This window comes from Azolla caroliniana, unplaced genomic scaffold, assembly GCF_043228905.1.
Source record: "Azolla caroliniana isolate FFs.n. ecotype wild unplaced genomic scaffold, voAzoCaro1.0.p SCAF_1, whole genome shotgun sequence".
Lineage (NCBI taxonomy): Eukaryota > Viridiplantae > Streptophyta > Polypodiopsida > Salviniales > Salviniaceae > Azolla > Azolla caroliniana.
Genome location: NW_028230436.1, coordinates 20,345,072 through 20,489,250, shown reverse-complemented (window position 1 = coordinate 20,489,250; position 144,179 = coordinate 20,345,072).

The window sequence follows — 144,179 nt, the reverse complement described above, 5'->3', positions numbered from 1 at the left end:
ATCCGGAGGGACCTCTTTCCTAATAGTTTGATCATGTGTTTGTACCTTTTGTTTGTTCTCGTACTAATCGCAAAGTGCTTCTAATCCTTGATAATGCTCCTGGTCATGCCGAAACATTTGAGCGTGATGCTATCAAAGTGATTTTTTCCCCAGCCAATGTCACATCATGGAAGCAACCAATGGATATGGGAGTTATTGCAGCGTTGAGAAAGAGGTACAAATATCATTTGATAAGAGAAATTTTGACAGATCATGATAGTCCAGAAAATGTTAAGATTCGTTTGAAGGATGTTGCTAAACGAATGAGAAGAGGTTCTATTGGTTTAATTTTTGGAAAGTCGGCACATTTGCTAGGTGCTGCTAATCTCATTGTTATTGCTTGGAATGAGATCAAGCAGGAAACACTTTTTAATTGCTACAGAAAGGCAGATATTATTCCATCATTCCACATTAATGATGTTGAAGTTGTTGAAATGGAAGATCAATGCCTTGATGATCTTGTTGCTTTGTTATGTAACTGCAGTTTGCTTGAGAATGCACATAATCTAGAAGAAATTCGAGAGGAAATCATGGAATGTGTCAATGCAAATGCAAATGAATCAGAAAAACTAAATCAAAATCTCCTTGAAGAGATTGATGAAGTTATAGCGCAAGCATCCAACACCAATGAACCACTTGCATATGATGAAAATGATTCAGATTCTGAGTTTGTTGAGACGCAAGATATGCATGGATGCTTAAAGCAAGAAGATGTGATTATTCCTGAAGTATTGCAAAATATTGTTGATACTGAACTCATGCTCAACTCGATAATGACAACAACTTATTTGAGTTCCGAGAAAGCAAAGCAAGCAAAATCAGATTTATTGAGTGCTCGTAGAATTATTCAAGAAGCAAATTCTGCCATTGTTTCTAAGCGTATCGCTAAAAGTAGGCAAATGACCTTACGTGATTTTGGTATGAAATAGCGAAAGACATAGAAATCCTATTTTTGTTCAATTTTTGCCATTTTTTGTAAGTTCCCGCTAAAAGTAGGCAAATGACCAAACATGATGTTGGTATGAAATTGTGAAAGAACTTAGAAATCTGATTTTTATTGATGATTTTGTTGTTTTTTGAATTTTTGAAACATAGTTTCCATTTGGTTCAATGTATTTTGTCATAAAACAATGTAATTTTTTTGAACAGGATTTTGACATCTATAAAAAAAGCGCACTTAATAGAATGTCACACTTAATTGGACACACACTTAACCGAATGGTTACTGTATAGTAGAAGTCGGTCTCTATAATTACTCTGCGGATTCTCTGACTTTGTCTTGTCCAACGGGGAACAGGTTAGGTGGTGTAGGCCCTAGGTAGGGTTTTAAGCGAAACCCATTCACCTTTTGTCGTAGCACTTCTCCTGCCAAGGTGCCAAGTTGAAACATGTCGTTTTCTGCTCCAACTATTCAGTACGGCCCTGTCTAGCGGAATCTTCATTTTCCTAGCATTTGCCCCATGCGTGTTTGAAAAACTAATACCGCTTTCCCGACCGTAAAATCCTTTTCACGCGCATGCCGATGTCGGTCCACGAATGCTTTGCGCCGCCGTTGTTCTTGTTCCAATATGGCCATACTGCATACCCGTGTTTTGCCTAGTTTTAGTAGTTTTTGTAGCCGTATTTGTTCGGATTTGTCCTCTGGCAACCGGTCTCGTACTTGAATCCGCAGACTGGGTACCTGAAATTCGGCTGGCATTACGGCCTCCAGCCGAAATGCTAGCCTAAAAGGTGTCGATTGTATGCTGGTCTTATAGCTTGTTCGGTATGCCCATAACACGTTGTGCAATTTGGTATCCCAATCTGTTCTATTCTCATTGACTATCTTTCTGAGGATAGTTTGTAATGTTTTGTTCATGGATTCGGCCAAGCCATTTGCCTGTGGGTAATATGTTGTACTCTTTTTGTGGACCATGGCGTAGTGTTGGGTCAGTTCGCTGATGACCGTATTCAGAAAGTGACTCCCTTGGTCACTGATGAGCTCAATAGGGCAGCCAAAACAACACCAGATATGTTCGTAAAGAAATTTCACCGTGACTGCTACGGTATTTTCTTGTAGTGCTTTGGCTTCTACCCACTTGGTGCAATAATCCGTAGCCACCAGGATATACTTATTGCTGGTTCAGGCAACCGCTTGTGTAAAGGACCCCACAAAATCGAGCCCCCACTTTTGGAAAGGATCCAACGGCAACACCGGTTGATGTGGCATTCTCGCGACTTCCGTGGGCTGGCCCATCCATTGACATAAATCACATTGTTTGCAATATTCATACGCATCCTTTTGCGTAGTCGGCCACCAAAGTCCTGCTTGCCAGATTTTCCGAGCCGTAACATCGCCCGCGTAATGTCCTCCAGCTGTACCACAATGAACTTCGCGTAAAATCGCTACCTTTTCATCTTGTCGTATTCCACGCCTCCAAATGTCGTCACTACCTTTGTGATATAGGACGTCTTCAACTAAACAGAAATTACGACTCCAGACGGCCGGCCGTTTTTTCTCGCCCGTCCTTAATTGTGGTGGAGGTAACCCCGTGGTAAGAAAGTAGGTCATTTCCATCCACCACTGATCCGGAAAAGTCTTTTTTGTTCTTGTTGCTAAAGTTGCTATCGCAGAATGTCTGCATCTGGAAAGTCGTCGTCATCCTTTTGCGCCATTTCTCCGTTATCTAATCTGCTCAAGAAATCTGCCACCGCGTGTTGCGCACCCTGTCGGTGCTGAATTACAAAGTCGAATTCTTGGAGCAACAACATCCATCTAGCCAATTTTTCTATCAGTGCCTGTTTCTCCACCATGTATAGCAATGTTGTATGATCCATGTGAAACGTGAATTTTCGCCCTAACAAATAATGCTGGAATTTATTGATGTTGTATATCATACCCAACGCTTCACGTTCCGTTGTGGAATAGTTACACTCAGCCGTTGATAGTTTCCAGCTGGTGTAGTACATTGGTCGGTACCAATTCGGCTCCGTGAGCTGCATTAGCACACTACCTATTACTATATCCAAGGCATCCACAAAAATGTGAAATGGTTTCGCCCAATCTGGTGGTTGTACGACCAGTGCCTGCGTTAGCATTATTTTAATCACATCATACGCCTTTTCTTCCATTGATGCCCATTGGAAAGGAGTACGGTGGACGACGACATGTAATGGTGTGGCGAAATCTGCCAAATAGCATATCATCCGACTGTGCCATTGTATTTGTCCCAGAAACCGGCTGAGTGCTTTGGCATTTGTCGGCATCATTGCGTGAGTAATTGCGGAGATTTTGTTTGGATCTACCATTATCCCCTCCTTACTGACTATGTGGCCGAGGAGGGTTCCACTGGTGACACCGAAGACGCATTTGGCAAGATTCATGCTTAAGCGTGAAGTTCGGCAACGCTCTAGGCAAAGATGTAGATGAGTAAAATGTCCAACTGTTGTCCCATACACGGCAAAATCGTCTAAAAAGACCTACATGAAGGCGGGTATATATTCCCCAAAAATCTTTGTGATTGTCCGCTGAAATGTAGTCGGCGCCGTCTTTAGCCCGAACATCATGACGACCGCGACATAAACTCCCTAGTCCGTGACAAACGCCATCTTCTCTTGGTCATCGGGGTGCATGCGTGCTTGATTGTACCCACTGAAGCCATCTAGAAAGCTGTACATGTCATGCCCTGCGACTGCATCCTGTATGCTATCGGTGAAAGGTAAAGGGAACGCATCTTTAATGGTTACGGCGTTCAATTTCCAGTAGTCCACGCACACACGTATTTTTCCATTTTTCTTTGGTACGACTACTATCGGGCTTAGCCATGTAGCTTGCTTGATTGGTGGAATGAATCCAGCCTTCAGAAGTTTGTCAATTTCCTCTTTTACGCGAGCCGCGTAATTCGGATTCATGCTGTATGGACTGGTTTTGCATCGGTCGTTAAATTGATCTTATGTTGATAGAACTTCAGATCTAATCCCTGCATGTCCTCGTGGGACCAAGCAAACACATCTTTATACTTCCTGAGCAGTGTTATCATCGCCTCTCTCTGATCCGGTAGTAACTCTTTTGTGATGGAGAGGAGTCGGGGGTCTGATGTCGTGCCTACGTTAACTTCTTATAGGGCTGAGGCAGCGACTCGTCGTGAAATTTCCATTTCCTTCTCGAATGCCGTCCGTGCTCTGCTTAATTCCATGATCGACTTTCGGTCTAGTTCATAAGCCTCCTCGTGAAGTATAGTAGGTGTAGCGTACTCTGTCGCGGTTTCTATTACGTCGATTTCGAATAGTGGAATGATTCGAGGGTGCTCGTCCATGTATGCTTCCAACTCTGTATCCTCCACCCCATCCAGCATATTTATATCTTCCGCATATAATGGCGTTATCCCCTTGGGTTGTGCCATCATTTCCTTGTGGGTACGTGAACCTTGGTGCATCCTCGGCGAAAACTGATGCACTTAAGTTGCCAGCTTTGTTTAATATTCGCCAAACAAAGCCAAGGTCAGCCAAGCAACATTGGATACGCTCCTGGAGCATCGAGGGCGAGGACTACCGCCGAGATGTCGAAGCGATGTCCGCCAATGATGATGCCTAATTTTGAGATTAAGCCTAAAGGCATAACTGAGCGGGTATCCGCCATGCGAAGCCAAAACAAGCAAGCTTCCCATTCTGAAATTCCCAATTGTTCGCATGTCTTCGCATTAATTACATTGATGCCAGAGCCCCTGTCAATTACACATCCTATGATTTCCTAACCGTGTAATACCAACTTAATAGTTGGATTGTGGTGATCCAGCACCGTTTGTCCATTGTTGGTGTCCGTAAAATTGGCGGAGATGCCGACCCCAGGTCTACCCACTATGCGATCCTCTACGGCTTGACGGAACCGTGGAACTAATTGAAGTAGTTTCTCCATTATCAGTGTTATTTCGCAGCCTGCCAGTGCTTGCCATATGGAATCTGGGGATATTATGTCGTCCTCCAATGGGCCCACATTGTTTGCAGACTCCTGCGGCATGCGCTCCGTATTGGCCATGTTCGCTTTTTCAACCCATGCTTGGGCCGTCTTACGTATCTCATCTTGCGCGGCCCAATCAACATTTTTCGTTTGTTGCCTTGTCATAACTTGCTGAACTTCCACCATAATTGTATTGACGGCGGGGCCCTTGCCCTTGCGTAGTGGACATTGAGTGGCATAATGTCCGGGTTGTTCGCAAACGAAACAATGGATGCTGGATTCACCTTTCTTAGCAGCCGGTGGCGTGTTCCTATCCCCAGGTGTGGCTTGCTCCTCCTTGTCTTGGTTTATTCTTCTAAAATTCCACGGTGGTTGTTGTTGGTCCCGGCGCGGCTCCAGGTGCCGGTCATCTTCTGAAATTTTGTCGTAATGTTGTTGGTCCCTATACTGTCGATGTTTCCCGCGAGGCCCATTAAAGCCACCATGTTTGTTCGTCGAACAATAGTTTTCGTAACGGCGTCCTCCTTTATTATATATGCGGTTGCCCCGGTAGTCTTCGTCCTCTGGCTCTTCTTCCTCGGAATCGTTGTTATTCCAGCGATTCCAGTAGTACCGGTCATCACATGGATTCTGATCCGTATACCGGGGTCGTTCTTCTTGGCGAGGTGGTCGCTATGTTTCTATGCTTCATATTGTGGGCGTGGGTCTGTTCAGTATATTGTATTCACACTGCTAGACCATGTGTGTTTTTGAGTGATAGATTGGGCAGTGGATTCGCATGTTGCATTCCACTGCGGAATGTCCGCAATTGAGGCAAATCGTGCACTGGATTGCCTGACGAAAATGTTGTTCCTCGTCCTGAGGTAACGCCTGTCGTAATGAGGACATGGAAAACCTTTCCTCTTCTTTGTCCAACTCGAGCTGTAACGCCCGCCCTATGACCATATCGGTTGTTTCTCCTTTCATGCTATTATTGTTGAGCGTCGTTTGTATAGGTCGTCATAAGGCTGCCAGAAATGTCTCCCGAGCGTTGTCCTCCATCGGGCCCCATTCTAATTTCTGCCGTAGATTTTGGAAGAGTAAACTAAAGTCCGCAACAGTCTCGGTTGGCAACTGTTTGATTGTATAGAACTGCCCGAGGATTTCGCGTTGCTGCACCCTCCGATGAAAGAAACGCAGAAAGGCCGACTACAGCTGGTTGAAGGTCGTGATTGCCGGCAGATCCATCTGTGAATGCCAAAACACAGCTCTGCCATCCAGAGTTAATCCAAACTCTACCATTCTTTGCGTCATGTGATTCCCATTCCAAACATTCACGAACAGGTGAATGTGGGTCGTGGCGTCTGTTTCACCGTTGAAGCGGGGATAGGAGAAGGCCATGCTGGATGCTACGACGAATAGGGGAAGACCACAGTACTTGTGTGGTGACGGAACTTCCTGCGTGTCGCCATGGTATTTGGTGAGCAGGAAGTCGACTTTGTGGTCCCGACAGATATCACTGAGGCAAGGTTTTTGCCTTGCGCGTTCCTCTGCCTGGCGTGTGATGGACCTTGTGATTGGTCGATCTTGTCGTGTCGGTTCTCTGGGTCGTCTACGGCTAAACATCCATTCGTTGTTGTTCGTCTGCGAGAAGACATAGATCACCAAGCGTGCCAAACGTGTTACGGATTAGGAACATTGTCTACGGTCAGTCCTTTGACGTAGACCTCAATGTCACTGTGTTGCAAGGAATGGTATCGTCGTACCGTAATACGTAATGGGATACTCCCTCGTATCCTAGTAGCGTATAAGGGAGACGGCTACAACCGAACTCCTTAGGAAGTGCACTAGTATCCGCACTTACGCCTACACCCTTACGATTAATAATATGCAATAGAGAACAGAGAACAGAGTAGATAAAACCACATATATGCACAGAAATCAGAGAAGATAGTATTCTATTAGAAAAACGCTCTGTGCACCAAAATTACACGCTACCTCTTATAGAGGATTTTTGCCCTTTATATACCCAGGGCTTTTAGCCGTTCATGCTTCCTGCGTGAACCGTTACATGTGTTTCTTAATGCTTTACTATATTATAATGCTCTTGCGCTTCTGTCCGTCGGTTACTATTCCGGCGGACAACAACGGCAAGAAGCCGAACTTGGCACACTTGAGGATTTTCAGCAGCAATACGTATGTGCATGTGCCAAAGGAGAAGAGGAGGAAGTTGAATGCCAAAGACGAGTCACCTTCAATACCTCATGATTCCATTTCGAATTCTGAAGAAGAGATCAGCGAGGCTGAGATGCCTCTACGTAATGAGGATGTCGGAGCTTTGCGAGAGAGTCTGATCTCATTTCAGCTAAGTGGGCCGAATGAGGGGTTGGGCCGAAATGGCCAACCAAATGAAGAGTCGGCGAGTAGTGGAGACTCGGCCATGTTGTCCCGCGTAAAGAACCAAGGAGATGGTTTACACGTTGTCGTGAAGATTCCCGGCCTTAGCGAGAAAACCGGGAATAATGGGAACATCGGCGGGGTGCGGCGTGGGAACCCACCCTTGTGTATACGTGCAAATAATAGGGGCGCCTTTATGGCGCTGAACAAGAGTTAATTCGGGACAGAGGATCCCATGTACAACGGGATTTATCCCACATTGTTACGCATCCCTCTCCTTGTTCAATAAAAGGAAGGGTTCCTCATTTTGAGGTTCCATAGGTCCCCTTTAGCGGGTTCCATTTTTGGGTTTCTTCATAATAGAGTTTGTTTCCATTTTGTTCATATAGGGTTTTGTCTTGCACACTAAGCTTCGTGTTGTGGGGATAGAGTTAAGTTCCCTCTGTTCTGTTTTGTTTGGTCTCTGTTCTCTGTTAGGGTTGTTGTTGTCTCGATGTTGTTGTTGGTTGTGACAAGCTCGAGCGCTTGAAGGCATCGGTCCTCAACTCCCTCTCTCCCTCGTGCAAGATCCCCACTCACGTAGACGAGCCTGAGTGCTCCCCGATTGGCGGCTTGGTGACAGAAGACTGTTGTTTCAGAAGAGGCGTGCCTTGCACGAGACTCCAGTCTCGCTGGCGAGCCCATGAGCTCCCGACTGGTTCTGGGATGTAGGCACCCTCTTTGTCTCTGTGGTTAGCCGGCGTTGCAACGTGCTATGTACATACACATATCTATGTCTATATATATAAGGGTGTGTTCCGAGAGTTAGCTTAGGGATCTCCGGTGCGTAAGTGTGGATGTCTGTGCTGGTTTGGTGTGCTAGTTGTAATCAGTGTGTGTATATGTGTGTGTGCGTGTGCGCGAGCGCAGTTAATCGGGCCATGGCCCGTGCTTCTTTAGAGTCCCTTGTACATACGGGTAGGAGGGTCGCATGGCTACGCACGCACGCTCTCTTCCTTCAAGAATTCGGGTCGATTCCGGAACGCATTCGGAATCGTCCAAGTCAGTCTTCCCCGAACACCATCCGGAACCGATCCGGCCGGCAACGCGGTAGGCTTTGGAGGATTCGGCCTTCCGGAAACTTCTCCCCTCCTAGTCCATGAGCCCGGTGGTCCCGCCCAGCTCCGACATGCAACCGCGGGATTTTGGGACAATGTAAAACAAAAGGGTAGAAGAAAATGTCAGACTATGATTTCGGCAGTGCCGAGTCAGATCAAAGAGAATCTTACTTCGGGACAATCGAGAAGGAACCTCCATGGAAGGGGTCGAAATCGACCAAAAAAGTCGTGAAATCGGGTAATCACGAATTACCTCAATCTACCCACCTAAGGAACCCCGTAACGAGGTACGAGTAAAATGAATACATGGGGCACCATTACACATACATGACACAAGTGGCGGAAGTGAGTGACCCAGAGAGCTACGTGGAGGCAACGAAAGACGCCTATTGGCGTGCCACGATAGAGGAAGAGATGCGCACTTTAACGGACAATGAGACTTGGGACCTGGTTGACGTACCGAAAGTGTAGAGAATATTTGGAATATTGTTCGGCCACAACCGAGTCTTATGATCAACCACAGAAAGATGGGAATAGGGAGAAATATACGTATACACACAAACAATAGAGCAAGAGAAAGTACACAGTATGTTTTCGTGGAAAAACCCTAAATGGAGAAAAAACCATGGGAGCCCACAAACTCCAAACTATCACTATGTAAGAAGATTACTACAGTAATAAGTCACAGAGGCAACGACCTCGTGCTCTCAATCGTCGCCAACAAGCGGTTACAACAGAGACTATTCAAGGTCTCTCTCTCTCTCTCTCACTCTCTCTATTACACTCTGTACAGTAGTTACACCACTATGCAACAACATTGTTCACAATGATTTGCAATAACAATAACTTTGTTTGCCCTAGGTCATATTTATACTAATATGACTTTCGGGATATTTACAAATATAGCCACAATGGGCTAACAGAAACATATTTACATATATGTCCCTTCATCGGGTGAGAGGTTCTCACTAGGCCTGCGTCATCCGGTTCTCACCGAGTCTTCCTTGCTGAGTACTCATCATCCGGTTCTCACCGGGTCTTTCGTTGCCGGGTACTCATATCCCATCCGGAGGGACCAAAATCCTAACAAACTGCCCCTTCACTTCGGCATGGGATGCCTCATCAATCCGATACTCTTCCAGCATGTGTTCAGCTTGTCGGGTGTTAGCACTTGGTCAGCATATCCGACCCGTTCTCCTCCGTCTAGATCTTCGTTAGCATGAACTCTCGATCTTCTACTCGCTCTCGAATTCCAATGGTACTTGTACTCGATGTGCTTCGTCCGGGAATGGTAGGCCGTGTTGTCATGAAGATTTTCGGCAATGGTGTGAAAATTGCATTAAACATACGAAATCGAGTATGAATCGCATAAAACAATAATAGTGAAGATACTAATTTGAAATAAGTTTAATATCTTGGTACAAAAAGATGGAGGTCTTGAAGAGCTTTCGAATGCACTTCACTACATAAGAAACAGACATCTAAGTGTCAAGTTTTGCGAGTATAAAGTTTTGTAAAAGAAAAAGAGAAAAATAAAACTGTGAAATATCCCACATAAATAGGAAAAGTTTAGGCTCCAGCTATATAAGAAGATTGAGATCCATCATATTTCATCTATATGTTAAGGGCACATAAGAAATAGTTGGACTTGGGCCACTTTTGTCTAGATGGACATATGTGGCTAAGTGCCCGAACCGGCCGGTGAAGAAACTCAAACCGGCCAATGACAGGACCGGAAACTGGATGGAGCGGGCAATCGGATGCATCCAACAACCGGTGACCGGACGGAACCGGCGACCGGTGAACGGTATCTGGTGGCATCCCGCGACGGGGCCGGTGAGCTGGTGGCATCCGGCGTCGGAGCCGGTGAACCGGCGGAACTAGTGGAACCGGCCATTGGCCACCGGCAGCAGCGACCGGCTAGTAACGGGCAAGCGACTCGGGATGCGGACCAAACCAGAAGCAGATGCAAATCAGACGGATTGGTTGGGTCGGTTGATCGCGGTGCATGGTGTGTTAAAGATATTTGGTCCACATGCATCATATGCATGGGAGCATCTATAAAAGGGTGGATGAAAAAGATCAAAGGGGAGCTTTGTACTTTATATCAAAATTAAAATTAAGAAGAAAATTCGTTATCCAATTGATGTATTAATCTTGTTCTTCAAATCTAAAGTCAAGCATTTTATCTTATCTCAATCTCTCTCTCTTTCAATCTATCTTAAATACTTTCTTGCTAAAGCTTGTGCAAACTTCGAGTCCTTCTGGTCCAGAACCCCGGTGGTTCCGCCTCGTGATCTGCACGTAGTGACGGATCTTCACGACATAATTAAGTGGTGAACCCAACGTGAAAGAGGCGGCAGGAAGGATCAAATCAAGGATCCACCGAAACTTGGAGATGGCATCCTTAAGAAATCAGGCGGGAGTGTTTGAAAGGATGATGTTGATCATCGAACAAATGATGAGATCTCGAGACAACGATGCGAGCGTCAGAAAGGCCATCAACCGTGTCGTGGAGCTTGAGGGTCAATTTGACGGAAGGAAATTACGAAGTTCCTTGATGCATACAAAAGGGAAATGAATCAAAGGGATGTGTCTGAAGCACATCAAATCGCAAGTTTCAAGAGAGTGGTCGCCAACAACGTCCAAAGGTGCATCGTCGAGCTTTAAGAAGGGAATTCAACATGGTCGGAGTTTGAGAAAGAAACATTCGCGGAGTTCATGACGGAAGACTTGACGAGGAGACTCGACATGCCTTGATGATGTGGATAGAAAAGAAGAATAAGAAGATGAGCGCCTCGAGGGTGTATGACGAGTTCGACCAAATGTTTAGTCATCTCCCCAACACGGACAAGTGCTGCTGGAGGAGGACAAGACTTTGTACTTCTTCAAAGCGGTCGTGGACACGAAGGATAGACGAGAGTTGGGGACTCTCCTCGAAGATGATACCCAAGCAAACGGCCTTGTGGCGGACTGGGTTGCGGTGAAGCAAGCATGCAACAAGCTCGACAGGCGGCATCAATGGCTTGATGATATTGACTTGGTAAGGCCGGTCTTTGAGAAAACAAGACCATCTAAAGAAGTCGAACCGTCTAAACAAAACAACCTAAAGGAAAAGAAGATTGATGATGACTCGAGGACGATGATGGCCATTTCAAAGGAGGTCAAATCTTTGGAACATGCGTCGTGTTCAAAACAACGGATGATGGAGCCGGATGATGGAGCAAGCCAAATCGAAGCTTGCATTAAGGGAGATAAAGAGTGTGAGATTGACGTGATGAAGGATCTCGCCACTGAAATCAACATCGAGGAGGCAGTTATGAACAAGACAATAAGCATCGACAACAATCACGACCGGATTTTCTCCACACATGCGCCGGAGACTTGGGCAGTTGTGTCAAAGAACCAACGTGAGACCCAAGAGATGGAAGGTGTCGGCGAGGAGCCAGAGTTGAAACGAATACATGTGACGAAGAGAGAAGCATGATCGAAGCTTGTTTGATCAAGAGGGTCAATGGGTGTGAGGCCCATGAGATTAAAGAGATAGCCATGAAAAATGACATCGAGTCGGAGATTGCTATGAACGAGTTCATGGCAGATGGTCATGTGGAAACTTTCCTAATACTTCATCTAGAGACTTGGGTAGTTGCGTTTGGGAACCAACGTGAGACCCAAGAGACGGATGGTGACGAAAAAGAAGAGAAGGACCAAGATAATACAACCAATGACGATGACCAAATTTTCTCCACACTTGTTCTAGAGACTTGGGCAATTGCATCCGAGAGCCAATGTACGACCCAAGAGACAAGAGGTGATGGCAAAGAACCGAAGGTCGAAACTAATACATGCGGCAAAGAAAGAAGCATAATAAAGGATTGGTCAATAAAAGGATCAATGGGTATGAGGCCCATGACTTTGAAGAGATAGCTATGGAAAATGGCGTCAAGGCGAAGTTGGTGAATGGCCATGAAGAGCCTTTCCCCGCACTAACTAGTTCTAGAGACTTGGGCATTAACCGATGTAAGACCCAAGAGACAAAAGCTGGTGGCGAGGAAGCAAAGGTCAGTGCTGATTCGAGCAACGGTGGCGAGGAAGAAAAGGTCAATGCTGATTCGAGCAACTTTAAGATGGAAATGGCGTGCAACACGAAAAAGGCGAACGATGGAAATGTATGGGTCCCTCCACACTCGTTCTAGAGACTTGGGCATTAACCGATGTAAGACCCAAGAGAAGAATAGTGATGGGGAAGAAGCGAGGGTTAAAGCTTATATGTGCAACAAAGAGTTTGAGCCAAATATGACAAGGGATGGCGATGGCCAAGCAAGCCATGAGGATCTGAAGGATGTGATCAAAACATCTATCAAAGACACTACTGTGAATGAGTCAAAGTGCCTTGAGCAAGGAGACGATCGAGACAAAGGTGGAACATTCATGAGACTTAAACGATTATCCTCAAGAAGAGAGCAAGGGGCCATGACAGCAAGTCATGGTAAAGGAAAGAAAAAACGAATGATATGGTGGATTGGGTGGCAACAATGATTCAAGTACAATGAAACAGACATGCTCGACGTTGAGGAGTCATGCTGATCACCATTGCCGAAATCTCACATTCTCCCTTCTTGGCACGAACCGGAGGACGTGTGGTTTGGTGGGGGTGGATGTCGTGAAGATTTTTGGCAATGGTGTGAAAATCGCATAAAACATACGAAATCGAGTATGAATCATATTAAACAATAATAGTGAAGATACTAATTTGAAATAAGTTTAATGTCTTGGTACAAAAAGATGGAGGTCTTGAAGAGCTTTCGAATGCACTTCACTACATAAGAAACGGACATGTAAGTGTCAAGTTATGTGGGTATGAAGTTTTGCAAAAGAAAAAGAGAAAAATAAAACTGTGAAATATCCCACATAGATAGGAAAAGTTTAGGCTCCAACTATATAAGAAGATTGAGATCCATCATATTTCATCTATGTGTTAAGAGCACATAAGAAATAGTTGGACTTGGGCCACTTTTGTCTAGATGGACATATGTGGCTAAGTCGCCGAATGTGACTAAGTGCCCGAATCGGTCGGTGAAGAAACTCAAATCGGCCAAAACTAGATGAAGCTGCCAACCGGATGCATTCTGCAATCGGTGATCGGATAGATCCGGTGACCGATGAACGACATCCGACGTCAGAGCCGGTGAGCCGGTTCGGAGCCGGCGGAACCGGCCACCGGCAAGCAGCGACCGACCAGTGACCGGCAAGCGTCTCGGGATGCGGACTGGGCCGGACAAAACGGATGCTAATCGGACGGATCGGTTGATCGTGGTGCATGATGTGTTAAATATATTTGGTCCAAAAGCCTAATAGTATTTTGTGCATAAAAGAAAAAGATGTAAGCAAGACTCGACCTTTGCACCTCCGAGATAGGAGGCAATAAACTTACGACTAGGCTATGTCATTTCCTTAGAAATGATTTTCCTATCATTATAGTTTTACATGTAAATCCTCATATTAGAGCTTGATTGACATGCGATGCATGAGCACCCAATGGCAAACATGCATCACATGCATTTTATGCATTGTATGCATGTCTTATACCCTCACATGCATCATATGCATGGGAGCATCTATAAAAGGGTGGATGAAAAAGATCAAAGGGGAGCTTTGTACTAAATTATATCAAAATTAAAATTAAGAAGAAAATTCGTTATCCAATTGATGTATTAATCTTGTTCTTCAAATCTAAAGTCAAGCATTTTATCTTATCTCAATCTCTCTCTCTTTCAATCTATCTTAAATACTTTCTCACTAAAGCTTGTGCAAACTTCGAGTCCTTCCAGTCCAGAACCCCGGTGGTTCAGCCTCACGATCCGCGCGTAGTGATGGATCTTCACGACAACGTTCTTTGCAAGGTGGATGGCACTTTGACTGTCATAGTAGAGCTGGTATTCCTCTTGCCAGATCCCTAGCTCTCCGATGAAGTCCTTCATCCATAATATTTGCTAGCCGGCTTCCACAACCACCATGTACTCCGCCTCCTTGGTTGACAATGCAACAATCTTCTGCAGCCTGGACTGCCATGAAACAGCCCCTATTGCATATGTCATAACATATCCCGATGTTGACCGACTCGTATCCGCATCAGCCGACATATCCGAGTCGGTGAAACTGTCAAGTTGGGGTTTACTGGAGCCGAATCAGAGACACATATTTGAAGTGCCCGTCAAGTACCGGAGTATCCATTTGACCGTCTTGCAGTGCTCCTTGCCGGGATTGCTCATGAACCGGCTCACCACTCCGACTGCGTATCCAATATCTGGTCGAGTACACATCATTGCGTACATTAAGCTCCCGACAACACAGGCATATGGAACCTTCATCATATCCGCCTTCTCTGCCTTCGTCTTCGGGCTTTGCTTACCGGATAACCTGCAATTTGCCGGCAGTGTCGATCCGACTGGTTTCACATCTGACATGTTGAACCGTTGAAGCACCTTTGTCATGTACTTCTCTTGTGACAGCCACAATTGCTTCTTTGACCGGTCCCAGATTATATGCATCCCCAGTATCTGTCTTGTCGGACCCAAGTCTTTCATTGAGAAGGTCCAGTTCAGAGCCTTCTTCAGCGTCCGTATCTTGACTTGCTCTCGTCTGACGATCAACATGTCGTCCACGTACAGGAGGAGTATCAAGAAGTCTCCACCTTCAAACTTCTTCACAAACACGCAGTGATCGGCCTGCGTCTTGTGGTATCCTTTATCCGTCATGAAGGAGTCGAACTTCCGGTACCATTGCTAGGGAGCCTACTTCAAACCATAACGGCTCTTCTTCAACCGGCAAACCAGGTGCTCCTTCCCTTTCTTCACAAATCCCTCCGGTTGCTGCATGTAGATCTCCTCTTCGAGGTTGCCGTGGAGGAACGTCGTCTTCACATCTAACTGCTCTACCTCGAGGTCCATGCTCGCCGCTATGCTGAGCACCGTCCGGATGGAAGTCATCTTTACTACCGGGGCAAATATCTCGTCGAAGTCCACATCCCTTCTTCTGCTGGAACCCCTTCACCACAATACTAGCTTTCTACCTTGGGGGTTGTCGGCATCTCCCGGTTTTAACTTGTACACCCACTTATTCCAGAGTGCCCGCTTTCCTTTCGGCAACTCCATCAATTCATACGTGTGGTTCTCATGCAAGGAATCCATCTCGTACTGCATGGCACTCAACCACTTGCGGTTGTGAGTGTCCTCCTTTGCTTCTTCGAAGCTTTCTAGCTCACCCTCATCGGTTAGAAACACGCGCGCCGCATTCGGAAATCTCTGGGGGGCCCTTCTCTCTCTAAGAGGATATCTGCATCTTTGATTTCTGGCACCCGGCTCCTCTGTTTGTTCTTCATCCGAATCTGAATCAGGATCTTGGCCGGTTCCGGTTCTTGCTTCATCTTCTTCTTCTGCCGGATCGGTGTCCTCTCCGTGACCAGTCGGCCGGTTGTTCGAGTGTCAACCGGCTCTTAGCTGGGTAGGTCCGTATCTCATCGAATTGGTCCTTTCCAATTGACTCGGAGTTCATTATCTTCTTCTCGGACTCCCAGTCGGCAAGAGTTTTGTCCTCCATGAGGATAATATCTCGACTCCGGAACACCTTCTTGTCGATGGGGTCCCACACTCAGTAGCTGAACTCATCATCGCCGTATCCGAGGAATATGCAAGGCCGAGACTTTGGATCCAACTTTGCTCTCCGGTCCTTTGCCACATGCACGTAAGCGAGACACCCGAACACCTTCAGGTGCCAGTAAGACACTTCCTTACCGGTCCATAGTCTTTGTGGCGTGTTTGGGTGTGTAAAATAGTACGCATAATGTGGCTGTATCGGTGCGTAAACTAGAAGACCGTTAGTATAGTATTCCTCGTAAGGAAAAATTTTGGGAGTTAGTGTAGCATGCTCATTTATGAGCATTCAAGTACTGTCAGTACTTGTGTCAGCCCTATTGTCAGGGCTTGTATAAAAGGTGCTCACTGAGCACGGTGTATGTACAAATTGAGTATTATTTTGAATTGTGTTTCTGTGTGCTCTCTCTCTCTCTGTCTCTCCTGCGTACTGTGTATATTCAAGCTCTCCATTAAACCTGCATATTTTATGTGTTCGGTTTTCTATTGCTTCCGCACATAATCTTTTTCATGGTATCAGAGCATGAGGGTTGAGAACCTCTGCAACAGACATAGCTTGAAAGGAAAACTAACCAAGAAGAACAGGAATAACAAAATGGATAGAGGCATGGCTAGCTTGCTTCCTACCGAGAAGCTCGACAGAAACAACTACGCGTCTTAGTCCTACAAGATGCACCAGTACCTTCTCGGGCACGGTTACTGGAGCTATGTCGATGGAGCAAATGACACAACACCCGAATTGACACATAGAGATTTCCCAGCGTGGGAACAGTCGGCGAGCAGAGTACTGTACTGCTTCGCGTCTTGTGTGGGCGAACAAGTCCTGAGCTCTATTTGGGATGCGAAAACGCCCAAGGGTGCTTGGGAAAATCTGAAGAAGATCTTCGCCGCAAGCACCACCACCAAGAAGCTTCAACTCCGACAGGAGCTGAGCAATTTACGACAACGCGACTTGTCGGTGGCTGATTACACCTCGAAGATCAAAGAGATATATGATTCCTTAGCCTCTATCGATGTGAATGTCAAGGAAGGAGAAATGGTGCAAATTTGTCTCGGGGGACTAGCATCGAAGTTCGGAGCGTTCCGAACTGCTGTGTGTACACGGGAGAATACGTCGTTGTTTTTCGACTTATAGTCGATGCTCCTTATAGAGGAGAACCACACGGGTGCGTCGACAAGCATGCATGCCGACAGCAAGATGTTGTACACGGATGGAGATAGGCCCCGTGGTCGTGGCGGACGAGGCGAGTCGGTGCGCAATGGAGGCGGCCGACGAGATCAAGGAAGAAGGCACCGAAGTGATGCTGACAGCAATTTCGGACCCTCCGGAAACAGGGGGAGTCGAGGCGACGAGAACCGGCAAGGGAAATCTATCGTGGAATGTGACGGGAACTCAAACGCTCCTTATGTCCAACGCTTGGTCACAACCGAGCTTCTTTTCATACGCTGAAAACGGGAAACAAATGCACGACACAAAGAAGGAGAGAATACACAGGAGGTTTACGTGGAAAGCCCCAAACTAGGGGAAAAACCACGGCAGCCCACAGGCTGCAAACTGTCACTATGTAGGAATATACAACAGTGAGTTCACTGAGGCACCGACCTCGTGCTCACAGATCTTCGCCACAGGTGGCGGTTACAACAGAGGCAACGACCTCTTTCTCTCTCTCTCTCTCTCTGTACAGTTACACACTTTGATTTCGTGCAAAACAGAAAATGACAACAACAACTAAAAGGTTTGCCCTAAGTCATATTTATACTAATATGACTTTTCGGCTATTTACAAATATAGCCTTGATGGGCTCTCAGAAACATATTTACGAATATGTCTCTTCCTCCGGTTCTCACCGGTTCTGCACCATCCGGCTCTCCGTAGCCGGGTACTCCTCATCCGGTTCACACTGGGCCTGCACCATCCGGCTCTCCGTAGCCAGGTACTACTCATCCGGTTCACACCGGGTCTGTATCATCCGGCTCTCCGTAGCCGGGTACTCCTCATCCGGTCCACACCGGGCCTGTATCATCCGGCTCTCCGTAGCCGGGTACTCCTCATCCGGTTCACACCGGGGCCTGTATCATCTGGCTCTCCGTAGCCGGGTACTCCTCATCCGGTTCACACCGGGGCCTGCACCATCCGGCTCTCCCTAGACGGGGACTACTCATCCGGTTCACACCGGGTCTGTACCATCCGGCTCTCCGTAGCCGGGTACTCCTCATCCGGTCCACACCGGGCCTGTATCATCCGGCTCTCCGTAGCCGGGTACTCCTCATCCGGTTCACACCGGGGCCTATATCATCCGGCTCTCCATAGCTGAGTACTCCTCATACCGTTCCCATCCGGAGGGACCTGTCTCCCAACAAACTCCCCCTTCACTCCGACATGGGGTGTCTTACCAGTCCGATTCTCTTCCGGCATGCATCCAGCTTGTCAAGTGTCAGCACTTTGGTCAGCATATCTGACCCGTTCTCGGCCGTGTGGATCTTCGTCATCGTGAACTCCTGGTCAACTACTATTTCCCGGATCTAGTGATACCTCCGCTGGATATGCTTCGTCCGGGAATCGTAGGCCGCATTTTTAGCAAGGTGGATGGCACTTTGACTGTCGCAATAGAGTCGGTATTCCTCTTGCCGTATACCGAGCTCTCCGATGAAGTCCTTCATTCATAAAATTTCCTTGCCGGCTTCCACAACCGCCATGTACTCCGCTTCCGTGGTTGACAATGCAACCATCTTCTGCAGCCTTGACTGCCACGAAACAGCCCCCCCTGCATATGTCATTACATACCTGGATGTAGACCGGCTGGTATCCACATCACCCGACATGTCCAAATCGGTGAAACCGTCCAGTTGAGGTTTTCCGGAGCCGAATCGGAGACACATATTTGAAGTGCCCTTCAAATACCGGACTATCCATTTGACTGCGTCCCAGTGCTCCTTGTCGGGATTGCTCATGAACCGGCTCACCACTCCGACTGCGTATCCTATATCCGGTCGGGTACACACCATTGCGTACATCAAGCTCCCGACGGCAGAGGCATATGGGATCTTCATCATATCTGCCTTCTCTGCTTTCGTCTTTGGGCTTTGCTTGCCGGATAGCTTGCATTTTGCCGGAAGTGTCGATCCGACCGGTTTCGCTTCTGACATGTTGAACCAATGAAGCACCTTTGTCACATACTTCTCCTGTGACAGCCATAATTGCTTCACTGACCGATCCCGAATGATGTGCATCCCCAACATCTATCTTGCCGGACCCAAGTCTTTCATTGAGAAGGTCCGGTTGAGAGCCTTCTTCAGCATCCGTATTTTGCCTTGGTCTCGTCCGAAGACCAACATGTCATCCACGTATAGGAGGAGTATCAGGAAGTCCCCTCCTTCGAACTTCTTCACAAACACACAGTGATCGGCCTACGTCTTGTGGTACCCTTGATCGGTCATGAAGGAGTCGAACTTCCGGTACCATTGTCGGGGAGCCTGCTTCAGTCCGTACAGGCTCTTCTTCAACCAGCATACCAGGTGCTCCTTCCCTTCCTCAACAAATCCTTCCGGTTGCTGCATGTAGATCTCCTCTTCGAGGTCGCCATGAAGGAATGTCGTCTTCACGTCCAGCTGCTCTACCTCGAGGTCCATGCTTGCTGCTATACTCAGCACCGTCCGGATGGAGGTCATCTTTACTACCGGGGAAAATATCTCGTCGAAGTCCACGCCCTTCTTCTACTAGAACCCCTTCACCACAATCCTGGCTTTGTATCTCGGGGGGTTGCCGGCATCTCCTGGTTTCAACTTGTACACCCACTTGTTTCGGAGTGCCCGCTTTCCTTTCGGCAACTCCACCAATTCGTACGTATGGTTCTCATGCAAGGAATCCATCTCATCCTGCATGGCACTTAACCATTTTCGGCTGTGGGTGTCTTCCTCCACTTCTTCGAAGCTTTCCGGCTCCCCCTCATCGGTCAGCAGAACATGCTCTGCATTCGGAAATCTCTGGGGGGCCCTTCTCTCTCTGAGAGGATATCTCCGTCTTCGGGCTTCGGTAACCGGTTCCTCTATTTGCTCTTCATCCGAATCCGATTCGGAGTCTTGGCCGGTTCCGGTCTCAGCTTCCTCTACCTCTTCATCTACCGGTTCGGTATCCTCACCGTAACCGGCTGGTTCCTCGAGTGCTAACCGGTCTTTTGCCGGTTGGGTCTGCTCATCGTAGAGTCTATCCTTACCGGTCGACTCGGAGTTCATTATCTTCTTCTCCGACTCCCAGTCGGCGAGCGTCTTGTCCTCCATGAAGATAATATCTCGACTCCGGAATACATTCTTGTCGACCGGGTCCCACACTCGGTAGCCGAACTCATCGTCACCGTAACTGAGGAATATGCATGGCCGGGTCTTTGGATCTAGCTTTCCTCTCCGGTCCTTAGCTACATGCACGTACGCGAGACACCCGAACACCCTCAGATGCCGGTAGGGCACTTCCTTACCGGTCCATACTCTCTATGGCGTGTCTCCGTCCAAGGGTACTGAGGGTGATCTGTTTATCACATATGTTGCCGTCGACAGTGCCTCAGCCCAAAACTTCTTGGGTAGTTTTGCATGCGCTAGCATACTCCGGACCCTCTCCATTATGGTCCGGTTCATCCTCTCGGCCAGTCCATTTAGTTCCGGCGTCTTCGGCACGATAAATTCGAGCCGGATTCCCTTCGAGCGGCAGTACTCCTCGAACTGCCCCCGGTATTCTCCTCCGTTGTCTGCTCGAACCGCCTTCAGCTTCCGGCCGATTTCTCTTTCCACTCTCACGTGGAGCTCTTTGAAGACGGATAACACCTGATCCTTCGTCTTCAGCGGTGTGGCCCACAGCTTCCGGTTGTGGTCATCTATGAACATCACGAAGTACTGCGCTCCGGCATGTGACTTTGTGTCTACTTGACACACATCCGTATGCACCAACTCCAGTGGTGCATTACGTCTCATCGGTGGCCTTGGTCGGAAAGAGGTCCGGTTCTGCTTACCGGTCAGACAATCAGTGCACTTCTCTAAGTGCACGTTCTTCACTGGAATGAGGTTGTCGTTTGCAAGCCTCTTCATCCCCTTCTCACTCATGTGACACAGCCTCTTGTGCCACAGCTCACCGGCAGTGTCGGATGCCACGTTCACTTCTTCCGGGCATAACCGGGCATTCATCAGGTACAATGTGTTGACCTTCCGGGCCCGAGCCACAATCAGGCTCCCTTTGCTGAACTTCACGACACTGTTCCGGATGCTACCCGTGTAGCCTTCATCATCTAGCCGACCGGCTGATATCAGGTTCAGTCGAACCTCCGGAACATGTCGAACATCCTTCAGCAGCAATTTGCATCCGGTTGGTGTTGTCAGCCACACATCTCCTATGCCGATAATTCGGCATGTACCTTCATTCCCCATCCGGACACAACCGTGGTCACTGGCTGAGTAGGATGAGAAGCATTTCCGGTCCGGGGTAAGGCGGAACGACGCTCCAGAGTCTACCACCCAGGTCATCTCGTCGCCGGCAAGGTTTATCTCACTCGCCTCGGTGATGAGCATCAACTCTTCTTCACTTGCTGCGATTGTTGTCGTTCCCTTCCGGTCCGTCCCCTTCCGGTCTTTACCGTTCCGGTCCGGGGTTTGCTTCGAATCGGTACCGTCGGTTTCTTTGTCTTTACAGAAATGCCGACAGTTCTTTTGGAAGTGTCCCGGCTTGCCGCAATAGAACCAAGTAGGCCTCCCCCTTGACTTTGACCGTTACCCCGACTTCTCCTGGTTCTGGGGACTATGGTTTCTATGTCCTCCGCGTTCCGATTCGGTAAGGAGCGCTTTGGAGTTGGAGCTCGTATCTTTGTCTTTCCGACGCGCCTCCTCATCTAGCAAGCTCGACTTTACTCTTGCTAGGGATAACCGTTTTCCTTCCGGCCCAGCGTTGCCCAAAGTGACAACCAACGTCTCCCAGCTATCCGGGAGGGAACCGAGCAGGAGAAGCGCTAGTACCTAATCGGCAAGAGGTACTTCCAATGAAGTTGCCTGGTGGATCAGCCCCTGGAAGGCATTCATGTGCTCTGCCATGCTGGAGCCATCTTGGTACCGGAGTCTTACTAGCTTCCGGAATACCGAAACCTGATTAACAACATTTTTGTTTTGGAACATTATGTCGATCTTCTCCCAGAGCTCATGAGCCTTGCTCTCTTCATTGAAGTTGTTGTACAGGCTCATGTCGATGAAGCACCGTATGTACGTCGTTGTCTTCATGTGCATCACCTCCCGTATCGCGGCGTCGATTTTGTCCAGTCTCTTGTCCCCGAACTGAACCGGCAGCCAGAGGTCTTTAACAACGAGCATGTCCCTCATCTTCGACTTCCATACTGAATAGTTGGAGCCGGTGATCTTGAACATGCCACCAAATGATTCGTCCATTTTTTGTGTCGATTTCGCTCTGATACCACTTGACGGGAACTCAAACGCTCCTTATGTCCAACGCTCGCCCACAACCGAGCTTCTTTTCATACGCAGAAAACGGGAAACAAATGCACGACACAAAGAAGGAGAGAATACACAGGAGGTTTACGTGGAAAGCCCCAAACTAGGGGAAAAACCACGGCAGCCCACAGGCTACAAACTGTCACTATGTAGGAATATACAACAGTGAGTTTACTGAGGCACCGACCTCGTGCTCACAGATCTTCGCCACATGCGGCGGTTACAACAGAGGCAACGACCTCTCTCTCTCTCTCTCTCTCTATACAGTTACGCACTCTGATTTCGTGCAAAACAGAAAATGACAACAACAACTAAAAGGTTTGCCCTAAGTCATATTTATACTAATATGACTTTTCGGCTATTTACAAATATAGCCTCGATGGGCTCTCAGAAACATATTTACGAATATGTCTCTTCCTCCGGTTCTCACCGGTTCTGCACCATCCGGCTCTCCGTAGCCAGGTACTACTCATCCGGTTCACACCGAGTCTGTATCATTTGGCTCTCCGTAGCCGGGTACTCCTCATCCGGTCCACACCGGGCCTGTATCATCCGGCTCTCCGTAGCCGGGTACTCCTCATCCGGTTCACACCGGGGCTTGTATCATCTGGCTCTCCATAGCTGGGTACTCCTCATACCGTTTCGGCCTCGGCCGAGTTTGTTTGTCGGCACTGTTCTTCTCGCTTCCCATCCGGAAGGACCTGTCTCCCAACAGAATGCTGGTACTCTGGCAAGAAAGGACACAAGGAGAGCAAGTGTTGGACGAAGAACACCGATTTGGAGAGGACCGGACCTGGATCAGGTTCCGGACAGACCAACAAAGGAAATCAGCAGCGATCGCACTACAATGAAGGATCCGAAAAAGCCGGAAAATGATCAGACTTCGTGCCGAGACACGAAGCAAACTCGATGAAGAAGATCACCCCAAAGTCGGACAAGGTGTGGTGCGTCGACTCCAGCGCGTCAAACCACATGACGTGCCACAAGGAGTGGTTCTCGTACCTGGAAAAACCGATGCAACAGAGAGTAGTCGCAACTAGAGATGACACTCCGCATCCGATCGCGAATGTCGGTGAAGTTCCCTTGAGCCATGTCGGGCAGAAAGGGAAACTTATGAACGTGTTACACGTCCCAACAATCACGAAGAATATGGTGTCGGTCGGGTAGATCGTCGACTAGGGGATGCAAGTTTGATTCATGCACCTTGGGTGCTTCATTGAGGAAGAAGGCCGAGTTATTGCGCAAGGGCGTAGAGACGAGAGGATGTTTATCCTTGACTGTAGTGATGGTGGAACCGCAATGTTCGCGAAAGGACAAAAAGCCGAGTCAGATATCGACTTATGGCACAAGCGGATAGGCCACGTCAACTATCAACGGCTTCAAGACCTGCAATCGAAACAGGTGGTGTCCGGATTGCCCAAATTTAGTGGCCGGAAGGCACGAATTTGTGAAGCCTGTCAGCTAGGGAAGCAACACCGACTTCCTTTCCCTAACAAGCATAACCGGAGCCGGAACAAGCTCGACTTGATACATTCTGATGTATGGGGGCCGGCACTGAACTGTTATAACCCTCGCACCAAACAAGCGCACGTGAGCCGCGACGTTGTGTTTGACGAGTCCGCGTCTTTGTACTTGCCACCGACTCCAGACCTCACCTCTAATCCGTGTTCTGACAATGAGTTCAACGAGGCCGAGATGACTCCACATGAGCCTGAAATCGGGACCCGCAAAGAGAGTCCGATTTCGTTTCGGTTAAGTGGACCGGATGGACGGCTAAGTCAGTTCAACTAGTCCGATGAAGAGCCGGCGAGTAGTGGAGACTTGGCTGTGCATTCCCCACGTAGGAAGCTGAGGAGACGGCTTACGCGTAAGGAAAAAGGGAATAAGAAGGTGTCGGATTACTGCTTGGATAAGAACGAGTTGAATTGACGCGAGTCCGACTCCGAGGGAAGTGATGACGGGTCTTCGAGAGCGAAGTCCGCGTCGGCTAAGATAGCCTCAACATCGGCTAATGAGCAATTGCGCCGATCTACCCGCCAGAAGAACCTTGTTGTGCAGTTCGGATACAATGAGTACATGGTGCATCACTATGCGTACATGACCCGTGTAGTGGAAGTGCGTGAGCCGGAGAGCTATGCAGAAGCGGCAAAGGATCGGCAGAACACTGACATCTTTACCAAGCCTCTTGGTCTAAACAAGTTGCGGCCATTCTCGGGTGCACTTGCGTTGTGTCACGTCAACGTGCCAAACTTGAGGGGGAGAGACGTCCATGATGACCATGGAAGGGAGCCGGAAAGGAGCAGAAAAGACCGTGACGCCAAGTTGGATGACGAATTCGATTTCGGATCGGCTGAAGAAGCCGAGGGTGGATCCGCGGAAGAGTTCAAAAGCGGACATAAGGGGAGACATCGAAAGAAAGAGCCGAAGCCAACCAAGCATGGGGGAGACAAAGCCATCAAGGGAGAGAAGACCGAAGACAAGTTGGAGACCGCCAACTCGGACGAGAGTGAAAACCAATCGGAGGAAGCTGAGTCGGTTCGGATGTTTGATTCGGATACGCTAAATCAACCAAGGGCCAAGCGGAAGACAAGGTAGCAAAAGAGGCGCCAACACCGCAACAACAAGGAAGCTGAGAAGGGTCATGTAAGCAAACAAGCCAACCGTAAGGGTCGAGGCGTGCGGGATCGAACGGGTCGAGGAGCGTGAGCAAGGCGTGAAGCCAGAAGGAACCGGAGCGTAGATCTGACGGAGCAAGTGGAACCTCAAGTTGAGCTTGAGGGGGAGTGTTGAGAGACAAGCTCAACATTCATGCGTAATACGATGCGTAACCCAGTGTGTAGACTGGGTGCGTACAATAGTACGCATAACGTGGCCGTATCGGTGTGTAAACCGGAAGGCCGTTAGTATGGTATTCCTCGTAAGGAATAATTTTGGGAGTTAGTGTAGCAGGCTCATTTATCAGCATTCAAGTACTGTCAGTACTTGTGTCTGCCCTATTGTCAGATCTTGTATAAAAGGTGCTCACTGAGCACGGTGTATGTATAGGTTGAGTATTATTTTGAATTGAGTTTCTGTGTGCTCTCTCTCTCTGTCTCTCCCGCGTACTTGTATATTCAAGCTCTCCATTAAACCTAAATAATTTTTTTGTTTGGTTTTCTATTACTTCCGCACATAATCTTTTTCACTGGGCCTGAGCCACTATTAGGCTCCCTTTGTAGAACTTCATGACACCATTCTGGAGGCTACCCGTGTAGCCTTCATCATCTAGCCGACCACCTGATATCAGGTTCAGTCGAACCTCCGGAACGTGTCGGACATCCTTCAGCAGAAACTTGCATTTGGTTGATGTTGTCAACAACACATCTCCTATGTCGATAATTCGACATGTCCCTTCATTCCCCATCCATACACAGCCATGCTCACCGGTTGTGTAGGATGAGAAGCATTTCTGATCCGGGGTAAGGTGGAACGACGCTCCGGAATCGACAACCCACGTTGTCTCGTCACTGGCAAGGTTCAACTCAGTCTCCTCGGTGATGAGCATCAACTCTTCTTCACTTTCCGCGATCGTCGTCATTCCTTCCCTCTCCGGTCTTTGCCGTTCCGGTTCGGTGACCGCTTCGAATCGGTGCTGTCGGTTTCCTTGTCTTTCTGGAAATGCCGATAGTTCTTCTGGAAGTGCCCCGGCTTCCCACAATAGAAGCAAGTGGGCCTTCCCCTTGACTTTGACCGTGTCCCCGACTTTTCCCGGTTCTGGGGACTCCGGTTCCTTTGTCTTCTGTGTTCCGATTCGGTAAGGAGCGCTTTGGAGTTGGAGCTCGTATCCTTGTCTTTCCGATGCACCTCCTCATCTAGTAAGCTCGACTTGACTCTTCCTAGGGATAGCTGTTTTACTTCCGGCCCGGCGTTGCCCAAAGTGACAACTAACGTCTCCCAACTATCCGGGAGGGAACTCGGTAGGAGTAATGCTAGTACCTCATCGGTGAGAGGTACTTCCAACGATGTTGCCTGGTGTATCAGCCCCTGGAAGGCATTCATGTGCTCCGCCATACTAGAGCCATCTTGGTATCAGAGTCTTACTAGCTTCCGGAATATCGAAACCCAATTAACAACATTTTTGTTTTGAAACATAATGCTGATCTTCTCCTAGAGCTCATGAACCTTGCTCTCTTCATTGAAGTTGTTGTACAGGCTCATGTCGATGAAGCACTGTATGTACGTCGTTGTCTTCATGTGCATCACCTCCCATATCGTGGCATCGATCTTGTCCGGTCTTTGAGCATGTCGCTCATCTTCGACTTCCACACTGAGTAGTTGGAGCCAGTGAGCCATTGTTGGAGGATTTTGAGGCATTTGTTAAAGTGTTTCAAGCTAGTTTCGGAGACACCAACAACACTGGGACAACGATAAACAAGATTCGAAGGCTCCGACAAGGAGATCGTCCCGCGTCCGCTTATGCAACCGATTTCCATCTCTTGGCATGCGATATCCCTTGGGATGAGGCGGCCTTAATGGATCAATTCCGTTAAGGTTTGAGAAATGATGTCAAAGATCTTCTTCTTACTTTCCCTAAAGATCCGAAGTCGCTTATAGAAGCTATTAGTCAAGCCGTGCGATGTGATAATCACCTATTTGAGCGACGTTCTGAGCGCCAACAAATGTTACGCCGCCAACCTGAGTAGACTTATGCTTCCGTAGTCGCAACGCCTCCACAAGTTTCTAGACCCATTACAAGGGATGACCCAACTCCGATGGAAATAGAGTCAACACAACCTCGTGGGCCGTTATTAGATGCTAAGAAGCATTGACGTCGAGCGCATCGCCTCTGCCTATATTGTGGCGGTCTAGGACATATAGCTATAAATTGTCCACATAAACCTAGGCATCAAGTATACCAAGTAAGTGCCCATGAAAACCCTACATCGAGTTCTATTGTTATTAGAAGTATGAGGCTACGGAAGACCCGGTGAAAACCGGATGACGAGTACCCGGCAAGCGCCGGATGATGCAGGCCCGGTGAGGAGTGCTCACCGGATGGAGGGACATATTCGTAAATATGTTTTCTGAGGAGTCCATCAGGGCTATATTTGTAAATAGCCGAAAAGTCATATTAGTATAAATATGACTTAGGGCAGACATAGAGTGTTGTTTTCAATCTTGTTGGCGCTAGATTAGTGAGCCCGTAACAGTGTACAGAGAGAGAGAGAGAGAGGAAGAGGTCGTTGCCTCTATTGTAACCACCGCCTGTGGCGAAGATCGTGAGCACGAAGTCGTTGCCTCCGTGAGCTCACTGATTGTAATCATTGTGATATAGTGATAGTTTGGAGTCTGTCAACTCCTGTGGTTTTTCCCTCTCAGTGTTTTCCACGTTAAACATCCTGTGTACTCTTCTCTCCTTTGTGTCATGCGTTCATTATCCGTTTTGTGTTTGATTTTAGGCTCGGTTGTGGCCGAGCGTTGTTCATAGGAGCGTGTAGTTCCTGTCAAGTGGTATCAGAGCGAAACGACACAGAAGATGGACGAATCGTTGGGCGGCATGTTCAAGCTCACCGGCTCCAACTATTCAGTGTGGAAGTCGAAGATGAGGGACATGCTCGTGGTTAAAGATCTTTGGTTGCCGGTTTAGTTCGGGGACAAGAGATCGGACAAAATCGACACCACGATATGGGAGGTGATGCACATGCGGTGCTTCATCGACATGAGCCTATAGAACAACTTCAATGAAGAGAGCAAGGCTCATGAGCTCTGGGAGAAGATCGACATTATGTTTCAGAACAAAAATGTTGTTAACCAGGTTTCGTTATTCCGAACGCTAGTAAGACTCCGGTACCAAGATAGCTCCAGCATGGCAGAGCACATGAATGCCTTCTAGGGGCTGATACACCAAGCAACATCATTGGAAGTACTTCTCGCCGACGAGGTACTAGCGCTACTCCTGCTTGGTTCCCTCCCGGATAGCTGGGAGACGTTGGTTGTCACTTTGGGCAACGCCGGGCCGGAAGAGAAACAGTTACCCTAGCAAGAGTAAAGTCGAGCTTGCTAGATGAGGAGGCGCGTCGGAAAGATAAGGATACGAGCTCCGACTCCAAAGCGCTCCTTACCGAATCGGAACGCGGAAGACAAAGGGACCGTAGCCCCCAGAACCTGGGAGAAGTTGGGGACACGGTCAAAGTCAAGGGGGAGGCCTACTTGCTTCTATTGTGGCAAGCCGGGACACTTCCAGAAGAACTGTCGGCATTTCCGAAAAGACAAGGAAACCGACGGTACCTATTCGAAGCAGACACCGGACCGGAACGGTAAAGACTGGAGGGGGCTGGACCGGAAGGGAACAATGGCAATCGCGGCAAGTGAAGAAGAGTTGATGCTCATCACTGAGGAGAGTGAGCTAAACCTTGCCGGCGACGAGACGACCTGGGTGGTCGACTCCGGAGCGTCGTTCCACCTTACCCTGGACCGGAAATGCTTCTCATCCTACTCAGCCGGTGATCACGGCTATGTCCGGATGGGGAATGAAGGTACATGCCGAATTGTCGGCATAGGAGACGTGTGGTTGACAACGCCAACCGGATGCAAGTTGTTGTTGAAGGATGTCAGACACGTTCCGGAGGTTCGTTTGAACCTGATATCAGCCGGTCGGCTAGATGATGAAGGCTACACGGTTAGCATCCGAAACGGTGTTATGAAGTTCAGCAAAGGGAGCCTGATTGTGGCTCGGGCCCGGAAGGTCAACACCCTGTACCTGATGAATGCCCGGTTATGTCTGGAGGAAGTGAATGTGGCATCCGACACTGCCGGTGAGCTGTGGCACAAGAGGTTGTGTCACATGAGCGAGAAGGGGATGAAGAGGCTTGCAGACGACAATCTCATTGCAGTAAAGAACGTGCACTTGGAGAAGTGCACTGATTGTCTGGCTGGTAAACAAAACCGGACCTCTTTCCGATCGAGGCCACCGATGAGACGTAATGCGCCACTGGAGTTGGTGCACACAGATGTGTGTCAAGTGGACACGAAGTCACATCCAGGATCGCAGTACTTCGTGACGTTCATAGATGACCACAGCTGGAAGTTGTGGGCCACACCGTTGGAGATGACGGATCAGGTGTTATCCTTCTTCAAAGAGCTCCACGCGAGAGTGGAAAGAGAAACCGGCCGGAAGCTGAAGGCGGTTCGAGCAGATAACGGAGGGGAATATCGGGGGCAGTTCGAGGAGTACTGTTGCTTGAAGGGAATTCGGCTCGAATTTACCGTGCCGAAGACACCGGAACTAAACGGGTTGGCCGAGAGGATGAATCGGACTATAATGGAGAGGGTCCGGAGTATGATGGTGCATGCGAAACTACCAAAGAAGTTTTGGGCTGAGGCATTGTCGACGGCGACATATGTGATATGTTAACTCTTAGGGCCAGACAATGGCCTAACACACAGTGTCTACGGAAGACACTTCACCAAAGGGGTGTTACGGCAAGAGGATTAGGCTCAACGATTAATTCGACTTAATTAGGTTACTTAACAAGATCTTCCTTAATAATCACACGCGTAAGATATAACACTGAATGCAGAACGTCAATTAACACAGCGAGATAAAACACTAAGCTTCATTAATTATCCGCTGCGCATTACACTGTATCCGGGCCTTTAAATAGGTTTCCAGTTTGTAGTACAAAACAGTGCCATCCGCACCTATTCGGGATCGGTCCGGATCCGGAACGACATACCGATTCCGGTCCGTCCGTCCATACTAATAGCTTACTTACAACCATTCCTTAATAATTAAATAACTCCTTCGTTTCACACTCTAGACTCCTTTGCCGGCCGGTAACACATGGCACGCCCGTGGGACAGTCCCTTGTACGTCGAATCCACCATCCGACCCTTGCTATTCTTCATCCAAAATATCCAGAATGCTTTGTTCGAGAGTCTCCAATAGTTCATCTGGAATTGGTTGTTGTTGTTGTTGTGGTTGTTGCTGCTGCTGTTGTTGCTCCGTTGATGGCTACTGCGACTGGTCCGTTGGTGGCTGCTGCGGCTACTCCTCCGTTTGTTGCTCTGACACCGGCGTTTCCATCGTTGCTCCCTCTGTCGTAGTGGTCTCCGGTTGATTGGTTCCGGCTTGGCCCTCGGCCGGCGACGGTTCGTCATCACTAAGGTTAACCGTTGCCGCTTCACATTCTTTTGCGTACCGTACAACATCTCTTAATGTAGTTGGCCACCATAGGCCACTTTGCCATGTTTTCTTGGCCGTCGCATCTCCGGCATAGTGACCTCCGGCAACTCCGCAATGGGCTTCCCTCAGTATGAGGTCCTTTTCATCGCTGCGCACAACCCGTCTCCAAATGCCGTCCGCGCCCTTGTGGTAAAGTGTGTCTCACAATAAGCAGAAATGTCGGCTTTGCACCGCCAGGCGTTTCCTTTTATCCCGGTTCATCTCCTCCGGAGGCAGTCATGTGCTCAGAAACTGGTGCATATTTGTGAGCCACTTGTCTTCCTGTGCCACCGTCTCATCTGCTGCCATTTCCGTAGTGACTCAAAATAGCTCCGCATCCGGAAACTCGTCCGCTACTCCGTCGCCCATCTCTCCGGACTCTAGTCGGCTTAAATAATCCGCTACGACATGCTGTATACCAGGTCGGTGGAATATTTCGAACTCGAATTCCTGTAACAGAAAGGTCGACCGGGCCAACTTGCCGGTGAGTGACGCCTTGGACACCAGGTAGAGGAGTGTCGAATGATCTACATGGAAGGAAAACTTCCTTCCCAATAAATAATGCCGAAACTTTGTCACATTGTAGATCATCCCTAGAGCTTCCCGTTCCGTGGTAGAGTAGTTTCGTTCCGCTTGGGATAGCTTTCGGCTGGCATAGTACACTAGCCAGTACCACTTTGGCTCCGTAAGCTGCATCAGTGCGCTTCCGATTGCGATGTCGGAGGCGTCCACGAACACATGAAATTCTTTACTCCAATCCAGAGGCTACACTACCGGTGCTTGCGACAATAGTACCTTGAGGGCCGTATAAGCCCTATCCTCAGTGTCCGTCCACTGGAATGGTGTTCGATGTACCGCAACATGCAACGGTGTAGCCAGGTCGGCCAAGTATCGGAGCATCCGGCTGTGCCACCGGATCTGGCCTAAGAACCGGCTCAATGCCTTTGCCGTTACCGGCGCCGGTGGTTCTAATATGGCTTTCACTTTTTCCGGGTTGATTGCAATGCCTTCCTGGCTCACAATATGTCCTAGTAGGGTTCCACTGGACACGCCAAATACACACTTCGCCGCATTCAAGCTTAGCCGGTACGCTCTACACTTTTCTAGAAAAAGATGGAGGTGCTGCAAATGATCCTCTTCCCGGCTATAGACGGCGAAATCATCAAGGAAAACCTGCATAAAAGCCGGGATATATTCACCAAAGATTTTCATGATGATTCGTTGGAATGTCGTCGGTGCCGTTTTGAGTTTGAACATCATCACCACGGCCACAAACACCCCCCATTCGGTGACGAAAGTCGTTTTCTCTTGGTCGTCGGGGTGCAACCAAATCTGATTATACCCGTTGAATCCATCTAGAAAGTTATAGACCTCATGGCCGGCGATGGCATCCAACACTCCATCTGTGAATGGAAGTGGAAACGCATCCGTTACCATAGCCGCATTGAGTTTCCGGTAGTCCACACAAACTCGAATTTTTCCGTTTTTCTTCGCTACGACTACGATCGGGCTCAGCCATGTCGCTTTCTTTACCGGACGGATAAAGCCAACTCTTAGCAGTTTGTCAATTTCCTCCTTGACTTTGGCGGCATAATTGGGATTCATCCGGTACCGTCTTTGTGCCACTGGTTTTGCATCCTTGCTCAAGTGAATCTGATGCTGGTATAACTGAGGGTCGAGCCCTCGCATGTCTTCGTATGACCAGGCAAACACGTCGCGAAATTCCGTGAGAAGTGTGATCATCGCCATTTTGTCTTCGGACTTCATCTCCTTGGTGATGTGCACCGGTTTTGCTTCGTGCATGGTCCCTAGGTTCACCTCTTCAAGTTGTGACGCTTTTACGCGCTGTGAAACGGCCATTTCCCGTTCCAACGCTTCCTGCGCTTGGCGTAATTCTCGGATTGCGTCCTTATCGGGTTATGCTTCAGTCTCTTCCGGCTGCGGTAAGTATGGTGCTATTGCTTCGGCAATGTCAATTTCGAAGAGGGGTACGATCTTCAGGTTTTCCTGCAAGTATTGAGCTTCTTCTTCGTCAGCTAACCCTTCTAGCATGTTGACGCACTCTGCTTATAACGGTGTACATTCCTTGCCAGTGCTCATCCTTGGCTGTGTTGGTACACGTACCTTGGATTTTCCTCGCCGGAAGGTAATTATATTTTTCCTCCAATTCTGTTTGATATGTATCATTTTCAACCACGGCCGCCCCAACAATAACGGGTACGCGCCTTGTGCCTGTAATTGTAGCACTACTACGGAGATGTGAAATGTATGACCGCCAACGGTGACTTCTAATTTTCGTATTAATCCTGTCGGCCGCATTGAGCTTGTATCGGCCATCCGTAACCAGAACGGACACGGCTCCCACTCGTGGATTCCTAGGGCATCACACGTTCGGAGGCTTATTACATTAACACCGGAGCCTCCGTCTATTACTGTGTCGGGGAGTTCTTTCCCTTTTACAATGGCAGTAATTACCGGACTATTGGTGTTGGTGCCGGGGAGTACCGGTGCGGGTGATGATTCTCCTTCCGTCATGGCTGTCTTCAGTCCTTCCGTGAATCTCGGCACGAGCTGTAGGAGTCTTCCTAGTGGCAGCGTAATCTGGCATTCTTGCAACGCCAGCCATGTCTCGTTCTCAGAGTGACTGCCGCCGGCAAGCCCTACGGTGTTCTCCTTTTGCTGCTCTAAGTCTGTTACGTTTTGCTTGTTTGCTTTCTTCACCCATTCCGTCGCTTGCTTCCGGATGGTCTCCTGCGTCTCCCATTCCTTGGCCATGCCCTTCGACCTTGTGGTCACCTGCTGTAGATCTGCCACTTCAAGGACTACCATATTTACTGCTGGTCGTTTGTCATAGCTCTTCGCCGGGCATTGATTACTATAATGGCCTTCCTATCGGCAGTAGCAGTAGGCTTTCCGGGTATTGCTGGATTCGGCATTGTTTGTTGTACCCGGGGCAGGTCCTGTGGTAAACGCGGGGTTTTGGGCCGGTTGGCTACTTGAAGCTCCTTGTTCCGGATCCCGTGGGTGGCCACCTTTTTTGAAATGCCGTTTTTATTATAGTTCTTCTTATTACGGTACTCTTGACGAGGTTGGTCGTTATATCTGCCATATTCCTCCCGTTGCTGACGATACCCGGGGGAGTGCTCCCGGTCGTAATGTTCGTATCGTCTATTGTAATCCTGGTACCGATCATATCTATCATACCGGTCCGGAATTCAAGCAGGTTGTGCACTGTATTGCTCGCTGAAACCGGAGGTCTTCATCGGACGGTAACACTCGTTGGAGTGCTCCCAGTGTGAGCCAGGAGCTTGTCTTTTCCATCTCTCTCACCCGGTCAATGACCTGGTCGATGGTACTTGTGCGGAAGTCAATTACCGTGCAAACCGTGCGTAGGGGTTCCCGGAGCGCATTTAGGAATATAGTCCGTAATTCCTCCTTCGGGGGTGCGCGGGCAAGCTGACTATGCATCCGTTGAAACCGGATGACAAACTGGGGAATGCTCTCCCCTGCCTCCTATCGGATGGTATAAAACAAGCCCACCATTATTGTCTGGTCCACCTTTTGGAAAAAATGCAAGAATTTAGCTTTTAAATCTGCGAAGGTGGTGATGGTAGACGGGTCCTGCTGCCGGTCCCTCCAATGTGATGCCAAATTCCGCTATCTTAGAGCGTTCCTCTTCCTCCGGGGTCAATCGCTGGGAAACATGGTTTGCTTCCCATGTCTGTTCAAAGGCGTGAACATGAGCTTCCGCATCCGGATCATCTCTATACTTGGAGTACTGGAATGGCATGTCGTTGTCCGGTATCGGTGCGCGGGCTGGTGGTGTTGGTGGTCATTCCTGATTTGTCTCTGGCGTCGGTGGTCGTTCCTCTTCTTTTGGTGACGGAGGCCTCTCCTCCTCAACTTCTGGTGTTGGAGGTCGCTCATCCTCTGCTTCTGGTTCTGGAGGTTCCAGCCTTAGCACTTCCGGTTCCGGTGTCGATAAGGTGTCCGATCCTTCGTCCTCCGGTCCGCTCGGGGTGTCGTTGCTGCTACGGTAGTTCGTGTGCACGCTGTATCCCCCTTTGGAATCCGATTCATACGCTGAAAAGGCTTCTGCTTCGCCTTCTCCGTTTGCCAACGCTTGGAGAAGGGATTCGGTTTCCCGGAGGCTTATTAGGCTACTGTCTTCGTCCGGGTGCGATGTTTGCTGTAACCGGAGGGACTCCTCCGCTACTCTCCGGATTACGTTGGAAAACGAGCGATCCGCTGTAATTTCTTGCGCCGCTTGCTGGAAAGCCTCACGTCTCCTTTGCCTTTCAGCAAGGCGTCGAGTTCGATCTATAATCACGTTGTGCGTTGATCTAGTCATCCATTCATGCCATCGTTCGCTGCAAAAACAGGAATCATGGTCGCCAAAAATTGTGTTCACTCTTAGGGCCGGACAATGGCCTAACACAGGGTGTCTACGGAAGACACTTCACCAAAGGGGTGTTACGGCAAGAGGATTAGGCTCAACGATTAATTCGACTTAATTAGGTTACTTAGCAAGATCGTCCTTAATAATCACATGCGTAAGATATAACACTAAATGCAAAACGGCAATTAACACAGAGAGATAAAACACTAAGCTTCATTAATTATCCGCTGCTCATTACATTGTATCCGGGCCTTTAAATAGGTTTCCGGTTTGTAGTAGAAAACGGTGCCATCCGCACCTGTTCGGGATCGGTCCGGATCCGGAACAGCATACCGATTCCGGTCCGTCCGTCCACACTAATAGCTTACTTACAACCATTCCTTAATAATTAAATAACTCCTTCATTTCACACTCTGGACTCCTTTTCCGGCCGGTAACATGATAAACAGATCACCCTCAGTACCCTTGGACGGAGACACGCCACAGAGAGTCTGGACCGGTAAGGAAGTGTCTTACCGGGATCTGAAGGTGTTCGGGTGTCTTGCGTATGTGCATGTAGCTAAGGACCGGAGAGGAAAACTAGATCCGAAGACCCGGCCATGCATATTCCTTGGTTACGGCGACGATGAGTTCGGCTACCGAGTGTGGGACCTAGTCGACAAGAAGGTATTCCGGAGTCGAGATATTATCTTCCTGGAGGACAAGACGCTCGCCGACTGGGAGTCGGAGAAGAAGATAATGAACTCCGAGTCGACCGGTAATGATCGATTCCACGATGAGCAAACCCAACCGGCAAGAGATTGGTTAGCACTCGAGGAACCAGTCGGTTACGGTGAGGTTATCAAACCGGCAGAAGTAGAGAGTAGAGGAAGCTAAAACCGGAATCGGCCAAGACCCCGAATCGGATTCGGATGAAGAGCAAATGGAGGAGCCGGTTCCCGAAGCCCAGAGACGGAGATATCCTCTCAGAGAGAGAAGGCCCCCCCGAAGATTTCCGGATTCAGAGCATGTGCTACTGACCGATGAGGGAGAGCCAGAAAGCTTCGAAGAAGCGAAGGATGACACCCACAGCCGAAAATGGTTAGGTGCCATGCAGGATGAGATGGATTCCCTACATGAGAACCATACGTACGAATTGGTGGAGTTGCCGAAAGGAAAGAGGGCACTCTGAAACAAGTGGGTTTACAAGTTGAAACCGGGAGATGCCGGCAAACCCTCGAGATACAAAGCAAGGATCGTGGTGAAGGGGTTCCAACAGAAGAAGGGCGTGGACTTCGACGAGATATTTGCCCCGGTAGTAAAGATGACCTCCATCTGGACGGTGATGAGTATAGCAGCAAGCATGGACCTCGAGGTAGAGCAGTTGGACATGAAGACGACATTCCTTCACGGTGACCTCGAAGAGGAGATCTACATGCAACAACCGGAAGGATTCGTGGAGAAAGGGAAGGAGCAACTGGTTTGCCGGTTGAAGAAGAGCCTCTACGGGTTGAAGCAGGCCCCCTGGCAATGGTACCGGAAGTTCGACTCCTTCATGACCGATCAAGGGTACCACAAGACGCAGGCCGATCACCACGTGTTTGTGAAGAAGTTCGAAGGAGGCGACTTCCTGATACTCCTTCTGTACGTGGACGACATGTTGATCATCGGACGGAACCAAGCCAAAATACGGATCCTGAAGAAGGCTCTCAACCGGACCTTCTCAATGAAAGACTTGGGTCCGGAAAGACAAATGCTGGGGATGCATATTATCCGGGACCGGTCAATGAAGCAAATGTGGCTGTCACAGGAGAAGTACGTGACAAAGGTGCTTCAGCGGTTCAACATGTCAGATGCAAAACCAGTTGGATCGACACTTCCGGCAAACTGCAGGTTATCCGGTAAGCAAAGCCCGAAAACGAAAGCAGAGAAGGCAGATATGATGAAGGTTCCATATGCTTGTGCTGTCAGGAGCTTAATGTACGCAATGGTGTGTACTCGACCAGATATTGGATACGTAGTCGGAGTGGTGAGCCGGTTCATGAGCAATCCCGGCAAGGAGCACTGGAAGACGGTCAAATGGATACTCCGGTACTTGAAGGGCACTTCAAATATGTGTATCCGATTCGGCTCCGGAAAACCTCAACTTGACGGTTTTACCGATTCGGACATGTCGGCTGATGTGGACACCAGCCGGTCTACATCCGGGTATGTTATGATATATGCAAGGGGAGCTATTTCATGGCAGTCGAGGCTGTAGAAGACGGTTGCGTTGTCAACCACGGAGGCAGAGTACATGGCGGCTATAGAAGCCGGCAAGGAAATATTATGGATGAAGGACTTCATCGAAGAGCTCGGTATCTGGCAAGATGAATACCGGTTCTATTGCGACAGTCAAAGTGCCATCCACCTTGCTAAGAATGCGGCCTACCATTCCCGGACGAAGCATATCCAGTGAAGGTATCAGTGGATCCGGGAAAGAGTGGATGACCAGGAGTTCGCGTTGACGAAGATCCACACGGCCGAGAACGAGTCAGATATGCTGACCAAAGTACTGATACCCGACAAGCTGGAAGCATGCCGGAAGCGGATCGGACTAGTAAGACATCTCATGCCGGAGTGAAGGGGGAGTTTGTTAGGAAACAGGTCCCTCCGGATGGGATGACCCGGTGAGAACCGGATGACGAGTACTCGGCTACGGAAGACCCGGTGAGAACCGGATGACGAGTACCCGGCAAGCGCCGGATGATGCAGGCCTGGTGAGGAGTGCTCACTGGATGGAGGGACATATTCATAAATATGTTTTCTGAAGAGTCCATCGGGGCTATATTTGTAAATAGCCGAAAAGTCATATTAGTATAAATATGACTTAGGGCAAACTTAGAGTTTTGTTGTCATTCTTGTTGGCGCTAGATCAATGAGCGCGTAACAGTGTACAGAGAGAGAGAGAGAGGAAGAGGTCGTTGCCTCTGTTGTAACCGCCGCCTGTGGCGAAGATCGTGAGCACTCCCGTGGTTTTTCCCTCTCAGGGTTTTCCACGTTAAACATCCTGTGTACTCTTCTCTCCTTTGTGTCGTGCGTTCATTATCCGTTTTCTGTGTTTGATTTTAGGCTCGGTTGTGGCCGAGCGATGTTCATAGGAGCGTGTAGTTCCTGTCACATAGTCCATGCCATGAGAATAGATTCGATGTCTTGAGTCAATTAGAGGATGTGTGAAACGAGTAAGTCCAGCCAAAATAGGAGCCATTTGGTTGCACTATCCATGCTATGTAGAGTTAGTTCCTAGTCGTGGTTCCATTTCATCAAATCAAGTGAGTCGAGTTTTTTCAGCACAAGTCGAGCTTACCACATCTACATGTCATCGAGTCCTAGCCTCTACCGTCCTAGATTCTGGAGCCAAGTCTTGTTTCATGGATCGTGAATTTGCCTTGTCACAAAACATCCTCTTGAATAAGCTTCCCAGCCCAGTAGCCGTAGGAGTCATTGATGGACATCCCATAGCATCAGGAGATATAGTCGAGTCCGAGCCAATTAGGATAGTTCTTGGCGATTTGGCAAGCACAATCTCTTTCGACATTATTCGTAGTCCGGAACACCCAATAGTTCTAGGTCTCCCTTGGTTTGAACTCCATAACCCGAAGATTGATTGGATGAAAAGAACAATTGAGGAGACCCGGGAAAAAAGCACAAACCTCGCATCCCTCTCTCCTACATGTGATAATCAAGGTTGTTAGGTACGGTACGGATACCATACGTATTTAACATATTAATACCCGTATAGTACCTCCCAATTTAAAAATACATTAAATACGTTTTCTTAATATGTTAAATACTTATAAAATACGTAAAGTACATAAAATACGTATTTTACGTATAGTACGTTAAATACTTCTAGAACTTGAAAATTATTTACCTTTCTAAAAAATATCTATAATATTGTAAAAAACATCTATGTTTACACAATTTTGTGCTGTACAATATAGTTCTACATCCTAAAATGCATATAAGACATTTGAACATTTCACATTTTAAAATACCTATAGTAATATGGATGTCAACATTCCCTTATTCTATAAATCAGTGTAAGTGTGTATCACGATGTTCTACTTCAAATTGTAATTATTTACAATTATGCCTTCATAGATTGAGGAATCGTCTACGATTATCACACTCATGATAGGTTTCTCTTTTCTTCGTTTTCTTCTTCTTCTTCTTCTATCTTCTGCGATTATCACACTCAAGACAGGTTTATGTCTTCTTTTCTCTCTTCTTCTTCTTCATCTTCTTCATCGTCGTCTCTTCTATTCTTCTTTCTTCCTTCCTTTGGCTTCTTTTTCACTAATTTTTTTTTTCTTTTGTTTATTGTTAGGGCTTTACTTACATTTTCCTTATAAATACGTATTATACCTGTTTTTTTATAAATACGTTAAATACTGTATTGGACAAATGTACATGATATTTGACTGAACAACATTGAGGTATAGTACATACTATACAAATGATGAGGTACTATACGTATTTAAACGTGAAATACAGGTACGTAAACAACCATGGTGATAATAGATCCCCGGAGTTATCGCCCATCTCTTTACGATAGTTGCGGGAGGAAGGGGGGAACGAGGCCATGTTCGTATTCACAATAATAGCAACTCCATCATCCACTTCACGGGAAGCGGACATTAAACTACCAGAGAAATACAAGGAGTTTTCAGATGTCTTTGATAAGGTGAATGCGAATACATTGTCGAAGCATAGGCCATACGACTGCCCTATTGACTTACAACCAGGGAAAGAACCTCCATGGGGCCCAATTTATAATCTCTCCCCTGTAGAGCTAGAGACTTTGCTGGTATATATTGATGAGAATCTGGCAAACGGATTCATTCGGCATTCTAGATCCCCTACTGGTGCACCTACCTTCTTCGTTAAGAAGAAGAATGGGACTCTTAGGTTGGTCGTGGATTATCGAGGGCCAAACAAAGTGACTATCCGGAATAGATATGCTCTACCATTAATCCCAAATCTTTTGGAATGTCTCAGTGGTGCAAAATATTTCACGAAGTTGGACCTTCGCGGAGCATATAATCTAGTTCGGATTTGCCCGGGGAATGAATGAAAGACAACTTTCCACACTCGCTATGGACATTTTGAGTATACAGTGATGCCATTCGGTCTCACAAATGCACCTGCTGTTTTCCAACATATGGCGAACGATATTTTTTGAGATTTTCTTGATATCGTCACTATAGTTTACCTAGATGATATTTTAATCTACTCGAAGACCCAAGAGGAGCATGACGAACATGTTCATCAGGTACTGCATCGACTCCGAGAATATGGTCTCTACGCAAAATTAGAAAAGTGTAGTTTCGGCTAGAATCAAGTGGAATTTTTGGGGTATGCTGTATCGTCAAATGCTATTGCTATGGACCCCATGAAGGTACAAGCAATTTTAGAGTGGCAAACACCCCTTTCAATGCGTGATGTGCAATGTTTTCTCGGGTTTGCAAATTTTTATCGAAAATTTATTAAAGATTATTCCAAGGTTGTGCTTCCAATTACTCAGCTCACACATAAAGATCAACCATTTATATGGAGTTCAAATGCAGCCGATGCATTCGAAAGCTTAAAACAAGCATTTACAACGGCACCTATCTTAGCACATGTCGACCCAACAAAACGCTTCATCCTCGAAGCCGATGCATCCGATTTTGCACTAGGGAGTGTCCTCTCGTAGACTAGAGATGATGGACAACTACACCCTGTCGCCTTTCATTCACGAAAGTTTGAAGTTGCAGAGATCAACTACGAGATCCATGACAAAGAGCTGCTTGCAATCGTGGGTTTGTTTCAACAATGGTGACATTTCCTAGAAGGTTCTTCTCAGTAGATCATTGTCTACAATGATCATAAGAACTTGACTTATTTCCAAAATGCTCACTTCGACTCACTTCGACTTTATCATCATATATCACCCTAGGATGTAGCAAGGCAAAGCAGATGCTCTTATATGGAACTTCGTCCAGGGGAACCTGCATTTGAGCATCAAAAACAAATCCTTTTGGGTCCTAATCGATTACGATTAATGGTAGTTAACGCCATACCAACTCTTGAAAAATCCACTCTTCTTGATTCCATTCGAGATCATATGGCCACTGATGATTTCACCAAGGATGTTTTGGATCATATCGTCCCGGATCGTGCTTCTTGCTCACGGTCGAAAAATCCTCGTAATGACTATTGTCAGTTCTATTGGCATGGTGGTTTTCTATTTCGACAAAATTTATTGTATGTTCCTGATGGTCCCCCACGGCTACAAGTTTTGCAACATTGCCATGACTCACAAATGGCTGGTCATTTTGGAGTTCGCTAGACTCTAGAATTAATTTCTCGACGCTATTGGTGGCCTCATCTTCGTCATTTTTTTGAGGAGTATGTTCGGAGTTGTGATATATGTTGTCGATCAAAGAATCCTCGTCACTGACCCTATGGCTTACTACAACCACTTCCCATTCCGGAAACTCCTTGGAAGTCTATATCCTTGGACTTCATTACTGATCTCCCAGTTTCAAAAGGTTTTGATGCACTTCTCACAGTGGTTTATCGATTTACCAAAATGGCACATTTCTTGCCATGTACAAAGTTGATTACTAGTCAAGAGGTGGTTGATCTCGTTATGTGGGAGGTATTTAAACATCATGGTTTGCCGGATAATATTATTAGTGATCGTGGTCCACAATTGATCTCAAAGTTTTGGAAGCACATGTTCAAGCTTCTCCACATTTCAGTTAAGCTTTCTTCGGGCTATCATCCCGAAACAAATGGCCAAACTGAGCGTACCAACCAGACATTGGAACAATATCTTTGTTGTTTCATCAACTATCAACAAGATGATTGGGTTGATTTTTTGCACTTGGCGGAATTCGCTTACAACAACTCAACCCATTCTTCTACAAGATATTCCCCATTTTTTGCAAATACGGGTTGTCATCCTCGGTGGACGATGAATGCACATCCAAACGTTCCTACCAACCCTGCTGCCAAGGATCGTCTTAGTCGCCTCCAAGAAATTCATGCTAACATTCTCCACAATTTGCATGATGCTCAATTTAAGCGGCTTGCCGATCGTCATCGTCTAGACTCCTCAAAAAAGTTCCGCATTGGGGATCATGTATGGCTTCTCCAACACAACATCAAGACCACTCGACCTTGCAGTAAATTGAACTACCAACGTTTTGGCCCTTACATGATCACTGGTAAGATAAGTGATGTTGCATTTCGTCTTGACCTCCCTCCGCACATGCATCTTCATCTGGTGTTTCATGTATCCCTTTTGGAACCTTATACTACAAGTTCAATTCTGGGCCGTCTTACGACAACCCCCCCACCTATCAAGTTCTTGGACAGGCCTAAATTTGAAGTTGTTGCCGTTCTCGATTCTAAAATTGTGCGCAACAAGCTGTATTACTTAGTCGATTGGCTAGGCTATACCCCCAATGATCGAACTTGGGAACCTGCCGCAAATCTTTCCAATGTTGCAGAACTCGTCAATGCATTTCATCGCCAATATCCTTGTAAACCAGGTCCTAATACAAACCCTACAACCCGTGAGACGTGTCATCGAAAAAGGGGGATAGTGTCATGATAACACTCACATCATGCATCGAAAGGATCATGACACTCACATTATGACTCAAAAGGATTTGAACCCACGACCTTGTACACATGTCAAATCCTTAACCATTGTATTAATATTATTATATATATAGTTTTTAGAATATGAAATCTAATATCATAGGAATATTCTATATTACTCTACATTCTAGAATGACCTAGAATATTCTAGAGTGTTCTATACCACTAGAACCTTCTAGAATACTTTAGAGATATTCTAGATTACTCTACATTCTAGGATAACCTAGAATATTCTAAAGTGTTCTCTATTACATATAAATAGGGATCTACCACCCATCCCAAACCTAAATTGGTTCAACGCCATTTTGTAGCCTACTCTTTGTAATCCATTTTACTCTTCAATATAGTAATTCTCTTTCAATTATCTCTTTATCTCTCTTTCTCTCTCTTTCTCTCTCTCAATCTTGACAACAGGCGGTTACAACAGAGACTGTTCTAGGTCTCTCTCTCTCTCTCTCTCTCTCTCTGTTACGCTCTGTACAGTAGTTACACCACTATGCAACAACACTCTTCACAATGATCTGCAACAACAATAACTCTGTTTGCCCTAGGTCATATTTATACTAATATGACTTTCGGGCTATTTACAAATATAGCCACAATGGGCTAACAGAAACATATTTACATATATATCCCTTCATTTGGTGAGAGGTTCTCACCGGGCCTTTGTCATCCGGTTCTCATAGGGTCTTCCTTGCCGGGTACTCATCATCCGGTTCTCACCGGGCCTTCCGTTGTCGGGTACTCATATCCCATTCGGAGGGACCAAAATCCTAACAAAAAGGTGTAAAGCCAATCGGATGTAGATGGGTGTATAAGGTGAAATACAACATCGAAGGCTCCGTCAACCGATATAAGCACGGCGTAGACAACGATGAGACCTTCGCACCAGTCGTGAAGATGACTACCGTGTGAGTTCTGCTAGCGGTAGCTGCGGCGAAGGGGTGGCATCTACATCAGATGGATGTAAAGAATGTGTTCCTGAAAGGTGATCTTCAGGAACAGGTGTACATGGTACAACCCCCTGGATTTCTGTCCGAACAGACCACTTCGGCAGTCAGCCGATTGAAGAAGAAATTATACGGCCTTAAGCAAGCCTCGCAAGCATGGAACGCGAAGATTACGCAACGATTGCATACAATGGGGTTTACGACATCCAAATCGGATTCTTCGTTATTCATTCAGCAAGGTCCACATGGACCAGTTGTTCTTTTACTTTATGTTGATGATTTAGTCATCGCCAGTGCCGACCTGGAAGAAATCAGCCGCGTAAAGTCTGAGCTTGTGGCATCGTTCGAAATGAAGGATCTTGGCGATCTTCATTACTTCCTCGGATCAAAGGGATTTGTTCCCCATAAAGCATATTGATCAGCCAACGTCATTACACCCTGAATATGCTCTTCAAGTTCGGGATGGTAGATTGTAAACCCATCTCGACCCCTTTGGATAGAAATGTAAAGTTTCGCCGAGATTCGGGAAAGACATGCGACCTAACACGGTTTCGACAGATTGTCAGAAGCCTCATCTACTAGATGATCACTCGGCCGGACCTCAGCTATCCAGTCGGAATGATTAATCAATATATGTCGTAGCCCACGACCGAACATCTTCCGTGCGCGCAAAGGATATTACGATATGTCAATAGCACGAAATACATGGCGTTGTTATATCGTGCAGATGTAGCTAAGCAGTTAGTCGGCTACACAAATGCCGATTGGGCCGGAAACACCCATGATCATAGATCCACATCCAGATATGCATTCTCATTGCGAAGTGCGGCGATCGAATGGAGTAGCAAGAAGCAGCCGACAGTAGCACTGTTGAGCATAGAGGCCGAATATCGAGGGCACTCTGTCGCTACGATCGAAGTGATTTGGCTAAAACGGCTATTATGGGATCTGCACATAGTGGTGTCCGATCCAACGACGATCTACTGCGACAACCTCAACAGCATCCACCTTGCGAAGAACCTTGTGTTCCACGCCCGGACCAAGCACATTTAGGTGCACTATCACTTTGTCCGCGAGCGTGTCCTTTCTGGTGAGGTCGAACTTGCGTATGTTTTGACGGGTCAGGAGGTTGCCGACATCTTCACCACGCCCCTTGGTCTCGACAAGTTATGACATTTCTTAGGTGATCTCGGGTTTCGTCACCTCGACACGCCACACTTGTGGGGGAGACAGGAACAGGAACAAGAGCGTGAAAGGAGCGGTAGTGACCGTGATTCCAAATTGGATGAAGAATTCGATTTCGGGCCGCCTGAAGAAGCCGGAGAAGAAAACAAGGGTCGTAATCGAAAGGAAGGGCCAAAGAAATCCGAACAAAAGGGAAATACAGCCAAGCAGGGCATAAAGGCCAAGACCAAGACGTGGTCTGATGTTGTCAAGGGCCTGAAAAAAGAAGATGAATAGGAGACAACCAATTTAGGCGAACGAGGAATTAAATCGGAAATGACCAATTTAATCGAAATGTTCGATTCGAACTTTACGAATTGACTGAGGGCCAAGTGGAGGAAAGGGGGAGTGCTGAGAGACAAGCTCAACATTCGGTGCCTAAACGGGTACGTAACCCAGTACGTAGACTGGGTGCATAAAACCGTACGCAAAATATGGTTGTGGCGGTATGTAAACCGAAAGGCCGTTAGAACGTTATTCCTAGTAAGGAATAGTTTTGGGAGTTAGTGTAGAAGGCTCATTTATGAGCGGTCGAGCACTGTCAATACTTGTGTCAGCCTGATAGTCAAGGCTTGTATAAAAGGTGCTCACTGAGCACGAAATATGTACAAAGAACATACAGAGAATTATTTTGAATATAGTTTGTAGTTTCTCCTATCTCTCTCTCTCTCTCTCTCTCTCTCCCTCTCTTTCTCTCTGATTTCTGTGTTTCACTGAACTATCGTACTACCAAACTGTGTACTCTGTGTTTTTACGCATACGCTTCCGCACACATATTGTTTTCAAAAACTGGTCAGCTCGACACTGCCAATGAAGTGCAAGCTAAGCAAGGAACAATGTCGGAAATCAAAAACCGAGAAGGGCGAGATGTCAAAGATTCCTTATGCCTCGGTAATTGGAAGCCTGATGTACGCGATGGTATGTACCAGGTGAGACATAGGATACACAGTCGGCGTGGTTAGCTGATATATGAGCAACCCCAGAAGAGAACATTGGGCTATCGTGAAGTGGATACTTCAGTTCATAAAAGGCACCTCTAACGTGTGTCTCCATTTCGGTTCCTGGAAGCTTATATTGACTCAGACATGTTGGCTGATGTGGATACCAATCGATCTACATCTGGGTATGTAATGACTTATGTAGGGGGAGCCGTTTCGTGGCAGTCGAGGCTGTAGAAGGTCGTAGTGTTGTCGAACATGGAAGCTGAATATATGGTTGCCGCGGAAGCCGGCAAGGAAATCATATGGATGATGGAGTTTATTGGTGATCTAGGAATTCGGCAGGATGAATTCCAACTCCATTGCGATAACCAGAGTGCCATCCACCTTGCAAAAAATGCCACCTAGCACACGAGGAACAAACACATCCAGAGAAGATATCATTGGCTCCAAGAGCGAGTAGAAGAAAAGGAATTTTCTCTAGTGAAGATCCACATGGCCGAAAACGGATCGGATATGCTGACGAAGGTGCCGTCATCTGAAAAGCTAAACGTGTGCCGACAAAGAGTCCGTTTGGTGAAGTACCCCATGCCAGAGTGAAGGGGGAGTTTTTTGGGAAACATGTCCCCCCGGATGGGAAGAGAAGGACCGTGTTGGTGAGTATCGAAACCGAAACCGAAATCAAAATCGGAAACCAAACCCCAAAATCGTTTCGGAAGACTATAATCGTAAATAGTCAAAAATTGCCTCCTAGGGGCTATACTTGTAAATAGCAAGAAAGTTGCTAGTTAGTGATCATTATTCAAAGAATGTCGATCGGTGATCACCGACATTTCTGACCTAGTCATCATCCGTGTAGCCCACAAGCTCTCCGGCTACACAAGTCCGATATAACAAGGTTCTATCCTTAGTGTTACTGACATATCCCATGATCCTATGCACACAATGAAGGTGTTTGAGAGTCGGCTGCGACATGAATTGACTAATCATGCCGACCGGATAGCTTAGGTCCAATCGAGCGATAGTAAAAAAGATGAGGCTTCCAACAATATTCAAAACCGTGGCATCCAGCTTCTTCCATCTCTCATCCGGCACGTGCTCGTATGCGATACTACCAAATACCCTAAGGTGTGCTAAATTTTGCTTCTGCCCGAAGTACAGTTTGTGCAGCGACACCTTTGCTCTAGAGGCAGAAATTTGATTCTATATATATCCGGTTGTTCGGATTGCTTCAACCCAACATCGCCTCCAACTTCTGGGCATGCTTTTATCTTCTAGCATCGCCTTGGCCGCTTCTACTAGTGTCTAGTTCTATCTCTTGGCCACAACGTTCTGCTCCAACATGTATCTACAAGAGAACTCCCTCTAGATTCCTTTTTCCTGCAGATAACTTGTGAACTGGCCGGATAGTTGATCTTTTCCGCCATCCAACCGCAGACACTTGATCTTCCTCTCTGTTTCCCTTTCGACTAGACTTTCAAGTCCTGGAAACAGGAGAAGACTTTTCTCTTCTTCTCAATGAGGTACACCAAGGTGTGTTGGCTAAAGTCATAGATGAAGGAGACGAAATATCGCCTCCCACCCATGCTCACGCAACTTGCCAGTTCCCATACATCTGTGTGGATTGAGTCAATCTGATTCTAGGTTCAACTCTTTTCATTGGGGAATGGGAACCTATGTTGCTTCCCACGTTGACAAGCTTCACATATTTGGGCTTTCCAGCCAATGAACTTTAGTAGTCCGGAAGGGTTTAGGGTTTTGTCATGTTGCAAACAGGTATTATCGTGGAAACCCCTAATCAGGAAAAACCACGAGAGTTCTCGAAACTTCGAATGGGATCACTATAGAGGAGAGGTACAACCATGTGAGACTGAAAGGCAATGACCTAGAGCTCTACCTTCGCCAGTTGGCAGTTATAACAGAAAATCTTTCTATCTCTCTCTCTCACTCCCTTGTACACTCACTTGTTCTGGAGCTATTTTTTTCCTTTCGGCAGCTCATACAATTTGTATGTGTGGTTCTCATGCAAGAAATCCATCTCATCTTGCATGGCACTTAACCACTTGCGGATGTGGGTATCTTTTTGCTTCTTCGAACCTTTCCGGCTCCCCTCATTAGTCAATAACACATACTCTACATCCGGAAATCTCTCAGGGGGGCTTCTCTCTGTTAGAGGGTATCTCTGTCCTTGGTTTTCGGCCACCAGTTCCTCCATCTATTCTTAATCCGAATCTGATTCGAGGTCTTGTCCAGTTCCGGTGTCCGATTCCTCTTCTTCGGTGGATTCAGTTTTTTGTACGAATCTGTCCGGTTCATCATGGTCTTCGGTTGACATCCGGCTTCCGACCGGATGTTTCCTAGCATCTCCCAACCAATTTCTGTTGGTAGACGTGGAGTCCACTATCTTCTTCTCTGACTCCCAATTGGCAATGTTCCTATCTTCCATGACGACTATGTCTCGACTCCGGAAAACCTTCTTGTTGATCAAGTTCCACACTCGATAGCCAAAACTGTAAAAGCTAATATGCGGAAGCTTTGACAAAACCAGTTACACCAAATAACAACAAAGAATAAACACAGGTTTAATGAAAGCTTAGAATATAGAGTTCATGGGAGAGACCGAGAGAACAGACTAGCATAAACTCAATTCAAAATAATAACGCTCTGTACATACAGTGTCCTACATAACACCTTTTATACAAGTCCTTAAAGGGATTGACATAAGTACTGACATAAGTATCGACATGTACTTCAATGCTCAAACGAGTGACTGACAGTAACTCCTAAAAATATGCCTACGTACTAGGCTAGATTTATAGGCCTCTAACGGCCTATCGGTTACAATCCGATCCAATTCTCCAAACCGGCTCTTGGTTCCGGATACCATCTGGACACCGATCTAGTTCATCGTTCCGGACTCCGATCCAGATCCGGTTGAGCTTGTCCACTCAACACTCCCCCTCAAGCTCAAATTGAGGTTGGATCGTAGTATCAGTGTCTGTGGTAGCTAGTCCTCCTCTTTGGCTCCTCCTGACATCCTGCCTCCTACCTTGTGCTCCTCGTCTAGTTCGGTTTTGCTTCCTGCGACGCGTCCGGTTCTGCGCACCTCGACCTTATCGGTCGGCTTGTCTGCTCCCTTGTCCCTTGGCCTCTAGTCGATTCGGCTCCCCTGAATCGAACTCTTCTTTAGAATCAGTTGCCTTAGACTCGTTCCATCTCTTGTCCGTATTGGTTGTCTCCAATCCTTCTTCGATTCCCAGAACTTTCACAACATTGGTCCATGTTCGTGTCTTGGTCTTTCTGGATTTGCCCCCTTTTTCAGTTGGCTCTAGCTTGGGCTCTTCGTTGCGCTGGTTCCCCCGGTGTCCGGTCTCGTCTTCTTCAGCTGACCCGTGCACTCCGACTTCTTCAGTCGGGCCGAAGTCGAAATCAGTTTTCGACTCGTCTTTTCGGTCTTCTTTCTCATTCCTCCTTTAATTCCTCTAGTCATTCCTCCCCCTCAAGTTTGGCATATCGAGATATTGCACGCCCAGTGCATTGGAAAATTGCCGCAACTTGTCTAAGCTGAGGGATTTGGTGAAGATATCATCCACCTACAAATCCACTAGAACATGAAGTAGTTCCACTTCACCGGAGAGAACGCGCTCTCGGACAAAATGATAGTCCACATCAATGTGCTTTGTCTGGGCGTGAAAGATGGGGTTCTTAGCCAGCAGGAAGCTACTGAGGTTGTCGCAATAGATCGTCGTCGGATCAGACACCTCCATTCGTTGATCCTTCAGGATCCTCTTTAGCCATATGGCTTTGCACATTGCGACAGCCGCTCCTCGGTGCTTGACAGTGCCACTGTCGACTGCTTTTTGCTACTCCAGGTGATCGCGGTGCTTCCAAGTGAAAAAACACATCCGGATGTAGACCTGAGGTCGCCAACCTTTCCGGCCCAATTCGGCATCCGTATAGCCGACAAGTTGTTCGGCTACACTGGCCCAATATAGCAACCCCCTGTCCTTAGTGGCCCTAACATATCTTAGGATGCGGTGCGCGCACTAATGATGCTCCACAGTTGGATGCGCCATGAATTGACTAATCAATCCGACCAAATAACTGAGGTCTGGTCGGATGATGGTCAGATAGATAAGGCTTCCGACGATCTATCGGAACCTTTTAGGGTTGCATGTTGTTCCGGAGTCAAGGCGAAGCTTCACATTCCGGTCCAGAGGAGTCTAGACAGATTTTCATTCCGTAATACCAAATTTGAAGAGTATACTCAACACATAATGCGGTTGATTGATCAGTATGCCTTTAGGGTTGCGGATCTCTTCGATCCCGAGGAAGTAATGAAGGTCACCAAGATCCTTCATTTCGAATGATGCTGCAAGCTAGGATTTGACGCGGCCGATTTCATCCAGATCGTTGTCAGTGATAACAAGATCATCCACATAGAGAAATATGCTCACCGGCTCATTCTGACCTTGCCGGATGAAAAGTGAAGAGTCTGATTTCGACAGAGCAAACCCCATCCGATGTAGTCTCTACGTGATCTTCTTGTTCCAGGCACTCGGGGCTTGCTTGAATTCGTAGAGGAACTTCTTCAATCGGCACAACGTTGATGTACTTTCTTCGGACTGAAATCCAAGGGGGGTCTGAACCATATACACCTGCTCCTGAAGATCAACTTGTAGGAACATGTTCTCTACATTCATTTGATGTATAGATGCCACCCCTTCGTTGTTGCCACTGCAATCAGGACAAGGACGGTCATCATCTTCGCAACCGGCAAGAACCTCTCATTGTAATCTATGTCGTGTTGTTGCGCGTAGCCTTTGGCCACTAACCGGGCCTTGTACATATTGACAAAGCCATTGGTGTTGTATTTAGCCTTGTATACGTACCGGCAACCAATCGGCTTCACTCCTTTCGGTACGTGCACCGACTCCCAAGTCTCATTCTCCGTGAGCGCATGCATCTCTTCCTCCATGGCCTTCTGCCAGTTCGAATCCTTAACCGTTTCAGCGTAGCTTTCCGGCTCACGCTCGGCTGCCACCTTTGCCATGTACGCATAATGATGCTCCATATATTCGTTATACCCATACCTTTTCATGGGGTGCTTTTGGCGGGCAGATCGGCGCAATTCCTGATTCGCCGATTTCCTGGTCATCTTGGCCAACTCAAACTTCTCTTCCGAAGGTGTGTCTCTGTTTTGTCTGGGGTCGGATTCGCTCTGATCCGACTTAGCGTTGTCGGTGTCATATTCTAGCATCTTCTTCTTCCCCTTCTCTTTGTGTGTGAACCGGAGTTTCATTTTGAGCTCTATCCCACACCAGATAGTACAAATATTGCGTATGTCGGCCGAGAACTAGGGGGTAAGGACGCCTCCTGGTGGCGTGGGCTCCGAACTTTGGGAAAATTGGCCGATACCTGGACTGATTTTGTCATAGTTTTCAAGGGCCAATTTCTACAACCTCCCTCTGGAACCGAGGCAGCACAAGCTTTAATGAACCTCTCTAGCAGGAAGGTTTCCTCGCTAGAAGACTATGTCCACCATGCTAGAACCCAAATCCAAAAATCGAGTCTACAAGGGGACAATTCGTTAATAGATTTTTTTGTCAATGGCATCCCCAATTCGGACTATCACTGGATATTGCACGATAAGGATCCAAAATCCTTCGAAGAGGCAGTTGACATAGTTCTTCGCTATCAACGCACTTCGAAGGACCATAACAAACCCAACGATGCGCCCTGGACTAAGCAGTCGCAATTTGCTAGGAAACGCAAGACACCCAACGAATTCATGGATCACGATTGTAAGAAACAACATCCTTTTTGCGTATTCTACGAAAAGAAGGGTCATAGCCAAGAACAATGTCAAAAGCTCCAATGGAAAGAGCCCGACAAAAAAGCAAAAGTTGAAGACCATAAAGGTCAGATTCCTAATGTCCTTGAGGTCTATACACATCATTTAAGTAATTGTCAATGTTCTTTTCCTCACTATGTATTGGGACCCAATAATTTACTACGTGCAAACGGGTATATCAATGGATGTCCTGTACAAATTTTATTTGATTCGGGAAGCTCACACAATTATGTGAATGATCCTTTGGTTTAGATATGGGGAATCTAAGCCACCGTAAGTGATCACACCTATAAGGTGCACTTGGCTGATGGAAGAGTACAATACATCAACGGGGCGATTCATTCATTAGGAATTTCTATTGATACTTATATAGAGGAAGTAGACTTCCATGTAATGAGTCTTTGTACCACTAATTTAATACTGGGTTATCCTTGGTTTTTTAATAAAAACTCTTCTTTATCTATTGACTGGGTTCATCATTCAATTACCTTTGTACTGAACGATTATACTCATTCTATTCAATGTATTAAAAAACAATCTCTTTTGATTTTTTCCTCTCCATCAATATCCGAGTTGTTTTGTTCTACTTTATTTTATTGTGTACTTGATCTGGACATTCACGTTTACAATATTGATAATGTCTTGGTTCAATTATCATATTTTGTACAACAACAACTCGATGAAATCTTAAATGATTTTCGTGATGTTTTTCCAAGTGAACTACCACATGGGTTACCTCCTAAACATAATCTAGACCATCGTATAGATATTGTACATGGCATTGCACCAATAAGTATACCTCCTTATCGCTTAAGTTGATTCGAAGAGGATGAGGTATCTACGCAACTCAAGGACTATTTACGAATGGGTTATATACGTTATAGTAAATCTCCGTCGGTGCACCTATTCTATTGGTAAAAAAGAAAGAGGGCACATGGCGTATGTCTATTAATTACCGACTCTTGAATAAAGTGATGATCAAGAATTCATATCCATTGCCCTGGGCTGACGATCTAATTGACCGTCTCCAAGGAGCTCAGTTTTTTATGAAACTTGATCTCCGTATGGGCTACCATCAAATTCATATTAGTGAGGACAATGTTCCTAATGCGGCATTTCGTACGCGCTATGGCCATTATGAGGTTTTGGATATATGCCTTTTGGTTTGACCAATGCTCCAGCCACATTTCAACAAGAAACGAATGACATTTTCCGAGATCAACTTGGAAAATTTGTCGTTATTTTCTTGGATGATATTCTAGTTTATAGTCCTACACTATAAGAACATGCTAAACATGTCCTCTTTGTTTTACAAACATTGCACGGCAAGCAATTCTACACGAAGATCTCAAAATGCAAGTTCTTCAAGAAATCAATTACTTATCTTGGAAATCTCATAACCGAACAAGAAGTTGAAATTGATCCTTCTCGCATCCAGAAAATCAAACTTTGGCTCACTCTTCGGATTATTCGAGAAGTTCGATCATTCCTTGGTTTTGTCGCGTTTTTACGAAAATCGCTTCGTAATTACTCCCAATTGACGATGTTGTTTATTGATCTTCTAAAAGGTCAAACGCATTGTCGTGCCTTTCAACTTCGGATCATTGCGTGAGTCGGGTGGGAACCACTGAGGTTTTGGACTAGAAGAAAGAAGACTATGAGATAAGGCTAGTAATGAATAGGTAGAAAGAGTGGTACGTTATGAATCTCGTGAATTCCACGAGTTTAGTGTATTTAATGAATATTTAGATTGTAAGAAAGAGAATTTTGATGATAAACTTGTGAATCCCACGAATATATTAGACTGATCAATCCTTGTAAAATAATCAACAACCTCATTCATCCTTCTCTCCTCCTTATATAAGGATGGAAGAGGCTAAGCATAACTTCGTGCTTTTTCTAAAGTGTTCATGCACACTAAATGTGCATGAGTTGCTTTTTACACTATGCTTTTATTTCCTAAATATAGTGCTCATGCTCGCTAGATATGCACGAGTAAATTTTTATTGGTGTACATTTTTCGTATAAATAAAGTATTCATGCATTCTAAAAATGCATGACTTACCTTTTAATAAAGGTAGGCGTAAATAAAGGTCTTATATGTATTAAATCTATATTTAGTACACTTAGGATAAGTTAGTATAATGGTAAGGTTGGGGTTTGTCTATGTGGAGGTATAGGGTTTGAATCCTGCCCTATGCATGTAACAATATTTTCTTCTATTTACAAATTTGTCTCTTCATCCGGTGAGAGACTCTCACCGGCCTTCTTTATCCGGCTCTTGCCGGTTCTTCTTGATCAAGTTCTTACCGGTTTTCCTTACCAGTTCCTCCTTGCCGGTTCCTCCTTACCGGTTCCTCCTTGTCCCATCCGCAGGGACAAAATGCAATTTTCACGTAATGTGCAAATTACACTACGACACTCACCCCCTCCAAACCCGCACATCCTCTGGTATGTGCCGAAGTTCCTGATGCCTGTTGTTCGTCTTCATCCGTAGCACTTTCCAATTCCTCCCTTATATAAACTATCAATTGTAGACCGCTTTCTTCGATTTCTGCATCACCACGAGCTTTGTCCGATTGCACCTAGTTGTTGGTCTTGCCTAAGCTTACATAAGGTTCTTCGTCAGTCCGTTTCTTGAAAAGCTTACACTGTTCCATCCAACTCACATAGTCGGTAAGTTCCATTGTGAGAAACTTTCCAAACCTCGTATGGCCCGAACCACCTTTTTGCGAACTTCCGTATTGTTGTATGTTGATGATCCAGACTACTGAATTAGACAATCACCCAATCACCTTCTTCAATCTTCCGCGGTCGTAGTCGATGCTTTGTGTCGAATCGGCTTTTGTTCCGGAATCGCGCTTCCTGTTGTCGGCGTGTTGCTTCCGCTATGTCTTCCGGTCTTCCCTCCAGTTGTCGTATCCGGACTGCTAGTAGTTCTTCCCGACTCATCTCTTCCTTCCACGACATCATTGTCCATGTCGCAATTGTAGTTTCCGTCGGCATTACCGGTGTTTGTCCAGTCATGAGTTCGGTAGGCATACAACCGGTCACGGAACTATGTGTCGTATGATCCGCCCATAGTGCATACGGGAGCATCTGCGGCCAATCCGTCACCCTTCCTTTTGCAAGTGCTTTGACGATTGGACTATGTCCTCATTCGATCTTTCCGTTGGCTTCTGGATTGTATGCCGTTGTTAATGTTAACTGAACTCCATGTTTGGTGAAGAATTCCCTAGCTTTATCAGAGTCAAGTTCTCCCCGAACCGCAATCACTTGTCCTACACACCCGTACTTGCAAAACATCTCCTCCAAAAGAAATTGGCATACCGTAGAACACGTTTTCCTTCGTAGCACCCGACCTTCTACTGGATTTGTGAGATCTTCCCGAGCTAACAACACGTACTTCTTTTGTCCGATCCCGGTTGGCATGGCTACAATGTCGACCATCCATTTGAACTTGAGTGTTGGTGAGAATGTCGGATGTAACTCATCTCGGTGTCGAACTCCGGAGTAGATTTGACACTTCTCGCAGCTTTCTGTGAACTCTACTATATCTTTGTACATATTCTTCCACCAATATTTTTGTTTGATTTTCAAAAAAGTTGCCCATGTTCCTCGATGTCCAGCCCAATTAGATTCGTGAAACTCAGACAATATCCGGTTTCGTTGCTCTTTCGTCCCGACTACCTGAAGTGGTATGCCATCCGATCTTTTCGGCTCCCTCCATATTAATCCATTTTTCAAGAAGAACTTTTGGAATTGCCTCTTCTTCCTTCAGATCTCGAACCTCTTCTCTTTATCGTCCAATGATTCCTCAATCTCTTGTAACACCTTCCCGATCATCAAGCTTTCTCCCTCGTATTCTTCTTCTCGGAATTCTCGAATTACGTTTACTCGGCATATGTGCTCCGAAGCAAAGTAGTCTTCAGAAACTTCTTCATTATCGGATTCGGCTATGTTGTCTCCGAACCGAGCCCTTGATAGCATATCCGCTACCACGTTGTCTTTTCCGGAGATGTGTCGTATGTCCGGGTTAAGTGACTTAACATATGCAATCCATCTTAGCATAGCCACATCCGGTATCGTGCAACACCACATCATCCCGAGTATCGGAAGACAATCCATTTCGATCACTACTTCGGCTCTGATCAAATAATTTCAATCTGATTTGATTGCCGACGTGACTCCCCATAATTCTCTTTTGACTTGTGCATATCCGCGTTGCCTTTCGTTGAGAACCTTTGCTCCGAACCGAATTAGATATCGCAACCCATCCGAGTCGGCTTGATTGATGACCCATCCGATCCCAGTTGGACTTGTATCAACCATTACTATGATCGGTCGCTCATAGCTCGGCTTCTTAAATGCTTCAACCCTCCGTAGTGTTTTCTTGAGCTTCTTCATGGCATTAGTGTGTTCCAGTTTCCATTCGAACTTCTTCCCCTTCCGCAATAAGTGATAGAGTGGGTCCGCAATATGTGCATAGTGCAGAATCCATATGTGATAAAAGGAACAAGCTCCAAGGAACCTTCAAACTTCGAATTGTGACTCGCATACTTCTTTCATAGCTTGAATCGCATCAATCTTGGTTGGTGACGGTCTTCGGTCGTAGGGCCCACATAGATGTTTGATTACCAATATCTCTTCTTGCCCGAAAGTCGATTTCTCCCCGGAAAGTGTTAGGTGCACATCTCCTAACTTTCGAAGCACTTTCTCGCAATCACGAATATGGTCGACTACGAACTTTCGGCATCCCCGATCATCCTTAGTTTCATCTTTTTCTTCTACCGCGCATCCTCTCATCGTAATGTCATCTAGGAAAGACATCGTTATCTCTGGAATGCAATCTCGAAGCACCTTGTTCATCGCATTCATCATATGTGCCACCGAGTTTGTCGCTCCTTGTGGTACTGTGCACATTCGGACTAATCCTATCGGTGTTCGCATGGTAGTGATTTCTCGGCTCTCCACAACTAGTTGGAATTGGTCATACCCTGAGTATAGGTCTCCGATGGAGGATATCGAACGACCGGCAAATGCTTCCGCAAATTCGTCCACTATCGGACCGACTCCGGAGTTCCGGATCGTGACCTTGTTCACCGGTTGCAAGTCTTGGATAAATCGGAGTGACCAATTCTTCTTTGGAACCGTAAACCATCGATTTGAGTACGGAGCATTTGATGGCTCTAGAATCCCCATCGCCACCTTCTCCTTGAGCATGTCGATGATTTTGGGAATATGCGCCCGCGGCATCGGAATCGGCTTTAGGTTCCACGACACATGGTCAATCATGAAGATCACCATCGACTCCATTATCTTCATATCAACGCACCCTATCTCCTTCGATATGAATGCAAATGTTTTCCCATGTTGTTCCAACATCCCACGGAATCGTTCTTCTTCATTTTGTAAAAGGAAACCACCTCCACCGATCCAAAGTTTCTTCCGGGTCTCATCCGTGAAGGCATATCCGATATCCACGGACTTCCGAAGTGTCGGATCTCCCAAGACTTTCCTCTTTTGCTCACTATCGTCAAGTGATGGTTTTGCGGCCGGTTTCACTTTCTTCTCCACGGTCTTGTATTTCGTACTTACCATTGCTTCTTCTTTGCGGAGTGCATGCGGCCCCATTTTCGCAATGATCTCGTACATCTCGACTGATTCCACCGGGACTACCCGGTCTCCTTGGCATTTATCCTCCACAAGCTCTTCAAGCCATTGTAGCGTGCTCCCATTGAACACTTGTTTGACTACCCCCACGATTTCTTTGTCTTCTTTTATTATTGATGCCGACCGCAATTTATCGTCTACTTTTCGGTATTCTTTAGTCTTTCCTCCGGTTACGGCCGTGTACGTAGATGCCCCATCCGGACCGATTTTCTTCCTGTGTGGGGTATCAGGGCTTCTCGGACTATCACTTCCCCACTCCGCAACATTCCGCTCTAAAAATCCATCATTGTTTGGGACAAGAGCTCTCTCTTGTTCCTTTCATGAGTTGCCGGCACAGTTAGGAATTGAACGGATTTCCCTCCACTTTGGCTCCGAATTCGTGCGAAAGCCGCACCGCTATCGAGAACCTTCGTCTCCATCCGTGATGCCGTGATAAAGGGTTGCCCGAGGATCATGGAGTGTGAGACCTCATCTTGCACGAAGAAATTTTGGTCGATCTCGACATCCCCGATCTTCACCGTCACATCCGGACAAGCCAAAAATAGATCTTCCGTTGCTTTAGTGGCTGCCTGGATCTTCCACCCATGGTTAGTTTTGATAGGCCACTTCCCCTTCCGGTAGAACTCCTTGGACATCAAATTGATCTCCAATCCGTGATCAATCAATGCTAGCACGGGCTCTTTGATGTTGCCGATTCAGACTGGGGTCTCCATAGTTGCACGTGCCCAGTGTGGCCTTGTGTAGTGGCAGTTTGGTATTTCATCCTCCACTTCCGTGTCATTCATTAGAATGGTATTCGCATTCACCCTTGGAGCAATTTCCTCCATATTCTGTCTTTTTCTCTTCACAAGATCCACAAGAAGATCGTGGAACTCCTCTGCTATTTCGAGTAATTCCTGAAGTGAAAATTCCACCCTACTATCAAGGATTCTCTCTTTGAACACCTTCTTTAGGTCTATCTATTCTTCGATGTCTGAAGCGAGTTTGAATGCTAGAATTGTTTTTCCTTTGCCCTTCCCTTCCCTTCGGAGTTCTAGTTCTCCGGCGTCTTTGATGGTCTGGCCGCATCATCCGTGCGCCGTTGTTTTTCATCCACATACACTTCATGCAATTGACATAGCGCATGTACGCTGTCACGAAGATTCGCGCGTGCGTGTGCTACTCGAGCGACCACTGGGGTCTTGGACTGGGGAGGACGTTTGCGGAATTATCGAAGAGATGACGATTGGTGTAAGATTGGATGAAATTTGTTCACTTGAGAAGAAGAAAGATTGTACAGTTGAGAAGTAGAAAAATATGAAGAAGATAAAGACGAATATAATTATATTGATGATAGTGGTGTTGGTGATATCACATATTGAGCCCCCCCTTACACAAGCCTTATTAGAGGCTTTTATAGGTCTCTCCATGCTTGTGACATGCACAAAACCTTGGGCTAAAACCATGGTTTTGTGCACACGGTGTCGAGGTATTCCTCGCGGATGCGTGGAATGAGGCGGGACCTCGGGGGTCCTGTACCGAAGAGTAAGAGAGAAAGAGAAGAGACCCACTACGTGCGAGCGTAGATTCACAGGGACACGGCCCTTCGACGCAAAGACGCGAATGGGACAGCGACACAGAAAGACACGAAAGTATGTATGTATTGACAAGACAAACAACAAGAACACGAAGACAACAAACACGAAGTCGGTTACAACCGAACAGGCCGGCGAACAGATGCCGATACCTGCTCGTAAACGCACAGAGGGAAAAGAGTAGGTTGGAGGTGCTGCCGGAAGCACTCGGGCTTTCCTCAGAGCAGCGCGAGCCCGCCCGAAACCTGCACAGAAGGAAGCTATGGCGTTTGCAACCGGAAAGAGAGAGAGAGAGAGAGAAGCCTTCGCACGCAAACCGACAGCACTTCGTCCTCAACTCTCCGCGATCCTTCTACCCTCCTCGTCTCCCTCCTTTTATAGGCAAGGAAGGAGCCGTTTCCCCTTTTACTCCCTACCTACCGAATCTACCTAGGATCTCCTATGTACAACTTAAGGCGCACGTGCATGAAGAGTCGGTTTCTACGCTCCGGTGCACCGATTCCGCTCGTGGACGGTTTTCTTCACGACATCCACCCCCACCTAACCGCGCATCCACCGGCATGCGCCAATTGTGTTGGGACGGAGAAAACCGGTCTAGCCTTCATTCCCCGCCCGTCGGTTCTTCCTCGGTTTCGGATCGTTCGTCGTCCCGGTCCAGGTTAACCGGATCCGGCTCGTCGTCGTGACGCTTCTTGAACACTTTGATCCGTTTCCCAGCTACCGGTATCGCCACTCTCGTGCCGTCGAGTTCCGCCATATGGTACGTCCCGTTGTCGTTGGCGCTTTGTACCATGTAAGGCCCGAACCACCTTCTTGCAAACTTCCGCGTCGCTCGGTGCTGGTTGTCGAGGCTGCTGTTGTAGACTAGCACCCAGTCGCCTTCCTCGATCTTCTTCGGTCAGAGCCGGTGTGTTAGGTCGAACCAGGCTTTGTTCCTCATCCTTGCTTCCCGAAGCTTTTCCGCAGCCTGCTCCACGTCCTCCGGTCTCCGCTCGAGCTGTCGTATGCGCGCCGTCAACAGTTCCTCCCAGCTCATTTCGTCTCTCCAGTCCACGGTTGCCCATGAGGAGACCGTACGTTCGATCGGCATGATCGGCTTCTGCCCAAACATGAGCTCTGCCGGCATGAATCCGGTTACTGAACTGTGCGTAGTCCGGTCAGCCCACAACGCGTAAGGCAGTAGCTGCGGCCAGTTCCCGGCTTGACCTCCGCATGCCCGAACTAACGCCTTGACGATCGGTCTGTGCCCACGCTCCACCTTCCCATTTGCCTCTGGATTGTACGCAGTGGTAAGCGAGAGCTTGACCCCTAACCGGTCGAACAGCTCCTCGGCCTCTTCGGCATCCAACTCCCCGCGATCAGCCACGATCTTCCTGACGCACCCGTACCGGCATATTACGTCCTCGAGCAGGAACCGACATACGGCTGCAGTCGTTTTGTTCTGAAGGGCCCGGCCTTCCACCTGGTTCGTTAGATCTTCCCGAGCCAGGACCAGATACCGCATTTGTCCTACTCCTATCGGCATCGTTACCAGGTCTACCATCCATTTGAAGTGGATAGTCGGAGGGTACGTAGGGTGAAGTTCGTCCCGGTGTCGGACTATGGAGTGCATCTGACAGCTCTCGCAAGTTGTCACGAATCGATGCACGTCCCGGTACAGTCCCGGCCACCAGTACTTCCCCTTTATCTTCTCGAACGTGGCCCAGGTTCCACGGTGTCCGGCCCAAGGGCTGTCGTGGTAGGCCGTCAACAGCTCCTCCTGTTCTTCCTTCATCGCCACCACCCGGAGCAGAGCGCCGTCCCTCTTCTTCGGGTGCTTCCATAAGTATCCGTCCCGGAGAAAGAATCGGTAAGCTTTCTTCCGGATCCGGTTGGCCTCATCCTTCGTCCATGACGCATCCGGCGTCATTGTCCTCAAGAATCCACCGATCTGGAGCCACTCGCCATCGTACTTTCTCTCGTCGAAGTCGTTAAGTGCCGGAGTGCTCGTCCCATCGGTCGTCACGTACGCTGCCTCGAAGAAGTCCACGCCGACTTCTTCGTCATCCGAAACCATGCCGCCCTCGTCATCAAACCTCGCCCTCGAAAGCATGTCGGCCATGGCGTTGTCCTTTCCGGAAATGTGTCGTATCTCCGGGTCCAGGGACTTGATGTACGCTATCCACCTGAGCATCGCCAGGTCCGGTGTCGCGCATCCGGAAACCATGCCAAGAATTGGCAGGCAATCCGTCTCGATAATCACTTCTGTCCCGATCAGGTAGTCTTTGTCCGCCTTTACCGCCGAAACGATACCCCAGAGTTCGCGTTTAACCTGGGCGTACCCTCGTTGTCGCTCACTGAGGACCTTAGCGCCGAATCGGATCGGGAACCGGGTGCCGTCCTCGTCTTCTTGGTTGACGACCCATCCGATCCCGGTCGGGCTCGTATCCACCATTATGTATACCGGGGTACCCTTCTCGTAGACAGCCTTCCAGAGCGCCGGTGCTGCCGCAAGAGCTTCCTTCAGCTTCCAGACCGACCCCGTGTGCTCGTCTCGCCACTCGAATCTTTGCCCCTTCTTCAGCAACCCGTATAGTGGCTCCGCAACGTGGGCGTAATGCGGGATCCATATGTGGTAGAACGCGCATGCCCCCAGGAACCTCCGAACTTCCGTAACCGAGCTACAGTCGGTCTTCATCGCGGAGATGGCTTCTACCTTTGCCAGAGACGGCTTCCGGCCATATGGTCCACATAGATGCCCGACTACCAGGATTTCTGATTGCCCGAAGGCCGATTTCTCCCCGGAGAAGGTGAGCCTCGCATCCTCTAGCCTTTGTAGCACCTTCTCGCAGTCGTCGATGTGTGTTGCTACGAATCGCCGGCATCCGTCCGGCCCGAGTGCCTCGTCCTTCTCTTCCACCGGGCACCCCTTGATGGGGATGTCGTCTAGAAACGGCATGGTGATGTCCGGGATGCAATCCCTCAGTACTTTGTTCATTGCATTCACCATGTGGGCCACTGAGTTGGTCCCTCCTTGTGGCAGGGTACACTTTCGCACTAGGCCGAGGGGAGTTCGCATCGTCGTAATGTCTCTGCTCTCCCCGGCTAGCTGGAACTGGTCGTACCCTGAGTACAGATCACCGACCGAGTAAATCGACCTTCCGGCGAAGGCCTCCGCGAACTCGTTTATGGTCGGTCCGATTCCTGCGTTCCGGATGGTCACTCTGTTGACCGGCTGCAGGTCCTGAATGAAGCGCAATGTTCCGTTTTTCTTTGGTACGGTGAACCATCGGTTCGAGTATGGCGCGCTCGACGGTTCGAGAATACCCATATCGACTTTCTGCCTCAATAGCTCCATCAACTTCGGGATGTGAGCTCTCGGTACTGGAATCGGCTTGAGATTCCACAGTACATGCGGTACCGTGAATATCACCATCGGCTCCACGATCGTCGGGTCTACGCACCCGATCTCTTCCGGTGAGAATGCAAAGGCTTTCCCGTGCCTTCCGAGCATTCTCCGAAACCGGTCTTCCTCCGCCGGCAGTAGGAACCCGCCCCCACCGATTTTGAGCTCCCGGAGCGTTCCGTCGGTGAAGGTGTGTCCTATGCAGGCCGGATCTCGTAAACTGGGGTCCGACGCCACCCCTCTGATTCGGGACTCGCTGCCCTTCGGCAAGGGTGCCGCGACTGGCCTTACCTTCCGGTCCACAGTCTTGTACCTCGTGCTAACTCGGGCCGTCCGATCCGACCTGAGCCCCAGACTGAAGTTCGCGATGACTTCGTACATCTCTTCGGAACATACCGGTATCGTCCGGTCTTCGTTAAGGTCTTCTCCGGCTACCTTCCTTAGCATTCCCAAGGTGTCATCGAAGGAGACCGCCTCCACGGCTCCGCTGATTTCCTCGTCCGGGCCGAGAACTCCGCACGCTCGAAGTCGCACTTCCGCCCTTGTCTTTTCTCGGCCGACGGTGCCGACTATCATACACCCTCCATTGTCGGAGAAGCAAAATCCCCTACCTATCGTACAGTCGTGGGGTCTTTTCCGAGTGTCCGGGCTGTCTCGGCCCCACGCCTTGGCAGCCCTCTCTAAAAATCCTCCCGGCTCTCGCCACCGAGGGATTCACGGTTTCTCTCGTGGTTCGGCCGAACCGTCAAAAATTGCACCGAATGGCGCCCGTCCTGGCTTTTGACCCTCGCGTAGGCCGAACCGTTGTCCAGCACCTTGGTCTCCATTCTCGCCGCCGTGATGTATGGCTCCCCTAATATGACCGGATGCAAGGACGTCTCCTATACGAAGAAGTGTTGGTCAATCTCGACGTCGCCGATCTTTACTCGCACATTCGGGCAGGCCCCGTGCAGTTCCTCGGTGGCGCGCGTCGCCGCCCGTATCTTCCACCCGTGCCTGGTGTTGATCGACCACTTTCCCTTCTTATAGAAGTCCATGGACATTAGGTTTATTTCCGAACCGTGGTCCACCAACGCCACCACCGGTTCCTGAACATCTCTGATCTTTACCGGGGTCTCCGTGGTCGCTCGGGCCCAGTGTGGCCTTGAATAGTGGCTCTCCGCCCACTCATCTTCCAGCGCCGAGTCGTCGATGTGCGTCGTCCGCATCTCCAGCGGTCTTTCTGGTTCCGTCTCCGTCGACAGTCTCTTCCGTTTCACCAAGTCTACAATGGAGTCGTGGAACTCCTTCTTGGCGATCCCTAGCACCTCCCGTAATGACAGCTCCACTTTGCTATCGAGGATCCGTTCTTCTAGGACCTTTCGTAGGTCCGTAGTCCTTTCTATTTTTGTCCCCAGTCGGTACCCGCCCTTCCTGGGGTTATCTTGCGGGCCGGGCCCACCGGCATCGTTCCGTCGTTGCCCGAATCGGGTCTCGTACCGTTGTGAGGGCCCGGCCGCTCCGGCTTTCCCCACTCGTTTTTCTTCTACCAGAGCCTCGTAGTTCCGGCAAGCGGCTTCTACGAAGCCCGTCTTCTCCTCGACCGGATCGCTCCACCCGGTTATTTCCCGGACCCGTCTCTCAGCGCGGTCCGTTTCATCTTTCCTCAGCCGCGCGCCGGCGAGGCCTTCTAGCATTGCCGACCAGAAACCGTCTTTACTCTCCTTTCGGGCCTCGCTGCCCCCGACCCGAATACCGGCTGACGCCGAGTAGTGGATGGCCTCCACGTGTCGGGCTGCTGCCTCTTCCATCAGTCTCTTCATACCTCCTCACCCGTCGTTTCGGCTCAGGGCCCTCCTGGTGTCGCCAGCGTGCACCCGGCCTTCCCACAGGTACAGTACCCGGTTTCTCAACGCCTCTGCGAAATCGCCGCAGTCCTTCCGAATGTGGCCGACCTCGTCGCACCACATGCACCTGTTCCCCGCTGCCGGCCGTCGGTCACGAGCCGGTTCGCCGCCTTCCCTTCGAGTCTGGGCGATCTGGAGATCCTTTATCGCCCGCGTCAACTCCTCTAGCGCTGCTCCTCCGGACGAGCCATTGACCATGCTGGTCGAAGCCAGACCGGTTTCGAGCTATTCCCGGGTTTCTTCCCTTCGCACTTGCGGTGCCGGTTCAAGCCTCCTTGCTGTAACAGAGCCCGCACCGGCCGCCCCGTTGTCAGCCCATTCTCGCCGTTTGTCGAAACGGCCACAGACTCTCTTAACCGCAGCCCAGTCGGTTGTCAGCCCGTCTTCGGTTTCCAGCAAGGAGCCGACTTGATCCCGGTCCCGCTCGTCCACCGACTTGACGAACAGTAGGACCCGGCTCATATCCAGAATGGTTCGGTCAAGCGCCGAAAGGCGCGCAAAGCGTTCTTCGAACTCCCGGAGGAGTGCCAACGCGTTTCTTCCTTTGCCGGGGGACTCCACCCATTCCATGAAGTCCCGTTTCGAAAGCCGGAGCGCGTCGTCCAGCCCATATTTCTCTAGGAGTCGGCCTTCGAACTCCTCCCAGGTACGGCTCTCCGCCCGTACCTCGAGCACCTCCGCATGGATGCTCGGCATCGCCACTCGAGGGAACCCGGCAAGACGCCTCTCTTCCGGAACGTCCCGCATCAGCATTTCCGCCCCGTAGGACGCCAAATACTTCGTAGCATCCTTTCCGCTGAAACGGCCGATCGTACCGACGACCGCCTCAATGGCTCTGTCGAGGGCACCGGTGCCCTCGCGTGTGCTCAATATCCGATCCACAGCCGAAGCCATGGCCTCTGCAAGATCCGACCCCCTCATCTTCTGCTCTTCTGCCGCCTCCTTCACGTCGGGTTCACCAAATATGTCGAGGTATTCCTCGCGGATGCGTGGAATGAGGCGGGACCTCGGGGGTCCTGTACCGAAGAGTAAGAGAGAAAGAGAAGAGACCCACTACATGCGAGCGTAGATTCACAGGGACACGGCCCTTCGACGGAAAGACGCGAATGGGACAGCGACACAGAAAGACACGAAAGTATGTATGTATTGACAAGACAAACAACAAGAACACGAAGACAACAAACACGAAGTCGGTTACAACCGAACAGGCTGGCGAACAGATGCCGATACCTGCTCGTAAACGCACAGAGGGAAAAGAGTAGGTTGGAGGTGCTGCCGGAAGCACTCGGGCTTTCCTCAGAGCAGCGCGAGCCCGCCCGAAACCTGCACAGAAGGAAGCTATGGCGTTTGCAACCGGAAAGAGAGAGAGAGAGAGAGAAGCCTTCGCACGCAAACCGACAGCACTTCGTCCTCGACTCTCCGCGATCCTTCTACCTTCCTCATCTCCCTCCTTTTATAGGCAAGGAAGGAGCCGTTTCCCCTTTTACTCCCTACCTACCGAATCTACCTAGGATCTCCTATGTACAACTTAAGGCGCACGTGCATGAAGAGTCGGTTTCTACGCTCCGGTGCACCGATTCCGCTCGTGGACGGTTTTCTTCACGACAACGGTTTTGCTTATGACATGCACAAAACCATGGGCTAAAAACCATGGTTTTGTGTACACAGTTATGATTGTTTGCTACCTATGAAATATTGAATATGAAAAGAAAATATACAAAATGTAAAGCATGTAGTAGTAGCTTTAGTGGTATGATAATTGCTTCTTATCTTAGACGTGCAAGGGTTAAAGCCTACTTCCAACCCTTAATATGCACTCAGTGCCATCATGTCCTAGGTTTATTTATTATTAGTTTCATTTTTACAAGTATTTGTGTAATGTGCATGTATCCTCAATTTTTCACTTTTTCTCGCATTAAACACGCCACATCACGACATCTACCCCCAGCAAACCGCACATCCTCCGGCATGTGCCAAGAAGGAAAAGAGTAATGTGGTGGGGCCAAAGGTTGTCAACCTTCTATTTGCTCCTTTCTTGTGCCTTGCCCGCACTGTCTTTGTCCCTCTATTTTGAGCTCGTCCATTCCTTCCAGCCAAACCATCGTCGCCATCCAATCCACCATATCGTTCACTCACACTTCCCAATGTTATGACCGGTTGTCATGGCCCCCTTCGCCCCTCCTGAGCATAACCTTTCAAAATTTGTGTATGTGCCACCTTCATCCCGTCTATCTCCTTGGTCAAGAAACTTTGATACTTCATTCTTTCTCGTCCCCTGCTTGCCTTCACAAGACCTCATTTGAATGTCGATGCTGACTACCCAACGTAGTTCCTTCAAGTGCATGCTCATCTCGGGGTCTCTAAGAGACCATATTGCATGCCTCTCTTTCATCCATTTGTTGTGGTAAACTCTCGCGTTTGAGTTGACCATCATACCTTTGATCTCCATGCTAGTGTCCTCCCTCATGTTAGAAGACATGATCACTTTCTGAGGTACACCTTTCAAGTCCTCTTGGCTTGCTTGGTCATCATTGTACATTGTCACACTTTCTTTGGCCTCTTTGTTGTGCACATTAGCTTTCGTGATTGTGCTTTGTTTGGACTCTTCATCGCACATACCGACTTCATTCTTCGCTTCCTTGCAGCCACCTTCCATCTCTTCGGTCTCATGTTGGCTCTCGGACACAACTGCCGAAGTCTCTGGAAGAAGTGTGGAGGAATCCTCTCCATGGTCCTTGCTTGTTCTTGCCATCTTCGGGCGGATGTCATTGTCTGTGGGTAAGTTCCCATCATGTGCATCAGCTCTGACCTTCACTTGCTCGCCACCACCTTCCGTCTCTTGGGTCTCATGTTGATTCTCGGATGCAACTGCCCAAGTCTCTAGAACAAGTGTGGAGGATTCCATACGCCTTTGGTCGATCACCTTTGCCATGTTGTGCATAGCCACCTCCTTGATGTCGTTTTTCATGGATACCTTCTTAATCATGTGGGCCTCGCACTCTTTATCTCCCTTGATCATGCAAGCTTTTCTCATGCTTGCATCTTCATCACTCGACGTTTCAAACATGATGCGTGTTCTGAAACAATTGTCCTCGCTTGAAGTGGCGTTCTCCGTGCTCGATCCATTGGTTTCATTGTTCGTCATTGTTTCTTTGCAAGACGAGAAGGTTTCTTGTTCCACACCTTCTCTTGTGGTACCATCATGGTATCGAACTTGGTCCTTCATCTTGGCCACTTCATTAACCCGCATTTGTCAGGAGGTCTCTTCTTCCTCGATCACCATCTGCTTCAGTTTTTGCTCCTTTTGAAGCTTCTCTTCAGCATTACCTTGCACCTTTAAGTTCTCGAATGCTCCCCTGATTAAGGCTTCTATGTTGAGTATCAAATCTTCCCTCTTTGAGCTTTCTTCCTTCGGTGGTGGTGTATTGCCACATCCTGTTCTCCTTTGAACATTCCTCATGGCTCGAGTTGTCGTCGACGAGAATCCTATCCTCCTCTTGTCATGTCGTTGGCATACCCTTTTCACTTCGGCCCAATTTTCAGTGAGGCCATTCACACCATCCTCGTCCTAGAGTTGGACTCCAATGGCCTTCCTTTTCTTCTGATCCATCGACTTGACGAACATTAAGACTTTATTCTCCCCCACCAATCCTTGTTCCCGCTCCGAGAGTTGAGCGAACCGACACTCAAACTCAATGAATGCATGCATAACACTCTGATTGGTCTTCCTCGATGACACCCATTGGTCAAACTTGTATAGACCTCGTCCCTTCGACTCTTCATGATCATATGCCTCTCGTAAAGCTTCTTCGAAGGACACCCACAAATCGTGAGCTTTTTGAAGCTCTTTCATATCTTTGTAGATTGGTTCGGCCACCACTCGACAAAAGTACTCCAACCTCATAGCTTCGTCCACATCTCTTGAATCCATCTCCGTATTGTAGACTTTTAGAAAACTTTGGACTTCGGCGCCATTGAAATAGTTCGCTCGCTCAACTACCCTCTCGACGGCTTATTGGGCTTCATTTCGTCTTTTCCCTTCTCTCAGAAACTCCATCATCCTTTTTTACATTGCCTCCATGAGATATTCGCCAACCATCTTCATCCTCCATTGCTGCTCTTCACGTCGGGTTCACCAAATGATGTCGCAAAGATTCGCGCGTGCATGTGCTACTCGAGCGACCACCGGGGTCTTGGACTGGGGAGGACGTTCGTGGAATTATCGAAGAGATGACGATCAATGTAAGATTGGATGAAATTTGTTCACTTAAGAAGAAGAAAGATTATACACTTGAGAAGTAGAAAAATATGAAGAAGATAAAGACGAATATAAATATATTGATGATAGTGGTGTTGGTGATATCACATATTGAGCCCTCCCTTACACAAGCCTTATAAAAGAATACGTTGTGTGGAAGTGTGTGCGTAAGACACAAAGTGCACAGTTCGGGAGAATAAGACAGTTCAGTAAAACGCAGAAAATGCACAAATGGATATGGAGGGGGAGAGACATAGTGAGTGGATAACAGAAACTCAGATTAAAAAATAATGCTCTGTTTTGTACATACTTCGTGCTCAGTGAGCACCTTATATACAAGCCCTAACTATCGGGCTGACACAGGTACTGACAGTACTTCAATGCTCATAAATGAGCCTGCTACACCAACTCCTAAAATTATTCCTTACGAGGAATACCATACTAACGGCCTTCCGGTTTATGCACCGATACGGTCACGTTATGCGTACTATTTTACGCACCCAGTCTACGCACTGGGTTACACACCGTATTACACACTCAATGTTGAGCTTGTCACTCAACACTCCCCCTCAAGCTCAACTTGAGGTTCCGCCTGCTCCGCTGGATCTACGGTCCGGCTTCTCCTGGCTCCACGCCTCGCTCGAACTCCTCGAACCGTTCGGTTCCCCGCGCCTCGACCCTTTCAGTCGGCTTGTCTGCGCACCGTTGTCGTGAAGATTTTCGGCAATAGTGTGAAAATCCCATAAAACGTACGAAATCGAGTATGAATCACGTAGTACAATAATTGTGAAGATAACATTTTAAATAGATTTAATATCTAAGTACAAAATGATGGAGGTTTCGAATGCACTTTATTACACGAGAAACGGACAACTAAATGTCAAGATATGAGGGTATAAAGTTTGTAAAAGGAAAGGAGAAAATTGTGAGATATCCCATATAGGCACGACAAATACAGCTCTCATCATATATAAGGTGGAGCAAAAGATATTATCTTTGTGTCTATGTGTGGAGCATAGAGAGTTCAAGGTAACTTGAACTAAGAGTGGAGGTGGCTAGCTACTCGTAAAGGGTTTTGGCCAACCAAAACCGGACCGGCGATGGAGCCGGTGATCCGACGGCAATCCGGCGGCGGCACCGGTAACCGACGGCATCTGGCGGAGGCAACGGTATCCGGCGACGGCAACGGTAACTGACGGTATCCGGCGAACCGGCGACTAGATAAATAAATATATAAATATATTTACATATACAAGGAGGGCAGGTAAGGATTCGAACCTTGCACCTCCAAGTTAGGAGTCAATTGGCTTACCATTAAGCCATGCTATTTAGTTGAAATTATATTTCTATCATTATACTTTAACATGTAAATTCTCATACATGAGAACTAAAATGAGTGACATGGTTATCATGCACCACATGTAATACATAAGCGCCAAATGGCAAACATGCAATTTATGCATGTCTTGTACCCTCACATGCATCATATGCATGAGAGCATCTATAAAAGAGGGAAGGGGGAGGAGAAAAAACACGGTTTTTTTTATGAAAATTAAGAGGAAGAAATTCGTTATCAAATTGATCGTGTAATCTCAACTTCTCTCTTTCCCAATCTATCTTAAGTACTTTCTCGCCAAAGCTTGTATCGACTCTAAATCCTTCTGGTCCAGAACCCCGGCAGTTTCGCCTCACGATCCGCGCGTAGTGACGGATCTTCACGACACCGTATTACGCACTCAATGTTGAGCTTGTCACTCAACACTCCCCCTCAAACTCAACTTGAGGTTCCGCCTACTCCGCTGGATCTACGGTCTGACTTCTCCTGGATCCACGCCTCGCTCGAACTCCTCCAACCGTTCGGTTCGCCGCGCCTCGACCCTTTCGGTCGGCTTGTCTGCGCACCGTATTACGCACTCAATGTTGAGCTTGTCACTCAACACTCCCCCTCAAGCTCAACTTGAGGTTTCGCCTGCTACGCCGAATCTATGGTCCGGCTTCTCCTGGCTCCACACCTCGCTCGAACTCCTCAAATCGTTCGGTTCCCCGCGCCTCGACCCTTTCGGTCAGCTTGTCTGCTCACACGGCCCTTCTCAGCTTCCTTTTTGTTGTGGTGTTGGCGCCTCTTCTGCTGCCTTCTCTTCCACTTGGCCCTTGGTTGATTCAGCATATCCGAATCAAACATCCGAACTGACTCGGCTTCCTCCGATCGGTTTACGCTCTTGTCCGAGTTGGCTGTCTCCAACTCGTCTTCGGTCTTCAGGCCCTTGACAATATCCGACCACGTCTTAGTCTTGGCCTTATCTCCCCCTGTTCCGGCTGTCCTCGACTCCTTATGCTTGTGGCCCTTGCTTCCTTCTTCGGCTTCTTCAACCGGTTCAAAGTCAAATTCTCCATCCGACTCTGCATCTCGGACACTTCCGCCGTGATGCTTACCTCCGCTCCTTTCACGCTCTGGTTCCTGACCTTCCTATGGTCCTTGATCTTCCTCTCTCCCCCTCAAGTTCTGCGTGTCGAGGTGATGCCGCAACTTGTCGAAACCAAGAGGCTTTGTGAAGATGTCGGCAATCTGTCGATCAGTCAAAACATGCACTAGTTTGACTTCACTTGAAAGGACCCGCTCGCTGACAAAATGGTAATGCACCTCAATGTGCTTGGTCCGGGCGTGAAAAATGGGGTTCTTCACAAGATGGATACTGTTGAGGTTGTCACAATAGATCGTCGTCGGATCAGACACCTCTACATGCAGATCCCACAATAGCCGTTTTAGCCAAATGACTTCACATGTAGTCGCAATCGCCCCTCGATATTCAGCCTCCGTGCTTGACAGTGCTACTGTTGGTTGCTTTTTGTTGCTCCACGTGATCGCCACACTTCCTAACGAGAATGCATATCTGGATGTGGATCGACGATCGTGGGTGTTTCCGGCCTAATCGGCATCCATGTAGCCGACTAACTGTTCGGCTATGCCTGCCTGATAAAACAATGGCATGTCTTTCGTGCTGCAGACATAACACAATATCCTTTGCATGCACAGAAAGTGTTCATCCATAGGTTGGGACATGAATTGACTGATTTAGCTGACCGGGTAGCTAAGATCCGGCCGAGTAATCATCAAATAGATAAGGCTCCCGACAATCTGTCGGAACCGTGTTCGGTCGCACGCCTTGCCCGAATCTGGGCGAAGCTTCACGTTTCTATCCAGAGGGGTCGAGATGGGCTTACAGTTTTCCATCTTGAACTTGAAGAGCATATTCAGCACTTAATGTCGTTGGCTGATCAATATGCCTTCGGGGGTACGGATCACTTCGATCCCGAGGAAGTAATGAAGGTTTCCGAGATCCTTCATTTCAAACGATGCCACAAGCTGACGGATTTCGTCAAGGTCGGCACCGGCGATGACTAAATCATCAACGTACAAGGCTGACCGATCCATATTGTCCTCACCAAACAAATAAAGAAGAGTCTGATTTCGACGACGCAAACGTCATCCTACGCACCTGTTGCGTAATCTTTGCATTCCAGGCTCGCGGGGCTTGCTTTAGTCCATACAAGGATTTCTTCAATCGGCAAATTGCCGAGGTGTTTTGTTCGGATAGAAATCCGGGGGGCTGTACCAAGTACACTTGCTCCTCAAGATCACCTTGCAGGAACGTGTTCTTTACATCCATCTAATGTAAATGGCACCCCTTTGCCGCTGCTACCGCGAGCAAAACACGGACGGTCGTCATCTTCGCAACAGGCGCGAAGGTCTCGTCATAGTCCATGCCGTGCTTCTGCGCGTAACCTTTTGCTACTAAATGGGCCTTGTAGCGGTTGATGAAGCCATCCATTTTGTGTTTCACTTTATACACCCACTAGCAGCCGATCGGCTTCACACCCTTCGTTGCATCAACCAGGTTCTGTGTCTTGTTCTGCGTTAAGGCGCACATCTCTTCCTCCATTGCGGCACGCCAATTTGCATCCTTCCCCGCTTCTGCTTAGTTCTCCGGCTCACGCACTTCCACCACTCGCGCCATGTACTCATTATACCCGTATCTCTTTAGGGGGTTCTTCAGGTGGGTAGATCAGCGTAATTCATGATTACCCGATTTCATGAACTTTTCAGCTACCGTAGAACTCTTCCATGGAGGTTCCTTTTCAGTTTGCCTGTAGTCAGACTCACTCCGATCTGACTTGGCGCTGCCGAAGTCGTATTCCGGCATTTTCTTCTTGCCTTTTTCCTTGCGCGTAAGTCATCTCCTCGGCTGCCTGCGCGGGGAATGCACGGCCGAGTCTGCACTACTCGCCGTATCATCATCATCTGCACTACTCGGCTGCCTGCGCGGGGATTGCACGGCCGAGTCTGCACTACTCGCCGTATCATCATCATCTCCTCATTCGGCCCTCTTAGCCGAAATGAGATCGGACTCTCTCTCAGAGCTCCGACATCCTCATCATGCGGATGCATTTCAGCCTCGTTGATCTCTTCTTCAGAAATTGGATTGGAGGTGAGGTCCGGAGTCGGAGGCAAGTAGCAGGACGCGGACTCGTCAAACACAATGTCGCTGCTCACACGCTCTTGTTTGGTGCGTGGGTTATAGCACTTATAACCCTTTTGCTCGTCCAAATAGCCGACCCAGATACACTTCTCGGCTTTCGCGTCCAGCTTCCTCCGTTTCTCCTTCGGCATGTGCACATACGTGATGCTGCTGAAAATCCTCAAGTGTGTCAAGTTCAGCTTCTTCCCGAAGTACAGCTCATGTGGTGACACTCCATCAGCAGAAGTCCGATTCTGTAGGTAGACGGCCGTCTTTACGGCTTCAGCCCAATAGAATTTTGGCATATGCTTCTCTTCAAGCATTGCCTAGGCCGCTTCTTCAATTGTCCAATTAATCCGCTTGGCCACGCCGTTCTGTTGCGGCGTGTATCTACATGAGAATTCGCGTCGAATTCCCTCCTTCTGTAGATAGCATGTGAACTGGTTGGAGAAGTACTCCTTCCCACCATCGGACCGTAGGCATTTGATCTTACACCCCGTTTCCCTTTCAGCAAGGCTCTTCACCTTCAGGAAACATGGGAAGACTTCGCTCTTTTTCTCAATCATGCATGCCCATGTGTACCGAGTGAATTCATCGATGAAGGTTACAAAGTAACGACTTCCACCGAGACTCGCGTTTTGTGCCGGATCCCACACATCCCAATGGATCAAATCGGCCGGACTTCGACTACGATTACGCTCATTGGGGAATGGAACTCGATGTTGTTTTCCCATTTAACAGACTTCGCGGATTTGGCCATTCCGGCCACGAAATTTCGGCAACCCAAAAACAATGTTGTTCGTCTGCATTTCACAAAGCCGTGGGAAATTTACGTGGTTGAACCACTTGTGCCACAGGTCGATATCCGATTTGACCTTTTGTCCTTTCGCGAACATAACGGTACCCACATTATTTGTTTCGAGGATAAACATCCTCCCTTCACGGCGCCCTTGCGCGATCACTTTGTCTTCCTCTTCTATGAAGCAGCCGAGGTACGTGAATCGAACATGCTTACCTTGGTCGATGATCTGTCCAACCGACACAAGGTTCCTTGTTATTGTTGGGACGTTGTCGCATTGTTACGCGCGCGCGTGCGTGTAGAAGGGGCGGAACCACGGGGGTCTCGGACGAGAGAGAGACGGAGTATGGAAGATCGAGCCTCACTTCTTCCCGCGACTAGCCAAGACACCAACCAGAGCGTTTCCGGATACGTATAGGGAACAACCGTATGAGAGAGAGAAAAGGGCGCGCACGCAACACTGACTAGGCACACGCATCCTATGTACATAAACCAGAAAGAAGGAACTCCAAAGACACCGACGAAGACACAAATGCTCAGAACTTCACTATATATATGTATGTATGTACAAACAAGAGCAAGATACAACTCCGGCTCCGAGCCAGATTGAGGTAGGCTAGGTCACAATAGTAGTCTGCCGCCAAGCCACCGTCGGGGAGCTCTCGGGCTCGTCGCGCTGAGCGGGGTCTTGCACAGGAGGCTGAGCAGAAGTAAGCCCCCACAGAACATCCAAGCTCTTCACCGGGCTAAAACCCTAAATAGACACGAAGAAGAAGACCTCAAAGAACTCTAAAGTAAGAAGAAGAAGAACTAACACACCTTCGACCTAAGTGGTATACCCTCCTAACTCAAAATGGGCAACCCCTTCACAAGAGGCGCTCGCTTCTTTTCATAGAACAAGGAGAGGGATGCGTTACAGTGTGCAATAAAGACTCCCCCATATTCTATACATCGTTTCCTACTATACATGTGCACACGTTGCACACCAGCGACTCGCCGTATTCCACCCCGGTTTCACACTATAGCCAGAATTCTTCACGACATCCGGCCCCACCAAACCGCACGGCCACCGGTACGTGCCAAGTTTAGAAAAGGGGAGAGATTCCGGCCAGTGAGAAACCGGTCTTTCGTATTCCGCATTCCGGCTGTCATGTTGGTCTCGTTGATATGAACTGCCGGCTCCGCTTCCTCCTTGCGCTTGCCTCTTCGTACGCTCACTCGACCCGTCGATAGGTCCCTACGGCGATCCCGCAGTGCGCGTGCTTCCCCGTTGGGCCTTCTCTTGACCGCATGCACGCCCCTCGTTCCTTCGGTTACGCGGCCTCCTCCGTCTGAGGAGCACCCGTGATGGCCCACTTGGCCTCCGTCGACCTTCGCATCGTCCCGGTTCTCGTCCCGCGCTGACCTCCATCGCCTTCGTCTTGGTCTTATATGCGAGATGACCTGAACCGGCAACCTATCTCCGCGCCGGTGTTCCCGCTCTGGCACCTCCGTGCGCCAGTGTTCCGCCTCCCTTGTTCGGCACCGCCTGTGCCAAACATCGTCCCGTACTCGTGCTTCACTTTGGCCCTTGATGGCCACACGCACGTCTTTCGTTCCGCTTTCGGGTGTGCTCTTTCCGGCTCTGCACACTGCTCCTTAACCGGGTGTTCCCGGCAGCCTACCCGAAGATCATCCTTGCTGCGTCCCGACCCGCGTGACCTCCTTCGTTCACGTAACGCTTTGGCTGGTCGGTGCCTCTACTATTGCTGCCTTCGTCCCCTTGCCGTCACCTTCCATTACCCTCGATATCACGTTGCCACGTCGGCCGAACAACCAAAGTCTCCAGACAAGTGTGAAGGATCCTTCTTCGCCCTCCGTCTTGTTGGGTCACTAACTCATGTACCAAGCGCATCCGATCTTTGTCTTGCCGACTCTGCCGGTCGGGTCCGTATCCGGTTCGTGGCCGCCTCGCCGGCCTCACACCTCCTTTCACTCTGCTTTCCGTCGTCCGATCACGTTCACCTGCCACCACCGTCCCTTCTTATAGGACTCACGCCGGCACTCCGGCCGACTGCCGGATCGGTGTGAGGATCTTCGCGGGACCTCCCCTTCTACCTTCGGTTGCCCGCCTTGCCGCCGCCACCGTTCCTTACTTTAGGAGGGTGGCTCACTCCACACACTCTCCCGTGGTACCGACGTACCGTGTTCTCGGCCTCTTCGTAGGCCTGCTCTCTCCCCACTTCCGGATCGGTTATCCGGAATTCCGCTCCGCCACTCTCTGGATGGCCGGGTCCCGTTCTCCTACTGCCACCGTCATTATCTTGGTCTTACGTCGGACCTGGTGCCGACCGCCGAAGTCTCTAGCTCGGTGTGAGGTGATCCATAGGACCGGTCTTCGCTCTCTGCTTCATCCCTTGATCTTTCACCGGATTCGTCGTCACTCTCCTTGCTGTGTTCCCGCCTCCATCTTCCATATCTTTCGGTCTCACGTTGCCATGTTGGCTCGAACTGCCGAAGTCTCTAGTCAAGATGTGGGGACACCAATTTCGTAACGGCTCGCGACAATTCCCCCGGGGCCACCGACCCTTTTAGTGGTGTCGGTGGAAAGCATCCGCTCTGTGATCAATCAAGCCCTGCCTGGGCTTGATTCTCTAATGTCCGGATTTTCGGTTCCGATGCCGATCCTACCGGACGCGTTCCGAACCCTTGATCACCTTCCTTTTGATTCCCGACCTTCGCCCGGTCGGTCATTCTCCCCATGTAAAAGAGGGCAGCTCGTTTCACACCCTCTCCCGTATCCGCACCCCGGTCGAACAATCCACGATCGGATCGCGCTCCATCCGAATCGGAGCGCCACGCGGTTCGGTTCCCGGTCGGGCCGTTTCTTGGTCTCTTCTTCAACCTTCTCGCGGGCCATTTCCCATCCATCTTCGTTGGCATTGTGCCAGGACTGAGTCTCCCCGATATTGTCATCCATCTCCTCGGTCTCACATGGGCATAAGGGCCCGAATGCTAAGTTCTCTCGAATCGGTCCCGAGGGCTCTTGTTCACTCTTTCCCCGTCATCTCGTCGGTGATTCTCAGTCTCACGCCGCCGCCTTCCTCCTCTTGAGACTGACGTGGGCACTTGGGCCCGACTGCCATCGTCTCGGCAGAAAGTGTGGGAAGATGCGAAGAATTGCTTGTCCGTTTTACGTCCTTGTCCGTAGCCACCGGCTCCTCGTGGTCGGTGGTTGTCTTCTTACCGATCCCGTAAGCCCCGCCTGGGCTTGCTTCTCCAATGTCCGGAATTCCGGGCTGACGAGCCCGAAACCACCGGTCCCCCAATGTTCTGATTCCGTGATCAGTATCTCGGCCTCGTCCTCGGCCGTTCTATCTCCGCAAGTCAAGAGGGCGTTTTGTTCTACGCCCTCTCCCGTGGCACCGTCGTACTGATCTTCTGCCATCTCGTGGGGCAAGTTCGTCTCCTCAGCGTCAGCTTGCGGCCGCGATCTTTCCTCTTCCTCGATCATTGCCTCGAGAGTTGTGTACGCCTCTGAAATCCTGGCCCTGAAGCCGAGCCTTGCCTACTCTCTTTGCCGTTCGAGCTCTTCCCGCTGTGATGGCGCACCGTCGCGCGCCTTCCTCCTAGCCTTCTCGACCAGCTTGTCATCTAGTCGTTGGCATACCCTTCCGACCTTCAACCAGTCCTCCGTAAGGCCATTCGCTCCGTCCTCGTCCTCGAGCTCAATCCCGATGGCCTCCCGTTCCGCTCAGTCGATCAACTTAACAAACAACAGGACTTTGTCCGCCCCCACCAAACCTTGTTCCCGCTCAGGGAGCCGAACAAGCCGCCGCTTGAACTCTTAGAACGCCTTCATTGTGCCCTAGTTGGTCTTCGCCGATGCAACCCACTGGTTGAAGTCGCATCGTCCCCGACTCTTCTGCTGTCCTCCATATGCCTGCAGGAGCGCCTCTTCAAAGGCATCCCACGAACTATGAGCTCCTTCACTTCCACGTGCATAGGGACGATGATGACCTGACAGAAGAACTCCAGCCTCAACGCCTCGTCTACATCTCGCTCCTCCATTTCCGCATTGTAGGCTTCCAAGTAGAATGGGACCTTGTCCCCATCTCAGAATGCCTTCATTGCGCCCTAGTGGGTCTTCGCCGATGCAACCCACTGGTTGAAGTCGCATCGTCCCCGACTCTTCTGTTGTCCTCCATATGCCTGCAGGAGTGCCTCTTCAAAGGCCTCCCACGAACTATGAGCTTCTCGGAGCTCCTTCACTTCCACGTGCATAGGGACGATGATGACCAGACAGAAGAACTCCAGCCTCAACGCCTCGTCTACATCTCACTCCTCCATTTCCGCGTTATAGGCTTCCAAGTAGAATGGGACCTTGTCCCCGTTGAAACGGCCAACTCTTTCGACCACTCGCTCAACTGCTTGTTGCGCGGACTCTCGTCTTGCTGTTGCTCGTCTAAACGCTCTCACTGCTTCGACAAAAAGTTGCGCGAAGTCGTCTTCTTCTAACTCCATTCTCCCTTGCCGCCCTTCATGTCAGGTTCACCAAATATTTCGCGTTGTTACGCGTGTGCGTGTAGAAGGGGCGGAACCATGGGGGTCTCGGATGAGAGCGAGACGGAGTATGGAAGGTCGAGCCTCACTTCTTCCCGCGACCGGCCAAGACACCAACCAGAGCGTTTCCGGATACGTACAGGGAGCAACTGTATGAGAGAGAGAAAAGGGCGTGCACGCAACACTGACTAGGCACACACATCCTATGTACATAAAACAGAAAGAAGGAACTCCAAAGACACTGACGAAGACACAAATGCTCAGAACTTCACTACATACATATATGTATGTATGTACAAACAAGAGCAAGATACAACTCCAGCTCCGAGCCGGACTGAAGTAGGCTAGGTCACAACAGTAGTCTGCTGCCAAGCCGCCGTCGGGGAGCTCTCGGGCTCGTCGCGCCGTGCGGGGTCTTGCATAAGAGGCTGAGCAGAAGTACATCCAAGATCTTCACCGGGCTAAAACCCTAAACAGACACAAAAAAGAAGACCTCAAAGAACTCTAAAGTAAGAAGAAGAAGAACTAACACACCTTCGACCTAAGTGGTATACCCTCCTAACTCAAAATGGGCAACCACTTCACAAGAGGCACTCGCTTCCTTTTATAGGACAAGGAGAGGGATGCGTTACAGTGTGCGATAAATACTCCTCCATATTCTATACACCGTTTCCTACTATACATGTGCACACGCTGCACACCACCGACTCGCCCTATTCCATCCCGGTTTCACACTATAGCCGGAATTCTTCACAACAATGTGCAATACGTTCATTAGCTTCCCTTTCTGCCCGATGTGGCTGAGGGGAACTTCGGCGACATGTTCGATGGTATGCGGGGTGTCATCTCCCATTTCGACAACCCCTCGTGATTCCGGCTTCTCCAAGTACGAGAACCATTCCTCGTGCTTCATCATATGATTTGACACCCTGGAATCAACATAGCACACCTTGCTTGATTTTGAGGTGTTCACGGCCATTAAATTGACTTTATGCTTCATTACAAAGGTCGTTTAGAGTCTTCTGCGTGGTGTGATCTTTGATGCCTGTCTGCGTCTCTTCGGCTCGATCTAGCTTTGTCCGAATTGGCTCGCTTTTTCCAGCACTCGCTCTACTTGTGGCCTTTCTTGCCACAGTACCAGCAATCCGGCGCGGTCTTCTCTTGCCGTCTTCCAGCACAGCCATGACTCCCCCTGCTTGCGGAGGGTTCAGAATTGCTTCCGGCATCTCTATTATACCATACATTCTGCTCTTTTCGGCCACCCCCATTGCGCGCTAATACGCCTCATTGACCACGACCATAGGGCCTATCATCCCCTGTGTAAACCAACTTGCCATCGGCGTGCACACTCGTCGATGCACGTGCGTGGTTTTCTTCTATGAGCAACATTGCCTGAAGCTCGAAAAACTAAGGCGTAATCTCCCTCGTGCAGACCGCCGTTCGGAGAGGTCTAAACTTTGACGCCAAGCCACCAAGAAAAACCTGCACCATTTCATCTTCCTCGACGTTCACGTTGACGGAGGCGAGAGAGTCGCAGATTTCTTTGGTCTTCGGTGGTGTAATCAGCCACCGACATATCTCTTTGTTGTACATTGCTAAGCTCCTGTCTGAGTGGCAGCTTTCTAGCCATTGTGTTGGCGGCGAAAATCCTCTTGAGATTCGCCGATGCGTCCTTAGGCATCTTGGCATCCCGAATATAGCCCAAAAGTTGATCGCTCACACAGAACGCGAAGCAGTGCAACACTCTGCTTGCCACTTGTTCCGAAGCCGGATAGTCCCTCTGTGTGGAGTCGGGTGCCACATCGTTTGCTCCTTCGACATAACTCCAGTAGCCATGGCCAAGTAGGTACTGGTGCACCTTGTAAGACCAAGATGCGTAGTAGCTTCTGTCAAGCTTTTCAGTCGGAAGTGAGCTTCCCATTCCTCTGTCCATAGTACTGTCTTTTTCTTCTCGAAAAGCGAACAACTTCAACTCTGTTTCGTCACAAACTTTTCTTGTCGGATGCAGAGGTTCTCAACCCTCGCGCTCTGATACCATGTAAAAGAATATGTTGTGCGGAAGCGTGTGCGTAAGACAAAGAGTGCACAGTTCAGGAGAATAAGACAGTTCGGTAAAACATTGAAAACGCAGAGATGGATATGGAGAGGGAGAGACAGAGTGAGCAAATAACAGAAACTCAGATTCAAAAATAATGCTCTGTTCTGTACATACTTCGTGCTCAGTGAGCACCTTATATACAAACCCTAACTATTGGGCTCACACAAGTACTGATAGTACTTGAATGCTCATAAATGAGCCTGCTACACTAACTCCCAAAATTATTCCTTACAAGGAATACCATACTAACGACCTTCCAGTTTACGCACCGATACGACCACGTTATGCGTACTATTTTACGCACCCAGTCTACGCATTGGGTTACGCACCGCACCGTATTATGCACTGAATGTTGAGCTTATCACTCAACAAGCCTTACTAGAGGCTTTTATAGGTCTCTCCATGCTTGTGACATGCACAAAACCATGGGCTAAAACCATGGCTTTGTGCACACGGTTTTGCTTATGACATGCACAAAACCATGGGCTAAAAACCATGGTTTTGTGTATACAGTTTTGACTGTTTGCTACCTATGAAATATTGAATATGAAAAGAAAATATACAAAATGTAAAGCATGTAGTAGTAGCTTTAGTGGAATGATAATTGCTTCTTATTTTAGACGTGCAAGGTTCAAATCCTACTTCCAACCCTCAATATGCACTATGTGCCATCATGTCCTAGGTTTATTTATTATTATTTACATTTTTACAAGTATTTGTGTAATGTGAAGGTATCCTCAATTTTTCATTTTTTCTCACATTAAACACGCCACATCATGACAACGCTATTCTTATCTACGGGGCACTCCCATCCCGTAGCTTCCCGGATACATTCCGCCGCGCTTCAAATTTCATCATGGTCGACTTTCTTCAAAGTTTCTAGCACTTCCGGCCAAAAAGACGCCTTTGCTCCAGATGACTGCCCCACACATATTCTCGCAGTTGTCGCATAATTGTTCTTCGCTGCGATCTCCTCCTCTAGGACCTTCTTCATGCCGCCTTTCCAGAAGTTCGGTCGGAGTGGCTTCCGAGAGTCCATCGAATGGATCCGATTTCCCTCGTAGTAGATAAGATCCCGTCGTAACGCCTGCTTGTGCTCGTCCCAATCCCTCCAATCATGTTCGGTGCTATCGCACCATATGCACCGACGATCCATATACTTGGAGCTTGTGGTACGGTCATCTGACTTCTTTACCATCGCGATTTTCAGATTCTCCATTTCTTTCACCAACTGCTCCACTGTGGTTGCATCAATTCCCTTCTCCGTCGTAGTCTCCCAAGCCCTCGGTTGATGGTCTTCCAATCTGGATCTCGGTTTCGGAATCGGTTCTGAAACCCTCTTTTCTTCGCTACCAAAGCCATTGCCCCCTCTTCGTGTTACGCGCGACGATATCCCGCACGCTTTCCCATTTTCGGTGAGGCCACTCTCAGTGGTTGTATCCTCCAAAACCACTCCAAGATCTTTCTGGTTCCAGATCTCCACGGCTTGAAGGAAAATGATCACTTTGTCCAATGCGAGGATAGCTTGATCTCTCACAGACAACCTCCCGAACCGACTTTAGAATGACGAAAACACATCGAGGACCTTCATCCCCTTATCCATTGTTTCCACCCAATCTTCGAATCCCCTCCTCGTTGCCTTGGAGGATTCCTCGATGGCGAACGTGGTCTTTAGCGCCTCTTCAAATGCCTTCCATGTCGGATTTTGCTGCCGTATCCCGTGGATACTCCTTCGAAGCCCGTCGGTCGCCACCCGGTTCAAGGATGTCACTAGTAGTTCTTCCGAAATCCCCCACCATAACATTTCCGCCTTGTAATCTCGCAAATATCGCGACACGTCTTTCCTGTTGAATTGCCCGTTCCATTGCATGAGCCACTCTACTGCCGCCGCAATCTTCGACATCACGGTTTTTCTTGTAGCATCCTCTCAAACATCACCATCATGTTGTTAGCCCCCGGTTGATTTTCCATCTCCTTGCCACCCGGTTTCACGTTAGGTTCACCACTTGTGTCATGCCTTTCGGCTCCGGATTGTTGCGTGAGTCGGGTGGGAACCACTAAGGTTTTGGACTAGGAGAAAGAAGAATATGAGATAAGGCTAGTAATGAATAGGTAGAAAGAGTGGTAAGTTATGAATCTCATGAATTCCACGAGTTTAACGTATTTAATCAATATTTAGATTGTAAGAAAGAGAATTTTGATGATAAACTCGTGAGTCCCACAAATATATTAGATTGATCAATCCTTGTAAAATAATCAACAGCCTGATACATCTTTCTCTCCTCCTTATATAAGGATGGAAGAGGCTAAGCATAGCTTTGTGCTTTTTCTAAAGTGTTCATGCACACTAAATGTGCATGAGTTGCTTTTTACACTATCCTTTTATTTCCTAAATATAGTGCTCATGCTCGCTAGATATGCATGAGTAATTTTTTATCGGTGTACATTTTTCTTATAAATAAAGTATTCACGCATTCTAAAAATGCATGACTTACCTTTTAATAAAGGTAGGTGTAAATAAAGGTCTTATACGTATTAAATCTTTATTTAGCATAGTTAGGATAAGTTAGTACAATAGTAAGGTTGGGGTTTGTATATGTGGAGGTACTTATGCATGTAACAATCTTTTCTTCTATTTACAAATTTGTCACTTCATCCGGTGAGAGACTCTCACCGGCCTTCTTTATCCGGCTCTTGCCGGTTCTGCTTGATCCGGTTTTTACCAGTTCTCCTTACTGGGTACTCCTTACCAATTCCTCCTTGTCCCATCCAGAGGGACAAAATACAATTTTCATGTAGTGTGCAAATTACACTACGATAGCGTAAGTCTACAAAACCTATTGTGTGGAATGCTACACTAGACGTCGCCTTTAAGGAACTCAAGGACCTAGTGTGCAAGGATCCTTCGCTTCTTTTACCTAATCCTTTAAAATCTTTTGAAGTTGAAAACAATGCAACCGATTATGCTATAGGTGTTGTCTTATATCAAGATGGTAAACAAATAACATTCGACAGTAAGAAATTTGATTCTGCTCAATGCCGGTATACGATTCAAGAAAAGGAATTATTTACAATTATACATGCGCTCAAAACATGGCACCATTATCTTTATGGAAATCGTTTTTTGGTAACTACGGACCATGAGTCCTTGAAATATTTTGGTGACCAACAAGACCTGAAAGGTCGTAAGGTACGATGGGATGATCTCATCCAGGACTTCACAATATCCTTAAGGTTCCATGAATAGTGTCGTTGATTCACGAAGTCGCATCCGTGAAGTTAACATGCTTAGCTTCACGGAAATAACATCAGATCTTTATGATCACCTTCGAGGAAAGTATCTTGATGACAGTCATTTTACGAAATACTGGGCAAGAGTTGAGTCTGGAACAAACACCACCACATCCTCGAAGGAATCCTTCCACATTGCTAACGGTCTGCTCTACCGTAATGGGAATGTTTGTGTTCCAGATTTGCCTGAGTTCAAAAATAGAATTCTTTTTTAATGCCATGATGCACCCTCAGCAAGGCACCCTGAAATACATAGTACACTCGTTCTCATCTCCACTCAATTCTATTGGCGTAAGATGCGTCTTGACATACATAGCTATGTGACCAAATGTCAACAATGTCAGGTTAACAACGTATATACATGGACATTCCCAATAATAAGTGGGAAAGTATATCCAAGGATTTTATTGTTAGCCTTCCTCGCACCCGAAAAGGCCATGATGCCATCTGGGTTTTGGTTCATAGACTAACTAAAATGGCCAAATTTATTGCTATTAAAACCACGGTAACAACACCTGAATTGGCTTACCAATTCGTTGATGAGTTATTTTGTTTTTATGGGTTACCAATAGATATTGTGAGTGATTGAGATTCAAAATTTACTAGTGACTTCTGGACGCAGGTCTTTAAGAAGTTAGAAACTACGTTGAGCATGAGCTCCACAAATCATCCTCAATCCGATTGACAGACAGAACTAGTAAATCAAATTATTGAGCACATGCTTCGAGCATACGTTGGTGCAAAACCAACAAAATGGGAACGTTATCTCCCAATTTTGGAGTTTTCTTTTAACAGCTCCAAGCATACGTTGACGGGATATAGTCCTTTTATGGTGATGTATGTTTTTCAACCACGAGCCCTGATTGATGTTAGTATACATCATGATGAGTTACAAAGTACGCAAAACTTTCTTCGGGATATGCAAGATATGTTGCATATTGCACAAGATAACATAAAAATAGCTTAAGATAGTGCGCGTTTTTGCATAAAAGAACTTCTAGGTTCTAGCGACAATACAGTTACAACTGAAACTCTGGTTACTTTTGAAGAATTATCTTCTAAACCACATGTACCAGAACAAATTCTCGATTTTAAAACAAAAAATCTACGTACTAAAATAATCCGAGAATTTAAAATTAAATGGATGGATAAATCTATCAAAGATGCCACATGGGAACGTGAAAATACTCTTAGAACTAACTTCCCTAACTTTCCATTGCAAGAATGCAATGTTTTAAAGAGGGGGAGTATGTTATGGGCATGAGCATATAATATCCTGTGGTGAGAATTTACCGTAGTATTCTATACACATACATAAGTGTGAGGGTTAAATGAAATTTTTAATCCTCGGGATTGAGACAACCCTTTAGGCCAAGTGTAAACTTGCCTAGGGGCCTTGGGTATCGCAATAAATATGAAGCCAACTACCCTCATTTCATCATCTTTTGACTATGTCACGTGAGCGCCCCCAACACCAGGTACGACTCGACGCCACGAAGGTGGTATGGGACGCCAATCGAGGCTCGAGTCCATCTTGGGGGTGGTCGGGTGGATCGGCACCCTTCTTTGTCTCTCTCCTCTCTTATGTTTATCTATATTTTATCCTTATCATATGCTTATGTTAGAGCATCTCTCTAGCCAACCCATTAGGCCAAGTGTAAACTTGCCTAGGGGCCTTGGGTATCGCAATAAATATGAAGCCTAGCTACCCTCATTTCATCATCTTTTGACTACGTCACGTGAGCGCGCCAACACCAGGTACGACTCGACGCCACGGAGGTGGTATGGGACGCCAATCGAGGCTCGAGTCCATCTCGGGGGTGGTCGGGTGGATCGGCACCCTTCTTTCTCTCTCTCCTCTCTTATGTTTATCTATATTTTATCCTTATCATATGCTTATGCTAGAGCATCTCTCTAACACGTCTACCTCCAGAATCGGGCATCTGCTAATGGAGTTGTTACGGGCATGACCATAAAATATCCTGTGGTGAGAATTGATCGTAGTATTCTATACACATGGATAAGTGTGAGCATTAAATGAGAGTGTGTTAACTCTTAGGGCCGGACAATGGCCTAACACAGGGTGTCTACGGAAGACACTTCACCAAAGGGGTGTTATGACAAGAGGATTAGGCTCAACGATTAATCCGACTTAATTAGGTTACTTAGCAAGATCGTCTTTAATAATCACACGCGTAAGATAAAACAATGAATGCAGAACGGCAATTAACACAGAGAGATAAAACACTAAGCTTCATTAATTAACCGCTGCTCATTACATTGTATCCGGGCCTTTAAATAGGTTTCCGGTTTGTAGTACAAAACGGTGCCATCCGCACCTGTTCGGGATCGGTCCGGATCCGGAACGGCATACCGATTCCAGTCCGTCCATCCACACTAATAGCTTACTTACAACCATTCCTTAATAATTAAATAACTCCTTCGTTTCACACTCTGGACTCCTTTGCCGGCCGGTAACAGATGGCACGCCCGTGGGACAATACCTTGTACGTCGAATCCACCATCCGACCCTTGCTATTCTTCGTCCAAAATATCCAGAATTCTTTGTTCGAGAATCTCCAATGGTTCATCTGGAATTGGTTGCTGTTGTTGTTGTTGTGGTTGTTGCTGCTGCTCTTTCTGCCCCGTTGATGGCTGCTGCGACTGCTCCGTTGGTGGCTGTTGCGGCTGCTCCTCCGTTTGTTGCTCTGACACCGGCGTTTCCGTCGTTGCTCTCTCCGTCGTAGTGGTCTCCGGTTGATTGGTTCCGGCCTGGCCCTCGTTCGGCGACGGTTCCTCATCACTAAGGTTAACCGTTGCTGCTTCCCGTGCTTTTTCTTCTCGAACCCGGGACCGCTCGTAGCTCTCAAACTAGATTTGAGCGTCCAGCCTATCATCGTCTAGCTGACCTACGAGTTGCCGGACCTGCACCAATTGTTCATCCGCCAGGACTTGGAAGTCTTCAGCCAGCTCGTCCCGTATGGCGGTGAAGTCCTCGGAAGTCAACGTGTAACAATCTTCTCCTTCCTTCCGCCGGTTTTCCACGTCTGCCTGTAGCAATTGGAGTTCCGTCGTATTTTGTGCCCATTTTGTCCACCATCTTACGGAGCTTTCGTTAATCAAGCGTTTTGTCTGATTCAGCCATTCCCGGAGGATGCACTGAATCCGGCCCGTTCCCATCTGCGATTTGATCTCCGCAGCTTGCCATTCCTCCTTCAATTGCTTGATGATTTTGACGTTGTCTTCCGCCTGCTCCTTGTAATGCGTCAATTGCCCTTGATATGTGCTTTGTAATTTTTGCAATACCGTTGACACTCTCTCCCTTTCTTCCTGTTGCTGCCTTTGGAGCTCCATCCGGACCTTCTCCGCCTCGTCCAACTGTCTTGTATTTTCCGCTCGTTCGTCGGCGAGCGCCGTCGCGGCCTGATCAACTTTCTGTCGGAGCTTGGCCATCCGTTCCTTATGCTCCGTTTGCAGCCGTTTGTAGTCCCGGTGTAGGTGCTCAAAATCATCTGTCTTTTTCTTGAGCCGTCCGTTGATCTGTGGACGGGCCCGGTCCTCGCGGTCCTTCTGCTGGCGGAGCTCCTCCTTTAGCCGTTCAATTTCCGTTTCCGCCGTCTTCCGTAGCTTGTCCTTTTCCTGCAGCACTTTGTCTTTTTCCTCCCTTAGCCGGTCGTAAGCTTGATGGCCTTTCCGGAGGCTCTCCTCTGCCCGGCGGAGGTTCTCAACAGTCTTCTTTAATTCTGCTTCGGCCGCTGTCTTCAATTCCCGTTCACGGCTCCTTAGCACTTCTTGTGCAGCCAGCTCATCTCTCAATTCTGCAAGCTCCTGGGCTTGCGCCGCATCTCTCTCTGGAACGGTTTCCGTTGCCGGGGTCTTATTAGTATGTACATGTTTGTCTGTTTCTTTACTCTGTACACTTACCGGAGTCACCGATGCTTGGATCTGTGTTGCCGTTAAGGCCATTTTGGCCATTTCTACGTGACCTGATCCAAGTCTTTTTCAAGGCACCGGATTCTGGACCGGGCCGTCTCTAGTTGTTCGGTTGTGACGAGCAACCTTTCGCTTTGCGCTCTTTCTTCTGCCTCAATATACCCCACTGCTCCGACAATCTGTTCGCCTATCCACCGGAGCCACAGGCTACCGGTGCATTGTTGTTGCACTTGCACGGAGGTTTGACGGATGGGCTCGCTTGTGGGTGGGTGGTCCCGCCTTATTGCGCCGAGTTGCAATTCCGTTTCTGCCCGTGAACCACCCTGTTGTCCTGGTTCCCCTTGCGCCTCTTCTTGGTTGGCCAAGGGAGGCTGCATTGACCTTTCCGGCTCTAGCGGAATGGGACTTGCCGATGCTGCGGTGGTGCAGGGGCTTCTAATTCCGGTGCCATGCGCACCGGTTCCGGTTCCTCCCTTGGCGTGGGAGTCTCAGTATGGGGAGCCGGTGTTCCCTCCGTCTGAGGGTCCGAACGTTTCCCGGCTGCCTCAACGGTCCTTGCCGACGACCGTCGCTGGGGGTGTTTCGTAGGCTCCTCCTCTATTTCCTCCTCCTGAGTCCCGGCATTGAGTTTCGCCGCCAAGGGGTCCGCTTCTCTATTCACCAGTTGGCGGAGTGTGATCTTTACGGGCCGTACCGGTGGTTCCTCCTGCGCCTCCGTTGGCCGCTTCCGGCTGGCGCTCTCCTTCCCCGCCTGTTCTGCGTCCGCCGCCTTCCCCTTAGTGGCCTTAGAGGCCAACATCTATTGTCTTTTGGAAGCAGTCTTTGGGGTGCCGTCCGCCACTCTTCCCCGCTTCTTGGGCTGGACGGGCTGGACGAGTGGCATAAGCAAGGTGAGCCATTGTGTTACTGCGTGCCATATCCTCCGTCCGTCTCGGCCTTCTTTGCCATCTTTTCCTTTGACGATCTCGATCGCCGCACACAAACCGTTTGCGATCAATACCGGCCAATCCACCTTGATCCCTTCGTAGGTGGCGATGATCATCCCTGCCCGGTTCTGCGACATGACAGGGGTCTAGGGTACACATGGCCGTATTCGTGGAGCACACGGGCAATCTCGCGGAACAACATATCTCCGCCGCCCTGTGTCCGGTAGCCCTTGCTGGCTAGGGAGTACTCCCCAAAATACTTGATGAGTTGCTCCGAGGTCGGATTGTCAATCGTGAATATGCCTCCCTCCAGAAGGCCTGTTAACGCACGGATCGCCTCATCCGTTATGACCTCTGTGTCGATTTCTTTGATCACCTTGTCGGCTTCTTTGTGTGGCGGTGCCTCCATAATCGTCAAGAAGCCCTCGAGCCCGTGTTGCTTTAGCCATTTCTTGGCGGCTTCCGACAACGTTTGCGGGTCCATGTCTGTGTCGAGGTCGGATTGTGGTGGCGAGGTTGGATGGTGATGAGAGTGAGAGTGAGAGAGAGAGAGTTCAGAAAGCGGGGGTTCTCTGTGGGTAGGTTCTCATCTGGTGATCTTCCAACGCCTTGGTGCTTCTGTGCTCCTGGGTTCGCGAAAGTATAAGGTCTCCATGCGCTGTGGTTTTTCTCTGTGCATTCTGGCACCTTTTTCGAGCGTGTGCACGTCGTGTACTAAAATAGCATTATGTCCTGTGGCGGCGCTTAAATGCCCACTACGTACCTTTTCGCTCCTCGCTCTCTTGTTCGTTCATACCTCGTTTTTGCATGATTACTTCGCTTCTTTTTTTTTATTTAAATGTAGACTATGTGAGGTTACTTGTCCGTTGGTCCTATCGGACTCTTACCGGCCTCATTACGTTTCCCTCACAGGTTGCCGTTTCCGCACCGGTTCCCAATCCGGTGTCGGTCCTTTGCTCAAATAGGTTCTTGGGCATCGGTCCTCTATATGGCTTCAATCTGAATCTGTTGACCCATTTGCCTAGCACTTCACCGACAAGTGTCCCAAACTGGTAGGACCCATTATACTCACGTGTCAGCCAATACGGGCCGGTCCATCTAAACCATAGTTTACCCGGCATCTTGCCCATCCGGGTCTGGAATACTAACACAGGCTTGCTGATTGCGAACATTTTTTCATTTCCTTTCTTGTGTCGGTCGACAAATGCTTTCCGTCACCGTTGTTCCAATTCTAAGTGCAGGATGCTTGCCAGTCGTTGTTCCTCGAGTTCACACAACGTTGTTAAGCGTATTGCCTCTGACTCCTTCTCGTTCAGCCGTTCCCGTAGCTGGATCCGTAAGCTTGGTACTTGGAATTCCACCGACATGACCGCCTCTAGTCCGAACGCTAACCGGAACGGTGTTGTTTGGATGCTCATTTTGTATGCTGTCCGGTATGCCCAAAGCGCGCTATGTAGCTTGGTATCCCAATCCGTTCGGTTTTTGTTGACGATCTTCCAGAGGATATTCTGGAGCGTTTTGTTCGTCGACTCAGCTAACCCGTTTGCTTGCGGATAGTACGGTGTGCTCCATTTATGGACAACGGCATAGAATGTCGTCTGGCTTTCAACTACTTGGCCGAGAAAGTGCCCCCCTTGGTCGCTTATTAATTCGATTGGGCATCCGTAACGGCACCAGATGTATTCGTATAGAAATTTTGTCGTTGATGCAGCGGTGTTGTCTCTTAAGGCTTTGGCCTCCACCCATTTCGTGCAGTAATCCGTCGCGACGATGACGTACCGATTACCTGTTCTCATTGCGGGTGGTTTGAACGGTCCAACAAATTCCAGCCCCCACTTTTGGAATGGTTCGAGTGGTAGTACAGGCTGGTGTGGCATCCGAGCTTGCTCCGTTGGCTGGCCCATTCGCTGGCATAGGTCACATTCTTTTGCGTACCGTACAACATCTCTTAATGTAGTTGGCCACCATAGGCCACTTTGCCATATTTTCCTAGCCGTCGCATCTCCGGCATAGTGACCTCCGGCAACTCCGCAGTGGGATTCCCTCAGTATGAGGTCCTTTTCATCGTTGCGCACAGCCCGTCTCCAAATGTCGTCCGCGCCCTTGTGGTAAAGTGTGTCTCGAAGTAAGCAGAAATGTCGGCTTTGCACCGCCAGGCGTTTCCTTTCGTCCCGGTTCATCTCCTCCGGAGGCAGTCATGTGCTCAGAAACTGGTGCATATTTGTGAGCCACTTGTCTTCCTGTGCCACCGTCTCATCTGCTGCCGTTTCCGTAGTGACTCGAAACAGCTCCGCATCCGGAAACTCGTCCGCTACTCCGTCGCCCATCTCTCTGGACTCTAGTCGGCTTAAATAATCCGCTACGGCATGCTTATACCGAGTCGGTGGAATATTTCAAACTCGAATTCCTGTAACAGAAAGGTCCACCGGGCCAACTTACCGGTGAGTGACGCCTTGGACACCAGGTAGAGGAGTGCCGAATGATCTACAGGGAAGGGAAACTTCCTTCCCAATAAATAATGCCGAAACTTTGTCACACTGTAGATCATCCCTAGAGCTTCCCGTTCTGTGGTAGAGTAGTTCCGTTCCTCTTGGGATAGCTTTCGGCTGGCATAGTACACTAGCCGGTACCACTTTGGCTCCGTAAGCTGCATCAGTGCGCTTCCGATTGCGATGTCGGAGGCGTCCACGAACACATGAAATTCTTTACTACAATCCGAAGGCTGCACTTCCGGTGCTTGTGACAATAGTACCTTGAGGGCCGTATACGCCCTATCCTCGGTGTCCGTCCACTGGAATGGTGTTCGATGTACCGCGGCATGCAATAGTGTAGCCAGGTCGGCCAAGTATCGGAGCATCCGGTTGTGCCACCGGATCTGGCCTAAGAACTGGCTCAATGCCTTTGCCGTTACCGGCGCCGGTGCTTCTAATATGGCTTTCACTTTGTCCGGGTCAATTGCAATGCCTTCCTGGCTCACAATATGTCCTAGTAGGGTTTCCGGGATATATTCACCAACGATTTCCATGATGATTCGTTGGAATGTTGCCGGTGCCGTTTTGAGTCCGAACATCATCACCATGGCCACAAACACCCCCCATTCGATGACGAAAGCCATTTTCTCTTGGTCGTCGGGGTGCATCCAGATCTGATTATACCCGTTGAATCCATCTAGAAAGCTATAGACCTCATGGCCGGCGACGACATCCAACACTCCATCTGTGAACGGAAGTGGAAACGCATCCGTTAGCGTAGCCGCATTGAGTTTCCGGTAGTCCACACAAACTCGAATTTTTCCGTTCTTCTTCGGTACGACTACAATCGGGCTCAGCCATGTCACTTTCTTTACCGGACGGATAAAGCCAACTCTTAGCAGTTTGTCGATTTCCTCCTTGACTTTGGCGGCATAATTGGGATTCATCCGGTACCGTCTTTGTGCCATTGGTTTTGCGTCCTTGCTCAAGTGAATCTGATGCTGGTATAACTGAGGGTCGAGCCCTCGCATGTCTTTGTATGACCAGGCAAACACGTCGCAAAACTCCGTGAGAAGTGTGATCATCACCATTTTGTCGTCGGACCTCATCTCCTTGGCGATGTGCACCGGTTTTGCTTCGTCTGTGGTCCCTAGGTTCACCTCTTCAAGTTGCGACGCTTTTACGCGCTATGAAACGGCCATTTCCCGTTCCAACGCTTCCTGCGCTTGCCGTAACTTTGGGATTGCGTCCTTATCCGGTTCTGCTTCAGTCTCTTCTGGATGCGGTAAGTATGGTGCTACTGCTTCGACAATGTCAATTTCGAAGAGGGGTACAATCTTCGGGTTTTCCTGCAAGTACTGGGCTTCTTCTTCGTCTACTAACCCTTCTAGCATGTTGATGCACTCTGCATACAATGGTGTACATTCCTTGCTAGTGCTCGTCCTTGGTTGTGTTGGTACACGTACCTTGGCTTTTCCTCGCCGGAAGGTAATTATATTTTTCCTCCAATTCTGTTTGATATGTGCCGTTTTCAACCACGGCCGCCCCAGCAATAGCGCGTACGCGCCTTGTGCCTGTAATTGTAGCACTACTGCCGAGATGTGAAATGTATGACCGCCAACGGTGACTTCTAATTTTCGTATTAATCCTGTCGGCCGCATTGAGCTTGTATCGGCCATCCGTAACCAGAACGGACATGGCTCCCACTCGTGGATTCCCAGGTCATCACACGTCCGGAGGCTTATGACATTCACACTGGAGCCTCCGTCTATTACTGTGTCGGGGAGTTCTTTCCCTTTTACAATGGCGGTAATTACCGGATTGTTGGTGTCCACCACCGTTGGTCCCTCCTCCGGATTCGAGAAGAGTACCGGTGCCGGTGATGATTCTCCTTCCGTCATGGTTGTCTTCAGTCCTTCCGTGAATCTCGGCACGAGCTGTAGGAGTCTTTCTAGTGGCAGCGTAATCTGGCATTCTTGCAACGCCTGCCATGTCTTGTTCTCGGAGTGACTGCCGCCGGCAAGCCCTACGGTGTTCTCCTTTTGCCGATGTAAGTCTATTACGTTTTGCTCGTTTGCTTTCTTCACCCATTCCGTCGCTTGCTTCCGGATGGTCTCCTGCGTCTTCCATTCCTTGGCCATGCCCTTTGACCTTGTGGTCACCTGCTGCAGATCTGCCACTTCAGGGACTACCATATTTACTGTCGGTCGTTTGTCATAGCTCTTCGCCGGGCATTGATTACTATAATGGCCTTCCTGTCAACAGTAGTAGCAGTAGGCTTTCCGGGTATTGCTGGATTCGGCATTGTCTGTTGTACCCGAGGCAAGTCCCGTGGTAAGCGCGGGGTTTTGGGCCGGTTGGCTGCTTGAAGCTCCTTGTTCCGGATCCCGTGGGTGGCCGCCTTTTTTGAAATGCCGTTTTTTGTTATAGTTCTTCTTATTGCAGTACTCTTGACGAGGTTGGTCGTTATATCTGCCGTATTCCTCCCGTTGCTGACGATACCCAGGGGAGTGCTCCTGGTCGTAATGTTCGTATCATCTATTGTAATCCCGGTACTGATCATCTCTATCGTACCGGTCGTAGTTATCCCGCCGATCAACGTACCAGACATCATTCTCCCGTCGATTGCCATACCGGGCATCCTGTGCCAATCGGTCGCGGTCCATTCGCCGCCAGCGTTCCTCTTCTTCATCCCGGCTGCTGCGTGGCTCTATTTGTCGGACGGGTGGTGCTTGTCGGTTCAATAGATTATACTCGCACCTATCCGTCGTATGGCCCTTCGATTGACAGATTACACATTGCGTCCTCATAGTGCATTCTAGTGCCGAATGTCTGGAATTCAAGCAGGTTGTGCACTGTATTGCTTGCTGAAACCGGAGGTCTTCATCGGACGGTAACGCCCGTTGGAGTGCTCCCAGTGTGAGCCAAGAGCTTGTCTTTTCCATCTCTCTCACCCGGTCAATGACCTGGTCGATGGTACTTGCGCGGAAGTCAATTACCGTGCAAACCATGCGTAGGGGTTCCCGGAGCGCATTTAGGAATATAGTCCGTAATTCCTCCTTCGGGGGTGCGCAGGCAAGCTGACTATGCATCCGTTGAAACCGGATGACAAACTGGGGAATGCTCTCCCCTGCCTCGTGTCAGATGGTATAAAACAAGCCCACCATTACTGTCTGATCCACCTCCCTTTGGAAAAAATTCAAGAATTTAGCTTTTAAATCTGCGAAGGTGGTGATGGTAGACGGGTCTTGCGTCCGACGCCATCTTGCTACCGGTCCTTCCAATGTGATGCCAAATTCCGCTATCTTAGAGCGTTCCTCTTCCTCCGGGGTCAATCGCTGGGACACATGGTTTGCTTCCCATGTCTGTTCAAAGGCGTGAACATGAGCTTCCGCGTCCGGATCATCTCTATACTTGGAGTACTGGAACGACATATCGTTGTCCGGTATCGGTGCGCGGGCTGGTGGTGTTGGTGGTCGTTCCTGATTTGTCTCCGGCGTCGGTAGTCTTTCCTCTTCTTTTGGTGACGGAGGCCTCTCCTCCTCGACTTCCGGTGTCGGAGGTCGCTCTTGCTCTGCTTCTGGTTCCGGAGGTTCCAGCCTTAGCGCTTCCGGTTCCGGTGTCGATAAGGTGTCCGATCCTTCATCCTCCGGTCCGCCCGGGGTGTCGTTGCTGCTACGGTAGTTCGTGTGCACGTTGTATCCCCCTTCGGAATCTGATTCATACGCTGAAAAGGCTTTTGCTTCGCCTTCTCCGCTTGCCAACGCCTGGAGAAGGGATTCGGTTTCCCGGAGGCTTATTAGGTTGTTGCTGTCGTCCGGGTGCGATGTTTGCTGTAACCGAAGGGACTCCTCCACTACTCTCTAGATTACGTTGGAAAACGAGTGATCCGCTGTAATTTCCTGCGCCGCTTGCTGGAAAGCCTCACGTCTCCTTTGCCTTTCAGCAAGGCATCGAGTTCGATCTGTAACCAGGTCGTGCGTTGATCTAGTCATCCATTCATGTCGTCATTCGCTGCAAAAACAGGAATCGTGGTCGCCAAAAACTGTGTTAACTCTTAGGGCCGGACAATGGCCTAACACAGGGTGTCTACGGAAGACACTTCACCAAAGGGGTGTTACGACAAGAGGATTAGGCTCAACGATTAATCCGACTTAATTAGTTTACTTAGCAATATCGTCCTTAATAATCGCACGCGTAAGATATAACAATGAATGCAGAACGGCAATTAACACAGAGAGATAAAACACTAAGCTTCATTAATTAACCGCTACTCATTACATTGTATCCGGGCCTTTAAATAGGTTTCCAGTTTGTAGTACAAAACGGTGCCATCCGCACTTGTTTGGGATTAGTCCGGATCCGGAACGGCATACCGATTCCGGTCCGTCCGTCCACACTAATAGCTTACTTACAACCACTCCTTAATAATTAAATAACTCCTTCATTTAACACTTTGGACTCCTTTGCCAGGCGGTAACAGAGTGTAAAGAAGGGGAGGGTTACTTTTAATCCTCGGGATTGAGACAACCCATTAGGCCAAGTGTGAACTTGCTTGGGGGCCTTGGGTATCGTTATAAATAAGTTGCCTAGCTACCCTGATTTCATCATCTTTTGACTACGTCGAGACTCTGTTCTTGTGGCAGGTCAACTCTTGTAGCGAGCGCACCAGCACCGGGTATGACTCGACACCACGGTGGTGGGTTGGGACGCCAATCGAGGATAGAGTCTGTCTCGATCCCTTCGCTCGGGGGTGGTCGGGTGGATTGGCACCCTTCTTTCTCTCTCTCCTCTCTATCTAGATCTATCGTTTATCCTTATCCTTTGCTTACATTAGTACATATCTCTAATAGTTGGTATCCGAGCTCATGTTCTAATGTTTCTTTTGTTGTCTTTGGTGTTCTTGATTGATGGTGATCGATTGATGTGCGGTCGGCCTTGATCCAGACAACGATCAACAAAGAACTTCGGTAACTCTTTCCTTATTTATTTATTTTCTATTTTTTCTTCGCCCATCTAATCATGTATATAGTCTATATGTAATTTTGTTCATTAATTCAATGATGTTGTAGTGGTAATTAATTGGTTGTATAAAATTTTTACATATGTGTATGAGGTCAATACCTCATTTGACATATATTGAATATGTGATTAATGTCGTATGCGCACGAGATTAATACCTCAATTGCTCACATACATATGTTATGTATGCGTATGAGGTCAATACCTGGATTTCGTTGTAAATGATATGTGTTTGGTCTCGTATGCGTAAGAGGTCAATACCTCAATTGCGTATCACGATGGACCTTTATTTTTGGATGTTTTGTGTGCGTAGAGGGTATATGCCTCGATTATGTATCTCTATTACATCATTTCTGGCTATTTGATGTAACGATTTGTTTAATGTACACATATGTGGTCACGTGTATACGTATTTGATCGTATATATGTGATAAGTAAACATATGTGTATATTTGATATTATGTGATTTCTATCGAATGTTGTCCTTGTCGGGAAAAGGATCTTGGTGGCTGTCCTCACATTTTTGTGAGAATGGCGTTTTCACCATCCCTTTTTCAACAATTTTTTGTTGACATCCCCGTTGGTCACTTCGATATTTCGTTACGTAATGAAACAATCATATCCACAATGGTGTTGAGTACGTAGGGTTTAACCCACTTCATGTGAGGTCGCTCCTATGACACACATATCCAAATCCCTCCCTGATTACATGGATATGATGTCACCATGAGATCATTCTTACGAAAGGCATTCGTAATGATGTAACCATGTGATGGGCCACGTGGGCCTACTACAAAAAGAGGGCTCATTTGGCTTCACCATTAGGTTGCACTTTGGCGTATGCCATCGTAATTACGAGACTTGAGGTTAGGTAACGTACCAACAAAGTTTGTGGTAAACGAGGGGGAAATAAGGACTCTTGACATATATGTTTCTTTTAAGAAAACATATATGGGCAAATGCCTTGCATATCGATTATATGCATGAAACATTAAACATTCAAAAAGAGCAACCTAATTTGTAAACTGAAGTGTTTAATGCATTTGTTCTTGTTCTTGATACATATGACTATAACACATTTTTAGACTTGAGGTCTAAGTGCACTTTGGGGTCCTCGTAATAGGACTTAAAGAGCCGAAGCCACATATGTGGGCACCGAAACATAGTTTATTGTTAACATTTTTTTTGTGTATAAACTATTCATGACGCGAACATACATGGTTGAGCCTTGGGGAGTCACCATGAAAAAAATCGATATAGAGATCAGGGAAAGAAATTTATTTGTCACCCCCATGGTTTTTAAAACACCTTTGTGTTACCATAGTAACCTGATCTTGAACCTCATCTCATACGTCTAGAGGGGTATTCACGTGAGATCATGATATTGATTAATGTTTGCCCATGATATGTTTACATCACGACATGATGTTATGACTATTTGTCTGACCTTACCCTATTTCTTTGCCAAAAATAACCATTCAATGGCTCAAAATAACGACCCAATGTCATCCGCTCAGTGATTTAGTACGTGCAAATGAGTATATCAATGGATCTCCGATACAATTTTTGTTTGATTCGAGAAGTTCATACAACTTTGTGAATGATCCTTTGGTTCAGATATGGGGAATCCAACCCACCGTAAGTGATCACACCTATACGGTGCACTTGGCTGATGGAAGAGTACAATACATCAACAAGGCGAATCCTTCATTAGAAATTTCTATTGATACTTATATAGAGGAAGTAGACTTCCATGTAACGAATCATTGTACTACTGATGTAATACTGGGTTATCCCTGGTTCTATAATAATAACTCTTCTTTATCTATTGATTGGGTTCATCATTCAATAACTTTTGTACTGAACGATTGTACTCATTTTATTCAATGTGTAAAAAAACAATCCCTCTAGATTGTCTCCTCTCCATCAATATCCGAGTTGTCTTGTTCTACTCTATTTTATTGTGTACCTGATTCGGACATTCACGTTTACAATATCGATAATGTTTTGGTTCAATTAACATATTTTGAACAACAACTTGATGAAATTTTAAATGATTTTCGTGATTTTTTTTCCGAGTGAACTACCAAATGGGTTACCTCCTAAACATAATATAGACCATCGTATACATATTGTACCTGGCATTGCACCAATAAGTATACCTCCTTATCGCTTAAGTCAATTCGAAGAGGATGAGGTATCTAAGCAACTCAAGGACTATTTACGAATGGGTTATATAAGTCAATCTCCATGGGGTGCACCAATTCTCTTGGTTAAAAAGAAAGAGCGCACATGGCGTATGTGTATTAATTACCGACGCTTGAATAAAGTGACGATCAAGAATTCGTATCCATTGCCCCGGGCTAATGATCTAATTGACCGTCTCCAAGGAGCTCGTTATTTTACAAAACTTGATTTCTGTACTGGCTACCATTAAATTCGTATAAGTGAGGACGATGTTCCTAAAACAACATTTTGTATGAGTTTTTAGTTATGCCTTTTGGTTTGACCAAAGCTCCGACTACATTTCAACAAGAAATGAATGACATTTTCTGAGAACAACTTGGAAAATTTGTCGTTATTTTCTTGGATGATATTTTAGTTTATAGTCGTACATTACAAGAACATGTTAAACATGTTCGCTTTGTTTTACAAACATTGCGTGACAAATAGTTTTATGCGAAGATTTCAAAATGTGAGTTCTTCAAGAAATCAATTACTTATCATGGACATCTCATAACCGAACGAGGATTTGAAATTGATTCTTCTCGCATCGAGAAAATCAAGCTTTGGCCCACTGTTCGGAATATTCGAGAAGTTCAATCATTCCTTGGTTTGGTCGGATTTTTGCGAAAATCCCTTCGTAATTACTCCCAATTGACAACGTTGTTTACTGATCTTCTAAAACGTCAAACGTGTAAGTCTACAAAACCTTTTGTCTGGAATGCAACACTAGACCTCGCCTTTAAGGAACTCAAGTACCTAGTGTGCAAGGTTCCTTTACTTCCTTTACCTAATCCTTCAAAACCTTTTAAGGTTGAAACCGATGCAAGCGATTATGCTATAGGTGTTTTCTTCTATCAAGATGGTAAACCAATAAAATTCGAGAGCAAGAAACTTGATTCTGCTCAATGTCGGTATACCGTTCAAGAAAAGGAGTTATTTGCCCCTATATATGCACTCAAAACATGGCGCCATTATCTTTATGGAAATCGCTTTGTGGTAACTATGGACAACGAGTCCTTGAAATATTTTTGTGATCTACAAGACCTAAAAGGTCGTAAGGCATGATGGGCTGATCTTATCCAGGACTTTGATTTTTCCATACAATATCATAAAGATTCCATGAAGTCTGTCGTTGATGCACTAAGTCGCATCCGTGACGTTCACATGCTTAGCTTCACTGAAATAACAGAAGATCTTTATGATCACCTTCGAGGAAAGTATCCTGATGACAGTTATTTTGCGAAATTATGGGCAAGAGTTGAGTCTAGAACAAACACCACCACATCCTCAAAGGAATCCTTCCACATTGCTAATGGTCTGCTCTACCGTAATGGGACTGTTTGTGTTCCAGATTTGCCTGAGGTCAAAAAGAGAATTCTTTTTTAATGCCATGATGCACCCTTGGCAGGGCATCTTGGAATACATCGTACACTCGTTCTCATCTCCACTCAATTCTATTGGCGTAAGATGTGTCCTGACATACATAGCTATGTGACTAAATGTCACCAATGTCAAGTTAACAAAGCCGAGTGGCTTAAAGCAACAAGACCTTTACATCCCCATGACATTCCCAATAATAAGTGGAAAAGTATATCCATGGATTATATTGTTTGCCTTCCTCGCACCCAAAAAGGTCATGATGCCATCTGGGTTGTGGTTGATAGACTAACTATAATGGCCAGATTTATTGCTACTAAAACCACGGTAACAGCTCCTAAATTAGCTTACCAATTCGTTGATGAGTTATTTCGTTTTTATGGGTTACCGATAGATATCATGAGTGATCAAGATCCAAAATTTACTACTGACTTCTAGACGCAAGTCTTTAAGAAATTAGAAACTACATTGAGCATGACCTCCACGGATCATCCTCAATCCAATGGATAGACAGAACGAGTAAATCAAAGTATTGGGGATATGCTTCGAGCATACGTTGGTACAAAACCAACAAAATGGTAACGTTATCTCCCAAATTTGGAGTTTGCTTATAACAACTCCAAGCATACATCAACGAGATATAGTCCTTTTATGTTGATGTATAGTTTTCAACCACGAGTCGCGATTGATGTTAATATACATCATGATGAGTTGCGAACTACGCAAAACTTTCTTCGGGATATGCAAGATATGTTGCATATTGCACAAGATAATATAAAAACAGCTCAAGATAGAGCGTGTTTTTATGACGATCATCATAGGCAACCTTGTGTATTCAACCCTCGATAGAAGGTATTTTTACGCGTACCTCACAATTCTAAGACTTTGTCTAAGGGTAAGTGCGCTAAGTTAGCCCCATGGTTTTGTGGACCTTTTACTGTCCTCAAATGCATTGGGTCATCAGCCTATCGTGTCACTCTTCCCAATGGTCTTCAAATTCATCTAGTTTTTAATGTGAGTCGTCTAAAAGAACTTCTAGGTTCTAGTGACAATACAGTTACAGTGGAAACTCTGGTTACTTCTGAAGAATTATCTTCTAAACCACATGTACCAGAAAGAATTCTCGATGTTAAAACAAAAAAATTACGTACTAAAGAAATACGAGAATTTAAAATAAAGTGGATGGATAAATCAATAAGAGATGCCACTTGGGCACGCGAAAATTCTCTCAGAACTAACTTCCCTAACTTTCCATTGCAAGAGTGCAATGTTTTAAAGAGGGGAAGTATGTTACGGGCATGACCATATAATATCTCGTGGTCAGAATGTACCGTAGTATTCTATACACGTTGTCGTAGTGTAATTCGCAAACTACGTGAAAATTGCATTTTTGTCCCACCGGATGGGACAAGGAGGAACCGGTAAGGAGAAGCGGTGAGAACCGGATGAAGGAGGAACCGGCAAAGAGGAACTGGTAAGGAGAACCGGTGAGAACCGGATGGAGGGACCAGTAAGGAGGACCCAGTAAGAACCTGATCAAGGAGTCGGATAAAGAAGGCCGGTGAGAGTCTCTCACCAGATGCAGAGGAAAATTTGTAAATAGAAGAAAAGAGTGTTACGTGCATAGGGCAAGATTTGAACCCTATACCTCCACCTAGACAAACCCCAAACTTACCATTGTACTAACTTATCCTAAGTGTTCTAAATATAGATTTAATACATATAAGACCTTTATTTAAGCCTGCCTTTATTAAAAGGTAAGTCATGCATTTTTAGAATGCGTGAATACTTTATTTATAAGAAAAATGTACACCAGTAAAAATTTACTCGTGCACATCTAGCGAGCATGAGCACTATATTTAGGAAATAAAAGCATAGTGTAAAAGACAACTCATGCACATTTAGTGCGCATGAACACTTTAGAAAAAGCATGAAACTATGCTTAGCCTCTTCCATCCTTATATAAGGAGGAGAGAAAGATGTATGGGTTGTTGATTATTTTACAAGGATTGATCAATCTAATATATTCGTGGGATTCACGAGTTTATCATCAAAATTCTCTTTCTTACAATCTAAATATTGATTAAATACACTAAACACGTGGAATTCACGACATTCATATCTTACCACACTTTCTACCTATTCATTACTAGCCTTATCTCATATTCCTCTTTCTCCTAGTCCAAAACCGCAGTGGTTCCCACCCGACTCATGCAACGATCTGAAGCCGAAAGCCACGACACAAGTGACTTTGGATTGTGACTTTCGTAGCTTGAATTGCATCGATCTTGGTTCGTGACGGTCTTTGGCCGTAGGGCCCACATAGATGTCCGACTACCAATATCTCCTCTTGGCCGAATGCCGATTTCTCCCCGGAAAGTGTTAGGTGCACATCACAAATATGGTCAACTACGAACTTTCGGCATCCCCGATCATCCATAGTTTCATCTTTTTCTTCTACCGCACATCCTTTCATCGGAATGTCATCTAGGAATGGCATCGTTATCTCTGGAATGCAATCTCGAAGCACCTTGTTCATCGCGTTCATCATATGTGCAACCGAGTTTGTCGCTCCTTGTGGTAGTGTGCACATTCAGACTAATCCTATCCGTGTCCTCATGGTAGTGATGTCTCGGCTCTCCACGGCTAGTTGGAATTGGTCATACCCAGACCGCAGTATTGGTCTCCGATGGAGTATATCGCGCGTCCGGCAAATGCTTCCGCAAATTCGTCCACTATCAGACCGACTCCGGAGTTCCGGATCGTGACCTTGTTCAGCGGTTGCAAGTCTTGGATAAATCGGAGTGACCCATTCTTCTTCGGAACCATAAACCCTCGATTTGAGTACGGAGCGTTTGATGGCTCTAGAATGCCCATCGCCACCTTCCCCTTGAACAAGTCGATGATTTTGGGAATATGCGCCCGCTACACCGGAATCAGCTTCAGGTTCCATGGCACATGGTCAATCGTGAAGATCACCATCAGCTCCACTATCTTGGGATCAACGCACCCTATCTCCTTCGATGTGAATGCAAATGCTTTCCCATGTTGTTCCAATATCCCACGGAATCGTTCTTCTTCAATTTGTAAAAGGAAACCACCTCCACTGATCCAAAGTTTCTTCCGGGTCTCATCCGTGAAGGCATGTCCGATATCCACGTACTTCCGAAGTGTCGGATCTCCCGAGACTTCTTTCCTCTTTTGCTCACTATCGGCGGGTAACGGTCCCATGGCTAGTTTCACTTTCTTCTCCATGGTCTTGTGTTTTGTACTTACCATTGCTTCTCCTTTGCGGAGCGCATCCGGCCCCATTTTTGCAATGATCTCATACATCTCGACCGTTTCTACTGGGACTACCCGGTCTCCTTGGCTTTTATCCTCCACAAGCTCTTCAAGCCGTTGTAGCGTGCTCCCATAGAACACTTCTTCGATTACCCCCACGATTTCTTTTTCTTCTTCTATTATTGATGCCGATCGCAACTTATCCTCTACTTTTCGGTATTCTTTCTTCATTCCTCCCGTTATGGCCGTGTACGGAGATGCCCCATCCGGACCGATTCGTACTTGTTTTGCTCCGAGAGTTTTCGTCTTGTGTGGGGTATAAGGGCTTCTTCGACTATCACTTCCCCACTCCGCAATAGTCCGCTCTAAAAAGCCATCCTTGTTTGGGACAAGAGTTCTGTCTTGTTCCTTTCATGATTTGCCGGCACTGTTAGGAATTGGACGAATTTCCCTCCGCTTTGACTCCGAATTCGTGCGAAAGTCGCACCGCTATCGAGCAAATTTGTCTCCATCCGTGAAGCCGTGATAAAGGGTTTCCCAAGGATCATAGAATGTGAGACCTCGTTTTGTACGAAGAAATTTTAGTTGATCTCAACATCCCCGATCTTCACTGTCACATCCGGACAAGCCGCAAATAGATCTTTCGTTGCTTTAGTGGCTGCCCGGATCTTCCACCCATGGTTAGTGTTTATAGGCCACTTCCCCTTCCGGTAGAACTCCTTGGACATCAAATTGATCTCCGATGCATGATCAATCAATGCTAGCACGGGCTCTTTGATGTTGCCGATTCAGACTGGGGTCTCCATAGTTGCATGTGCCCAGTGTGGCCTTGTGTAGTGGCAGTTCGGTATTTCATCCTCCACTTCCGTGACGTTCATTACAATGGTCTTCACATTCACCCTTGGAGCATTTTCCTCCGTATTTTGTCTTTTTCTCTTCACGAGATCCACAAGAAGATCGTGGAACTCCTTCGCTATTTCGAGTAATTCCCGAAGCGAAAATGCCACCCTACTATCAAGGATTCTCTCTTCGAACACCTTCTTTAGATCCGTCTATTGTTTGATGTCCGAAGTGAGTTTGAATGCCGGAATTGTTTTTCCTTTCCCCTTCCCTTCCAAGTTCCATTTCTTCGGCGTCTTTGATGGTCCAGCCGCATCATCCGTGCGTCGTCGTTTTTCATCCACATACACTTCATGCAATTGACATAGCGCATGTACCCTATTCTTATCTGACAGGAACTATGCAGAATAATATTTGGCCACAACCGAGACTTAGATCACTTCGATGATAATCAAACACAGAAAGATAAGAAATGGAAGTAGGTACATAGATTGAAGGGAATGCATAGGATGTTAACGTGGAAAACTCTAAACGGGAAAAACCACGAGAGTCCCCAAACTCCAACTATGACTATGTAGAGAGGAATACAACAGATGAACACAGAGGCCACGACCTCTTACTCTCATCTCAATCTTCGCCTGGCGGTGGTTACAACAGAGACTCACACTGTCTCTCTCTCTCTCTCTCTCTCTTTTCTTCTGCTACACTTTGTACAACAGCTACACAAATAACTCTATACAAAATAATAACTACACAATGATACACATTGTTTGCCCTAGGTCATATTTATACTAATATGACATTACGACTATTTACAGATATGGCCCCAATGGGCTCTCAGAAACATATTTCCATATATGTCCTTTCATCCGGTGAGACCTAGTCTTCCTTGTCGGGTACTCATGATCCGGTTCTCACCAGATCTTCCTTGCTGGGTACTCATCATCTGGTTCTCACCAAGTCTTCCGTTGCCGGGTACTCATATCCTATCCGGAGGGACCGAAATCCTAACATTATCTATAGGGTACTCACATCCCGTACCTTCCCGGATACATTCCGCAGCACTTCGGATTTTATCATGGTCGGCTTTCTTCGAAATTTCTAGCACTTCCGGCCAAAAAGACGCCTTTGCTCTAGATGACTCCCCCACATGTATTCCCGCGGTTGTCGCATAATTGTTTTTCGCCGCGATCTCCTCCTCTAGGACCTTCTTCATGCCGCCTTTCCGGAAGTTCGGTTGGAGTGGTATCCGAGAGTCCATCGAATGGATCCGATTTCCCTCATAGTAGATAAGATCCCGTTGTAACGCCTCCTTGTGCTTGTCGCAATCCCTCCGATCATGTTCAGTGTTATCGCACCATATGCACCGACGGTCCATATACTTGGAGCTTGTGATACGGTCATCTGACTTCTTTACCATCACGATTTTCAGATTCTCCATTTCTTTCAGCAACCGCTCCACTGTGGTTGCATCAATTCCCTTCTCCGTCGTAGTCTCCCGAGCCCTCGGTTGATGGTCTTCCAATCCAGATCTCGGCTTCGGAATCGGTTCTGAAACCCTCTTTTCTTCGCTACCAAAGCCATTGCCCCCTCTTCGTGTTACGCGCGACAATATCCTGCACGCTTTTCCCATGTTTCGGTGAGGCCACTCTCAGTGATCGTATCCTCCAAAACCACTCCAAGATCTTTCCGGTCCTGGATCTCCACAGCTTGAAGGAAAATGATCACTTTGTCCGATGCGAGGATAGCTTGATCTCTCACAAACAACCTCCCGAACCGACTTTTGAAATGACGAAAACACATCGAGGACCTTCATCCCCTTATCCATTGTTTCCACCCAATCTTCGAACCCCCTCCTCGTTTCCTTGGAGGAGTCCTCGATGGCGAACGTGGTCTTTAGCGCCTCTTCAAATGCCTCCCACGTCGGATTTTGATGCCGTATCCCGTGGATATTCCTTGGAAGCCCGTTGGTCGCCACCCGGTTGTAGGATGTCACTTGCAATCCTTCCGAAATCCCGCACCGTAGCATTTCCGCCTTGTAATCTCGCAAATACCGCAACACATCTTTCCCTTTGAATTGCCCGTTCTGTAGCATGAGCCGCTCTACTGCCGCCGCAATTTCCGACATCGCGTGTTGTTCTTGGAGCATCCATTCAAACATCGCCATCATGTTGTTAGCTCCTGGTTGATTTTCCATCTCCTTGCCACCCAGTTTCACGTTGGGTTCACCACGTGTGTCGGGTGGGAACCACTGAGGTTTTGGACGAGGAGAAAGAAGAATATCAGATAAGGCTAGTAATGAATAGGTAGAAAGAGTGGTAAGTTATGAATATCGTGAATTCCACGTGTTTAGTGTATTTAATCAATATTTAGATTGTAAGAAAGAGAATTTTGATGATAAACTTGTGAATCCCACGAATATATTAGATTGATCAATCCTTGTAAAATAATCAATAACCCATACATCTTTCTCTCCTCCTTATATAAGGATGGAAGAGGCTAAGCATAGCTTCATGCTTTTTCTAAAGTGTTCATGCACACTAAATGTGCATGAGTTGCCTTTTACACTATGCTTTTATTTCCTAAATATAGTGCTCATGCTCACTGGATGTGCACGAGTAATTTTTTACTAGTGTACATTTTTCTTATAAATAAAGTATTCACCCAGTCTAAAAATGCATGACTTACCTTTTAATAAAGGTAGGCGTAAATAAAGGTCTTATACGTATTTAATCTATATTCAGAACATTTAGGATAAGTTAGTACAATGGTAAGGTTGGGGTTTATCTAGGTGGAGGTATAGGGTTTGAATCCTACCCTATGCACGTAACAATCTTTTCTTTTATTTACAAATTTGTCTCTTCATCCGGTGAGAGACTCTCACTGGCCTTCTTTATTCGGCTCCTTGATCCGGTTCTTACTAGGTTTCCTTACCGGATCCTCCTTACCGGTTCTCACCGGCTCCTTACCGGGTCTTCCTTACCGGTTCCTCCTTCATCCGGTTCTCACCAGTTCCTCCTTACCGGTGCCTCCTTCATCCAGTTCTCACCGGTTCTCCTTACCGGTTCCTCCTTGTCCCATCCGAAGGGACAAAAATGCAATTTTCACATAGTGTGTGAATTACACTACAACAACGTGGATAAGTGTGAGGGTTAAACGAGAGTGTAAAGAAGGGGAGGATTACTTTTAATCCTTGGGTATCGCTATAAATAAGAGGCCTAGCTACCCTCATTTCATCATCTTTTGACTACGTCGAGACTCTGTTCTTGTGGTGGGTCAACTCTTGTAGCGAGCGTGCCAGCACCAGGTACAACCTGATGCCAAGCTGGTGGTATGGGACGCCGATCGAGGCTCGAGTTCATCCCTATCCCTTCGCTCGAGGGTGGTCGGGTGAATCAACACCCTTCTTTCTCTCTTTCCGCTCTATCTAGATCTACCATTTATCCTTATCATTTTCTTACATTAGTACATATCTCTAATAGGAGGAGTGTCGCCACATGAGTTGTACTTCAAGAAGAAGCCGAACTTGGCACACTTGAGGGTTTTCGGTAGCATCATGTATGTGCATGTGCCGAAGGAGAAACGGAGGAAGTTGGATGCCCAAACCGAGAAGTGTATCTTGATTGGCTACTTAGACGAATAGAAGGGTTATAAGTGGTATAACCCACGAACCAAACAAGCTCACGTAAGTCATGATGTTGTGTTCGACGAGTCCGCGTTATGGTACTTGGCTTGAGCTCCAACCCCTAACAACTCCATTCTGATCTCTAACGAAGAGGTCAGTGAGGCTGAAATGCCTCGGGACGAAGGATACATTGGAACCCCTGAAGAGAGTCTGATCTCATATAGGCTAAGTGGGTCGAATGAGCGACTGAGTTGGCATGACCAATCAGACGTAGAGCCGGCAAGTAGTGGAGACTTGGTCATGCAATCCCCGCTTAGGAAGCCGAGGAGACGGTTTACACTCAAAGAGAACGGAAAGAAGAAGATGTCGGAGTACAACACTAATAGAGACAAGTCAGATCGAAGCAAATCGGACTTTGAGAAGAACAAAGACAGACCTTCGGAAACGAAGTTCGCATCGGCCAAGAGGGCCTCTAAATCTGCTAATGAGAAATTACGTTGATCCACCCGCCAGAAGAACCCTGTGGTGCAGTTCGGATACAACGAGTACATGGCGCATCATTACGCGTGACCCGGAGACCTATGCAAAAGCGATGAAGGATGCAACTTGGCGTCCCCCAATGGAGGAAGAGATATACACATTTGTGGAAAATGAAACCTGGGACCTGGTTGATGCCCTGAAGTGTGTAAAGCCGATTGGATGCAAGGAGGTGTACAAGGTCAAGTACAACACTGACGGTTATGTCAATCGCTACAAGACCTGGTTAGTGGTGAAGGGATACGCACAACACACGACATCAACTACGATGAGACCTTTGTGCTTGTCGCGAAGATGACAATTGTCTATGTCCTACTTGCAGTAGCTGCTGTAAAGGGGTGGCATTTACATCAAATAGATGTAAAGAATGCGTTCTTGCAAGGAGAACTTGAGGAACAAGTGTACATGGTACAACCCCCCCCCCTTTCAGTCTGTACGTGCTATTCCGACTAAAGAAGTCCCCTTACGGACTAAAATAAGCCCCATGCGTGTGGAACACGAAGATCACGTCGCGCCTGCATCGGATGGGGTTTGCGACGTCCAAATCGGACTCTTCATTGTTCGTCTGGCAAGGTCGATGTGGACCGGTTAGTATTTTACTTTATGTTGATGATTTAGTCATTGCCGGTGCCGGCCTAGAAGAAATCGGTCGCGTAAAGTCCTAGCTCGCGGCATCATTCGACATGAAGGACCTAGGGGACCGTCATTACTTCCTAGAGATCGAAGTGATCCGCACCTCCGAAGGCATATTGATCAGCCAACGACATTACGTGTTGAGTATGCTCTTCAAGTTCGGGATGGCCGACTGTAAGTCCATCTCAACTCCTCTAGAAAGAAACATCAAGCTTCGCCAAGATTCAGGAAAGGCGCACGACCCAACACGGTTCCGACAAATTGTCAGAAGCCTAGTTTATTTGAAGATCACTCGGCCGGATCTCAGTTACCCGGTCGGCCTGACCAGTCAATTTATGTCACAGCCCATGGTCGAACACCTTCAGTGCACGCAAAGGATATTGCACTATGTCCACAACACTAAGGATAGAGCGTTGTTATATCGGATCGGTATTGCGGAACATCTCGTCGGCTACTCGGATTCTGATTGGACCGGAAATGCCGGCGATCGTATATCCATTTCTAGGTTCACCTTCTCGCTTGGGAGCGCCGTGATCGCCTAGAGCAACAAGAAGGAACTGACAGTTGCATTGTCGACGATAGAGGCTAATTACCAAGGAGCGGCATTGCGGAACATCTCGTCGACTACTTGGATTCCGATTGGGCCGGAAATGCAGGTGATCGTACATCCACATCTGGGTTCACCTTCTCACTTGGGAGCGCCACGATCGCCTGGAGCAGCAAGAAGGAGCCGACAGTTGCATTGTCGAGGACGGAGGCTGATTATCAAGGAGCGGCTATCGTGACATGCAAAGCCATTTGGCTCAAGAAGCTATTCAAGGATCTGCAGGTGGAGGTGTCCTCTCCGACAACGATCTACTGCGACAACCTCAACAACATCCAACTTGCAAAAAACCCTGTCTTCCACACCCAGACCAATGACATTGAGGTGCACTACCATTTTGTCTGTGAGCGTGTCCTATCTGGTGAAGTTGAACTAGCGTATGTTCCGATGGATCGGCAGACTGCCAACATCTTCACCAAGCCCCTTGGTCTCGACAAGTTGCGATAATTCTCAGGTGCGCTTTGTTTACGGCACCTTGACGTGTCAAACTTGAGGGGGAGACAAGATCAGGAAAGGGTGAAACCAAGAAGGCCAAGAAGGCCAAGACCAAGACATGGTCTAATGTGGTTAAGGGCTTGAAGACAGAAGACGAATTGGAGACAACCAATTCTGGCAAGAACGGAAATAAATCGAAGACAGCCAATTCGGTTCGAATGTTCGATTCGGAGACGCCGAATCAACGGAAGGCCAAGCGGAGGAAAGGACATTGGAAGAAGCGCCAACACCACGATAGCAAGGGAGTTGAGAAAGGCCGCACGAGTAGACAAGCTGATCAAAAGGCTCGAGGCTGGCGGAATTGAATGGGTCGACGAGCGCGAGCGAGGCGTGAAGACAAGAGAAACCAAAGCAAAGATCCGGAAGAGCAGGCAGAACCTCAAGTTCAGCTTGAGAGGGAGTGTTGAGATACAAGCTCAACATTGGGTGCATAAACCAGGTGCGCAACGAGAGGCCATAGCGGTGCGTAAACTGGGAAGCCGTAGGATAGATATTCAGCAGAGGAATATATTTTGGGTGTTAGTGTAGATGCTCATTGATGAGCATTGAAGTACGTGTCAGTATGTACATGGACTTGTATAAAACTGCTCTTTGAGCACATCCTATGTACAGAGTTTTAGAGTATTTTTTTGTAATAGAGTTTTCGGTGTTCTGCTCTCTCTGTCTCTCTCGCCTACGATGTCGCGTGGCACATGGCGCATGTCACACATGCGATAAGTTGTGAGGTGCGTGTCACACAGGTGCGGACAAGTCCCGGGCCTCTATCCACTTGTGGTTATGGAGGAGATGATGGGATTTCCCCACCTGCAGGTCGGTCGAACAAGACCACCGGGGTCTTTGACCATGGAGGACGAGTTGCGTGACTTGTTCTTGTAAGGAATCGGCCTTTTAGGTTTATTATTGGGTCATTCTTTGTTGTCGAAGATGCACTCGACCTAGACTCAGTGGTGTGGTGTGGTGGATTGACGTGTAGGCGGTGGTGATGTGGTGGTGCGCAACATTTTAGCGGGTGGCAACGACGGTGAAATGGTCTTTGCGCGTGATGGTTCCTTCTTGACAGGAATTTCTGAGAGAGAGCGAATGACCAGAAGAAATGAAATTGTAGTAGCTGAAGTGACACTCTAATGTGGTTGAGAGAGAGAGAGAGAGAGAGTGAGTGAGTGAGTGAGAGTGAGAGAAACGGAAATTGAGGAAGTGTTTAAGATAGATAGATAGTCAGACGGAAATTCCAATTGCAGGTTTGAACCCTTGACTTCAATTTCGATAAACAAAACACATCACCAATAAGATAACTAGGGTTTTTCCTGATTAATATCTTGATTTAATACATAGCTTGATCACCCCCCCTTATCCCTTCCTTTCTTTCTTATATAGATGCCCCCATGCATATGATGCATGTGAGGGTGTAAGACATGCATACAATGCATGATTGCCATTTGGTGCTCATGCATCGCCTGTGATGCATGATGACCATGTCACTCTCATGTATGAGCTACTAAATAGCGGGATCGAGGTCTGACCCAAATTACGCAGAAGCAGCAACTTCACGATGTTATTCCGGCTCCAATTTTAAGGTGCCACGAAGTGCTATAATAGCTTCCGGCTAAGCTGCAGACCCAACACAACTTACAAGTAATCCTACGTTAATAACGAGCCAAACTCTGCCATAGAGAGGTTCAGCTTCCGGAGGAGCGAGGAAAGTGTAAAAGAATAGCATGTGCGGAAGCGTATGCGAAACACAGAGTGCACAGTTCTGGAAGCAGCAGAAAACACAGAGATGGAGAGGGAGAGGGAGAGGGAGAGACAAATAGAGAGAGAGCAGACAACTCCGTTCTATTTCAAAAAAATGTTACTCTGTAAAAATACTCTATACATACAACGTGCTCAACCGCACTATTTATACAAGTCCTAAGAGGACTAACAGAACTACGGTGTACTTCAATACTCACATGAGTGTTTGGCACTAACTACGAGACATTAACTACCTAGTAGTCTAGGCTGCTACTAGGCTTCCGGTTACTGTTGGATCCAGCTAACCGGTTCCCCAACTCACTGGCTTGCTTGCTCACTAGCTAACCAGTTCCCCAGCTCACTGGCTTGCTTGCTCACCGGCTCACCGATCCGGCTAATCCTTCAGGATACTAATCCGGCTCAGGCTTATTCAGCCAATCCAGATCCGGTTTAACTTGCCGCTCAACACTCCCCCTCAAGCTCAACTTGAGGTCGGATCTTAGTGTCAGTTTTCATGGTAGCCGGTCCTTCCAGCCAACTCCTTATGGCGTCACTCCGCCTCGCTCACGCTCCTAGTCTAGTCCAGTCCCGTTTGTCGCGACCCTTTTGATTCTACGCATCTCAACCTCCTCGGTCGGCTTGTCTGCTCAATAGGACCAATCTAGCTCCCTCGCTGTTGTGACTTTGGAGCTTGCCGATTCGCCGATTCCTTCGTGTTGGTGTTGACTTTCCCCGATTCCTTGAATTGATCAGGTTCTTCCGAATCCGTCTATTGAACCGAGTCGGTTGTCTCCAATTCGTTCCAGCTCTTGTCTAAATCGGTCACTCCCAATTCGTCTTCCGGTTCCAGGCCCTTCACCACATCAGACCATGTCTGGGTCTTGGCCATCTTCTTCTGGTCGGCTCTGTCCTTCTCGACTCTGCCACCGTTGCCACTTGTTCCAATTTGTTCGGATTTTTCAACTTCCTTTGTCGACTCGGCTCCTTTCTTCTTCTTGTCTCTCCCTCTGTCGGTTCTTCCCTCACTGGCGCAATTGGCAACTTCTATGCCTTTGCTCATTCTCCCCCTCAAGTGTGGCATGTCGAGATGCTGAACACCAAGCATTTTGGTGAGGTGCTGCAACTTGTCCGATCCGAGCATTTTGGTGAAGATGTCGGCAACTTGCCGATCAGTATGAACATACCGAAGCTCGACTTCACCGCTCAGGACACGCTCACACACGAAGTGGTCGTGCATTTCTATGTGTTTTGTGCGAGCATGGAATACGGGGTTCCTGGTGAGCTGCATGCTACTGATATTCTCGCAGTAGATCAGGACCAGGGTCGGCACCTCGACCCCCAAGTCTTGCAGCATTCGTCAAAGCCAAAGGGCTTCACAAGTGGCAATAGTAGCGCCCCGGTATTCAGCCTCAGTGCTCGAAAGGGCCATTGTTGGCTGCTTTTTGCTGCTCCACGCAACAACCGCGCTACCAAAGGAAAACATATAGCCAGAGGTGGATCGGCGATCCGATGCATCCCCGGCCATGTCAGCATCGGTGTAGCCGACTAGCTCTTCGGTTATACCACGCCAGTATAACAGTCCCCGGTTCTTCGTGCTGCTCACATATCGCAAAATTCGATGCGTGCACACAAGGTGCTCCACGGTCGGCGTTCTGTAGATATTGGTTGATTACGCCTACCGGATAACTGATGTCGGGTCGAGTGATTGTCAAATATATAAGGCTTCCGACGATTTGTCGGAACCACTTCTCATCGCAGGCCGGTCCGAAGTCGGGACAAAGCTTCTGGTTTCGGTCTAGGGGAGTGGATTCCATAATGCCGAACTTGTACAACATATTCAACACATAATATCTTTGTGAGAACAATATCCCGTCGGGGGTTTGGATCACCTTGATCCCAAGGAAATAGTGAAGGTCCCCTAGGTCCTTCATCTCAAATGCATGCGACAGTTGAGACTTGACTCGGCTGATTTCATCGAGTCTGGATCCGGTGATGACTAGATCATCAACATACAGCAAGATGCAAACCGAAACATCTGGACCTTGCCGAATGAACAACGAAGAGTCGGACTAGGAGGCCGAAAACCCCATCTTACGCAACCGGTGCGTGATCTTCCCATTCCAAGCTCGGGGGGCTTGCTTCAGGCCATAAAGTGACTTCTTTCGCCAGCATACCGCCGACTTGTTCATCTCCGACAGGAAACTGGGGGGGCTGGGCCAGAAAGACCTCTTCTTCAAAATCTCCTTGAAGAAATGCATTCTTCACGTCCATCTGGTTAAGATGCCACCCCCTTGCCGCAACAACCGCCAACACCAAACGAACAGTCGTCATCTTCTACTGGAGCGAAAGTCTCATCGTAGTAGATTCTCTGGGTCTACGCGTATCCCTTCACCACTAACTAGGCCTTGTACCCATTAACCGAACCGTCGGCATTGTACTTTACCTTGTATACCCACTTACATCCGATCGGTTTATAGTGTCGGGGAGGGCCAAGTAGGTCCCATCTATCGTTGGCATCAGGTGCCCACATTTCTTCCTCCATAGCGGCACGCCAATTTGCGTCCTTTGCCGCTTCTGAGTAGCTCTCCAACTCACGCACTTCCACCACCTTGGTCATGTACGCATAGTGATGCGCCGCCATGTACTCATTGTACCCGTACCAGTTCACGGGGTTCTTCTGGCGGGAAGACCGGCATAATCTATCGTTACCCAGTTTGAGGACCTTCCTGGCCGGTTCGGACTTCGTTCCCGAAGATCCGCCTTCTTCCTTACCGGAGTCAGATTCGCTCCGATCCGACTCAACATTGCCAGTTTGGTATTCCGATCCTCGGTTACTTGCGCGGGGAGAGCACGACAGAGTCTCCACTACTTGCTGGTTGCTCATCCGACTGGTCATCCCGACTCGGCCCTATGTTCGCCCACTCACCCGAAAGGATTCCGGACTCACATGTAGAGTCTCGAACCCTTCGTCTTCTAACTGGACCGGTTCTGGCTCACTAGCTTCATCCTCTGGTATCGGAGCCGGTAAGGCATACCATGATGCTGTCTCATCAAAATCAACATCCCAGCTAACTCAGGTCTACTTCGTACGGGGGTTAGAACACTTATAACCCTTTTTCTCATGCGAGTAACCCAACAGGATGCATTTCTCCGACTTTGCATCCAACTTCCTCCGCTTCTCATCCGGCACATGCACATATGCAATGCTATCGAAAATCCAAAGGTGTCGCAAATTGGGCTTGCGCCCAAAATATAGTTCGTGTGTTGACACCTTGTCACCGATCTGGTTTTGGATGTAGACGGCCGTCCCAACCACATCACCCCAGTAGAATTTGGGTATGCCTTTCTCCTCCGGTGTGTATCTGCAACTGAACTCTCTCCGAATTCCTTCTTGCTGCAGATAAGTGTTGAATTGACCGGAAAAATATTCCTTTCTGCCATTCGACCGGAGGCACTTGATCTTCCTCTCTGTTTCCCGTTCAACCAGGCTCTGCAGGTTCTAGAAACACTCAAAGACTTTGCTCTTCCGCTCAATGAAGGAGACGAAGTATTGACTCCCGCCATGACTAATGTTCGGTGCCAGTCCCCATACGTCAGAATGAATAAGGTCAAGCTTGTTATCGCTCCGGTTTCGTTTGATGGGTAATGGAAGCTGGTGTTGTTTCCCGAGTTGGCAGGCTTCACATACTTGGACCTTCCGGCCACTGAACTTCGGCAAACCGAAAACAACTTGTTTCGTTTGCAAGTCTTGAAGCCTATGGTAATTGACGTGGCCGATTCGGTTGTGCCAAAGATTAATATCTGATTCAATCTTCTATCCTTTGGTCAACAAAGCGGTGCCGACGTCATTGGTGTCGAGGATAAACATCCTCCCGTCTCCGCACCCTTGCGCAATGATTTGGCTCTCTTCCTTGATGAAGCACCTGAGGTGCGTAAACCGCACCTACATCCCTTGGTCGACAATCTGTCTAACTGACACCAGGTTCTTCGTGATAGTCGGAACGTGTAATACGTTCATTAGCTTCCCCCTCTATCCGACGTGGCTCAAAGGGACTTCTCTGACATGCACGATTGGGTGAGGAATGTCGTCGCCGGTTTCGACAACTCCCAGTTGTTCCGGTTTCTCCAAGAAAGAGAAACACTCTTTGTGGCTCGTCATGTGTTTAGACGCACCAGAGTCAACGTACCACACGTCCTCCAATTTGTAAGTGGTCATCTCCATCGAGTTAGCCTCGTGTTTCATCACCAAGGCTCGCCCTTTACCGGCCTTTCCAGTTTTGGATCCTCCCGATCCTTCTGTGTAGTGCGAGTATTGCCGATTCTCTCTGCCGGCCTTGCCGGATCCGGATCTGTTCGAATCGGCGCGCTTCTTCCGAAGCCGCCATGACTCCCCCTGCTTCCGAAGGGTTCGGAATTGCTTCCGGCATCTCGATTATGCCATCCATTTTGCTCCTTTCGGCCGCCACCATTACGAGCCGATCCGCCTCATCCACCACGACCACGGGGCCTATCATCCTCCGTGTAGAGTATCTTGCCATCGGCGTGCGCAGTCGTCCACGCACCTACGTGGTTTTCCTCTACGAGCAACTGTAGGCCTGGCAAAGGCGGAAGGACAAGTGGGAAGCCGGAATCGGATATAGAAATATAAAGTAATTATTAGTAGAATTATTATTTGGAGGGACGGATCCGATACAGTTGTACCGATCCAGATCTGGACCGATTCAGATGTCGGTTGCCTAAGCGCACCGTTTTGTAACCTTGTCGGATGCCTATAAAAGGATCTGATGAATTGTAATGTTCTTTACGGAAGTAATACAAGTTTATCCATTGCGTGCTTATCTTTGTCTATATTTCCTTACCGTCTGTGCTAATAATAATTATCTTACGCGTGTGTTCTAACATCCTAACCTTACCACCCCTTTGGAGAAGTGTCGGAAGGACACCTGTGTTGGGGCTAGTCCGGCCAGCAAGACAACACTATTTTGGTGACAACGATTCTTGCAGAGTGCAGAGAACAACCGGGGGATGGATGTCTAGACAGACCGGCAACCACATCACCTAATGAGGGAGACGATACGCCGAACGACAGCAACAACGGGAAGCCTTGCAGCAAGCCGCTAACGAAATCCGGCAGGATCGATCATTTTCCAGAACTCTTCGGAGAGTCGCAGAAGAAGCACTGCAGTTCCGGAGTCTGCAATTCTCTAACGAAGGCAGTAGCCTAACAAGTCTGCAGGCGACGAAATCAATACTACAGACACTTGCCGGTGGCGATGGAGACGCAGAAGCATTTGCAACCCTAGAGTCGGATTCGGATAACAACGAGAGCATTGTGTCCCGATATAAAAGCAGCCACGACACACCGAACGATCCGGTGGAAGACGAGTTGGACGACTCATCGACACTAGAGCCAACGGAAGAAATAACCTTGGAGTTCGGTGACCGGCAATTGCCAAGAGAGGTTGACAGGATACCGACACCACCCACGGAGGAATCAAAGGATCGGACACCGACACCACCCATGGAGAAATCAAAGGATCGGACACCGACAACACCCGCGGAGGAATCAAAGGATCGGATACCGACACTAACCGCGGAGAAAGAGCGGAGAAAGTAGGAGATTCATTTGGACGACACTATGCCGTATCCGTACCCAAAGTATTAGGACGATCCTGACGCGGAGGCTCATGTCTACGCATTCCTCCAGACATGGGAAGCCAATCATGTTTCTCAAAGATTAACAGAACCGGAGGCCGAACGGTCCAAAGTCGCCGAATTCGGCATGACACTAGAAGGACCGGCCGCTCATTGGCATGCAAAGCATTTACCATGCAGCTTTTGCCACTTTCAATGCCCTGAAGGCAAAATTCCCTCGGTTGTTCCATAGACAAGTCAAACAAAGGGAATTGGTCGGGCAATTTTATACCACCCAGAAGGAGGAGCACGAAACCGTGCCGCAATTTATAATCCGGTTCTAGACCTTGCACAGCCAGTTGACAAGTGCACCTCCCGAGGACGAAGCTAAAGAAGTATTTTTGGCTGCATTAAGGGAACCATTGAGAACAATGTGCAGAGTCCTCGACTTCCGTACCAGGACAGTGGACCAAGTCATTGATCGAGTTCTAGAGATGGACAAAAGCAGCTCATTCATGTCATTGGGGATGTTACATCGGGCACTTCCAAAGGAAGAGGATTTGAGGTTCCGACAGGCTCTGCAATGCACGACATGTCTCAATTCGGGCCACTCAATGGTCGACTGCACCATGCGCACATAGTGTATGATTTGCCACTCTCGGGCACATACAACGGAACGTTGCGAGTACAACTTGCTAAACCGACAGGCTGCACCGGTCCGACACATAGAACCACGAAACAATCAGGACCCGAACGAAGACCGATTCCGGAGAGACGACCGCGACCAACGCGAGCGCGACGATAGATATACTGATCGAAGACGTGACGACTATGACCGCAACGAAAAACACAGAGATGACTACCAAAGGGACCGGTACGAGTGAGATGACTCCCCGGAATATGACCGACGCAGAGACGACAGACGACAAGGGAACCAAAACTTCCGACGGAATCAAAAGCGAGGATTTTTCCGTAGGGAAGAACGTCGGGAAGCAGCAAGAAATAGAAACCTAGCATCGGCACCGGATAACCGGGAAACCGAAGACAACCGTCGGGTAATACCCACATCCCAAACCGGAGTCAAAGGAGAATCAAGTAATAACCACAAAGTGTATTGTTACTACTGCCGGAAAGAGAGGCACTACAGTAATCAATGCCCAATCAAGACGAACGAAAAACAGCCGGCAGTAAATATGGTTATTGCCGAAGTGACCGACGTTCAGCAAGTCACGACTCGGTCAAAAGGGAAAGCTGCTGAATGGGAAGCCCAGGAGGCAATTAGGAAGCAAGCAGTGCAATGGATTAAAAAGGCCAACGAACAAAATGTGGCGGAGATAAGAGACCAGAACACGCAAAAGGGAGGAAGGAATCACACAACCGGAGGACAACCCGACGTGGCAAGCACTCCAGGAGTGTCAGATCGTGTTGCCAATAGGACGACTGCTTCAGTTGGTACCACGATTCATGGTAGATCTACATGCGACCGTCATCAAACCAAAGCTGACACCAGGACCGACCGTGGTAGACACAAGCAGCCCGACAATCACAGCAATTGTGAAGGGAAAGGAAATCGATGGAACTATCATTGACGGAGGATTAGGAGTAAACGTCATCAGCCGGCAAATACGCGATAACCTGGGCATCCGGGAATGGGAGCCGTGTCCTTTCTGGTTACGCATGGCAGATACCAGCTCAGTCCGACCGACCGGGCTTATCCGGGACCTGGACATCACAATCGGAGGCCACGTATTGCTGCAGCCGAACGTGCAAGGAGCTTATCCTCTGCTGCTGGGACGGCCATGGCTACGAACGACATATATCAAATAAAACTGGCAAAAGAACATTATCACATTCCGGCGTGGGAAGACGAAGGTACGTGTGGCTACGCAACCACGAGCAATCGCCAGCAAAGAAGCAACCCCATTATATGCAGAAAGTATTAATATGTTGGAGGGGTTACCAGATGAAGAGATCGATCGCTACATGGAGGAACACCCAAGGATTGTACCGCTATTTGAGGTCGACATCACGGCAACGGTAGAACCATATATCACGATGCCGGAACCGGACGAACCGGATCAAGCAGTGATCCGGGAACTACGCCAGGCACAAGAGTCATTGGAGAGAGAAATGACAATATCCCAGAGAGTGAAGGCATCCCAGCTAGAGGAGGTGGACCTCGGTACGACGGACAAGCCAAGACCGGTCAACGTGGCAAAGGAGTTTTTGGACGAGGAAAAGAAAGCAATGGTGGCACTGCTAACGGATTTCAGGGACGTATTCGCATGGTCGTATGAAGAAATGCGAGGGCTGAACCCCTAGCTGTACCAACACCAGATTCATCTGAGTACAGACGCGAAACCAATAGCCCAACGAAGGTACTGGATGAACCCGAACTATGCGGCAAAGGTCAAGGAGGAAATCGACAAGTTACTCCGGGTCGGGTTCATCCGACCAGTAAAGCAGGCGACCTAGCTAAGCCCGATAGTGGTTGTTCCAAAGAAGAACGACAAGATCCGGGTAGGCGTAGATTACCAGAAATTGAACACGGCAATAGTAACCGACGCATTCCCACTACCGTTTACGGACGGGGTGCTGGATGCGGTGGCGGGCCATGAAGTATACAGTTTCCTAGATCCGAATGCACCCGGCCGATTAGGAGAAAACGGCCTTCGTTACAGAATGGGGGGTGTTTGTGGTAGTCGTGATGATGTTCGGGTTAAAGACGGCCCCAACAACGTTCCAACGTATAATAATGGAAATATTTGGAGAGTACATTCCGGGGTTTATGCAGGTATTCCTCGACGATTTTGCGGTCTACGGCCGACAAGCGGAGCATCTCGATCACCTGCAGTTATGCTTAGAAAGTGCAGAGAATATCATCTGAGCTTGAACCCGGCCAAATGTGTCTTTGGAGTAGCGAACGACAACCTACTGGGACACGTGGTGAGCAAGGAAGGGATCGCGGTAGATCCAGACAAGGTAAAAGCAATCCTCGAGGCACCGGCGCCAAGCAACGCGAAAGCCCTAAGTCGGTTCCTGGGCCAAATTAGGTGGCATAGCCGGATGATACGGCACCTCGCGGATTGTGCTACACCATTACACGCCGCCGTACACCGGGTGCCCTTCCAATGGGCGGACACCGAAGAAAAGGCATACCAAGCACTAAAGGTTATGCTATCACAAGCCCCGGTAGTTCAACCGCTGGATTGGACCAAAAGCTTTCACGTCTTTGTCGACGCGTCGGACGTTGCAATCGGCAGTGTTCTAATACAGCTAACGGAGCCAAAATGGTACCGGCCGGTATATTACGCGAGCCGAAAACTCTCAAAAGCAGAACGGAACTACTCCACAACGGAACGAGAGGCCTTGGGTATGGTATATAGTGTCACAAAGTACAGACACTACTTACTCGGAAGGAAATTCTCCTTCCATGTAGACCATTCAGCATTACTTTACCTGGTATCAAATGCATCATTGACCGGGAAGATCGCACGGTGGACATTGCTACTACAAGAATTCGAATTTGACATCTTCCACCGACCCGGGGTGCAGCATGCGGTAGTCGATTACTTAAGTAGGCTCGAATCCGGCGAAGCAGGCAACGACGTACAAGATGAGTTTCCCGACGCCAAGTTGTTCCGGATCACGACAGAGCCGGCCGCGGATGCAACGGTGGCAGACGAGGACAAATGGCTAACCGAAATGCACCAGTTCCTGAGCACCGGAGTACCCCCGGAAAATATGGATCGTGACGAGAGGAAACGGGTGGCGGTCAAAAGCTGACACTTCTGTCTGGTCGGAGACACCCTAGAGACGAACGGTGCGGAGTGACGAAAAAGATTTGATCCTCAGGGAAGCCCACTGTGGCATAGCCGGAGGGCATTATGCCGACGAAGCAACAGCCCGGAAGATATGGCAAAGCGGGCTGTGGTGGCCAACCACTCTAAAGGATGTTGTAAGGTATAACAAAGAATGTGATTTGTGCCAGCGACTGGGCTAACCAACGGAGCAGGCCAGAATGCCGCACCACCCGGTTCTGCCCTTGGAACCGTTTCAGAAGCGGGGACTGGACTTTGTCGATCCCTTTAAGCCCCCGACCATGAGAACCGGAAATCGTTATATCATAGTGGCTACCGACTACTGTACCAACTGGGTGGAGGCAAAGGCATTAAGGGACAACACGGCTGCTTCCACAACGAAATTCCTGTACGAATGCATATGGTGTCGGTATGGTTGCCCGATCGAGTTAATAAGCGATCAAGGAGGGCACTTTCTCGTGCAGGTAGTGGAAAGTTTGACGTCATTTTACGCGGTAGTACACAAACGAAGCACTCCCTACTACCCGCAAGCCAACGGACTAGCTGAGTCGACGAACAAGACCCTGCAAAACATTCTACGGAAGATTCTCAGCGAGAACCGAACCGATTGGGACACAAAACTTGCAGAGCGCACTTTGGGCGTACCGGATAACATATAAGACCAGCATTCGGACAACCCCGTTCCGACTGGCATTCGGCTTAGAAGCAGTGATGCCGGTCGAATTTCAGATCCCCAGTTTACAGATCTAGGTAAAGGAACGCTTGAGCGAAAAAGAGTCCGAACGAATTCGACTGAAAACATTATTGGAGTTGGAGGAAAACCGGATAGCCAATTTGTTGCAGTTGGAACTGGAACAAAGGAGAAGGAAGGCGTTCGTGGACCGGCATCGGCGGGGCAATGAAAAGGAGTTTGAAGTCAGGAAACCGGTACTACTGTTCCAGACCCGAATGGGGAACATTCCAGGGAAATTACGGTTTCGGTGGACCGGACCGTTCTGGATAACCAAGGAGTACAATGGGTTGTACCAGCTCGGCATGTTGGCGGGAGAAGTCATCGGCAAATGGGCAAATGGTTTCCGGCTGAAGCCTTACAAAGGACGTATGCCAGCCAACCCGTTCCAAAGGAACACGGAACCACGCGACCCGGAGAACCGGCAAGAGGAGGAACCGGCACCGGCAGGAACCGATCTGGATAACCGGCAAGAAGAGGTCCCGGTACTGGCGAGAACTAATCCAGACAACCCGGTTATAACCGACAAGTGACGTGACAGACTTTGGAAAAAGAAAACAAGAAAAATGAAAACATAAATGAATAAGAATAAACAGGTAATAATGATGAAGGAGAATGGAAGAGGTGGGAGCACCAGCCATTAATAAAGGAAGTGCCGCCAATTACAAAATGAAAAGGCGCCATTTAATAAATGGAGAGACGTGGGGGACTTGCTATTTAACGCACAGAGCGTGGGCAAGGACTTACTATTTAAAGCGCAGGAACCGAAGTACGAGGAGATATGCATGCGCGGGAATCAAGAAAGGACTTGCTAAGTATGGCAGGATAGATGCATGCGTGGGAATCATGGAAGGACGGCTCGAGAAAAATGCACCTACAAAATGCAAAGGCATGTGAGGGATTCACGTTTTACGAATTTTCAGTCATACAGGCGCAAGGCACAGAAGAGCACCCACACACTCAGCGCGTATCTCCCACACCGAGCAGCAAACCCTAGAGGAAGAAGCAGGACCCATGGCGCTGTCAGAGGAAGCACTGCAATGGATGACAGAAAACGGTTTGGAAGGATTGCTGCAAATCACCGACGCTCCACCACACGCAGAACCGGAGTAGGCGGCAACAACAATCGATTTGTCGGAGGTCACGGAAGGCGCGGTGTAGGTGCTCACAGGACTACAAGCCGGAGGACTCTGATCTATCGAGAACCCCTCCAATCAGATCTTGTTTGAATACTTCGGAGAATACTCGTTAGGCAGCAAGGCGTACCGAACGCAAGGCGGACAGAACCTGTTGTTCGGTTATGAAGTGGAGCACGGGTTTGTACACCCTCGCCCCCTGGCCATACCAAAGTACCAGACAGGGTTCGTGATTGCAGCGTATGAAGGGCTGCGAGTGGACTTGCTCCACTTCATAACCGAAGGATTGAAGGACGCAATCGAGAACCTGGTGGATGGGAAGAAGTCATGGGCCGGTATAGCGCAGTGGCTGACTGTGTTGTTCCCACCGGTTCTCCCCATCAGACAGAAGAAGCGAGGTCGGCAGGAGACCACTCCTAAGAAGACAACAAAACGCCGACAACTCCTGGAAAAACACACTCCGGGATGGACCTAGGAAGGAGAAGAACAACCGGAAGAAGGGCCATCCCGACAACAACCGGAACAGGTGGCGGCATAGGCAAAACCGGCGGGGAAGGGGAAGGAAAAAGCGACAAAGAAGACCACCTGCGCACAAGAACCGGCCGAAGAAGAGCCGGTGCGACGGCCGGTGCGACGGCCGGAACGCACCGGCTGGAACCTGAACCAGAGGACTTTGTACAAAAGATCCGTCTGGGAACCGCATCGAAGGAGGAAGCTGAGCTGGAGGACTCAGCCGAACCACTGGAGAGACTCCCACCGAGACAGGGTCGGGAGAAACGGGCAAAAGGACCAGCTCCACTAGTTGGCGGCACTCAGCGACGGGCGAAGGGACCGACTCCAGTAACCGAGGCGGAAGGGAAACAAGAAGAAGCCAGGGCCGCACCAAAGGAGGTAGCACCAGAACAGGTTTTGCCAGATTTCGGTAGAGAACCGTCATTCCCGGACTTGGGAAATGAACGGGTGTCGGAACCAGAGAAGACCGCAACACATCCGGAGGGTGGACAAGAGCAACAGCCTGGACCAAGGAGCAGAAGCGTGCAAAGCACCCCAGATGATGGACTGGAAAGAACTACCATGCAACAGTGGCTGAGGTGGCTCTCAGAACAAGTGTCGGGGGTAGCAGACCAAATGGATGAGGAGGAAATGCGTAGGGAACACCTTACGTGAACAACAACCCAAGAATTGGTCTCGCTCCGAACACAGATTCAGGAGTTGCAGGGGGAGCTGATACAGGCAAATGAAAGGGTGGCGGAAGCAGACACAACGAGCCAACAAGCACAGGTTGTCACCGAGCCAGTCGGGACAACAAGAAAGCAACCGGAATCGGTGGAAGGAGAGGCCTTGCAAACCGGCCCTGAGTCCGAAAAAGTCATAGCAACCTTGAGAGAGGAGTTAAGGGCTTAGGAGGCGTTGAGAGAAAAAGAACGAGAGCAGCGGAAATTGGTGGAAGAGGACAGACGGAGGATGGAAGAGGGCCTCCGGAAAGTCCAGGCCAATAACGACCGACTGAGAGAGGAGAAGGACAAGCTACAAAAGGAAAAGGATAGACTGTGTCGACATGCCGAGATAGAAATTGAATGTCTACAGGAAGAACTCCGGCAATAGAAGGACCGGGGCAACCGGTTACGGGCTCAGGTGACCCGACGACTGAAGCAGAAAACAGAGGATTTCGACAGGCTGTATCGGGACCACAAGCAGGCAGAGTCGGACAACAAGAAACGGGGAGCGGAGTACGACCGGCAGATAGAAAAGCTTAAAGAGCAGCTGAAGGAGACTGAAGTGAGTGCCAAAAAGGAAGCATTGTCGGCAGAGATAACCGAAGCAACGACGCGAAGGAAGGAATTGGAAGCGTTGAGGCGGGAAAAGCTGGAGCTGGCCAAGAACTGGAACGAAGAAAAGGAACAGGCTACTTATACGTTGAACAAACTTCAGAGTACATATGAACGGAAGGCAGCGGAGTATGAAAGCCAAGCCCAGGCGGCGGCGGCAAATATAATACGATTGAGGAAGGAAAAGGAAGAGGCGAATGCACGGGCTCAAGTAGGAGTGGACCCTATCCGGCTCATCATGTCGGCATGGAAGGACCGAGCTCAGACGAGTATCAATGAAAGTGCTGAGAAGGTATGGAAGGAGTGGGCACAACAGGCAGCAGAGTTGCAGACACTCCGAGCTGATGCTGAGAACCGGCGGAAGAGAGGTGACAAATTTTATAAAATGGATGAAGAAAGCATAGTCACCATTCAGGAAGAATCGTCGGAGGATTTCTTCGCTTTGGCAGAAGAACATCTAAAGGAGATCCGGGGGTTGGTGGAAAGACTGGACGACGGGCAGCCCGAAACGCAGATGGAGTTAGAGAAGTACGAGCAACGTCGACAACAGGAAGCCGAGGGTAAAACAACGCCCATCACAATAAGTGATGAAGAGAGACCGGCTGGGACACAACCAACCAACACCAAACCACCCCGACAGGAAGCAACCGAAGATGAACAACCGGTCTAGATGAATCGGGAGGAGCAGTTGCAGGCCAACGCCAGGAGTGAAGAAGAGTTGTTGTAGGTTAACTTCGAAGCAGAGGAAGAAGTAGCAGCGAACCGACCAGTCGAGACCGGGGAAAGCGACACCGGTAATAGAACGGAGCCTGGAATGTGTCAAGACTGAGAGAGAGAAAGAGAGAAAAAGAGATAGAGAGATAATTGAAGAGAATTATTGTATTGAAGCGTAAAATGGATTACAAAGAGTAGGCTACAAAATGGCGTTGAACCAATTTAGGTTTGGGATGGGTGGTAGATCCCTATTTATAAGTAATAGAGAACACTCTAGAATATTCTAGGTTATCCTAGAATGTAGAGTAATCTAGAAGATCTCTAGAGTATTCTAGAAGGTTCTAGTGGTATAGAACACTCTAGAATATTCTAGGTCATTCTAGAATGTAGAGTAATATAGAATATTCCTATGATATTAGATTTCATATTCTAGAGACTATACATATAAGAATATTAATAGAATGGTTAAGGATTTGACATGTGTACAACAAGGTCGTGGGTTCAAATCCTTTCGAGTCATAATGTGAGTTTCATCATCCTTTTGATGCATGATGTGAGTGTTATCATGACACTATCCCCCTTCTTCGACGACATGTCTCACGGGTCGTAGGGTTTGTATTAGGACATGGTTTACAAGGATATTGGCGATGAAATGCATTGACGAGTTCTGGAGCATTGGAAAGATTTGCGGCAGGTTCCCAAGTTCGATCATTGGGGGTATAACCTAGCCAATCGACTAAGTAATACAGCTTGTTGCGCACGATTTTAGAATCGAGAACGGCAGCAACTTCAAATTCAGGCCCGTCCAAGAACTCGACAGGTGGTGGGGGTGTCGTAAGTCGGCCCGGAATTGAACTTGTAGTATAAGGTTCCGAAAGGGATACATGAAACACCGGATGAAGATGCATGTGCGGAGGGAGGTCAAGACGAAATGCAACATCACTTATCTTACCAGTGATCATGTAAGGGCCAAAACGTTGGTAATCCAATTTACTACAAGGTCGAGTGGTCTTGATGTTGTGTTGGAGAAGCCATACATAATCCCCAATGCGGAACTTTTTTGAGGAGTCTAGACGATGACGATCGGCAAGCCTCTTGTGTGTAAATTGAGCATCGTGCAAATTGTGGAGAATGTTAGCTTGAATTTCTTGGAGGCGACTAAGACGATCCTCGGCACCAGGGTTGGTAGGAACTTTTGGATGCGCATTCATCGTCCACCGAGGATGACAGCCCATATTTGCGAAAAATGGGGAATATCCTGTAGAAGAATGGGCTGAGTTGTTGTAAGCGAATTCCGCCAAGTGCAAAAAAGCAACCCAATCATCTTGTTGATAGTTGATGAAACAATGAAGATATTGTTCCAATGTCTGGTTGGTACGCTCTGTTTGGCCATTTGTTTCAGGATGATAGCCCGAAGAAAGCTTAACTGAAATGTGAAGAAGTTTGAACATGTGCTTCCAAAACTTTGAGATGAATTGTGGACCACGATCACTAATAATATCATCCGGCAGACCATGATGCTTAAATACCTCCCGCATAACGAGATCAGCCGCCTCTTGACTAGTAATCGACTTTGTACATGGCAAGAAATGTGCCATTTTGGTAAATCGATCAACCACTGTGAGAATTGCATCAAAACCTTTTGAAACTGGGAGATCAGTAATGAAGTCCAAGGATATAGACTTCCAAGGAGTTTACGGAATGGGAAGTGGTTGTAGTAAGCCATAGGGTCGGTGACGAGGATTCTTTGATCGACAACATATATCACAACTCCGAACATAATCCTCAACAAAATGAGGAAGGCGAGGCCACCAATAGCGTCGAGAAATTAATTCTAGAGTCTTGTGAACTCCAAAATGACCAGCCATTGGTGAGTCATGGCAATATTGCAAAACTTGTAGCCGTGGGGGACCATCAGGAACATACAATAAATTTTGTCTAAATAGAAAACCACCATGCCAATAGAACTGACAATAGTCATTACGAGGATTTTTCGACCGTGAGCAAGAAGCACAATCCGGGACAATATGATCCAAAACATCCTTGGCGAAATCATTAGTGGCCATATGATCTCGAATGGAATCAAGAATAGTGGAATTTTCAAGAGTTGTTATGGCGTTAACTACCATTAATCGTAATCGATTAGGACCCAAAAGGATTTGTTTTTTATGCTCAAATGCAGGTTCCCCTGGACGAACTGCCATATAAGAGCGCCGAGAAAGAGCATCTGCTTTGCCTTGCTGCATCCCAGGGCGATATATGATGATAAAATCGAAGTGAGTCAAAAATTGCGCCCACCGGGCTTGTCGCCGACTCAAGACTCGAGCATTTTGGAAATAAGTCAGTGTCAGGAACAGTACTAAGACAGAGAAGGAATTAGTACTAAAAGAAATATTAGTACTAAGAGAGGTGAAGAACTCTCGAGAGAAGGAAAGAGTGAGTGAGAGAGAGGGAGGGAGAGAGAGAGAGTGATGATAAGAAAGATATATATTATGTGAAGAAAATGTACAGTAGCTAGGAGGCTTAAGACTGGCGTTGAACCGATTTGGTTTGAAATAATGCCTTGTGCCTCCTTTTATAGTGTTCTAAGGAATACTCCCGAAGTTTCTAGAATGTTCCAGAGAAATCTGGAATATACATCAATTTTCTATAATAAAACATAAATGAAAATAATATTCTACGTATTACAACGTATAGTCTAATGGTCAAGAGCTCGACCCATGTAGCATAAGGTCATGGGTTCGAGTCTTGCCATATCATGACACTATCCCCCCTTTAAAACGACGAGTGTAACGAGTCGTTTTGGATTGAGGACCCGGTTTGTCTGGATATTGACGATGGAAGTCTTCAAGAAGAGTACGAGCATTGGTGACATTCTCTATCGGTTCCCAAGTACGCTCGCTGGGACTATATCCTAGCCAATCGACTAGATAGTAGAGCTTGTTGCGAACAAGCTTGGAATCAAGGATGGCGGCAACCTCGTACTCAGGTTCATCTTCAAGCTCGATCGGGGGTGGAGGCTGTGTAATACGTCCTGGGATGGTGCTCTCTTGATAGGGTTCGAGGAGAGAACTATGAAACACCGGATGTATCCGAAGTTGTGGAGGTAGATCAAGATGAAAAGCGACATCATTAATCTTTCCTATAATATGGAAAGGACCTAATCGTCGATAATCCAACTTCTCGCATGGGCGAGTGGTCTTGATGTGTCGTCGGAGTAGCCATACCCGATCTCCAATGTTAAAACTAGATGGGAGTCGATGATGATCCGCATAAACCTTGTGTGTTTGTTGAGCTTGTTGGAGGTGAGTAGATATATCCGCTTGTATCTTGCGTAACCTCTCCAAACGATCTTCTGCGCAAGGATTTGTGGACACCTCTGGGGTTTCAAGTACACACCACCGGGGGTGACATCCCGTATAAGCATAAAATGGCGTAACTTTAGTGGATGCGTAGATAGAGTTGTTATAGGCAAATTCGGCGAAGTGGAGGATATCTGCCCAGTCATCCTGATGATAGCTAAGAAAGCACCGCAGATACTGCTCCAGCGTTTGATTGGTTCATTCGGCTTGGCCATCGGTTTGGGGGTGGTAGCCGGAGGAGAGGTTACAAGTGACCTTGAGCATGTTAAAAAGGTGCTTCCAGAATTTTGACACGAATTGGGGTCCACGGTCGCTGATGATACTATCGGGAAGTCCATGATGCCGACATACTTCACTCATGACAATTTCGGCAGTGTCTTCACTGGAGATCTCCTTAGTACATGGCAAGAAATGAGCCATCTTCGTGTATCGATCGACCACCGTTAGAATCGCATTGAACCCCTTAGAGACTAGAAGATCTGTGATGAAGTCTAGAGCAATAGATTGCCACGGCTTGCTTGGAATTGGTAATGGTTCTAATAAACCATATGGATGATGCCTTGGCATTTTCGCTCTGCAGCATGTATCACAAGTCCGAACAAAATCCTCGACAAATTGTCGCATACAGGGCCACCAGAATGATCATTGTACTAAATGTAATGTTTTAGTACTACCAAAATGCCCAACTGTATATGTGTCATGACAGTTTTGTACTACTTGAAGGCGACCAGAACCATTAGGAACATACAAAAGTTCTTTAAAGAAGAGTAATCCATCATGGTATTTGAATTGCCGATAGTCCGTACCTGGTGGTTGCGACTGTGAACACGACGCTCGAGAGGGATCAATTTGTTCTAGTATAGCTTGGGAGAACGCATCTGTCTTCAAGTCTTCGCGTATGGTATCGATAACGCGGGAATCCATGGGCATGTCAAAGATCTGTGTTGCTTGTAGTCGTGCCGGTCCCAAGATGACTTGTTTTTTGTTATCGAAAGTTGGCTCGCCGGGACGGGGTGCTAGATACGAACGCCGTGATAATGCATCTGCCTTCCCTTGGTGCTTCCCTGGATGATATGTAATTTTGAAGTCGAAACGCGTGAGGAAGTGGGCCCACCGAGCTTGACGTCGATTCAACACACGAGCATCCTAAAAGTAGGCAAGGTTTTTGTGGTCACTAAATACAGTGACCGGATGAGAGGATCCCTCTAGAAAATGCCTCCATTGCATAAAAGAATCCACTATTGCCAATAGCTCCTTATCATGAATTTCGTAGTTGATTTCAGCGGCGTCAAACTTGCGTGAGTGAAAAGCCACAGGATGTAGCTTCTCATCATTCCCCTGTTGTGACAGAATGCTCCCCAATGCAAAATCCGATGCGTCAGCTTCGATAATGAATGGTTTTTCCGGATCAACATGAGCTAGAATTGGAGCTGATGTAAATGCCTTTTTAAGACTCTCGAAAGCCATGTCCGTTTCTTCAGACCAGATGAACGGTTGTCCCTTCCTGGTAAGTTGTGTGAGAGGTAGAACGATTTTTGAGTAATCTTGTATGAACTTCCGGTAAAAATTGGCAAAGCCTAGGAAGCAATGCACATCCCGCACCGAACGCGGAGTCTGCCATTCTACCACCGTTTTGACCTTAGCTGGGTCCATGGAGATGGCTTCTGACAAAATGATGTACCCGAGAAATTCCACTTGGTTGCACCCGAAACTACATTTTTCCAGCTTTGCATATAGACCATGTTCTCGAAGTCGTTTTAGTACTAATAGTACATGAGAATCATGTTCTTCTTGGGTCTTTGAATAAACCAGTAGATCATCCAAATAGATGATCAAACAATCATCCAATAGATCTCGGAATATATCATTAGCCATGTGCTGAAAGACTGTCGGCGCATTAGTGAGGCCGAACGGCATGACCGTATACTCGAAGTGCCCATATCTGGTGCGAAACGCGGTCTTCCATTCGTCTCTTGGTCGGATCCATACGAGGTTATATGCTCCCCGTAAGTCGATCTTCGTGAAGAACCTGGCACCATTGATCCGTTCTAAAAGACTTGAGATAAGGGGAAGAGCATACCTATTCCTGATTGTAACCTTATTCAGGCCACGATAATCTACAACGAGACGAAGCGATCCATCCTTTTTCTTGACGAAGAAAATGGGCGCGCCAGTTGGAGATTTCAAGTGCCGAATGAAACCATTTTCCAAATTCTCCTCTATATAGGCCCGAAGGACTTCCAGCTCGGTTGGTGACAAATTGTAGATCGGTCCCCATGGCGGCTCTTTTCCCGGTTGTAAATCGATGGGGCAATCGTACGGTCAATGATGAGGAAGTGTGTTGTCTTGTACTTTATCGAACACATCGATGTAATGACGATACTTCTCGGGAAGTTGAACGGTGGATTCTTCTTTAGTGGTGCTGGAGGGGTTTACTGATATTGCAAAGAGGAACATTTCTTCCTTGCGCCCTTCTTTACGCAACTGACATAGCGAAATGGTTGCCATCTTCTGAGTTGACCCTTGGATTTGTCGACACCGGATTTCTCTTGTTCTCCAATCTATGTCTGGGTTATGGAACCCGAACCACGGTAATCCTAAAACTATGGGATGTTCTGGGATACTAATAATATTAAATGATACTACACATGCTAAGTTATCTAGGACAATATTAATGGGCTCTGACTCTTCTATGATATTTCCGGAAGCAATGGGACGTCCATCAATGACTACTACAGAGGTTGGACACTGGAGTTTTCTTAGGGATATCTTATAAGCTTGAGCAAATTTCTTATCCATAAAGCAAGAGTTAGCTCCGGAATCTAGGAGTGCTAGGACATGTACTGGAGGGGTACTTTTAGTACTAACTATTACTTGGGCTACGAACACATCACTAACTTGCTTAGAGGGAATGGAACCACTAATGGGCTGCACAGATCTAGGGCTGTCCAACCAAACGGCTCCTATTTGGGCTGGACTTAGTCGTTTAACTCTTCTTCTAACTGACTAAGGACATCAAATCTGTTCGCTAGATCTGGGCTATTAGTACTATTAGGACTATCAGATATCCCTACTGAAATAGGCTCGGGTTTAGTACAATTAGAACTAGCGACTATTTGGTTTACCTGTCTTCTTGGCCTATGGGGGCAATTTATTGCAATATGTCCTGGTCCACCGCAGTAAAGACATAGTCGATTTGTACGGCGTCGTTGCTTTTCTTCTTCGGATAATGGCCCTCGACGACGTGTAGTGTCAATCTCCATCGGAGTCGGAGTATTCGCTGGAGGCGCATTATATGACTCCCTCGAAAAAGGTCTTGATACCACTGAGGCGTAGGTGGGATCTGATCTTGCCCTCGGCATTTGTAGTTATCGTTCCAAACATCGCTCAAAGAGGCGGTTGTCACATCTCACCGCACGACTGATTGCTTCTGTTAAGGACTTTGGCTCTTCGGGGAAGGTCAAGAGTAAATCCTTGACTTCGTTGCGTAGACCATAACGGAATTGCTCCATCAACGCTTGATCATCCCAAGGGATATCGACGGCGAGTAGGCGAAAATCTGCAGCGTATGCAGAGGCTGGACGGTCACCTTGGCGTAATCGCCGAATTTTGTTGATTGCGGTCCTAATGCTGTCAGTATCTCCGAAACATGCTTTAAACTCACCTAAAAACTCTTCAAAATTGTTGAGTAACGGAGATTCCTTTTCTAATAGTGGAGCGAACCATGCCAACGCTTAGCCACTTAACAAAGTGCCTACTAAACCCACTCGTGATGCATCGGTGGGATATCGGGAAGGATGCATTTGAATAACTAATCGTACCTGGTTAAGGAACCCTCTAAACTGCGATCGCGTTCCATCGAACTTCGTGGGAAGGCCAATCTTGGGTTCTTTATGAATCCCTTGTGTTCCGGGCCCTTGTTGTTGCATCGCTACGATGGTGGCTTCGAGTTGTTGCACGCGTAACGCAAGTTCCCCATGTTGTTGTTGCGTTTGCTGCTTTTCTAAGGAGATTTGCTGAAGATCCCCCAGCAACCGTTGGTTTTCTTGTTCCAAAGCATGGAACTTCTCTTTCAAGCATTGAAATTCCGAGAAAACAGACTGATATTCTTCAGCACTAACAATGGCCATGGGATGAAAGAAAAGAGGAATAAGAGATTAGTAGGAAATGAGAGAGACAGAAGCTAAGGAAAATCGGTTCAAACTGTCAGGAACAATACTAAGACAGAGAAGGAATTAGTACTAAAAGAAGTATTAGTACTAAGAGAGGTGAAGAACTCTCGAGAGAAGGAAAGAGTGAGTGAGAGAGAGGGAGAGAGAGATCGAGATCGAGAGAGAGAGAGAGAGAGTGATGATAAGAAAGATATATATTATGTGAAGAAAATGTACAGTAGCTAGGAGGCTTAAGACTGGCGTTGAACCGATTTGGTTCGAAATAATGCCTTGTGCCTCCTTTTATAGTGTTCTAAGGAATACTCCTCAAGTTTCTAGAATGTTCCAGAGAAATCTGGAATATACATCAATTTTCTATAATTAAACATAAATGAAAATAATATTCTATGTATTACAATGTATAGTCTAATGGTCAAGAGCTCGACCCATGTAGCATAAGGTCATGGGTTCGAGTCTTGCCATATCATGACAGTCAGGTTCTTATGATCATTGTAGACAATGATCTGCTGAGAAGAACCTTCTAGGAAATGTCGCCATTGTTGAAACGAATCCACGATTGCAAGAAGCTCTTTGTCATGGATCTCATAGTTTATCTCTGCAACTTCAAACTTTCGTGAATGAAAGGCGACGGGTGTAGTTGTCCATCATCTCCAGTCTGCGAGAGGACACTCCCTAGTGCAAAATCGGATGCATCGGCTTCGAGGATGAAGCATTTTGTTGGGTCGACATGTGCTAAGATAGGTGCCGTTGTAAATGCTCGTTTTAAGCTTTCAAATGCCTCGGCTGCATCTGAACTCCATATAAATGGTCGATCTTTATGTGTGAGCTGAGTAAGCGGAAGCACAACCTTGGAATAATCATCTAGATTAAAATAATCCTCTTGGGTCTTTGAGTAGATTAAAATATCATCTAGGTAAACTATAGTGAAGATATCAAGAAAATCTCGAAAAATATCGTTCGCCATATGTTGGAAAACAGCAGGTGCATTCGTGAGACCAAATGGCATCACTTTATACTCAAAATGTCCATAGCGAGTGCGGAAAGCTGTCTTCCATTCATCCCCCGGGCGAATCCGATTTAGATTATATGCTCCGCGAAGGTCCAACTTCGTGAAATATTTTGCACCACTGAGACGTTCCAAAAGATTCGGGATTAATGGTAGAGCATATCTATTCCGAATAGTCACTTTGTTTAGCCCTCGATAATCCACGACCAACCGAAGAGTCTCATTCTTCTTCTTAACGAAGAAGATAGGTGCACCAGCAGGGGATCTAGAATGCCGAATGAATCCGTTTGCCAGATTCTCATCAATATATTCCCGCAAAGTTTCTAGCTCTACAAGGGAGAGATTATAAATTGGGCCCCATGGAGGTTCTTTCCCTGGTTGTAAGTCAATAGGGCAGTCGTATGGCCGATGCTCCGGCAATGTATTCGCCTTCACCTTATCAAAGACATCTGAAAACTCCTTGTATTTCTCTGGAAGTTTAATATCCGCCTCATGTGAAGTGGATGATGGAGTTGCTATTATTGCGAAGATGAACATGGCCTCGTTCCCCCCTTCCTCTCGCAACTGTCGTAAAGAGATGGGCGATAACACCGGGGATCTATTATCACATGTAGGAGAGAGGGATGCAGAGTTTGTGCTTTTTTCCCGGGTCTCCTCAATTGTTCTTTTCATCCAATCAATCTTCGGGTTATGGAGTTCAAACTAGGGGAGACCTAGAACTATTGGGTGTTCCGGACTACGAATAATGTTGAAAGAGATTATGCTTGCCAAATTGCCAAGAACTATCCTAATTGGCTCAGACTCCTCAACTATATCTCATGATGCTATGGGACGTCCATCAATGACTCCTACGGCTACTGGGCTAGGAAGCTTATTCAAGAGGATGTTTTGTGACAAGGCAAATTCACGATCCATGAAACAAGAGTTGGCTCCAGAATCTAGAAGGGCAGAGGCTAGGACTCGATGACATGTAGATGTGGTAAGCTTGATTTGTGCTGAAAAAACTCGACTCACTTGATTTGATGAAATGGAACCACGACTAGGAACTAACTCTACATAGCTAGGATGGTCCAGCCAAATGGCTCCTATTTTGGCCGGACTTACTCGTTTAACACATCCTCTAATTGACTCAAGATATCGAATCTATTCTCATGGCATGGACTATGAGGCTTATTTATGTTATTAGAAGTAACAATAGAACTCAATGTAGGGTTTTCATGGGCACTTACTTGGTATACTTGACGCCTAGGTTTATGTGGACAATTTACAGCTATATGTCCTAGACCACCACAATACAAGCAGAGGCGATGCGCTCGACGTCGTTGTTTCTCAGCATCTGATAACGGCCCACGACGTTGTGTTGACTCTATTTCCATCGGAGTGGGGCCATCCCTTGTAATGGGTCTAGAAACTTGTGGAGGCGTTGCGACTACGGAAGCGTAAGTCTGCTCAGGTTGGCGGCGTAACATTTGTTGGCACTCAAAACGTCGCTCAAATAGGCGATTATCACATCGCACAGCTCGACTAATAGCTTCTGTAAGTGACTACGGATCTTCAGGGAAAGTAAGAAGAAGATCTTTGACATCGTTTCTCAAACCTTGACGGAATTGATCCATTAAAGCTGCCTCATCCCAAGGGATATCGCATGCCAAGAGACGAAAATCGGCTGCATAAGACGACGCAGGACGATCTCCTTGTCGGAGCCTTCGAATCTTGTTTATCGCTGTCCTAGTGCTGTCGGTGTCTCCGAAACTAGCTTGAAACTCTTTAACAAATGCCTCGAAATCCTCCAGCAATGGTGATTTCTTCTCGAGAAGTGGTGCGAACCATGCTAACGCCGTACCACATAGCAAGGTTTCCACTAATCCCACACGAGCAGCATCAGTTGGATACCGATTGGGATGTAGCTGAATAACTAGATGAACTTGATTCAAAAAGCCTCGAAATAAAGACCTCGTACCATCAAACTTGGCAGGGAGGCTGATCTTTGGCTCTCTAGGGGAGTTCTGAGCCCCCGACGCTTGCTCACGTAATGACAATATAGTCGCCTCGAGTTGATGAACCCGCTGTGATAATCTTCATATTGTTGAGCTTTTTCGGTGCTCACGTGTTGTAGATCTCCAAGTAGCCTTTGATTCTCATGCTCTAATGCCACAAATTTATTCGTGAGCATGTCGAGCTCAGAAAGAACACGCATGTATTCTTGTTTGCTCACGTACTCCATAGCTTACGAGAGGAGAGGAGAAGGAAGAAGAGAACTTGTTAGGATTTGTGGAAGACGAAGAGATGAAAGGAAAAAAATTGGTTCAAACTATCAAGACTGAGAGAGAGAAAGAGAGAAAAAGAGAAGGTTTGGGATGGGTGGTAGATCCCTATTTATAAGTAATAGAGAACACTCTAGAATATTCTAGGTTATCCTAGAATGTAGAGTAATCTAGAAGATCTCTAGAGTATTCTAGAAGGTTCTAGTGGTATAGAACACTCTAGAATATTCTAGGTCATTCTAGAATGTAGAGTAACATAGAATATTCCTATGATATTAGATTTCATATTCTAGAGACTATACATATAAGAATATTAATACAATGGTTAAGGATTTGACATATGTACAACAAGGTCGTGGGTTCAAATCCTTTCGAGTCATAATGTGAGTGTCATCATCCTTTGGATGCATGATGTGAGTGTTATCATGACAGAATGGAAGAAGAACAAGACGAACCCGGAAGGGACGGAGAGGAAGCACTGGTACAACAGAACCAAGAGGAGCCGGAGCAACAACCAATCCAACCGGAAGTCGGAGGGGAGGCAGGCAAGGAACAGGAAACCGAAGAGGAGGCACCACTTGACACCTTCGAGCAGACTCTATGGGTTTGAAGTGCAAAGCACTTTCCCACGGGCGTGCCATGTGTTGGCCGGGCAAAGGCGGAAGGACAAGTGGGAAGGCGGAATCGGATATAGAAATATAAAGTAATTATTAGTAGAATTATTATTCATAGGGACGGATCCGATACAGTTGTACCGGACCGATTCGGATGCCGGTAACCTAAGCGCACCGTTTTGTAACCTTGCCGGATGCCTATAAAAGGATCTGATGAATTGTAATGTTCTTTATGGAAGTAATACAAGTTTATCCATTGCGTACTTATCTTTGTCTGTATTTACTTACCGTCTGTGCTAATAATAATTATCTTACACGTGTGTTCTAACATCCTAACCTTACCACCCCTTTGGAGAAGTGTCAGAAGGACACCTGTGTTGGGGCTAGTCCGGCCAGCAAGACAACAACAACATTGACTGAAGCTCGAAAAACGAAGGTGTATTTTCCCTCCTGCAGACTGCCATTTGGAAAGCTCCGAACTTAGATGTTAATCCGCGAAGACAAACCTGCATCATCTCGTCCTCCTCGACGTTCACATTGATAGAGGCGAGTGAGTCACATATTTCCTTAATCTTGGTGGTGTAGTCAGCCACCGAGATATCTCGTTGTCGTACATTGCTCAACTCTTGCCTAAGTTGAAGCTTCCTAGTTGTAGTGCTTGCGGCGAAGACCTTTTTCAGGTTTTCCCAAGCTTCTTTGGGCGTCCTGGCGTCTCGGATATGGCTCAGCAATTGGTGTCCGACACTAGACGCAAAGCAGTACATCACTCTGCTTGCTGCTTGTTCCCATGTTGGGATATCCTTGTGTGTCGCATCAGTTGTTGTGTCGTTAGCCCCGTCGACATAATTCCAGTAGTCTTTCCCAAGCAGGTACTGGTGCATCTTGTACGACCAAGATGCGAAGTTGGATCTGTCGAGTTTCTCCACTGGGAGCGAGCTAGCCATTCCTCTATCCATATTACTGTCGTTCTCTTTTCCGAACAAAACCGAAGCACAACTTCAACTCTGTTTTATCGCAAGCTTTTCTTGTCGGCTGCAGAGAGCTTCAACCTTCGCACTCTAATACCATGTAAAAGAATAGCGTGTGCGGAAGCGTATGGAAACACAAAGTGCACAGTTCTGGAACCAACAGAAAACACAGAGATACTCAACCGCACTATTTATACAAGTCCTAAGAGGACTCGCAGAAGTACAGTGTACTTTAATGCTCACATGAGCGTCTAACACTAACTACGAGACATTAACTACCTGGTAGTCTAGGCTACTACTAGGCTTTCGGTTACTGATGGATCCGGCTAACCGGCTCCCCAGCTCACCGGCTTGCTTGCTCACCAGCTCACCGATCCGGCTCATCCTTCCTGATACCAATCCGGATCCGGTTGAGCTTGTCGCTCAACATACCGGTGGACCAAACCGTCGGCATTGTAGTTTACCTTGTACACCCATTTTCAACCGATTGGTTTACAATGTCGGGGAGTGTCAACTTGGTCCCATGTGTCATTGGCCTCGAGTGCCCGCATTTCTTCTTCCATAGTGGCACGCCAATTTGCGTCCCTTTCCGCTTCTGTGTAGCTCTCCGGCTCACGCACTTCCGCCACCTTAGTCATGTACGCATAGTGATGCGTCATGTATTCATTGTACTCGTCTCTCATTACAGGATTCTTCTGGCGGGATGACTGGCGTAACTTGTCATTACCCCGTTTGGGGCCCTTCTTGGCCGGTCGGCCTTCTTCCTTTCCGGAGTCGGATTTGCTCCGATCCGACTCATCAGTGTTGGTTTCGTATTCCAACATCTTCTTCTTCTCCTTCTCGTTGCGCATGAACCGTCTCCCCAGTTCCTTGCACGGGGAGAGCACGACAGTGTCTCAAGTACTCGCCGGTTCTTCACCCGACTCAACTGCTCATTCGGCCCACTTCGCTAGAATGAGATCGAACTCTCTTCTACAGTGCCGAAGTCTTCACCTTCTACTTGGACCTCCTCGGGCTCAGTAGCCTCATCTTCTGGAATCGGGTCAAAGTTGGTAGAGAGTACCATGATGCCAACTCATCAAACTCGACATCTCGGCTTACTCAGACCTGCTTAGTCCAAGGGTTATAACACTTATACCCCTTTTGCTCATGCAGGTAACCAACTAGGATGCACTTCTCCGATTTCGAATCTAGGTTCTTCCACTTCTCATCCGTTACATGCACATATGCTATGCTATCGAATATCCGAAGGTGCCTCAAATTCAGTTTGCACCCGAAATACAGCTCGTGTGCAAACACCTTGTCTCTGGTCTGGTGTTGGATGTAGACGGCCGTCCAAATCGTCTCAGCCCAGTAGCATTTGGGCATGCTTTTTTCCTCCAGCATTGTCCTCGCCGCATCGACAATCGACCGGTTCTTTCTTTCAGCCACACCGTTTTGTTATGGTGTGTACCTGCAGTTGAATTCTCTCTGAATTCCCTCCTGCTACAGATAACTGTTGAATTGGCCGGTAAAGTATTCTTTTCCACCATCTGACCACATATACTTTATCTTCCTCTCCGTTTCCATTTCGACTAAGCTTTGAAGGTTCCGGAAAGATTCGAAGACTTCGCTTTTCTTCTTGATGAGGTAGATCCACGTGTGCCGGCTATAATCGTCGATGAAGGAGACTAAATACCGACTTCCGCCAAGACTAACGTTTTGTGTCGGTCCCCATACATCCAAATGAATTAAGTCGAGCTTGTTATGGCTCCGGTTTTGTTTGGTGGGGAATGGAAGCCGGTGTTGCTTCCCGAGCTGGCAGGCTTCACAAATTTGGGCCTTCCGGCCATTGAATTTCAGCAAACCGAACACAATTTGTTTCGATTGCAGGTCTGGAAGCCTCCAGTAATTGACGTGACTGATCCGCTTATGCTAGAGATTTATGTCCGATTTAATCTTCTGTCCTTTGGCAAACATGGCGGTGCCGACGTCATTTGTGTTGAGGATAAACATCCTCCCTTCTCCACACCCTTCTTCCTCATTGAAGCACCCAAGGTGCGTAAACCGCACCTGCATCCCCTGGTCGACGATTTGCCCAACCGACACCATGTTCTTTGTGATAGTCGGGACGAGTAGTACGTTCATCAGCTTCCCCTTTTGTCCGACATGGCTTAAAGGGACTTCTCCGACATGCACAATCGGGTGAGGGGTGTCGTCTCTGGTTTTGACAATCCTTGGTTGTTCCGGTTTCTCCAAATAAGAGAACCACTCTTCATGGCTCTTCATGTGGTTGGATGCTCTGGAATCAACGTACCATATTTACTCCGATTTGGAAGTAGTCTTCTTCATCGAGTTAGCCTTGTGCTCCATCACGAAGGCTAGCCCTTTACCGGTCTTCCCGGTTCCAGATCCTTCTGATCCTTCTGCGTAGTGTGAGCTTTGCCGGTTTCCCTATCCAGTATTCTTGGATCCGGATTTATCCAAATCGGCACGCATCTTCCATCACTCGCTTTCTCGGTGGCCTTTCTTGCCACACTACCAGCATTATGTGTCGGCCTTTGATTGCCGGTTTCCAGATCCGACTTGACTCCCCCTAATTGTGGAGGCTCCGGAACTGTTGTTGGCCCCGTCTTCGTGCCTTCGGTTCTGCTCTTGCCGGCCGCTTCCATTGCGTGCAAACCCACCTCGTCCTCCACACCTAGGGGCTCAATCTGCCTCCGTGTACAACATTCGATTGTTCGATTGAGTGATCCTCAACCCACTCGCGTGGTTTTCTTCAACCATCAACATGGATTGTAAGTCGAAGAAGGACGGTGGCTTCTTCCGCGTGCAGATCACCGTCCAGATTGGCCCATACCATTGTGCTAAACCACCAAGGCAGATTTGAACCATCTCGTCTTCGTCCACCGTCACGTTGATGGAGTCGAGCACGTCGCAAATATCCTTTATGTTGGTGGTGTACTCGGTCATGGACATATCCCTCTGTCGAATATTGTTGAGCTCTTGTCAAAGCTGCAACTTCCATGTCGTGGTACTAGTGGCGAAAATCTTCCGAAGATTTTCCCAGGCATCCTTCGGCGTTTTTGCATTTTTGATGTAGCTGAGCATCTGATCGTGCACACCAGAGGCAAGGCAATCCAATACTCAGCTCGCTCCTTGCTCCCAGGCCAGGAAGTCCTTGTGTGCCAGCTCCGGTGCTACCTCATTGGTTCCTTCCACATAGCTCCAATATCCATGCCCCAGCAGGTATTGGTGCATTTTATATGAATAGGATGCATAGTTCCTCCGGTCGAGCTTTTCTGTGGGAAGTGAACTTGCCATACCTCTATCCATGTCAGTTCTCTGTCTGTTGTTGCCGAGTATTAGGGTTTGTCTTCGAAGCGTTTGTCAGCTGCAGAGGTTCTCAACCCTCGCGCTCTGATACCATGAAAAAGTAAACGTGCGGAAGCGTTCAACAAACTGCCTTAGCCGGATTGCAACAGAGATGAGAATGTCCAATGGAAGCTTCACACAGAGAATATGCACGGGAGAGACAGAGAGAGAGAGAGAGAGAGAGAGAGAGAGAGAGAGAGAGAGAGAGAGAGAGAGAACGTAAAAGTAGATTCAAAACAATAGTTCTCTATACACATACAATGTGTTTACACAAGACTATTTATACAAGTCCTTAGAAGGACTGACAGAAGTACAGTGTACTTCAATGATCCTACGAGTGACTGACACTAACTATGAGACAACAACTACCTAGTAGTCTGGGCTACTACTAGGCTTCCGGTTCGCACTCGAATCTGGCTCTCCGATCCATCTCCCCGATCCGGATCCGGTTCAACTTGCCCTCTCAACACTATTTTTTGGTCTTCGAATTCATCCAACATCCTATTAATTTCCTCCATGTGTTGTGCAGTGAACTCATAAATGTCGTTAGCCAACTCCTCCCAGACCGTGTTTATACTTGCTTCAATCATCTTGAAGAACCACGGTCCTTGCTTTTTCCGGTTCTCATGGTCGACTCATAGCGGTTGTAATTTTGCTACTTGTGCCAACCATGTTTTCTAGCCCTTGTCTAACGACTCAGAAATCATCAAGCGTGTGTGCTCCTTATGTCGCATAAGTATGGGTCAAACCTTCTCTCCCCCTATAGAATGCTTGTATTTGAGACTATCAATTTCTTTTTGTAATTCATGATAGAGGTTCTCAGCTGTGTTGTGGTCGAACTGGAGTTTTGCCTCTGCTACTATTAGGGCGTGGCGTTTCTACTCGTATTTTTCCTCTAGGTCCCTGTACTTCCTATCGAACTCGTCCCTTGACATTTCTACCTTGGCTACAAATTTGGCATATGTCTCCTCTTGCACTTGGATATATAACTCAAGCTCTTCTTTCTTCTCTTGTTCCTCCTATCGCGCCTATGTGATTGCTTCCAGTGCTTCCTGAATGGCCTGTAGGCATTTGGTAATTGTTTCTTGTTCAGCTTCGGCCTCTTTTGCCCTTTTAGTAGCCTATTTAATGTTGGCTACTTGTACGGCCAATTTCGCCTCCAATGAGGCATCTAGTACGTGCGACCTTTGGGATTCATAACCTTGGATTCGATGTTCCGCCTTCTTCAACTTTGTTTCTACGTCTTGTAGCCCACTTGTTAATTCCTCATTGGTCTTTTTAGTTGTTGACCATTCCCTTTGCATCTACTCCAATGCTTTCTCCGCTCTCTTACATACCACAACAATGTCCTTGGCCTCTTGTGTGATTTTGGCCAATTCTAGGTGTGTTTCAATCAGAGCGGTGTGAAGAGGAGAAGGTTGTATGGCCATACCTTTGTTTCGAGCATCTCGTTGCCAGCCGATTCTTTGTAGTTCCCATTCGTCCTCTAGCTCTAATGCTCCTAGCATCGCCTTCTCAATCATTTCTCTGTCCTTGTGTTCCTAGGCTAGCTGTTATGACGCAAATTGCAACCTTTTAGCTAACCAGTCTATCAGCCCATAAGATGTGCCAAACCTAAGTATGGCAGCTATTTCATGTACAGCTAGTGGCGTATCGGGTTTTAAAAAAATGTCTCTTGGTGCGACCTCTGACACTTGGCATTTTTCCTTTACTATAGTTGAAATTGAATCAACCCTTCTTATCATGTGGGTTGTGGTAGTCTCTTTCGGCACTGAATCGACTGGTACAGTTGTCGTTGATGGCGCGGATGTGGTTGTCTTTTCCTGAGTCATTGCTGGCACTTCCTTCATAGTGGGTGGTTGTTCTGGCCGCATTCGATTAGCTGCCTGCTTCGTCCATTTTCTTAGTCAATCTTGTTGCTCCGATTGTCATTTTCTATTCTCTGATTGTTGATCTTCTTTCTCCTTCTCCATTTGTTGTTGTTGTTGGTCTTCTTCCGGCCGTGTTGTCATCATTTCTTCGTGTTGTAAGTCGTCTTCCCATTGTCTATTGTTGCCTGGTTCTGATCCTGGTACTCGTATGTTGGGTGGTTGCTGAGTTTCAAGTTCCAGCTCTTCTTGCCATTCTTCCCATGGTATAGTTCGTCTTACCGATTCCTTTGGCCCTGCTCGTGAAGCCTGCTTCTTCTCTTGTTTCAGTGGCTCTAGTGTGACATAATACCATCAACCAATTTGCAAAGATCGGCTTCATTGGTTTTCCATGTTGCACCCCGTGCATTTGTTCTCATAACACAACACCTGTGATGTACCCCCCCGTCTACCTTCGAACCTTCATATGTGGTGATTATAAAACCGGCCCTCTATTTCGGCATACAATATTGCCATGGGTTAACACATGTCACGTCTAATAGAAACATTGCAACATCATGAAAGAAAAGAGATCTTTACCTCTGAATGTCCGATAGGATTTAGCCGATGGTGAGTACGGTCCGAAATAGGATTCCATGACCTCTTTTTCTAATGAATCCATCAGATTGTATCCTTCCTTCTTCAGATTTAGAAATCGACATACTTGTTGATTAGAAATCTTGTCGACATTGATTTCTTTGACTACTTCAACTGCCGGTGGATGTGGCTCGGTATCCGCAACCCGTAGGTATCATTCAAGCTCGTTGGTCTTCAGCCATTTACGCAGACTATCAGAAACTTGGATCGGCATATTGTCATGATATACCACTATTCTTTGTGTTTGACACAGATTGTTGCTCGGTACTCTGATAACAATTCAGTTGTCTAATCGTGTGTGAATCATCAAGGTTAAGTTGACGTCGTGTATGTCTCTTGCTAACCGTTGTTGCACTTCTTGCCTATTTGTTTGCGAAAAATGCTCCGTTCATTTGTATTCATCTGTGCTCTAGTGTTTGCCTACGTTTTTCTGTAAAGAGAGGATGATTTGAAAAAGTTTTTGATAGAGAGTGGTCCATAACTCGAGATAGGATATAGTAGATTTAGAATCTTCTATTAAGGCC